A 139,798-nucleotide genomic window follows, 5' to 3' on the forward strand; every position below is an offset into this window, starting at 1 on the left:
GGAGAGAAGAGGAGGTGGTGTCGGGCTGCAGACTGACAGTGATTCTTAATTGGCCATCTGAAGCAAATTCCTATTAGGCAAAGTCACTTCCTGCAGCACTGTAGCTGTCTTGCTACAAGTGGGTGACATCTGCCATTCTAGTAGAAGCTGACCTATTAGGAAGGCTATAGGAATATCTGGGGGGAGCCATGCAGTATATACTGTAGCTCAGCGTGTTACAATAAAGGTTAATTTTCCCCACGCTATCACATGTGTAGGGCAGGACTTGGTTGCTTTTGAGTGAGAGCTGCTTCTCGGCCACATTAGCGCTGCAAGGAATAGTTACAGTCCCCAAAACAGTCAAGCCAGCTTCCCACATACGTGTGTGTGGTGTGTATGTGTGCGCCAGCTCATTCAAACTACCACTTACATTCACTTAGGCTATGGCTACACAGCAGCACCGATGCAGCTGTGCCACTGTAGTGCTTCTAGTGCAGATGCTCTCCCTCCAACACAGCGGTGTCCACACTGGCGCTTAGGTCAGTGTAACCTACGTCGCTCAGGGGGATGGCTTATTTGCACCCCTGAGTGACATAAGTTATATCGACCTAAGATGTAGTATAGCCGTAGCATCAGTGGGGAGTACTGCTTACCTCAGGGCTTGAAAACGCCACTTGCCAACTTCCCCTAAGGAGTGAAAGTCTGGGTGGGGAGTACCTAAGCTATCAATTTCTGAAGAAGCTAAGCTTTTGTCTCTTCAAAAAATTAACCTTTCAATCCTCAAGTTTACAAAGAAAACGTTCCAAAGGTGCCACGTTGCCTGCAGACAGGTCATTCCAGAGTCTCCCTGCTGTCAGAGCTCAACCTATGCGGCAAGGGCAGGAAGTGCACTCTGGTCAGTTTCACTGCAGCCATTCAGAATCTTGCAGGCCACTGTGAAACTGATCAGAACCAAGTTCCTTGTAATCCTGCAGCTTGACAAGCTCTGAGCAGCAGCAGAGGCAGGTGCTATTCATAACAGAGGAGGATCCAAAAGTGTGGAGGCTGGGAGAGGGTAGGGCCTGGTCTACACCTGCAAATTAGATCGACCTAGTTACGTTGCTCAGGGTTGTGAAAATTTGCACAGCCTGTGCAATGTAGTTCGGTCGATCTAACCCCCTCACTGTAGATGCAGCTCGATCCAGGGAAGAATTCTTCCATCAGCCTCGCTACCATCTCTCAGAGAGGTGGGTTAGCTACAGCAATGGAAAAACCCCTTCCGTCGATGCTGTAGCGTAGACGCTTTCTGCAGCAAGAGCTGCCGCACTGTAGCTGTGCTGCCGTAGCCACTGTCATGTAGCCGCACCCTTCAACTATCTGAGAATCCCCACTCATGGCATCTGGGAGCCTGGGCAGGAGGAAGGGCAGCAGAGCCGCAGGCACAAGCCTCACCCCCACCACTTGCAGAGCTGTCAGGACACTGTAGGGCAGGTTCCTAGTGATTTGTCACGCCCTGGTTTACCACCGTCTGAAATAATAACCCTTTGTCTGCCTTTAGCAGAAGGATGGCTCAGGGGCTAGGGCACTAGCGTAGGTCTTGGAGACCAGGGATCAACTCCCTGCTCCGCCGCAGACTTCCTGTGTGACCTTGGGGATGTCACTTCACTGTGTCTCTGTGCCTCAGCTCCCCATCTGTATAATGGGGATAATAGCACTGCCCTATCTCACAGGGATGGTGTGAGGAAAAAAACATTAAAAGACTGGCAAGCACTTTGAGATCTGCTGATGAAACCTGCTATTATCATTATTTAGCACCTTCCATCTGAGAATCACTAGGGTGTTCTACTAACATGTTAACCTCATAACACCCTGGGGAGGAGGGCTATTTGACAGAGGGGAAACTGAGGAACAGAGAGGGGGCAGTGACTTGCCCAAGGCCACACAGTGAGTCAGTGGCAGGATTAGAAATAGAACCACTGACTCTCCTGAGTTCATTTGCCACAAACCCATGCTGTTTACCCACTGAACTCTAAACCCATGTGATCTAAGCCCTAGAGATACCTCTGTCACTTCCACCGCGAGCCTGAGCTGTTGCAGGAACAGAGGCTTTTGTAGCATGTGTGTGCATGTGAATAAATAGCCATGGGTTTCTATGATGAATGGGGAATTTCTGCAAAGCGATACCCAGAATTGTGTGGGGCTTGTGGGTTACTTGACTGTCACATTCGGTAGCTCTGCAAACATCCATGACTTAGCATTTTAGGATTTCTGAGGGTGGGAGGAGGTGAGTGGATGAGCACGTGAATGAGGGGGTGGGGGAATGACTCGGCTGCAGGGGGTGGGTGGGGCAGAGGGGAAGGACATGTATGAAAACAGTCATACATTATCAGGACGTCTTTCATCCAGAAGAGCTGCAAAGTGAAACCCTGGGGAAGCTTACTGGGAGCGAGGACTAAATGGAGGGCCGCTCTGCGAGGGCTTGAACTCCTCCAGGGGCAGTGAGGTTCTTCCCGCTCCCCAAGGTAAGAGAGAACATTGGGCTCAATGTGGAGAGCTGGGGATCAATTTCTAGAGGCAGCCTCTCGGCTTGGAGCTTGCTCCTGTTCTCCCAAGATGTGTGCTCTGCTCTGCTTGTTGTTCGCACAGCACAGAGGGAGGTGAAGGTTATTTGGGGGCAGAAAATCCAGCCAGGTCCTTTGGCTGTTTTATATGCTGTGTTCTCCCTTCACTGTGTCCTCCCCGGTGCCATCCTCTAACCCTTGTCATGAGCAGACTGGAGTCGTTTGGAACAAGAATGTATATCTTTAATGTGGGCTCCCCAGCCAGGGCCCTGTGCTCCAAGCTCAGCCCTGAGCAAACTTCCAACCCACGTACAAGGCCTTCTAATGGAGTCGCTCGCCCCACTGTCGTGGCGCCTGCAGGGAGAGGTCTGAGGCCCAGAAATTGATTTGACCTCCCCCTTAGGAGAACATCCTTTTTCTTGCGAGGGTTCTGAGCCAGCAGCCGAACAACATGGGGGGGGGGGGAGTGAATCCGGGAAGCACAGAGGGGGAACGGAGCCAGGGGATCCATTACAGGATAATAACGGAGTGGAACATTTCTGGCTGTTGTCAAGCAGGAAGGCATTAGCTTTCGCTAAGAGGGACAGCTAAGTGCAGGGTTCTAAAGATGGGCCCAGCATGATCGGACGATGGGACTTGTCCAAGGGAGAGTGAGCAGATGGTCTTCTGGGAAGAGCCAGGAGTAGGCATTGATGAGTTCACCTGGATGGCCTTTGAGGCTGTGATCGAGGCATCCAGTTCAAAAGCATTGTGTGCTCTGAAACACGAGGGACCACTTCCAAGCACCCAGCATGGCGCTAAGCTCAGGACCCTGAGGGTATGTCTACACTGCAATAAAACACCTGCAGCTGACCCACATTGGCTGGCTTGGGTTTGCCGAGCTCAGGCTGCGGGGCTGTACATTTGCAGTGTAGACATTCAGGCTCGGGCGGGAGCCTGGGCTCTGGGACCCTCCCCCATTGAGAAGATGGCGTGGGCCAGCCACTGCTGTTTAATTGAAGTGTAGATGTACCCCTAGAAGCCAAAGTCAGTCCCCAAACTGAGCTGTGGGGAGGTGTCTCGTGGGGGCTGCAGAGATCAATGTTGAGTCTGTTCTTATTTAACTTTTCATATAACACTTTTCATCTCCTAAGCACTGTATGCACCAATCTGAATGCTAGCCGCCTCCTGAGAGGCAGGAATAAGTGTTCTTCTCTACCTCTTAGAGGTAGGGAAACTGATCAACAAAGAGGTTAAGGGTCTGGCTTTCAGAAGTGCTGAGCACCCACAGCTCCAGATGAGATCAGTGGGAGCTGCAGGTGATTAGCACCTCTGAAAAATCAGTCCCCAGGTGACTTGCCCAAGGTGCCACAGTGCTTCAGTAGCAGAAGAATTCAGCAGTTCCTGGCTCCCAGTGCTGTGCCTTGATCTGGAGGCCACTGTGCTTTTCTTTCAAGCTAGAGATGTGGGAGGCAGTAAATGTCTATTAAAGGGGCAGCTGATGCTAAATTAGGAGGAGCTTGGAACACTGCGGACGACGGACACAATTGTGTAATGGGATGGAGAGCCGCGTGCCCCAATGCACGGAGCTGCAGCTTGGCTAGTAATGCCAGGAGGTGTGGAGGTGATGCCCAATCTCTTTGTGGTTCTGGTGCTGGCACCCGTGGGATACTGCGCTTAGTGTTATCCCAGGCTGGAGAGGCGCTAGCTTCTCTCTGTACAGCCCTAGTGAGATCAGGCGTGGAATCATTTCTGGGCCCCTAGAGCTAGAAAAATGCCAGGTATAGAACATGAGAGGGAGTTAGAAGATGGGTGATAAAGGTTCTGCTCCTCGGGAGGAAAGAACTGAGGGCAAACAGCTTGGCTCAATGCCAGCTGTGCCCAACGGGCAGCAGGTTTGTTTAGAGGCCCAGGAAGGTAGAACTAAGGGTAATGGAATAAAACCGAGCGGAAGGAAGTGTAGGCTGGATGCCTGTAGTATTCCTAATGCTGACATATCTGCAGCTGTGTAGCAATCTGAGCAGGGAAAGGGTGGAAACCCTTTTGTTTGTTTGTTAAAACTGAATGGGGGAATAGACTGTAGGTAGCCCTCCTGCCCTGGGCCTAGGGGTATTTGCTAGACGGACCAAACAGGTGTTTTACCTGGATCTCTGATTCTACCCCTCACATCCACATACCGTACTTCTCATGATGCAGATACCAGGGCTGGATCTGGCTCACTGTAGTTTGTCCCACTTAACTTCAGTGAAGTCGTGCTCCAGTGGATTTACTCACACCAGGCCTGCACCTGGCTCAAGGCATTCACCAGCTGGGCTGGAATGCTCTGCCCCGTGCCATCCAGGGGTGGCAGCCAGCCACTCGCTGCTGTGCCCACTGGTCTTTGGAGGGCTGGTGGAGCACAGCTTTGTTTCCGTGCTCTGGGATTCCTTGGGATGCCGGTGTGATGACGTAAGAAAGGGCAGGCTGCCCAGGATGAAATTCCATCCCGCCTCTTGTTCACAGGTCTGTGGCAAGATTAAAGTGACAGGAATAGAGCGTAAACAAGCCGCCAGGCTGGAGGTGGTTTTGCCCTCCCCCCTGGATCCTTGTACTTCTCCATTTCAGACTGTGGCGGACTATATATAACCCAGGAGCTGGTTGGAGGGGGATGGTCTCACCTTGTGGACTCTGGCCCTGCTGATATCTGGGCTTGTCTCTCTCACAAGCTGGCCTGTTTGGGGTGTACAGCTCCCTACTCCCTTGGCTTAATGTGGCCAGGGAACAGCAGCAGTGATCTCACTGCAATCAAAGGCATGTTCCCTCCAACGTTTCAGCGATGTCCATCCAAACCCCATGTTATGCGGCCTGGACCAGTGCAGCATTTCCTGCTCCGTTACTGCTGGTCACCCTGGTGTGCAAGTGCTCATCAGTTCCTTTTGCTCCTTGTCCCTCATGGGCGAGGTGAAGGAGCTGAGTGATGCCGCGGAATGAATCAGACAGGAGCAGAAAGGAGAGAGCTTGGGGCATGGCCTAGCACATGGGTTCTCAGCCTGGGGGCTGCAAGCCTCCCCTGCTTCCCTTTCCTTATTACCACATGGGAAGGAGATCTCCGCTAGATCTTACATAGCGTGGGTGTCGTCTTGGTATGGAAAATAACCCCTGGGAATAGCACTTAGCACAGGAGGCTGAGAGACAAGATACCTGAGATGCCTTTGCTGTGCCTGAGACTCTTCATCTGTAAAGGGGGGGGGGAGAGGTACTGCCACATGGTGAGGGGGGTGATGCTTCACTAAGGGTCGGAGGGCCCCGCGAGGCACTCAGAGAGAGGACGTGCTAGAGAGAAACAAAGCATTTGTTCTGTTGGCACACGCAGGCTCAGGTGCGGGCCATGCTAGGAAAGGCAGGTAGCCAGCTGGAAGCTCCTGGGGGGTGGGGACCCGGCTAGGTAGTAGTTTTAGCAGCTTTTTGGAGTCTGGCAGTGGCTTTCTAACAGGATTCATTGTCCGAAAGCTCCTGAAGCCAAGGAGCTCCGGCACTGAATCATCCCGCTCCTGGACAGACAGCAGGGAGTGTTCGGTGTGTGAGAAATCCGATTGGTTCCTCCAAGCTGAGGGCAAGACGCAGAGGAAAAGCTGAGCAGCAGAAACTCTGTTTGGAGAAGACTGGATTGACCTGAGTGAGTGCAGGGGACACTGCCCTGCCAGCTCTTCCCCCTCCCCCACCAGCAGTAAAAGACCGAGCACCTTCATAAAAGATTCTCGGCTTATCTCTTGCTTGCAGGGTATATTTTTCTGCTCTGTTATTGGAAACCCAGATAAAGATGTCAGGAAGCTGCTTTTCTGCTGCATAGTAATGAAGTTCTCGTTGACGCTCAGTATCTGCAGGTATCCTCTTCTAGAGAGAATGCAGACAGCTTTTCTGATTGTTGCAGCTGTTGGGTGAAATGATCAGACACAGATCAAAGCGTCATGGGACCCTTTGACCCTCGCTCTCAAAGCTTCAGGGCAGGGAGATTTATTTAGACTTTGGAGTTACTTCCTTTCAGAATACCCAGTAACAATTGCATAGAAAGCAAAGCACCTGTTTGATGTGGGATATCATCTCTGGGGATCTGATGTATTACGCAGATAATGTTTGAGAGCTGAAACAGAGTACTCAGTGGGGGCTTGCCCATACTAGGGGAAAATGGTTGTTTTGTTTAAAATTGTGGTAGCTAACGCTCCTAGTGCAGGGAGACAAGGTGGCTAAGGTAATATCTTTTATTGACCCAGCTTCTGCTAGTGAATGAGACAAGCTTTCAAGCACCAGAGCGCTTTTCTTCAGGCTCTGTGGCACTCTAAAGCTTGTCTCTTTCACGAATTGATGTTGGTCCAATAAAAGATATTACTCCACACACCTCGTCTCTCATGTTCTGGGACCAACACGGCTACAACATTGCAAACAATCATAGTGTAGCCAGGACAAGGCGTAGTTCATCATGTAACAACTAACGTGTTAAGCTATTATATTTTAAACAAACACCTTATTTCTAGGGCTGTCGATTAATCGCAGTTAACTCACGATTAACTCACAAAAATTAATCGCAATTTAAAATATTAATCGTGATTTTAAAAACTCGTGATTAATTGCACTGTTAAACAATAGAATACCAATTGAAATTTATTAAATATTTTTGGATGTTCTTCTACCTTTTCAAATATATTGATTTCTATTACAACACAGAATACAAAGTGTATAGTACTCACTTTACATTATTTTCATTACAAATATTTGCATTGCAAAAATGATAAAAGAAATAGTATTTTTCAGTTCACCTCATACAAGTACTGTAGTGCAATCTCTATCGTGAAAGTGTAACTTACAAATGCAGGGGGTTTTTTGTTACATAACTGCACTCAAAACCAAACAATGTAAATCTTTAGAGCCTACAAGTCCACTCAGTCCTATTTCTTGTTCAGCCAATCCCTAAGACAAACAAGTTTATTCACATTTACAGGAGATAATGCTGCCTGCTTGTTATTTACAATGTCACCTGAAAGTGAGAACAGACGTTCGCATGGCACTTTGTAGCGGCATTGCAAGGTATTTACGTGCCAGATATGCTAAACATTTGTATGCCCCTTCATGCTTCAGCCACCGTTCCAGAGGACATGCTTCCATGCTGATGATGCTTGTTTAAAAAAATAATGCCTTAATTAAATTTGTGACTGAACTCCTTGGGGGAGAATTGTATGTCTCCTGTTCTGTTTTACCCACATTCTGCCATATATTTCATGTTATAGCAGTCTCAGATGATGACCCAGCACATGTTGTTTGTTTTAAGAGCACTTTCACAGCAGATTTGACAAAACTCAAAGAAGGTACCAATGTGAGATTTCTAAAAATAGCTACAGCACTCCACCCAAAGTTTAAGAATCTGAAGTGCCTAGGGTTACCATACGTCCGGTTTTTCCCGGACATGTCCGGCTTTTTGGTAATCAAACCCCCGTCCGGGGGGAATTGCCAAAAAGCCGAACATGCCCGGGAAAAATACCTGCCCGGGCACTTCCTCTCCCGCGGCTGCTCTGCTCCTCCCCTGACTCTTCGGCTCTGTTTAAGAGCCGAGCTGCCCGAGCGCTACCGGCTTCGGGCAGCCCCCTTGCCTCCGGACCCCAGCCGCCGGCTGAGCACTTCCCCTCCGGGGGCGCAGGGTCCAGAGGCTTGGGGGCTGCCCGAAGCCGGTAGTGCTCGGGCAGCTCGGCTCTTAAACAGAGCCGAAGAGTCAGGGGAGGAGCAGAGCAGCCGGAGCCCGGGAGGGGAAGTGCCCGGCCGGGGGCGCAGGGTCCAGAGGCAAGGGGGCTGCCTGAAGCCCAAGCGCTACCGACTTCACGGTTTGCCAGGCAGCCTCCAGACCCTGCGCCCCCGGCTGGGCACTTCCTCTCCCAGGCTCCAGCTGCGCTGGGGAAGCGCCGGCCGGGGGCGCAGGGTCTGGAGGCTGCCCGGCAAACCGTGAAGCCGGTAGCGCTCGGGCAGCCCTTTTCGCGTATCTGGGAGGGAGGAGGGGGAGTTGGGGAAGGGACTTTGGGGAAGGGGCGGGGAATGGGCGGAGTTGGGGCGGGGCTGGGGGTGGGAAAGGGGCGGGGCCAGGGGCCATGGAGTGTCCTCTTTTTTTATTTTTTAAATATGGTAACCCTAGAAGTGCCATCCAAAATCTGAGAGGGATGGGATGTGGAGCATGATTTCAGAAGTCTTAAAAGAGCAATTCTCAGATGCAGAAACTACAGAACTCGAACCACCAAAAAAGCAAATCAACCTTCTGCTGGTGGCATCTGACTCAGATGATGAAAATAAACATGCGTTGGTCAGCTCTGCTTTGGATCATTATCGAGCAGAACCCGTCATCAGCATGGACGTATGTCCTCTGGAATGGTGGTTGAAGCATGAAGGGCATATGAATCTTTAGTGCATCTGGCACGTAAATATCTTGCAACGCCGACTACCACAGTGTCATGCGAACGCCTGTTCCCATTTTCAGGTGACATTGTAAACAAGAAGTGGGCAGCATGATCTCCTGCAAATTGTAACCAAACTTGTTTGTCTGATTGGCTGAAGTAAAACTGGGTGGACTTGTAGGCTCTAAAGTTTTACATTGTTATTTTTGAATGGAGTTATTTTTTTGTACATAATTCTACATTTGTAAGTTCAGTGAAAATGATCAGGGGGCTGGAGGGACTTGCTTACCAGAAAAGTTAGAAAAGCTAAATGTGTGCAGCTTGGCTTGGGGACAGCAAAGGGGGATGGGATAAATCTACAGATGTTGGAAGGGTGTAAAATGCAAAGGAGGGGAAAGCATTATTTAAGCATGGGACATGGGGCTAGAACTAGCAGTAATGGGATGAAATTAAGAAAAGGAAAATGTAGGTTGTTGGGAGACATTTCCTGTTCTAAGAGGCTGTAGAACCATTGCCCTGGAGAAGGGATGAAAGCGTCATGGACTGGGATTTTGTTTAAACTAGCCACTACAGAAAATCCCATAGGGACCAATCCTGCATTGGCAGGAAGACCTGGGGGATCTAGCCAATCCTTGCCTGAGTAGGACTTGTTTTGTTCCCAGCATCCCAGGTGTGTATAGTGCTGCTTAGTTAATGACCTCACAAAAGGTAGGGCCCCAATTCAGGAAAGCACTTGAGCACATGCTCGAGTCCATCTTGAATCAGGTGAGCATTTAACTTTAAACATGTGCTTAAGTCCCAATCACTTGAATGGGCCATGCTTAAGGTTAAGCATGTACTTAAGAGCATTCCTGGATGGGGATGCTTTCCTTGATTTGGGACCTTGGGGTGGGAGGTGCTGCCCAGATGACAAGACTTTCCACAGGGAGCAGGTGGCCTAGGGGGCCGCGGGGCTGTACGGTGCCTCTCCCTGTGCTCTCCAGGCTGTGTCCTGCCCTAGCATCATGACCGGGACTTTCCATGGGGAGCAAGGGTACTGGGATGTGCCAGGGCAGGACACAGCCCAGAGAACACTGGGAGAGGTACCGTGCTGCCCCAGCTCTTCCTAACAGGGCTGCAGCCCTGTGAACCCACCTATGGATGGGTCTCAGCACGTCCCAGCACTTCCTTCCCTGGCTGCAGTCCTGCAAAACTGCCTTTTGCTCATTGGCAACTGTTGGATAATGGCAACATTTTGCCGCTCACCGAGAGAGCTAATAGGTGGAATCTCCTGTAATAAGCAGTAATCGCGTATGCTTTATTTCTCAGCAGTAATTAATCTCTCGGCATGCTACAAGCCAGCGATGGCTTTCGTGGGTGCAGCTTCCGTTAATGTATGTCTTGATGAACGTCATTTCAGTAGTGATACCACAGGAGGCATTGTACTAGGCAGTGATGTCTTAGGCTAGAAAGGCCGGTCTCTCACTTTCTCACACAGTTATTTCCTATAATATGCGTGGCGCGTCTCCTGATCCAGCTTCACGTTTGGCCGTGGATGAAATCTCAGAGCAAGGATGTGGCATCTGAAACTCCCGTGTGCATGCACAAGGAGTAGATTTGTCTCCATTCCCAGGAGATTCGCTGCCTGTCACTAGGCCTGGCTGCTGTCTTTTGGGGGGCTGTTGGCTGTTGTTTTGACCAGTTGTACTGATCCTTCTGCCAGTTCCTGAGCGACATTTGGCATCTCTTGCCTCCCTGCTCTAGAGGCCAGGCTGCATTGCTCCATTCAGTGCTTTAGGGAGGAATGGATAGGATATGCAGCCCTTGGTGTTTTATGGTGCCATAAAACGCCCAGGTTGCCAGGAGATCCCTTTTCCCCACCACAGGTAACGTAAGACCCAGTAGGGCTGTGTCAGGAAGCCTGGCAGAGGTGGGTAGGATTACGAGGAGGGAGTGACTTTCTCACCAGACTGTCAAACTGTTCTGCTTTCTCTAATGTGGTGAGCAAGCCCAGTGCTGGGCACTAGGGAAGAGAGGCAAAGCGGGGTCTGAGCTCCGCCCCGAGGCAGGGTGTTTGCATGCAGGCCATCACTGCACTCTTGTGAAGTGTAGTGAGTGCAGGGAAGAGTTGCAGGGAGCTCTGAGGGAAAGGAACCCTTTGAGTGACACATGGCGCTGGCACAGAAATCCAGCGTGACCTGGCTACAAGGGAGAGGTCACCCTGTGCTCACTACCTGCTCTCCCTGAGGGCTGGGCACCCATGGGCCCATAGAGCAGGTACTTCATATTCCATGCTTAAGGAACAAGCCTGGCAGAGCAAGAGGAGGGAGCTCTGAGGTTCCTTTGTACATGATCCCCAGCTCAGGCTTGAGGTATATACTGCTGGGAGCAGAGCCGTCCATGGGCAGCAGCCTCTTGGTGCCCAGCCTGCCTTGTGGTGGGTTGGTGATCTCCGAGGGCGAGACCCCTCCCTGCAGGCCAATGGAAAGGGCCTGTGTTTGGAGGCAGGAGTTCTGTCCGCCTGTCTGGTATCCTGGCTGTGACGGACCAGTGCTGGGTGCATCAGAGAAAGGCGCCAAAGTTTCATGATGCACTGCACTGTTATGCCCCCTTTGGGGTTGAGGAGCAAGTGGCCTCCTAACCTCACCTGTCGAGGCCTTGGAGCCTGGTCCCTGGTGTTCTCTCCACGTTAGTGTCACTCGTTGGCAGAGGGGCAAAGCTTCTCCTTCCAATGAGCATAGTTCGAAGTTTGGGTCAAGTCCAACTGCACCTTTGACCTCTTTCTGTCTTTCCATGGGCACCCTTTCAAGTGTCAGGCCCGGGGCCTGCACGTCTCTCAGGGTGGAATCCTGCCATTCACCCCACTTTTCGATTGAATCTCCAGGCTACAGCACCTCTGTGTACCAACCAGGAGTCCTCAGCAGCACCAGCTGGGTGTGGCACCTGCAAGAGACTTCCCTTTGGGAGCTGTAACCTGTCGTTCAATGCAGAGACACGGAACAGCCTCTTCAAAACAAAGTGTCATTCATTGATCCATATGACCATAGCACTCAGGGAGCAACGGGTTAACACAACCATCCGCCAGCACCCCTGGGTCTTGCCTAAAGCTTAGCATTCCCTCAAAGCTTTGGCCTGCTGGGGACCGGGGTTCAGGCTGCTTCCCTGAACACGCCGCCTCTGAGTCCCCGGTCTCCCACTGAGCTTCAGGGGGTGTCTCTTTACAACCAGGCAGGCCCCTTTGTTCTCTGTTGTCCCCAAGCTGGGGCCCCTTCCCCTTGCCAAACGGCTCTGGTGAGCACACTGGTCCTTGCTGGTCTCCCTCCACACCTATCATTGTCTTCTAAGTGTTGGTGGCTTTCTGAAGCCATTGAACTGCTTTCCTGGGACATGCGACTGACTCCTTCACACCACATGGCAGAAGTCCCACCATGACACCAGCTGGCAGGTACAGCTCTCTCCCACTTTCCTCACAGCCAGCAAAAGGGGTTGGGCTGCAGTTCTCTGGCTACCCCTGGAGCAGGTACAGCATCAGGGCAAGCTTCCTCCTACCACCCTCACCCCTGCCCTGGCAGCATCCTCCCTCAGGGCATTCACACTCTGTGTTCCTGTCACTCCTTGGTATGTCACTGCTGACACTGGCAGCCCAGGGGGCCCCGGGGTTAGTGCTGATTGGGGTGAGTATTATCTGGCCTGAGACCCCCCTAACTCACTCCAGATGGCAGGTGAGCCTCTCCAGCCACTGGATAACGTCATGGTGGATAGATCTGTGGCAGCAGCTGGGCTGGCTGTGCCTGAACTGAAGGGGTAGGGACGGAGCCTGCATTCCGCGCTGACACATCCCTTCACTGTGATCTTTGTTACCTCAGAGATCCTTGTCCAGTGGCAGGGTTTCCACTCCTGGTCCCGGACGTACCTGGGGACCTATGCCTTGCCTGCATGCTTTTCTTTACGCTCTGCTCCAGGCTGGTTCGGGCTGTCATTGCTGTCAGTCTCTCTTGGACTGTGTGTCTGTCTGTCTGAGTCGTGGAGGTAGCTGAGGGGCATATTGGATACTCTGGCTCCTGTTAATCTTCCTCAGCCGACGTGGCACGCCTGTCCCAAGCTGCTCTCCTGTTGCCCTGTAATCATCCTGGCTTGCTGGGTGGTCTCTGGCACCAAGGGCCCTTTGCTGATGTCGACTGTCAGTCAGGAGCTCTTGATCTCGTTCCTTCCTGTGCTTTAGCTGCCAGATCTCTTTTCATGGAGGGGTTGCTGGGGGAGCCGGACTCTACCCGCTGCTGGGCTGTGGCTGTGTTCGCCTTTCCTCTGCACCGTCCCGTGCAATGGCTCCATCTACTAACTGGTTCCCGTTGTTTGGCTTCACAAGCTAGTATCTGACACTGGCTAGATAGTTAGTTAGTCCTGACTCTGCGACCTTGCCTGACCTCACTCCTCTGCATTCCTCTCTTGAGCCACTGCGACCTACCAGACAGTTCCCTGCAGGTGAGAGTCCCTGAGCGAGCGCCTCCCAGGAGCAGCAGGGATGGGGAAAAGGGGCATGGCCATCTCCCGCCTGCAAACACTTTGAACTACAGCGTGCTGTGTCTGGTATTTCTTTTGGTTTCTAATGAAGTGGATAAAAAGGTCTGCAATCTGCAAACGGCCTCTTTAACCACAGAAACTAAAAAGCATCCGTAGGGAATCGGGTACCAGGTCCCTGCCAGCAGACCTGAGAAATAGCTAAAGCTGGAGGCAATGCAGTGTCCTGGACTCTGCTCCAAACTGCTGCCTGCATTAGCTGCTAGAAACCATCTGCCTCCAGCCCGTTCAGGAGACTTTTTATTTCCCCTTTCTTTTTCCTTTACCTCTTCAATTTTCCAGCTGGAGGACTGAACAGTTCAGGGGCATGAGGGGATAACTGGGAACTGTAAAGCACCTCACACCGATTTGTGGACGATGTTAAATATTTTCTGGCTACAATCCTGGAAACGAAGCCCCAGCTCCTTGTGTTCGGAATTGCCAAGTGCAGCTTTTCAGTTAAATGAAGAAAGACTGTAATCCCCTGGGGAAGGGATTGCCTTTTTGTTCTGTGTTTGCACAGCGCCTAACGGGGTCCTGGCCAAGACTGGAGCCCGTAGGCGCTCTGGAAATACAAATCATAATATTAATGGAGTGCTTTGTTAAGAGAGCTACTCCTCAAACCACAAGACGCCAGGCTCATGTGGGGTTTCCTGCTCCCTGGATATCAGTGGGGTGACAGCGACAGCCAAAAGGGCATCATCAAAGAAATTCTACTGTGTTGGGCAGAAGATGCCCGTATGATTCTGAGAGTGGAAACTCCAGCTGAGATCCCGCACCAATGAGTGTTATGTGAAAAGGCAGAGAGAAGCCATCTGGGATCTTTCTTCCTGCTGAAGATGTGATGATCGTAGGGAAACTCAGTACTAGTGAACTCCAGTCTACTTGAATCCAGCCCAGTGAGGAACTGGGGACCCTCATAATTCACCAGCACCCAGGGAGGTGAGATTTCAGAAAAGCAAACTCTGAGAAACGAAGGCATCTGGTAAATAAGGCCCGATGAGATGAAGTTTTAAGGCCCATGCATATGGGAGAGGGCTTTGTGATCCTAAAAAGCACCAGAATGAAGGTGTTGCCCACACTGGGATTTCATCAGCCAGTGCCTCAGGATTTGCATTCATACAGCTTACCTTGGTGTGCGTTGCAAATCGCACTGCAGCAGCATTAATTGGGTCTACTGGAGGAGTTAGCAGTGATGCAACTATGCTGGCAGCTGAAATCCCAGTATGGACAAGGCCTAAGGTGCAACAGGCCAGGGTTCTTCCGAAGATGCAAGGAAGAACAAGCAGCCAACGTGACCTTGATGGACGAGATCAAAAATCTGATTTAGAGATGGAGCGGGGGGGAGAGAGGAGAAGCTCACAAATCTGGACTGTAAATGGATTCCTGGAAAGCTGAAGTAAAATGTGCCTAGTAGCAATCTTTGTAAAGCAGGAAAAAAGTTACACAAACAACTATTTATTTATTTTATTGATTGCATTTCCATAGCACCTGGGAGCCCCAGTCATGGACCACGACTCCTTTGTGCTAAGTGCTGTATAAACACAGGGGGGAAAAGACAAACCCTGCCCCAAAGAGTTTACAATCGAAGTACAATTACTGCCCCTTGAGTCTGACTTCTTTGTTCTAGAACCCTACTGGCTTTAGAAGAAAAAAATCATTGAGCACCTTACAGGGTAATGGGAACCTGGGCAATTCACAGTATTTGCAAGGCGGGATGTGATAAAGCGCAGCTAGTCAGATGAACTTGGTGGCTTTCTGGTAGAATGACAGACGGCATGGCTGATGGGAAAGTGACAGGTGGATGTATTTGGAATTGAGTAAAGTGTTTGATTCAGTGACTCATGAAACCAAATGCTCCAGATTTAATGCAAATCAGCTCAGCTATGACGCTGTGGTGGGTGTGTGTGTGTGTGGACTGAAAAGTAGCTGAAGATCACAAACCAAAGGAAGCAGTTGGATGGCAAGGCCTTGCCTTCACTGCTTAAAAAAAAAAAGAAAGGTATTTTTACTGAGGGATAACTAATCCACATTAGCTATCCTGCAGTAAAATCCTAGTACAGATAAGGCACCTGTAGCTTTTACTGTACGGTAAACTAGATGAGGTCAACCATGGCCCAGAGAATAGTGCTGATCTTTCCTAGCTACAACATGGTAAAAGCTACAAGTGCCTTTGTGTCCACTAAGATTTAACAGCGAGAGAATCTCACATTAGTTATCTCGCTGTAAAGAACCCCATCTTTTTGGCCGTGAAGACATAGCCAAAGTGGGAGATATCGCTGAAGACTGAAGGGAGCAGTGTTATTTCTGGTCATGGTTAATATCTTCACTGATGATCTAGAGGGAGGAGTAAACAACACATGAATGACATTCGTAAGGGCTATTAAACTGAGAGGAGCTGAGAATGCCAGCGAGGACAGGAAATCCAAAGGACTTGGAGAAAACTGAAAAATAGGCAGGAAATAACTGAGGTTGACCATGGAGAGGAAATGGCCCTAATACACCTGAGAACGATCCAGAACAGTAATGGCTGAAAGACTTCAGGCTGACAGCAGATCGATAGGCGTCTACAATGAGAGATGGCCGAGAAGAAGACCTCTGCATGCAGAGCCTTTAAGCCACAGTATGGCTTGGATTCACCCACACCTGGAATCCTGCATTGCATTCTGGGAACCTTTAGTAGAAAGCTATTGAGAGATTGGCAGGAGTTCTGCAAAGAGGAATTAGAATGACTAGTGTTCTGGAGGACCTGAAAAGAGCTAAAAATATGTAGCTCAGCTAGGCAACAATTATAAGAGAGAGACGAGGGGATGAAATGTTGTACTAATTATATGAAGCTCACGATTTTCACAAGCGACTCGTGATTTTGGGTGCCCAACTTGATTTCACAATGAGTTGAACACCTGCCTCTAGCAACCTGGCCCCTTTAGGGGTCTCAAGCTGAGCACCCCAAATCACGAATCGCTTGTGAAAATCTTGGCTGAACTGTGCAGACACGAAGGAGGGAGAGGAATTAGTCTGGCAAAAGGGGATTTAACTGGGAGGAACTGGGATGAAATTAAGAAAAGGAAATTGTTATTTTAGACTGAATCTCAAAAAAAAAAAAAAAAAATCTTCCTGACCGTGAAATCTCTCAGGCTGGGAAATAATCTCCCAAAGGCAGGGGAGAGGAGCCCATTGCTTGGCACCCTTCAGACTGCTCTGGCCAGAGCTCTAGACTTTGTAGTGTAGGGCACAATCCTGTACTGGGCCCCAGTGATGGGTTAGATTTCTAAAAGCTGTTCTCCGTGTCTGTGACTATGTCTACAGACTGCAATCAGAGGTGTGACTGCAGCCTGTGTAAACATTCCTGAGCTAGCTTGGATCTAGCTGTCTATTGATTTAAAAAAAAAAAAATAGCAATGAAGCCGCAGCCCCACTGGGCTGTACCAGCCCGCCCAGGACTTGTAGCTGTGCTGGGAGTGAGACATCTGGGGCCTGATCCGGAGCCCACTTAGTCCATGGAGATATTCCAATGGAAGTAATGCTTAGCTCTTAGATGGTGCTTTACTAGGTTCTGCCTAGCCCTACCCCGTTTCCAGCCACCATAGGGTTGTTCCCTCTGTATACTGTCCAGTGCTTTGTCCAATCTAGTTTTAATTATCCCAAGTGATGGGGTTTCTGCTGCTCCCCTTAGCAGATGACTCCTCAGCCTAGCAGACTGCATTTCTCCCTGCTCCCGCCAGCTTGTCGATACTTCTCTAGCACTGAATTGCCCAGCAGTGAATGCTGGGCTTGGGGTCTGGTCACAGCTAAGTCCTATTGTATGGGCAGCTCCAGCCTCCTTGCGTGCAGCCAAAATGATACTTGCTCTTTCTTCTTGCTGCTGTCTTGCATTAGAGGCTCCTGGCTAATTAGCAAGCTCAGCCATTTGCAAGCCTCCGAACCAGCTGCTCACAGAGCCATACTGTTCTCCCCAAGGATTATTCTTAATGGGCAGTATCTTTCTGCTCTGTGTGACTTGCAGATGATACGTTCTGTGCAAAGTTGCATTGAGCGAGTTCCCCGGGCTCCCTGCTAACAGAGTGAAAAGGCTCCCAAAATGCACCGATCATCATCAGCTCCATTGCCGCAGCAGTTCAGTGCTCTCTAGGGACATCTGCACTGCAATTAGACACCCGCTGCTGGCCCGTGGGGCTCGGGCTGCAGGGCCGTTTAACTGGGGTGTAGATGTTTGGGCTCAGGTTGCAGCCCGAGCTCTGGGACCCTCCCAGCATCCTAGACCCCAGGCTTCAGCCCAAGCCCAAATGTCTACACTGCAGTTAAACAACCCCCTAGCTTGAGCCCTGCAGGCCTGAGTCAGCTGGCACGGGCCAGCCACAGGTTGTTAATTGCAGTGTCGACGTGGCCTGAGCATTAGTGAACCTAGTGTGCCATGGGGAGTTGCGTACTCTAGTGGCTACCACCAGAAGGATGGGCTGGGTTGTCGTTGCTTGTTGAGCGCCTGGTCTTGGACTGGGAACAGCACGGTGAAGCTCCTGACGGGTGTTGCAGAACGGTGCAGGAGTAGCTAGGATGGGAGGCTGCTGCTGAGCATGCGTGCAAGACCTTCCATGCTTAATTGTTCCGTGCCGACAGAACAGCAGTGTTATTGAGAGGGAGCCTGGGCTGTGGGGCCCACCGGGAAGCCCACAGAGGCAGAGGGGACCTTGGTGCCATAGGCCTTGCCCTGTCAGCAGCAGCATCCTCTCACACACAGAATAAGCCTCTCTTTGCTGCTGTCACCTGGGGCCGGGTCCTGTGATCCCAGTGTGGGTCTCCCTCAGTCACTGGCTCCCTTGTGAAGTCAGGCCCAGGCCCGTGGGGGAGGACAGGGTTGGGGTTTCATTTCCTTTTTGCTTCCAGTGCCTTGGCTGAGGCTGTGGCCTCTCCAAACCCACAGATGGTTTCAGTGTCAAGAAGCGCTGTGGTCAGGACGTGCGCTGCTCAGCTCAGTAGATGAGCCAGTGCGACCGTAGGGCTGCTGGGTAGCGGGAGAGAGAGTTCCCCACCTGCTCCTGCAGCTCCCCAGCTGGCTGGCTGACCGCGCCGTGGCTTCTGGACTTGCTAGTCCAGCGCTCGGGCACCTCAGCAAGGCCCGCCTCGCAGAGATGTTAGGATGAAGGCTGTCATGGCTGCTGTTCCAAAGTGCCTGAGCCCCACACTTTCCAGAGCGCGTGTCTGTCTGTCTCGCTCACCGAATCCCAGCAGGAGCAAGGGCCAGGATTCTAAGGTCAGCTGAGGAGCAACGCAGATCTGCAAGGCGCTCGAGTCTGGAGGGCCGGGGTTGCTCTCCGCCACAGTAGAGTTCAGTCCCAGGGTAGACTGTCTCCTCAACAAGTAGCTCATTGTCAGCTGCCCTGCCAGGGCCTGTCTGGTGTCAGCCCCTGCTGCCCGGAATGCCAATGACTTGATGACTGAATGGGAGTCAGCCTCTTTTGCCACTGTGTCTCAGTCCGCAAGGTGCTGGGCTGAGGAATTTCACCCAATCCTCTCCAACCTCTCCTTCTCCCTCCCCACCCCCATTCATCTTGCCTTTGTAGAGCTGCTCAGTGCTCAGATGGAGTCTATAGAGCATAGCCAGTGATGCTAGAAACTATTTGATGCTCTGGGTGGAGGAGACCTGTGCTGGTTAATTTCTGCAGCCTAGGGTTGGCGTTAGAGCTGCACTGTTAGATCTGGGTATGTTCCGGAGCACTGTAGCTTAGTGGCCTGGCCTGAGATCTGGGAATGGATCTGGCTCTGGGATTCACTCTCTGTTCTTGATGCCTGCAGATGGATGCCTGGGGGGGTGTGAAAGTGTTAAAGTCTCCAGTGAGGATGCGTTCCCAATACAGAGAGACTTCTAACGGAGGGTGCTGGTCTGGGGGAACTCAAGCCATGAACTACTGTGGAATATGAGACAGCTACATGCCCTCTCTGCAATGCTACCTCAGGGCCTTGGCCCTTTTGTGCCTGGCGTGGGGGCAGTGTTAGTCATTATGAAAGGATGTGTTTTGATGAATGGATTATATGTATTTGACAATCCACTTGGCGTGTAAGGGGCTATTAAAGCTGTAAACAAGTCTATATGAGAGAGTCATATAGTGAGTGCAGAAGGAGCAGGATGGTCCTGAGGCCAGAGCGCAGGATGGAGACTTGGGAGAACTTGATTTGATTCCTGGCTCGGTCACAAATTCCTCAGTGTTCTGTTCTGTGAAATGGGGGGAATGATGCTGCCCTACACGCCCTGCTGGAAAGCTAAATTCATTGTCTAGGCAGTGCTTTGGTGTCTGGGGCTGGAAGGGCCGGAGGAGGAGTGATTCTAAGGTGCTGGCACCAGCAGCCCCTCCCTCTGCCCTTCAGCTGGCTCCTGAGTGTTCTGTGACTACAGAAATGTAACCGGTTGCAGTGACCCAGGGTGGGTGGAGTTGGGCCCCCACTCCAACAACGAGGGTATGCTAACGAGCACATTACCTTCTCCTCCCACCTTCCCTCTCCTTTCCTGGCAAAGCCTGATGCCCATAGTAACACCTTCCTTCCCCCCCCCCCCCCACCTTGTCTGAGCTCCATGCTTACCTACAAGCAATAAGAACCCAGGAGGTGTTCCCTGGAAGTGGCTGAACTGTGGCTAGAAGAGCCCCTGGCCAGGCAGCTATTCCAGGTTATAAAATGTAGATAGGGGAGTGAGTCTCTCCCCGCCCCTGGAGTTTCCAGTGAGGTTTCTACAGGGAATTTCTAGAGGCTGGATCATCATCCCCCACTAGGTGGGAGGGTGAAACATACTCTGGGTAACGGCCACAAACTGCGAATTGTGACACAGATGGATGAATTGTGCCATTAATGCCTGTGCAGCACTGAGCAGTCTCATCCTTACTGTTGCCACTTCACTGCCCTGTCCTGGCCCTTTTCCCTCCACATGCTGGGCCCTGCCCCTCCAGACATGCACAGGCCTCAGTGGGCTCGATGCCAGGCTGCAGCGTGTGATGCTGGGTGCTTTCCCCTGCGCTGTGTTGCTATGGCCATATGTACTTCCTGGGCTGTGGCTGGCAGCCTGGGGCGGGAGGTGGGGCTGAGAGGGGAGTTCCCTTGTCCAATGGTTCTGTGTTCCAGGGCAGAGCTGCACCTTGGGGAAGAGTCAGACATTGGGGGTGGAGAGTTTGGGTGCAGGGATGGGCCTCTCTTGTTGCAACATGGGGTGTTTTATTTTTCATAGTAGGAGCCATGCCCCCAAGCCCCAGGGCGGCACCCCCGACAAGCCCCCCATGTTTACTCACACTGGCACCTTTGCCTAGCCTGAAATAGTCCATCTGATCTATGGCTCCCCCTCTGGAGGCATGTGGTGTGCATTAAGCCCTAACCAATGCCCTTGTGACTGACACTGTCCTCATCATGCTGATGAGTAGGGAGGGCACCCAGAAGCAGCTGTGAAGCGTCACAGGCCACATTGTTGTTCCTGGTGTCCCTGGAGCTGCTGTGTATGATGATCTGTCAGCTGCACAGTCCCAGGCCAGTAGCATGTGCTCTGCAATAGCCAAGCAGAGTAGGGAGGAGAGAAGTAGCAGCAGTGTTAGGGGAGCTGCCCAAAACTGGTAGAACCGGTCTGTTTGGGGCAGGGTCTGTATCCCGGTTAGTGGGGCAGCTCATCATGTCTGTGGAACGTCTCTCTGTCACGGCAGCTGATTGCCAGGAATGTCATGCAAGGTTTGACCCTGATTCCCATCCAGGAAGCCTGCACTCCCTCCCTTTCTCTTTGCCTTTCTTCCTCATTCCTTTATCCTTTTACACGCTGAATCATGAAACTCTGGGCAAGCCTGGGAGAGGTGAGGAGACCCTTCCTCTGGCGGGATGGGCATTTAAAACTCCCGAGCACCTGCTCAACGGATGCATGAGGCACAATTCCAGCCACGTAGTCCAGTTCCGACCCAGGCGGTGCAAGTCCGGTGGTGGGTGTGTTTGTGAGAGAGCAGTGTTATACCCAGTGTACCTTGGGAGAAGCAGAATAATCTACAGTCATAGAGCTGGGTAGAGAAGTAGGATCTAATTTGCCCATCAGCCTCCTGACCTGAGACTCCCAAGTCTCCCTTAGATGGAGGAGAACCCCTCAGGGAGGCCGATCTGTAGCTGCCGGCATGTGGTTGGTGCTGGTGGATCTAATTATGGTTCTCAGGTCCTGCTGACTGGACATTTATGGGTTTGGGCACTTTCTGGGAAATTGGTTACTGAGCACCCCCACCAGAGCTGTGAGGAAGACAGATGTGTCTTTGCCCGCACACCCTATTGGAGCAGAGGTGTGTTTTCCTGTGGTCCCGTCTCCAGCAGGAACAGCGTGAGATGTCTGCTGCCCAGAGGGAGCGTAGCCAGCTGGTGCAATTCCTGTCGGTTCAGCTGTCTGGGAGAGCCATGCCCACGGCTAATGCTCTGGCTAGCCAGCTGTTGAGGCTGTATCCAGGAGCAGACGTAGACAGTGCGTGTATGTTAAGCTGTCTGCTCGGGCAGGTTGCGTGAAACTGTCGATCCAGCCTAAGACCTGGCTTTCACCTTCCAAGCAAAAGGCTGATGTGGGTGGCGCTGGGAGAGAAATGGTGAGTGGCATTTCTCCAGCCGATCCCCAGGCCTGTACCCAGAGTCTATTCCAGGGGGCACAGGGAATCCTCCCCCATGAGCAATACCCAGAATGGGCACAGTGCTTCCCCTCCTGGTTCCACGGGCATTCACAGACTGAGGGACCTCGCTCCTGCCCAGCCATAAAGGCTTGGGCCATTCTTGGGATTCTTCTCTCACCCCTGTTCATTGGCCGGGAGTAAATGTCACTGCCCATTGCTGTGCCAGGGCTGGGGACTGTGCTGCGCCTGGCACTCCAGTGCCACAGCTGGGCTGGGGCAGGGGACAGCTTTTAACTGAACAGTTGCCCTGTCTATCTTCCATCCTTGCCCAGTGGCTTAGGCTTGAGGGCAGCTCCCCTTCTGTCCTCCTTGACCACACACCACACTTTTCAGGAGTTGCATCAGAGAGAGGGGGCGAGGAAATCCCCCACCTCAGCTAGCCTGGGAGAAAGCTGACAATGGACATGGTAGCGTCCGCTGGTGTCAGTGAAGGAGATGGGAATTGTCACTAGAGACAGGTGTACCAGTACAACGAAATAGCAGTGAATAATTCTACACTGCAGCCCAGGGATGGATGAGAAAGGACCAGAGATAAACCTCTCCCATCTCTCCGAGAACCCAGCCAGAGCTTCCGCCCTTGAACTAGCTATTTAACACCCAGGCCATACGTGCCTGATGTGTCCCACTGCTGACAAGGCACTGGGAGTTTGCGGCTTCTTGGGCTCTTCTCTCCTCTGCCCCTCAGGAAACTCAGAGCAGACTCAGCATTACTTAGTCACTGAGCTCCCTGACGTTGCCTGATTTGCCAGTTGTTAATGCCCAGTGAGTCACGAGGCTACAACTTGGCCCCTCCTGGTTCCCAGACCTCGTTTCAAGCCACAAGACCAGGTGGTGACCGGCTGAGCTAATCAGGTAGTGGTGAAAGCTTCAAAGCACTAGGTAGGTACTGAGTGTTGCCACTGTGTTGGGGTCCATCATTTCTGGTCTGTGTACCACCTGAGACGTCCCCATTAGGAGGCAGAGAGCTTGGAGGTGGAAAGGAGGGGAGAAGTCCTTTTCGGAGTCATTGCAGACTCTCCAGACCACTTAGGCAGCTGAAAGCCCTCTGAACCAGTGCTTCCCTTCTGCACGCTTGTCTGTCTTTGTAGCTGACATGAACCACAACAGGGCATACCTGACATGGCAGTTTTACTTCTTTCCTTGGCCAGTACCTTTCCACGCTGGTATCTAGCGATTATGCAAGAAAAACTCAGCGCGTCCAAGCAAAGCCTGTCTGAACTTGCAGTGCTGGCACCAAAGAACACCTAAATTTATCCCATGTGAGAGCTGGAGGCTTCTGCTTCCAGCCACGCACCAGAACTAGGGCTGTGTCTTTAAGCAATAAATGCTTTCAAAATGTGCTGCCAATTAATACTAATGCTCTGCACTAATTTAATCAGCTTCTATATCAGAGAAGTCCAAGCAAGCAAGAGCTGTGCATGGTAGGTTGTTGGGTTTTTTTAAAGGCACTGGGGTGACCCTGGGAACCACAGACCAGTGAGCCTAGCTGGTTGGAATAATTTAAAAATGGTATTCTAAAACACTTAGCTCTGGACTAACCAGTGTAGCTTCCACAAAGGAAAATCATGTCTCATTAATCAATTGGGATTCTTTGAACATGTCAGTAAAATAGTGGTAATGGAGATCGGGTCATCCTAATTTACTGAAACAGTCAAAAAGCCTCTAATAAAGTCTCTCACAAAAGGCTATTAAGGAAACTAGTGATGGGAGGAGATGTACTGTCATGGATCAGAAACTGGCTAAGTGACCAGTAACAAAAAATTGGAATAAATGGTCAAATTTTCAACATGGCAAAAGGTTGAAAGCAGGGTACATGACATACAGCTAAGTGAATGGGCAAAATAATGGTAGATGAAACTCAATATTGAGAAATGCAAGGGAATGCACATTGAAAGGAATAACTTGTATATTGTTCAGCCATCTCAGGTTCTAAATTAACTGTAATACTCAGGGGAAAGACTGGGATGGTTCATTAACAACTTCTGCTCATGATCCTCAGATGCATGAGGAATAGGATAGAGAAAAGTACTGAAAATATTATGATTCCATTATGTAAATCAATGGCACAGCCTCATCTGGTAGGTCAGAAAAGTCCTTGCAGGCAGAGGAAGTATTCAGAGATGGGCAAGAAGAATGAGAAGCGGCTGGGAAAAACTTTGCATGAAGAGAGATCAAAATAACTGGGACTGTTTTTAGTTCAGAGAGGAGGCACATATATGTGGACATAATGGTGTATACAACAAAGAATGGTCTAGGGAAGGGAGAGTGGATGCTCTTAGGCTATGTTGACACTAGCACTTTTGTCGGTCGGGGTGTGAAACCCCCCCACCCCCCAATTGACATAAGTTACAGCGACAGAAGCACTGGTGTGGACAGCCCTGTCAGCAGCAGATGCTCTCTCACCGACATAGCTACCGCTGCTCATTGGGGTGGTTTAATTATGCCGATGGGAGAGCTCTCTCCCGTAAGCATACGGCTGCATCAGTAAAGCGGTGCTGCTGTAAGGTCTCCAGTGTAGACATAGCCTCATTTACTCTTTCTTATAACACAAGTGAAAGGAAAATTGAAAGGGAATGGATTTTAATATGGATAAAATAATATGGTCTGATTCGGCATAATTAATCTGCGGAACTCACTGTCACAAGAAGTCATTGAGGCCAAGAGTGTAGCAGGATTCAAAAAAAGTTTGGGCCTTTCTGTTGTTAATGAGGCCATCCGGAGTTACATTGGAGAGGACAGAAACCCTCCTGTTTCAGGGCATGTGCCAGCCTTCACCCGACAAGGCTAGGAAGATACTTCCCTATAGATGGATTTTTCCACAATTGCCCACTACAGGGATCATTACACTTTCCTCTGAAGCATCTGGTCCGGTCACAGAGAGGATACAGGGCTAGATGGACCTCTGGGCTGATCCAGAATGGCAATCGCTGTGGTCCAGATCCACAAAGGTATTTTGGCTCCTAACTTCCATTGAATTCAATGAGAGACACATGGTGGGGGAGGTAATATCTTTTATTGGACCAACCTCTGTTGGTGGAAGAGACAAGCTTAACAGAGCTCTTCTTCACTGCAAATGACAATTGAATTCCATGGAAGTTAGGACCCTAAATACCTTTTGTGGGTCTGTTCCAATGTTCCCAACTCGTCTCACACAGGGGCCGTTGAACAGCCATCCTGCCGTTGTCGATCATTTGCAACCTGGGGCAAGGAGGAAACTGGAGTCTCGGAGGTTAAGGCTCCCACTCTCACTGCAAGATCCCCAGAGCCAGCTTCTGACCTCTCCTCCACCTTCTAAGCCTGTGTTTGGCTCCCGGGTTGAGGCAGCTTTGCCTGGAGTCCCCTCCCCACCTCAGTACGTTTCTCCTTGGAAATCTTGTGAATGGTTTCCTGGGGATTCAGATGGTCTGCGCGCTCCAGTTCCTGAGAGCAGCATGCTGCAGCTGAGTGAGTCTGCTGGCCTGTGGCTTTGCCAGTGCCGCTCTAATTGGTCTCTAACATGAGCACCCAGGTGCCTTTGTGATTGCCCCTGTCTGTCGTTGGGAGCTGCAGGCAGAACCAAGCTGAGTGAAGGGCTGCTGGGCCACGTGGAGCTGACCCTTGGGAGGCAAGGATGCACAAGTGGCGCGTCCAGGGCTCCCCTGGCCCAGGCATTCACACACCTGGCTGCCAGGTGCCCCAAGCTCCTCTTCCTTCTTGCTGTCATGGTCCTTTCTTGTCTGAGCTGTATCTAATTGGCTGTAATGACAGCCGTTCAGCCCTGTTACTGTGGCTGAGCTAAGCGAGGCTAATTACTGTGCAGCTGCTGATATTGCATGGAGAGGTGGGGAGTGAGTCTCGGGGGAAACCATGCTCTGAGCTGCGAGGAAGCTTAGCCCTGTCTCTGCAGGATACATGGCTGATCCCTGAGCAGTCTGGTTTACCTACCTAGATCCTCAGAGCAAGGCTCTTTCAAGCTAGCCAGCTCTGGAGCCTGACCTGGGTTTACTTTTTAAGGGTTTAGCCCTTACAGCTCCTCAGGGTCCCTCCCTGTACCCCTCCCTGCCCCCTTCTGACCAGGCACTGCTCCCATCCTTACCTCTACCCATGCATGGATCCGATGGACACAGCTGGAGAATCTGATACACAGAGCCTGGGCAGCCGTTGGACAAAGCAAGCTTCCCCCATGCCCTTCCCTGGAGGGACCTTCCTCCAGAGAGGAGATGGATCTCCATTGCCCATGCAGTCCTTAGACCAGGGGCGGGCAAACTTTTTGGCCCGAGGGCCACGTCGGGTTTCAGAAATTATATGGAGGGCCAGTTAGGGGAGCCTGTGCCTCCCCAAACAGTCAGGCATGGCCCAGCCCTGCCCCCTATCTGACCCCCCCCTGCTTTTCGCCCCCTGACAGCCCTCCCCAGACTCCTTCCTCATCCAACCCCTGCCCCATCCACCCCACCCTCCTCCTCCCCCATCCAACTCCCCCCTCTCCTTCCTGACTGCCCCACCGGGACTCCTACCCCCATTCAACCCGTTCCCTGCCCTCTGACTGCCCCGACCCCTATCCACGCCCCTGACCACCACCCCGAACTCCCCTGCCCTCTATCCAACCCCCCTGCTCCCTGCCCCCTTACTGCGCAGCCTGGAGCACCGGTGACTGGAGCCAGCCATGCCACCGCGTAGCACAGAGCACCGGGTCAAGCCGCGGCTCTGCAGCTGCGCTGCCCCAGGAGCTCGCAGCCCCGCTGCCCAGAGCATTGCACCAGCGACGCAGTGAGCTGAGGCTGCAGGGAAGGGGGAACAGTGGGGGAGGTGCGGGGGGCTAGCCTCCCGGGCCAGGAGCTCAGGGGCCGGGCAGGAGGGTCCCGCAGTCCGTAGTTTGCCCACCTCTGCGTTAGACTGAAGCTACCTACAAGAGGGCTAATCGATGCTAATTGAGCTAGTTCCTGCTGACAGTGGTGGTGTTTTGTGTGAGGGTGATGGGGCTATTCTTTCTCTCTTTTGACTTGGGTCTATAAATTACTAATCTCTGCCCATTCCTGATCCCCTGGAGTGGCTGACACTCACTTGTGCACTGCTCCCTCCAGCACTTTTTCTGGTCCTTTATACAGTCTAGTTGTGAACATCCCAACCGATGGAGATTTAGCCCTTCCCTTGGGTCACTGCCCCGCAGCCTCCTAGATCTCAGCCAAGAAGGTTTTTGATGCTCCTCTTCTGCCATTTCACTTTATCGCTTCTCCTTGACTCCCCCTCCGGTCGCTTTTCCCCCTCCTGATGTTCATAGCTCTGATTTCTAGCAGATTGTTACCATTTTCCCCTTTAATTGTCATTTTCATATTTCCCTCCAGCCTCTTACCATTTTTAGATGATCCGTAAGGGTCCTCTTTAGAGCCCATTGAAGTTGGTGGAAAGATTCCCATTGACTCCAATAGCTGTTGATCGGGTCCTCTAGGCCTTCCAGGTTTGTTGATACCCCGTTGTGAAGGTCTTACTCAGAGCCGGCTGCAGTATTTAAAGTGGGGTTTCTCCAGTGCTATATCAGACAGGGCCTCCGCTCTCTGATCTGCACACAGCCCAAAATTGCAGGGGTCCTTATTTAATTTTGCTGCTCGGCTCCATTGCAGGCTCCTGTGTCATTTGCTGCCTGCTTTACTCCCTCCCACAGAGGATCTGTTTCTCATTCATTTTGCCAGGATGAATAAAGCTGGCTGGCTCTCATGTTATTAGTCCCTGATCACTTCGTCACAGTTTGCCCCTGCTGTCCTGCTTCTCCCTCTCCTCTCTGATGATGTCAGCACCCCTCTCTCTTATTCTCACCTGTGAATTTAATTTAAGGTGATGTTTGGCTTCTTTTTCAGATCATTAGTGATACTCTTAAATAAAATCCCAGCCTCCTCCCAATTCCCACTGGACACCACTAGCCAATCAATACGCTGCTGTTTGTCATGGCCTTTTGTTTACAGTTCTTCCGCCAGCTCCAATCCATGTGACTATTCCTCAGCTGAGCAAATGGGGGATTAATTTTTCAAGAAAGATCTCCTGGGACACAGCAGCAAATCTCCCTTCCCATGGACTAGCATCCAGACAGCCTTGTGCTGTGTGATGATGTTGAGCTCTCAAGCTAAACAGGATGGGGCTGGCTCAGGATTTGGATGGGAGATGTTCACGAAAACCCCGAGTGTTCGAGGAAGTAGTGTTGGCCATTCAGCAAGGGGTACTCTTTTTTTTTCTCTTGGTCAGTAATGAACCAACATCCCAGGGTGGTGCTAGGTCCTTTATAAACCACCCTAATGCTGCTTCTGTTCTCATCTGTTCTTCTGAAACTGTGATCCACTGCACATTTCCACATGGTCCACAGAGCTGCTTCCATGCCAGTGGAGAAGTGTCTGTCTGTCTCCTGCTGACTGTCGCACAGTCCAGGACACTCTTGGGGTTTCCCTTTCCGACCAACTGAACTAAAAATCCCAAGCCCCTTTCTGCTCCTTGGTCTCCTGTATGGGTGTGTCAGGTGTTCCTTGGTTGGCTGTTTCTTTGGTGTAAATATGACTGTGATCAGCGTTACAGATAACCTCAGAATTGGAGGCAGGAAGAAAACTCCCAGGAAAATGGAGCCAACCTGGAAAAGGGCCTGGCGAGATCGAAGCTGAGGAGAGGAAGGGCATGTAACGGGGCGGGGGGGGGGATTCAGTCTAATAAACGTGAACGCCTGCCACCAGGGAGAGGAAATAGAGCCCAGATACAGAATAGGGGAACATAACGCGGCAGCTGCCCCATGGCATTAAAGTGAGTTCATTTTCATCTTCTAACCATGCTTAGTAGGAGTTTATCCCCTAACTGGGTGCTCTAGCTGCCATAGGGAAGGGCACTGAAGTTACCAGATTGCTGGTGATCACACTGGGAGAGGGAGGAGTCCAAGCATGAGGGAGAGGCTCTTAAGTGCTGCATTGTTGCATTCAAGGGGCCCTGCTGCAGTTCTGTTGTTTCTGTAGGGTTACAAGCTTGGGCTCACAGGGCAGCAATTGCCAGGATTGCTCTGCTCCCAGTATCACATCATAGAATCATAAGGTTAGAAGGGACCACAAAGGTCATCTAGTCTACCCCCTGCCAAGATGCAGGATTTGCTGTGTCCAGGGCCGGCGCAACCCATTAGGCAACCTAGGTGGTCGCCTAGGGCACTAACATTTGGGGGGCGGCGACCGCGGCAGCCGGATCTTCGGCCGCTCCGGTCGTCGTCGGCATTTCGGGGGCGGGACCTTCCGCCGCCTCTGTCAGGGGCGGCATTTTGGGGGCGGGACCTTCCATCGCCTAGGGCGGCAAAAAAGCTGGCGGCGCTCCTGGCTGTGTCTAAACCATTCCAGACAGATGGCTATCCAGCCTCCTTTTGAAAACCTCCAGTGAGCGTCCACAGCCTCCCTAGGCAGTTTCTTCCTTTCTCCTACTGTTCTCACAGCTAGGAAGTTTTTTCTGAGATTTAATCTAAATCTGCTACGCTGTAGTTTGATCCCATTGCCTCTTGTTCTGCCCTGTGTGGCAAGAGAGAACAACTTTTCTCCATCTTTTTTATGGCAGCCTTTCAAGTATCATGTCCCCCCCTCAATCTCTTCTCCAAACTAAACATACCCAGTTCCTTCAGCCTTTGCACATATGGCTTATGTTCAATCCCTTTGATCATCTTTGTTGCTCACCTCTGGATCCTTTCCAGTCTCTCTACATCCTTTCTATACATTGGTGAACAAACTTGGACACCGTTCTCCAGCTGAGGCATAACCAGCGCCGAGTAGAGCAGTGCTATCACCTCCCGTGACTGGCATGCTGTGCCTCTGTTAATGCAGCCCACATTGCATTTGCTTTTTCTGCAGCAGCATTGCATTGCTGAGTCATGTTGAGGTTGTGATCCACCACAACTCCTAGATCCTTCTCTGCAGTGCTGCTGCCAAGCCAGTTATCCCCCATTTTATATTTGTGCGTTTGGTTTTTCTTCCCTCTGTATAGCACCTTATATGTGTCTTTGTTGAATTTCATTTTGTCGTCTGTAGTCCAGTTCTCCAATTTATCAAGATTCCTCTAAATTTTAGCTCTATCCTCCAAAGTATTGGCAACCCCCCATCAGTTTTGTGTCACCTGCTAATTTGATCAGTATGCTCTCTATTCCTACATCCAGGTCATTAATAAAGATGTTAAACAACACGGAACCCAGAACAGATCCCTGTGGAACCCCACTTGAGACCTCTCTCCAATCTGACATCATTCCATTAATAGCTACCCTTTGTTGTGGTTGTTTAACCAATTGTGTATCCACTTAATGGTAGATCCGCCAAGCCCACATTTCTCCAGCACACTTATCAAAATGTCATGTGGGACCGTGTCAAAAGCCTTGCTGAAGCCCAGGTATAATATGTCCACTGCATTCCCCCGTCCACCAAACCAGTTACCCTGTCAAAGAAGGAAATCAAGCAGGTTTGACATGATTTGTTCTTGGTGAATCCATGCTGGTTGCTTGTGATTACCCCTTCATCCTTCAGGTATTCACAAATTGAATGTTTTTTACATTGCTCTAGTAGCTTCCCAGGTATCAAAGTCCGGCTGACTGGTCTATAGCTCCCCAGATCCTCCTCCTTCCCTTTTTTAAAGATGGGCACTACATTAGCCCTTCTCCAGTCTTCCAGGACCTCTCCTCTCATCCATGAGTTTGCAAATATTATTGCCAGTGGCTCCGAGTTTCTTCAGCTAATTCCTTCAGCACCCTGGGGTGAATAGCATCAGGCCCCGCTGATTTGAATTCATTCAAATTGGTCAGAAGATCTCTGATGTGTTCTTTACTTATCCCGAGCTGAATCCCTTCCCCTTTATTATCTATGGTAACTTCGCTAGTCGTCTGGTCACACGTTATTTTTTGAGAGAAGACTGAAGCAAAGTAGGTCTCCTCTTCCCCAGTCCTTTGGTACCTCCCTGGTTCTCCAGGACTTCCCACACGTGATCGCTGGCCAGTTAGTAACTTCATTAGCCAGCTCCCTTTGAGACTGTAATGCAAGAGGCTGCTGCGCAGAGGAGCCTGGATGGAGGTTGTGGGAGATGGCAATGGGTGAGCTGGCCCTGGGATCTCCTCACCTGCTGCTACCTCCTGTTAAGCGGGCTGCTGACTAGTTGGTCGGGTGTGTTTCTAACTGTGCCTTTTCCCCCCTCCTCCAGGTAAGACGATGAGGCAGTAGAGATGCTTCCCTTCCTGTTTGCCACCCTGGGCTCGGCAGGAGCCACCTGCCAGGTCGCCGGCTGTAACAGCAGCACCAAGGATTACTGCTACAGTGCCCGCATCCGCAGCACTGTGCTGCAGGGCTTGCCCTTTGGGGGAGTGCCCACCGTCCTAGCCCTCGACTTCATGTGCTTTCTGGTAAGTCTCCCGCACCATTGTGCTGCTGCCGTTTGCCTGGGGTGGTGCATGGCTGTGAGGATGAAGGATGGACATAACTAGTCAGGACTCCTGGGTTCTATCCCCAGATGTGGGAGGAGGAGTGTAATCTACTGATTGGAGCTGGGACGCATGGGAGTCAGGACTCCTAGCCCTGGTTGCCAGCTCAGGATAGAGAGTGGTTAGAGCTAGGACTCCTGAATTCTCCTCTCAGCTTTTGTTATTGGCTCCTCTGTGATCTTGGGCAGGTCACTTGACCGCTCTGTGCCTCGGTTTCCCCTCAGTGAGATAGGGATTCTGACACTGACCTCCCAGAGGCGGTGTGGTTCTGAAGCTCAAGGAATTAGCACCTGCCAAGTGCTTTGACAACCCAGTCTCTAGAAAAGCACAATATTGTTCTTCCTGCATCTCCTTACCCCACCCGTGTGCTGCTCTAACACAACCTCCTCCCCTGGCAGCAGTTGGCTGGCCGGCTGGGGAACCCCGACTCTCAGTCATCAAAGCACAATGTTTTTTTTTCAATAGCTTTAAGAAAAAAATGCCGTGACTGTGTCCCTGCTGAAATGGCGCGGCGCAGTGCGGGCAGGGCGAGCTGGTCCTGCAGCCCTGCTGGAAGGAACAGCACCAGGGAGCTCACTCTCCGTGGTCCGTTCAGTCCTTTGGCTTCTCTGGCTGGGCTGCCGACGAGGGGGCCAGTTAGGGCCAACTGGGACGTGCCCGGCTTCGTGCCGCGTCCCTCCAGCCCTAGCTCACGTCGCTAAGGAGCAGCCTGAACTTGACAGGCAGGAAGACAGGGATGGGGAGAGGGTTGGGGCTGGGAACATGGAGGTTTGGGGTGGCCACTAGGGCTATGTATGTGACTCGGGCCAACCTAATGCCCAGGCACTGGGCTTTCCTGCCTTGCCAGCCCCAAGCCCCCCTCTGATTCTTCTGCTGCTTCCTGCATAGTCTGAGAACAGATGGCTCCATCTCCGCTAGTGATATCAGGGCTTGGGAGGCGGCAAGGTGTCATCTGTTTGTGCTCTGGAGAACAGGCCAGGTTGCCACCTATTATTATTATTATTGGTTTGTATTACCATAGAGCCTAGGAGCCCGAGTCATGTGCTAGGTGTTGGACAAACGCAGCCTTGATCTGTGTGCATGGCTGGCAGGGTGGATGACCCAGCGTGCTTCCGCTCTGCCTGTGCATCAGCCAGCAGCCACTCCTGTGGGGCCTCCAGCCAGGGCTAGGCCTCGAAGCTAACAATGCCCCCCCCCCCCCCCCCAATTCACAGAGCTCCTTCATCTGGGGTCTCTGCGTTGGATCCACCTCTCTGGTGTGGCCGGCGTCCGTTGTAAGCTGTGGGCACACGCTGCTCGTGGCTGGCTTGTCTCCTCACAGCCCCTGTCCTGTTCGGATGCGTTTCCGGGCTGGGACAGGATCAGCTGCGGGCGAATGCTGCCAAGCCCTATTGTGGGGTGCTTTCAGAGGAAGGAGTTGTAATATGCAAGCAGTGAAGTTCCCAGCCACTCTTGCAGCAGGATGGCAGCTGGGGCAGGTACTGGAGCTCTGGGCTCTGGTGGGAGAATGCTACAGACTCACTCCAGGGAACAGATGTGGGCAATCCTGCATCCCAGAGTCCCGTTTTCTGGGCCTGGGTGCCCAAACAAGGGCCATGTTGGTGCCTTGCCAGGAACTGCAGGGCTGCACCCAGCACAGACAGAACAGAGCAGATTGCAGCCCCCTTGGAGTCCAGGAGTTCTGCAGTGCACCCCTCTCCTCTCTGATTCAGGGATGGTGCCACACACAGACTCCAGGCCCAGTACACAGTGCGACCCGCTCACTCAGGTCATAGCACATTGCATGCTGGGACTGTGCTTCCTGTGGGCCACCCCTCTGCCCACCAGATGGGAGATCCGCTCTGCAGGTCGAGCTGTGGCCACCCCCACTTCATGCTGTATCTTTTCCCCACCCCCACCAAGAGCAGGCCTCAGGGAAGCTTTTGCTCTCCTATCGTACGCTGCCATTCATTCATTCAGCTGCAGTAGTTGAGCCACCCAAGCAGAGCCTGACGCCCGCTCTGTAGTGCTGCCACCTCTGACAGCAGGTCAAGCTGTGATAGCGCGAACGTGGTCACTGGGGAGATCTCGTGCTTGTGATGTTGGATCCCTCTTCCCAGGCCATGCTGCCACACCGGAGTGACAAGGGTCCAATTCCTTATGCCACACGAGCAAGCCAAGCAGAGATCCAGCTGCTTCCTCTGTCCCCTGTCATTGTTCTCTCCATGCCAGGCAGACAGCCGGGCGGGGGGAGGGGATGTCAGGGAGGGCTGCTTCCCCAGCCAGGGGGGCCTTGTCTCATAGCTTCTCTTGGCACTTTTGCAGGCACTGTTGTTTGTCTTTTCGATCTTGCGTAAAGTAGCCTGGGACTATGGACGTCTGGCCCTGGTGACTGATGCTGACAGGTAAGGTCAGGATGGGAGTGGGCTTGAAGAAAACAGGGTATAGGGTTAAACCCTCTACTGTGTGCCCAGATGGCAGGGGGGTGGGGAAGGAGTGGTGCTCAGGTTGGTCTAACCCCATAAATCCCAGGAACAGGGAGAGTCCCTGCAGCCCAACATGCCAGCCCTTTGTCATTCCGACTTCATCCCTGTGCAGGAGCAAACCTCGGGTGGCTCTGGAGATGGGATTGTAATGTATGATTTATGATTCCTACAGCAACAGTGTGCACGATTTGCTCTACAGCACAGACTTGTGGGAACAGCAATGGCCCGGCAAGGAAGAGGTAGAATGGGGAAGAGGTTATGGGAGGGCAAGGTCTGACGCAATAACTGCTTTGTTAGCAACACAGCTGGAGGGGATTGTACTTTTTCTTTTCTGTACTGATTTCTTTTTAAGTAGATTGGGAGTCACGGGCTGGGTTTTCAGGTACTGTAGCTCTTAACTGTACAGGTCACGGCACTAAATCTGAGGAAGCAAAGGTAGCCGAGCGCGGGTGGCTCAGAAGCAGGGCTCTGAGCTGGAAGCGTTAGCGAAGTGAGTCTGGAGAAGGGATCCAAGTGAAGTTCTTGATGGCTGTGTTAGTGGCCGAAGGGAAAGCTTTTCCCCCTAACTGCTAATGGAATCTTAGTCTTAAAATATAATTGAACGTGGCTAGGCTAAGACACTGCCGTGTGGACTGAAAACTGGCTGAAGGACTGAGCCAAGGGTTCTGATGAGGAAATGCAGTGTACCAGCTGGAAGAGGTGTCTAAAGATCCCTGCTGGGTATGACTTCTTTACTGAAATGGAAGAAGAGTATGTGAATATTAATGAGTCTGTCGCAGGACGCCAGCTCGACAGTGAAGCAACAAGAGGCAGAGTAGGTTCAGGGGCTGCGCTGTTCTCCTTATTCCATGACGTCCCTTGTTTCAAATCCCAACTGCTAGATGATCTTGTGTTCAGACGCTGCTCAGCTCCGGCAGAGAGGGCCTTTAGAAAGGGTTCCATGCTCTCTGGGTCATTGCACCCATGTACGTTAATTCCATTGTGGAACGAAGCACTCAGAGAATCTCGGAAGAACCGAGTCCCAGGTATTCGCACTGCCTGCCATAGTGGAGGCAAAGGAGTTCCACATATTTTCAGTTTCACTTTCCATTGCAAAAGCTACCAGGCTGACCTTTGCGTCATTGCTCTGTGTGTTAAGCATTCAAATTAGTCTGGTTTGCACCTCTTGTTACGTGACAAGGGAAAGAATGGCAGAGTCATTTTCTTCTAACACTGAACAAGGACCTTTATTTGAATAAATTAATCCGCTATATCTCCAGAGCTACTCTGTCTCCTCCTTAGGCGGAGGTTTGAACGCTGCTGAGGCTAGAGAAAACAGCACCAGGGGACCCAGAGAGATGGGGAAAAGCAGGCAGGAGGTAGCCATGTGAGGAAACGTAGCTGATCCCTTGTGGGGAAAGTAATCCACAGCTAGATCTCAATGGGACGGAGGAACCTGGTCAGCAGCAATGGTGTGTTAGAGCCAGGGTGAGAACGCGCAACTAATTACCGAGCCTGCCATGTGATGTGGCTGCAGTGAGGCCAGGGCAGCCTGGGTGGCAGGGTAAGAGGCATTGTTTTGGAGCAGGGAGGGGATACCGTCCCCGGGGCGAATGTGACGGGCGCTGCGTTTTTGGCAAGTAGCTTCACTTCAAGCTGCCTCCATGCCTCAGGGCTTCTGGCTCCCAGTGCCAAGCTCAGGCCTCTAGACCAGCGTTTCTCAACCAGTGGCTCACAACCCCTGGGGGGGCACCAAAGGCAGTCGGGGTCATGGCAAGGAGTTGGAAGAGTTATTACACTGTAAAGCAAATGACATCTCACATGCCCTTACACTTCAAGGTCCAGTGTTCTCTACCACCCTGGCCAGCCACTCCCACAAATGAACTATCCAGGCTTTGCACTGTTTGCATTGATACATCTCCTACTCTTCCTTTTTATACAGGGGGGGTCGTGACATTTTTTGACAAGGAATAAAGGGTCACCAGCCTGAAAAGGGTGAGAGACACTGGCCTGGGCCATGCTGCCTGTTTCGTACACCCAGTGCCAACTGCCTGCCCTTGTAACTGGCCCGGTCTGCTCTTCCCCTTTGAGGGGTGGCTCTGCCCAGGTTCCGCATTTGTTCTTCAGCTTTAGGCCACGTCCCCTTCCCCAGGGGGATGGTTTTTTCTTTGTTGACTTGCTCAGTCTCTTTGAGAACTGTGCAAACTTCAAATCTCCCTGCCTGGTCCTCTCCTCCCACCCACCCACCAACACACCTTTCCTCCAAACGTGGCTCCCACAGATCTGGGGATATCGGTGCCCTCCGGAACCCTCAGAGCCGCCCCCTGTGTGGGATGGGCCCCACCTCGCATGCTAGGTGAGGTCCTATTCAATCCTGGTGCAACCCATGCCTGCTGGGTGTGGTGCTCTGTCCCCCTCTAATGACACCTAGAACACTTAGAAATTAATGAGTCTGCTGCAACCTCCGCTAAGAGGCATGTGGCTTTTAGCTCCTGCATTAAGCTTCAGAGGTCCCAGGTTCGATCCCGCCCACCGATGACCGGGATCTGTTGGTGTTACACTGGCACAGGTTGGCTAGCAGGTGGATCCTCGCCCTGTGCTTAGACAGCCTGCTGCCCTTGCTAGCACCTATCTGTGAGTAATCGCATTATGTCTGGGTGCTGCCAACTGGAAGGAGAGCTGCAGCTAACATGGAACAAATAATGCCCAGCTGGCAAGCTAGGGCACTAGGAGGCCCAGAGGAGAGTCGCTGAGACAGGAGCAGGTATTGGCAGCAGAGCATCCCCATCTGTGTGCTTTTAGCCTCAATAGCACGGCCACTTGTGGGGGCTGGTGTGAACTGGCAGGGAAGGGCTACGTGGGAGAGTTTGCAGGAAGCCATGATCCCCGTGGGGGAGTTGAGGGAGGCACTAGTTTGAGAACTGTGCCAGGTTCCAGCTGCTTCACGCTGGGCTTCTAGCAGACAAGCAGGTTCTCCTATCCATCCCCGGGCGGGCAGCAGGGCAAAGGCGACTGGGATGCTGCTTCCCTAGGGAACACTTTGGATTTTCCCATGAAATGTGGTGCCCAAGTGCTGCTAGTTTTGGGTTGGAACAAGAAACCCAGCCCCCATGGGATCCGAAAGGTGACAGCTGGCCAGAGCCCAAACGCACTCTGTGTCTGTGCACTGATGTACAACCCATGTACGGAGACACAGTCCCTGCCCCAGGGGGCCTGCAGTCTCAATTAGACAGACAAACCTTTTGCCCCTCGGGTAACCTGTGGCAGGGACACACTCCATGCAGAACAGATAGGAGCTGGAACAACAAAAATATCTGTGTGAAGGTTTTTCTGGCCACCTCCCGTTCCTGACCAGGGCAGGGAGATGGTGAGAATGCCTCTTCCAGTCCTGTGCAGATAATAGTGGGGAGCTGGTGCAGAGGCCAGGGCCATTCTTTCAGGTCCTGTGTTTGCTGCTGACGCGGATGGGAAGAGATTACATCCCCCAGGTCAAAGAAGGAATCTGGGGCTGAGAGGAGGCAGCCAGAGTCCTGTCACACCACAAGGGAACGTGAATTGCTCTGCCCCATCAGTAAATGGACCCATAGGGCCGATTCGTCTAGCGGCAGGAGTGTGGATGGGAGATCTCTGCAACTGGATCCTTGGGAGCCGTAGGTTGAAATGTTTCCAGTTAACATGGAGCTGTTAAAGATAAGGGTGCAACAAAGCCCAACATAGTCTTCAAGTGTGAGCCTCTAGGTGGAATACAGAAAATGCATTTAGTAGAGGACCACTAGGCATCACTTAGAATGATAAAACCAAACTTTATTCAGAAGCAAAATGCATCGCTAAGCAAACAGGGATGCAATTACTACTTAATCAATGAGCGATCAGTCCACTGACAACAGCCTGATGATCCTGGAACCTAACGGGACCCTTTGGACGTTTATTGGAGCTCCTTCCAAATTTACAAATCGACTCCCTTTTATAATCTATTATCGTACTACATAACATTACACTGCCCCTTACCATAATTATATTTCCTCCTCTTCCTTATTGGCTCTTTACATAGCTCAGTGGTTTAAGCATTGGTCTGCTAAACCCAGGATTGTGAGTTCAATCCTTGAGGGGGCCATTTAGGGATCTGGGGCAAAAATCTGTCTGGGGATTGGTCCTGCTTTGAGCAGGGGGTTGGACTAGATGACCTCCTGAGGTCACTTCCAACCCTGATATTCTATGATTATGTAAATGAACATCTGACCCAATGTCCTTCCCATACTATCAATACAGACAGAATTATAAAAAACATTCACAATTCTCAAAAACACTCATTAGAAACCCTGCTTGAAGCAGTTATAACCAAAACATAATGGCACCATAACCCTGGCTCACGTCCTTGCTAAATGCAGTTTTCCCATCTTACTGTCTCCAGCTTCTCTCTAACTCGCAACCTCCATTCCCTTGACTCCTCTACACTTAGGCCCTAAATGTAACTACCACTAATTTCTTAATCTAAACCAGGGGTCGGCAACCTTTCAGAAGTGGGGTGCCGAGTCTTCATTTATTCGCTCTAATTTAAGGTTTCGCGTGCCAGTAATACATTTTAACGTTTTTAGGTCTCATTCTATAAGTCTATAATATATAACTAAACTATTGTTCTATGTAAAGTAAATAAGGTTTTTAAAATGTTTAAGAAGCTTCATTTAAAATTAAATTAAAATGCAGAGCCCCCTGGCCCGGTGTACATGACCCGGGCAGTGTGAGTGCCACTGAAAATCAGCTCGCGTGCCGACTTCGGCACGCATGCCATAGGTTGCCTACCCCTGATCTAAACCATTCTATAGGCTGCGCCTTGCACACTGTGCGTGGGTGGCCCTGATTTGTCTCCACTACTGCTGGGTCAGCTGCATAAGTGTGTGGGGGGGAAGGCTGCATTGAGGACCAGGGCCAGAAGGCAGCACCCTCGATCTGAGGCTCTCCCAGATAGGTGCTTCCCTGGTGCCAACGCTCCTGGTCTTCCCTCATGTCACTGCTGACTCTTTGGTCCCTGCCAGCGGGGAGGGAGTTCTGTGGTGTGACACTTTCATGCAGCCCATTCGGGATGCACCAGACAATGGAACACGGGTCAAATCCTGCTTCCCTGGGAGTCAGTGGGGCTTTGCCTCTAGGAAAGGCGGAGCTGCTTGTCCTAAACTGTCCCCTCTCCTAACACAGGGCCTCCTTCCCTCTCTGTCAGTCTGGGCTGGCCAGACAGCGTTGTAGGGAGAGGCCTCCATGCGCAAGAACCGCTCAGGAGAAGGAACAAAAGAGACGGGAAGGGAAGCTGAACCAGCGGGTTCCTCTGACTTAGCCCTGCAGGGATCTTGGCCTAGCCTGGAACAGCTGCACCAGATCAGTGGCCCCAGTCAGTGCAGTTCTCTCAGCTCACCAGGTTCAATTCTTCAGCAGCTGGCCCTGTCTGGTCTTGAGTTGGGCTGACATTCCCAGGGAGGGCAGTTCCTGAAGATCAGCTGGTGTTTTCCCTTTCTTTTGTAGCTGTCATAGGAGGGTCCCACCTGGTTGCAGTGGCCCCCTCTGCTGGAATGGCAGGACAGATTACTCAGCATGTTTGTAAAGAGCTGTGCATCATTGGTACGCATGAGTTCCCTGGGCCTTACACTTGTTTTGCACTAAAACTAGAGAGTGGAGAGCTCATTTCACCAGATTTAGGAGCCACTTGTATATTGTTGGTTCTAGATTTGGGACAGAACCTGGAGTTTTGGGGGGGTTCCCTGAGTTCTGGGCTGCTGTGTATTTCCTTATTTAATTCCCTGAGGCCGGGCAAGCTAATCTGTCCTTGAAGACACTGTTTGCACTGGCTCAGGATGGAAAAACAACGTTTGTTTCATTCCGTTTGGGGAAGCAATAGTTTAAGTGATGGTGCAAATGTTCTGTAAAATCCCAGATTTAGATGCAAACCCAAGTAGAATCTGAGAGATTCCCAGAGCCCAGCGCATCCTAGGGTCTCCCACTCCAAACTAAAGACCCTTCCTGTGACTGTCGCTACTGGTGGTGGTGCAGTGCAGATCTCATCGATGTGTGTTACAGACGGAGCCAGCACCAGAGGTGTCAGGATTCCCCCCCACTCTGAACTCTGGGGTACAGATGTGGGGACCCGCATGAAAGACCCCCTAAGCTTATAGTCTACCAGCTTAGGTTAAAACTTCCCCAAGGTACAAATTCCTTTCCTCGTCCTTGAACGGTATTGCTGCCACTACCAAGTGATTTACACAAAAATTCAGGGAAGGGTCACTTGGAATCCCTATTCCCCCAAAATATCCCCCCAAGCCCCTTCACCCCCTTTCCTGGGGAGGCTTGAGAATAATATACCAACTAATTGGTTAGCAATGTGAGCACAGACCAGACCCTTTGTCTTCAGGACACAGAAATCAATCAGGTTTTTAAAAGAAGAACTTTATTATAAAGAAAAAAGAATCACACCTGCAAAATCAGGATGGAAGGTAACTTTACAGGGTAGTAAAAAGATTTAAAACACAAAGGACTCCCCTCTGGGCTCAGCTTCACAGTTACAAAAACAGGAATAAAACTACCTCTGTATCATAGGAGAAATTCACAAGCTAAAACAAAAGATAACCTAACGTATTTCCTTACCCTACTTACAATTTCTGTGGTTTTAGATGGATTATTCCAGGTTTATTTTCAGGAGATGTTGTACCTGCTTGGCTTCTCCCTCCGTCCAGAGAGGGAACAAACAAAGAGAACAACAAACAAATCCTTCCCCCCTCAGATTTGAAAGCATCTTCTTTCCTCCTTGGTCCTTCTGGTCAGGTGCCAACTAGGTTATTTGAACTGCTTAACCCTTTACAGGTAAGGCGATTCAGTACAGCTGCCAAGGAGGGATTTTATGCTACTGCATACATAAAGGTTGTTACCCTTCCCTCTATATTTATGACAAGAGGTGTGCATGAGATTTCCAGACAAACATGATAGGGCCCTGCCCTGAGGAGCCTGCAGTGTGCTGGGAAACTGAGTGCTGCAAGGAAGTTTTTCCTTTATTTTCTCTCTCTGATCTGATTGTTGACAGGTTTCTCCCCAGGATGGTGAGAAGCAGCCCGCTGTGTCTACTGGGGCCGAGGAGGCTCCCTGTGGGTACTGCAAAGTTCCCATTGTTGTAACCCTCCCTTTTTGTTTCTCTGCCCCCAGGCGGCGGCACTGGCAGACAGAGCGAATGGAGCGGGAATAGTATGTTGTTGTTTTTTCAGGGTATTTTTCCTTCCCTCTCTCTCCTGTTTTTTTCCTTTGGAAATGGCTAGGGATTCAGGGCTGGGATTAGTGTCTCCTGATCAATGCAGATTTTTCAGCCACACATCACAGCTGGGAAGGGACGGGGCTCATTCTGGTCCCTGTCAAACAACAGCAATGCCACTGTGATCCTGGGAGGGTACCACAGCACTCCCCCCGCTTCACCACAAATTCATGTGTGTGCTGGAACTGGGACAGGGACCAAATCATGCCCGTTTCCAAAGGCTGGCTGGGTCCCCACACTACTTACCCCTAGAGCTTTTCCTCCACCCTTCCCCTGTGTGTCTATGGATAGTGAGGCAACAGGGATACTTGGGAACCCTGGATACAGACTACCTGTCATTACTGCTGTTTTATTGGGGTGAATAGGGAAAGGGGTTTCTCTCACCCCCTGTTCAGAGCTGGGCTTTGATCATATAAGCCCTAGGGGAGCCAGAATTCAGCTACCACACCCGAAGAATGCACCAGTGTGAATAATGCACTGGTGCACTGTCCCAATCCCTCCCTCCAGCTCAGCCAGTAATGCAGACATGAGCTTCCTATTACAGAACCATTGCCAGCACCATCTGGTACCTTGGCTTGGCACTGCCCATTGTAGACCCCAGCAGTGAGTATGTGGGCTGGTCAGACAGACTCTGAATAGCCCCTTGTACAGCCACACATTCTTCTTGTTTCCCCACTGGGGATGTCCCTTTGCATTTTGACTTCTTCTTAAAAATGCTCCATCTCCCACAGAGCCGCAGTCTAGAACATAAGAACGGCTACACCGGGTCAGACCCAAGGTCCATCTAGCCCAGTATCCTGTCTTCTGACAGCAGCTGGTAGCAGTTGCTTCAGAGGGAATGAACAGAACAGGCAATCATCCAGTGATCCATCCCCTGTCGTCCAGCCCCAGCACCTGGCAGTCAGAAGCTTAGGTCTGATCCCTGAGTCTTTCTTGTGCTGCTTTAACTGGCTACACTGTCTAGCCTGGATGGGGGATGATTGGCTCTCACCCTCACGCAGGACCAGGGTGGGAGGCAGTACACAGCAAACTGGTGCCTGGCTTCTAAGTTCTGCTCAGCGCCAGGGGCGAGCAGGGCAGCAGCAGAAACTGACAACATCTCGGGAGTGCTCTGTGCTTCTCAAGTTCCCATTGCTGCCCTACTTGGCACTGGAGCCAGATGGTAGGGGCTGTGGGCAGGGCACGTGAGGGAGCAGAGGGCCATCCTGCCATTTTCCCCCACTCTGGCACTCTTGGTCCTTTGTGCAGAGCCACGGTCTGCAGCCTTTGGCTTGAGAAAGCATCTGGCCCTCATTCTGTGTGTCTGGCTCACTTGGAATGATGCAGGAAGCACCAGTGCCCAGTCACTCCTCCTCCTCCACGTGTGCCCTGGCTGGCTGGTGGGACTCAGGCTAATGCTGTGCTGCCGGTGTGGGGACCACAGGAGGAGGGCTGCTGCCTGTAGCCGTGTGCGCCTATGCAGGGAGAGGGCATCTTGTGCTTGTCCCAAATCCTGCAGCTTTTCTTGTGTTTGACTCTTGCACTTGGTGAGGCTGTGGGGTGAACTGTTCCCAGACTAACTTATCTGCCTTTTTGCTAACAATGTGGGTGCTGGGCCCCACCTAGAGAGAGGCCCCATCTCTCCTGGCCACGGTGCTGGCTAGGGGGAGGCACAAATCCAGCTGTGGGTGTTGCCCGGGGAGATGCAAGCAGGTCCACTCAGTGTGAGCGAGGCAGCAGAGATGGGACAGACCTTTCACACCACCCGCTACCGGGGCCTAGAGCAAACATGTCCAGAGAGACTCTGCGGCTTCTCCCACCTCTTCCAGTTCTTCCTCCCTCTTTCTCAGCCAGCAGCAGGCACAGGCCTCGCGGGTGATCTCCGGGGGGGGGTCTCCCCAACCTGCCGTTTGAACCTTGATGTGAGGCTCACCTCCAAGTCATGGAGCTGAGGGAGGAAACCCCGGCCAGACCCCTCCTCCTCCATGGCTGACAGCAGCTCCCCTCCCCCAGTTATAAGCTGGATCTCCGTGATGGGCTGGGACACCGCACCCACGGAGAAGCAACGCCAGCCACAGTGAGCCTGGTAGGTTCCCGCTGTAACGTTGCTCCTTGCTAGCAAATATCTGGCAGCTTCATGTGGTGTGTTTTTGTGTCAGTCTGTCCCTGCACACACACCTGTCTGTCTGCTTCGGCCCTGGGCCTCTCAGTCATCTGGCCCCCGGGGAGCCCCCCGCGATCAGTGAGTCAGCCAGCCGGTGTCAGCTGAAGCGAAGGAGAAGGCCGGCTGCATGCCCTAAGGAGGAGACCAGCCCGCATCTCTCAGGTAGGAGTGGGGAGCTCACAGCTCTGCAGGGCTCCCCACCCACGCGGCTGCCTGCATCACATCGACATCACACCGCTTCAAATCTTCCCCGTCATCTGCCTGGCAACACGTTGCTCGCTGGCTCCCCCTGGTGGGTGCTGTATGTGTTCGTTTCCCTGTGCGCAGGATTATTAACTCCTCCAGTGAGTCATAGCTGCGTAGAAATCGAATCCTGGACGATGCAGATGGGGGAAAGGCCTGCCCGGTCCCATCTCGACCGGCTCTTGGGGACCAGGCAGGATCAGGCCCTACAGCAAGTTTTGCTAGAGCTTTGCCCAGTCTGGCGTTAAACGTCCTAGTTGCCGGGGCTGCCAGCGCCCCGTGGGAGCCCAGGGTATCTCACTGTCAGGAAGTGTCTCCCGAGTGTCATTCAGAATAATCCTTTTGTTAATGTTGCGGCATTACTCCTAGTTATGCCCCCCTACATCTCCCCAAACAGACCCTCTCCTCCTCCTCCCACTCAATTCACACTCTCATTGCCGAGCCAAGCTTGTCAGATTTAACCCTCCTCACTCTTTTCTCTGAAATTAGTCCCTCGCTGCCCTTCTCTGCCCAGTTGTCTTTCTGATACCGAGGAGCCCAGAACAGAACACAGTCACCCAGCTATGGAGCCAGAGAGAGGAGCTAGCCCCTCCCTGCTCTGGGCCATAAGGCATGTGGAACTGAGGGGCCCAGAGCTGAGTGGGGGATCCCAATTTAAGTCTCCCAGGGCAGTGCAGAGAATGGCTCTCCCCTGTGGAGGGCTGTTTCTGCATATGCAGCTTCAGACCTGCAAGCATCTGTCTCATCAGCTCTTCGCTCTCATTTCTTCCCACACCCCTTGAAGCCTTTCTAACCACCCTTCGCTCATGGCATTAATTCCTATGTAGGTGGCAGCTGGGATGGAGGGAGAGCCAAGTTCTTCCAGAGCTGCTCTGCTTTTCGCCAGTCTCCTCTCAGGACACTTGGCAGGCAACACGTATCCTCCTGATTCCTTTAGCTGGGTCACAGGTGTCTCTGGCCATAGGCCTTACCAGGGAATCATTAATGAGGACCATTTGCCTCTTGCTCACTTGCTGGGCCCCTGACCTCCCTTGGGCTCTTCTCCATCTGATCCTCTGCCTGGTAGTGCCTGTTCGGAGGGTCCAGTTTGAATGGCTCCATGTTTCCCTCTGTTCCTATTGCTGCCAGGTTTTCCCACTTCCTTCAATTCATCCCTCCTTTCCCCTTCCAGGGTTTTAGCCTGCTGGGACTCTCCCACTGTTTCTCTTCTCGGTGACTTCAGCTGCTCCTTTGCCCCACAGCTCCAACCTTGTCCAGAACAGCAACCAGCTTGTGGCCTATCTGTGGACAGCCATCTTGGTCTTTGCTCATAAAGAGAGGCCTCCTGCATGTCCCACATCAGCCAGCCTTGAAGGCTTCAGCAGCAAGCTGCCCCAGAATCTGCCATAGCCAACTGCTATGTGGTTCAGGGCCCGTGCTGGAGGCTTTCAGGGCTTAGCCATCTCCAGGCCTCCCCTCTTCACTGCTAGAACTCTCTGAGTGTCCTGCTGTTTATAACTCCCACCTCAGGTAATCACACGCTCCACCTTTGCTTCCTCAGCAGCCTAACTCTCACTTTCTCAAGCTCCAAGTGCATGTTCAGGTCCCCCACTATGTTCTCTGGCCTTGTTTCCTTCTCAGCTGTGATGCTACTAATGCAAAGCGTTCCAGGATCCTGACCTCCATCATCACCACCTCCTCTGGGCAGAAATTACCTCCTCCCCTTTTATTGCTCCCTGAACAATTTGCTTAATCCAGATAATTGGTGTGGAAAAGAGGTGAACAGAGAGGTGGCAACATTTGCCGACTATACAAAATTACTCAAGATAGTTTAGTCCAAAGCTGACTGCAAAGTGCCAAAGCAATCTCACTAAATTGGGGGGGTGAAGGGGGGTGGGAAATAGCAAATGAAATTCAGTGTTGCTAAATGCAAAGTTATGCACATTGGAAAATATAATCCCAACTATACATATAAAATGATGGGGTCTAAATTAGCTGCTACCACTCAAGAAAGAGACTTTGGAGTCCTTGTGGATAGTTCTCTGAAAACATCTATTCAATGTGCAGCTGAGTCAAAAAAAGTTAACTATGTTAGGAACCATTAGGAAAGGGATAGATAATAAGACAGAAAATATCATAATGCCACTATATAAATCCATGGTACACCCACATCTTGAATACTGCATGCAGATCTGGTCGCCCCATCTCAAAAAAGATACATTAGAATTCAAAATGGTACTGAGAAGGGCAACAGAAACAATTAGGGGTATAGAACAGCTTCCACATGAGGAGAGGTTAAAAAGACTTGCACGCTTCAGCTTAGAAAAGAGACGACTATGGGGGGATATGATAGAGGTCTATAAAATCATGACGTGTGGGGAAAGTGACTAAAGAAGTGTTCTTTACCCCTTCACATAACATGAGAACAAGGAATCACCCAATGAAATTAATAGACAGCAGGTTTAAAACAAACAAAAGGAAGTATTTCTTCACACAGCACGCAGTCAACCTGTGGAACTCCTTGCCAGGGGATGTTGTGAAGGCCAAACCTATAACTGGTTCCAAAAAGAATTAGATAAGTTCATGGAGTGTAGGTCCATCAATGGCTATTAGCCAAAGATGGTTAGGGACACTCCTCCACGCCCTGGGTGTCCCTAAACCTCCAACTGCCAGAAGTATCTGGCAAGGGCCATTGTCAGAGATAGGATACTGGACTAGATGGACCATTGGTCTGACCTAGTATTGCCATTCTTATGTTCTTATTTACCTATCCCTTTGAGAAGGGATTTCCAGCCAGACTATGCAGTACGGACCCAGCTGAGGCTAAAGCAAGCCCTGCCGGGCCTGGCTTTGAGGAGCAGGGAAGGAACCTCAGCCAGACCTCTCCTTTCGCCTGCCCCTGTGTTTCCCAGCTCTAGGGTTTCCAGTTTGAATGGGGGGCAAGCTGCTCCTCCCACTGTGCACAAGCCCCCCTGCTCTTGAACCAGCTTGCAGCGCATGAGAGGGAGTTATGGTGGAGGTGTGCAGGCAGGATCCGAGAACAAGGGAAGAGACGCTCAGGGTGAGGACTTGGGGAAATCATGGAGGAAATTATGGAGTGATGCATGCAGTCTTCCATTCCCAGCTTCTCGTAGAGGTTTAGGGTAGCCCCGAGAGTGGCCAGTTAGGGACCTCAGCGCCTTTCTCTGAACCTTTTCCAGTTCCGCTATGAGCTTTTTGAGATGGGGTGACCAGAACTGAACACGGTATTCAAGGTGTGGGCGTACCGTGGCACTATGGTATTTTCTGTCTTATCATCTGTCCCTTTCCTAATAGTTCCTAACAGACTGTTAGCCTTCTTGACTGCTGCTGTGCATTGAGCAGTGGTTTTCAGAGAACTATCTACGGTTACTCCAAGATCTCTTTCTGGGGGAGTAACAGGTAACTTAGAACCCATCACAGTATATGCATAGTTGGGATTTTTTTCCTAATGAATGTTACTTTGCACTTATCAACATTGAATTTCATCTGCCATTTGGAATGGAAAGTGAAATATTTTATAATATTTTGCATTAATATATTTGCTACCCTGTGTGTGTGTTTAAAAAAAAAAAAAAAAGTAGTATGTTAATTCACTCTCCCACCAACCCACTTATTCATCCAGAAGGACATAGGAATTGAACCATCCCAGTGGTCCATCTTTTCCAGGATCCTATCTCTGACATCGTTCACTAATGCCAAGTGCTTCAGAAGAAGGTCCAAGAACCCCTCTAGGGGATAATTTTAGAATAACCTCCCTGTATAGGAAGCCCTGGCAATTGACGATCAGCTGAAGTGTTTCTAGCCCTCAAACATTTCTATCCTAGCTAGTAACTGTGATTTATATTTATTCCTATAAATGTCTCTTTCTTACTGTCTTTTAGCCTTGCTTGGCTCTTGTCCTCAATAATATCCTGTGGCAGAGAGTTCCACAGGGTACTGTTCACATTGTGTGGGGTATCTCTTCCTTTCATAAGTTTTAAAGTTTGCCTCTTAATTTCATGGGGCAGCTCCTTGCTGTTGGGTTATAAAGGGGAAAACGGGAGCTCCCAACTGACCTACGTGCTACTGACCTACCATTGGTTATTGTGTGTCCCTTTATTGGGTCGCCTCTTCTTCATTGCCTCTCTAAACTAAACAGTCCTAACCTCTCCTCCCGTGGCAGCCTCTGCAGGCCCCTCTTCACTGGTGGGTATGGCTGTAATCTACTGTGTCCTCACTCTCTCCTGCGCATGCGCACAGACTCGTCATGTTCTCTGAGAATGTGTCTGAGCTGCTGCGGGTGTCTCCAGCCAGGCCTGGGAGCGAGGGGCTAGCAGGGAGAGTGGAAGGACAGGGAAGCTGCTCACACCTACTCCCCTTCTGTCTGTCCCTGCGAAGGCCGGCGGAGCTGGGTGTCCGGGAGGCTGGCCCTGTGCACTGCAGCACACCCCCTGTACTCCAGTCTGAACAGTGCTGTCTGAGGAGGGGCTTTCCACTAACTGCTGTCCTCTCTGCTCTTCTCTCTGCATCTCGCCTGGGGCAAACTGACCTGAATTAACCTCTGACCTCCTGGGTGCTGCTTCCTGGCTGAGCTTCTCTCTTCTCCTTCGTTAACCCTTTGATTGTCCCCCCCTCTGTAATTTCAGCGTGGCATCCGCTCTGCACTCTGACAGCCACGACCGCTATGAGCGCCTCACCTCCGTCTCCAGCTCCGTGGACTTCGACCAGAGGGACAATGTGAGTAGCAGCAAAAACTAATCCAGTGCCGGCCAGCTGAGCAGCTCATAGCCCATCACACGTTAGCCACGTCTCCCAGCCCCTGGAGAAATGGAGCAGTGTCCTCATCCCTGTTTTGCAGAAGGGAAACTGAGGCACGGAGAAGGGAAGCCATTTGCCCAAAGCCACATGTAAATGAGTGAGGGAATAGAACCCAGGAGTCCTGGCTTCTAGTCCCATTCTCTAACCCCTAGACAATACTCCCTTCCTAGAGCTGGGAAGGGAACCCAGGAGTCCAGGCTCCCAGCCACATCCCTCCAATCAGTGATTAGATGTCTAGCTAGCAAACTGTAGTTCCACGGAGAGGTGGCTGGTCACATGGTGCTGGCTCCTCTTCACATCCAGCTGCTAAGCCCCATTACAAGCTAGACATCTACTGAATGTTTCCCTACTGCCCCCTTTTCCTGTCAGAAGCAGCTCTGGTGAAATGGGATGGGTCTGGGTAGGCCAAGAAATAGGAGGGTGGTTCCCAGGGGACATGCTCTCTGTCCAGGTGTGCGCCATACCATGAGGAGCCCTGGCCTAGTTCCTGCTGCCTCTTTAGTCCATCGTGTGTTCCTCCTCTCCTGTTTGATGGCTGAGGTGGCCCCTGGGGATGTGACCCTGCACTGGGACAGCTGACTTCCTGACAGAGCTCCTGTGCTAATTGGCAGCCCTTGGGGTCCGCACTGTCCCCACCGCCCACTGTAATTTAGCAAAATTGCTGCTTTGACCTCATGACTCAACTGGGAGGGTGACCAGCCAGTTGGTGCTGGTGTTGAGCCTGGCCCATATCATACGCAGGCGAGCAATTGATATGTTGGGAGAACCTGTGACGGGGTCCTACATACCTGGGCATTTGTGGTCCATGTGCCCTTTTAGCTTCCTTTTCGTGGCAGGGGGAACCACTGGGCCTGGGGAAAACAGGGAAGAGGAGCCTTGTATTGCCTGGGGAGAAGAGAGCAGTAGGGCTGGTCTCCTTGGGGCCTACCAAGGGAGAGTAGGGCTGAGAGAACCCTCAGTAACCTGGGGCTCCCACTGTCTCTCCGCACAGGGCTTCTGCTCCTGGCTGACAGCCATCTTCAGGATAAAGTAAGTGGCCCTTGAATCCAAGTGTTGGTTCTAGAGCTTAGCCACTGCCAGGGCCCAGAGACCAGTGGGGGCAGTGGAGACCTGGCGCTGTGGGGCCCTAGGGTGGTTGTTTGTTGCTTGTCATAGCATCTGGAAGCCCCACCCGGGCTCAAAGCCCCCTTGCGCTAGGTGCTGTAAAAGCATGCAGTAGGAGACAGCCCCCACCCCACAGGGCTTACAGGCCAGCTAGAAAAGGCAGACAAAGGAAGGACTGTTCTGTTTTACAGCTGAGGAATTGGGACACAAAGAGACTAAGAGTACGTCTATGCAGGCATGGTTCCCATTGCGGCTAGATGGATGCACGAGATCTGCTTGAGCTAGTGCCTAAAAACAGCAGCGTGGCTGCAGCGGCTTGGGCCAGCCGCCCAAGTGCAAGCCCACCTGGCCCCTGGGAATGTACACGTGCTGCTAGCCTGCTGCAGCCACATTGCTGTTTTTTACACCTCGCTGGAGCTGAGGTAGCGCACATCTGGAAACTGCGCTGGGGGGTTATGCTTCCCGACAGCTGTCTCGATGGGCCTAAGTGACTTGCCCAGGTTGCCCAGTGAGCCTGTGGCACAGCAGGGAATTCAGCCCAGATCTCCCAGTCCCATTCCGGTGCCTAATCACAAACCCTTCCCCTCCACCCCCACAAGCTCCTGCTCGGAGGCGATATCCCCTTTCTTGCTTCGTTCTGGTCACTGCGGTGCCCGTTGCTCTCAAAGCGGGGTCCAGTGCCAGCGAAGGTCAGGAGAACCTACCAGAGCCTCAAGAAGAGGGTGCCCCTGAGCTCTTCTCTAGTGTTTTCCACCCTTAGCTCTTAAAGTCCGTGGGGTCGGCACCATTACCCCCTCTCTGGCAGATAGGGAACCCACGGGGGTTAAAGTGACAGTGGATTGCATGGGCACAGCTGCCTGGCAGGCTGCCATGAGTGAGCCTCGCATCCCCCTCCCCATCCTGCAGGGGCTGGGAGCACTGGGGTGCAGCAAGTGGATGTTGGCTAGTGGATTTGTGTGCAAGGCCAGACTGCAGTGTGCTGAGGTCCCTAACTGGCCGCTCCCTGGGCTAGGACTGAGGGCTCTGCAGCTCCTCTAAGCGATGGTCTCATTAGAACTCTTTTAGCTCTGGTGTTAGGGGCTAGTGCTCCGGGTGCTTAAGGTGCCGAGCGCGACCCATGCGGATGCCCCTGGTGCTGGGCATCGAAGGGCTATTGGGATTTGGCCCCGTGCCCTTATTAGGTGATGCCTCACCGCCTTTGTGTCCTTGCCAGGGACGATGAGATCCGGGATAAGTGCGGGGCCGACGCAGTCCATTATCTCTCCTTCCAGCGGCACATCATAGGGCTGCTGGTGGCCGTGGGCGTGCTCTCCGTGGGCATCGTGCTGCCCGTGAACTTCTCAGGGGACCTGCTAGGTGAGTGGGGGGAGGGGCGGCTCTTGCTGGCCCTGTTGCGTTCCCACCTTTGGAAGGGAATTAGCCAGCCCTGCTCACAGCAGCCTAGCAAGAGTCCTCGCAGGGGGGGGCGGTCAGGACACCGGCTCTCGAGGTGAGGGAGCATCACTTCCTGCCCTGGCCCTGCAGTGGCAGTTGGGAGCGCCTGCTGTCAGGGAGGCTGTTGTGTGGGGAGGGGGTGGCTTCACTCTCGGTGGGGAGGGGGGTTCTGCTGAGCCCTCACCCCCTTGCAACTCAGCCAGGAAAACTGGAGCTCAGAAACTTAACCTTTGACCCTTTAGCATTTCCCGGGGATTGCAGGGTGACTCTATTTATTTTCAGAGGCATTGCAGGGATGATTCCCAGAGCAGCCCTGCCCTGCCCCATGTCTCCCCAGCCCAGGCACCCAACCACAACCCTCTGGATTGAATTAAAGGTGTCTGTCTGTCGCTCTCTCCACAGAGAACAACCCCTACAGCTTTGGGAGAACGACGATCGCTAATCTGAATTCTGGGTATGTCGAGGAGGGGGCGGAGCGGGGCCCTTGGAGTGTGTCAGGTGGAGCCACGGGGGGGGCTGCCCCAGGAAGGCCCGGGAGGCTGTCCCAGCTCATTCACTCTGCAGAGCCAGCTCCCAGCCGCTGCCTCCAGAACAAAAACCCGGGAGCAGCCTCTGGGATGCCACCACTGAGCCCTGCGCTGGGTAGCAGCCTTTCAGCATGCATGCACCATGCCAGCCAGTTGGACTGTCCCCAGGTGCAGTGCCCTTGGCTGGCAGCCTGGCCCAGAGGGAGCGGGGTAGCCCACGTTGGCTGACTGGCCAGGCACAAGATGGGGGTGGGTTCACTGCACCGACCGGGTGGCCTCAGCTGAGTGGTGTCTCTCTGGTGACAGAAATAACCTGCTGTGGTTGCACACGTCCTTTGCCTTCCTGTACCTGTTGCTGACGGTGTACAGCATGCGTCGGCACACCTCCAAGATGCGCTACAAAGAGGATGACCTGGTAAGGCTGGTGTGGCCTCCCACCAGGGTTCTGTGCTCTTCCAGCCTCCCTCTCTCTGCCGCCCCAGCCATGCCTCCCGTTCATGCTGGGAGTGACTCCCTGTGCAGGGTTCTTGCCCGCACCTCACCCCTGATACAACTGTAACAGTTCCAGGGTCTCCAGGACCCCCACTGGGTGAGTTGAGCTGCAGCTGCGAGTATGCAATCTCCTGTCCCTTCCCACTAGGCACTGCCTCTGCTAGGTACGTTCTAGGTTCCCCCACTGAAAGCCACCTCGCCGCCCATGGTTAATGCCCCCACCCCATCTCTGCTCAAGCAGCTGTTGTATAACCGTCTTGCCAGGACAGAACCTGGACTGGAGCAAATGTTGGCTACGTGTCGGGTTGCCCCCATGCCAGCCAGTGGGGGATGGGAGACAACCTGGTAAATGTGGAATCCTGGGCACTGCCCTGACATTAACCCTGACGTGGCTTCACCCCTTGGCCACAGCCTGGTGTCCTGTGCTGCCCTAGTTTGGGTTCCCATACTGCCCTCCCCTCCCCTGGCCCCTTTGTCTCTTCCAGGTGAAGCGAACTCTGTTCATTAATGGGATCTCAAAATATGCTGAGTCGGAGAAGATCAAGAAGCATTTTGAGTGAGTCTGTGCGTGCATGCTGGGTCCCAGCTTGAGCTAATATTTTTCCTCTGCAGAAAATTTCAACTTTTTGGCAAAAAATGAAAAACTATAAAAATTTAATAATTTTTTTTTAAAAGTATTGTCACCACACTGTTCCATGGGAGTTGTAATTCAAGTGCCTCATACCTACAGTCTGTTAGGTGGGTTGGACTACATCTTCCATGATGCACCAAGTGCCACAGTGCATCATGAGTGATGTAGTCCCAACAGGGGAGCCTGGTTCGTAGAGGAGAATGTGGGCATAAGGCACCAAAACTACAACTCCCATGAGGCACTATGGGGGCATTTCTGAATTGAGTGGTTTTGGTTTTTAGATGTTTGGGTTTTTGTCAAAAAATCAATATAGAAAGCAGCCCTAGTCCCAGCCCTGAACCCTTCAGTGCCAACTCTGTCCCTGCAGAGATCCCTCTGGGCACAACCAAGCCAAGGGATGTCAGGGGAGACGATGGAGTGGGGGGCGGTGGCCGTGGTACACCCAGACCCTCTCCAACAGTAGAGGACTCCCCCCACCACCACTTGTTTTTAGAAGCCCCACAATGAGACCCTGGTTCTTCTAAGGGCAAAGGACTGAAGAGGAGCCCAAGAGCACTGCTTTACAAGCAGGCACTCTCCTCCCCACCTTGTTCCCCTATAAGAGCAGAGTGCATGGGCGGTTTCCTCCCCCCCTCCCGGCACAGCTTTAGCAGAATTCCCTGATGGTTGGGACTAGGCCTGAGAATGGAGTCTGGGTTCCCACCCACCCCCAGCAATCCCACTGGCTGCTGGAGGATTTGTTCGAGGTGCTGCTTTCCACCTCATCGCTAATGAGCCTGGGGTTGTTTCCTGTCCACAGGGAGGCGTATTCCAACTGCACTGTGCTGGAGGCGCGGCCCTGCTACAATGTGGCCAGGCTGATGTTCCTTGATACAGAGAGGTAAAGTCTGGGGCGGGTATGGATGGCCTAGACCAGGAGTGTTGCAGAGAACACACGGGATGCATCTGGGGTGAGAGGGTGAGACTCAGCAACAGGAGGGTTACAGAGAACAGGTCACCAAAAAAATGCATGGGGTGGTCTCAGGTTAGTCCTTACCGAGGCCCTGTCTGCACCACTAAACAGCAAAGGAACTGGGGACTATTTGACTCAAGTGATAGGCTCTGCTTGAGGGGCCCAGGGCTGGGATAGCTGGGGGGCTGCAGGTCAGGGGCGAGGGGCACTGGCAGAGCTGTGTGTGGGTAGCCCAGGGCTGGGATAGCTGGGGGGCTCCAGGTCAGGGGCGAGGGGCACTGGCAGAGCTGTGTGTGGGTAGTCCAGGGCTGGGATAGCAGGGGGGCTGCAGGTCAGGAGTGAGGGGCATGGGCAGAGTTGTGTGTGGGGAGCCCAGGGCTGGGATAGCGGGGGGGCTGCAGGTCAGGGTGAGGGGCAGTGGCAGAGTTGCGTGTGGGGAGCCCAGGGCTGGGATAGCAGGGGGGCTGCAGGTCAGGGTGAGGGGCAGTGGCAGAGTTGCGTGTGGGGAGCCCAGGGCTGGGATAGCAGGGGGGCTGCAGGTCAGGGTGAGGGGCAGTGGCAGAGTTGCATGTGGGGAGCCCAGGGCTGGGATAGCACGGGCTGCAGGTCAGGGTGAGGGGGGTATGGGCAGAGCTGTGTGTGGGGAGCCCAGGACTTTGAGGAGACATTACGTATTGGTACTGGGTGCATGGCAGAGTGGGGTAGGGCAGAGCTGAATTACCTGGGCTGCTCTGGGGTTATCAATCTGCTTTTATGGCCCCCACCACAACCACAGTGTCTGAACCACACAGATCATAACGGATTTGACTCTCAGTCCCCCTGTGAGGCCGGGAAGGATAAGAACTGAGGCCCAGGGGCAGTGACTTGCTGCAGTCACGCAGTGAGCCTGGGATTGTCCCATGCCCCAGTTCAGTGCCTTAAGTGTCCATAACGTCATTAGTGATGTAACCCCACCTTTGGACTGTGCAGCTGTGCTTCAACCCGGCGAGGGGGGAGAGTTAGTTACACACTCCTAGGGGCCCTGGTTACTCACTCTGGTGTAATGAAATCCCAGCAGCCTCTGTTTCAGCTGAGTGGGAACCTTCTTAAAAAAATACATAAATGAGATTCACATACGCAGAGAGAACCCCTGCCCCCCACGCTCATGTCTGATCCCTCCCCCACAGCCCCTGTGCTCTCTGCCACCACCCTCCCTGCATTCTCACACGCTCTCCCTGCTTGCTGCCCCCATGGTGGTCACAGCAGGGGGAAGGGCCTGTCTGAGCCTCAGCTTCCCCTCCCGCCTCCTCCTCTTGCAGGAAAAAAGCAGAACGTGGGAAAATCTATTTCACCAACCTGAAGACCAAGGAGAACGCCTCGTCGATGATCAACCCCAAGCCCTGTGGCCACCTGTGCTGCTGTATCATCAAGGGCTGTGAGGAGGTGCGGGGGCAGGGGTTGGAAGGGCACTAAGCAGTAGCATGAGTGGCTTGGGGGTGCTGGGAGACTGCCCCCATGCTGCTCCCAGCCCCCACGGAGAGGAGGGCTCGGCCCCCAAATCCTGGCTTACCAGCATGTTGCTGTCCCCTTGTCTGCCCTTAGCATCTCCGGGGCCCTCCAAGGAGAGGAAGCTCATTTTCCTCCGTTGTTGTTGTTACTGTCCCTGCTGCCCCTTGCTAAACAGCCCCCTATCCCAGCTCCCACCATTTGCCTCGTTAACTCTGATTCTTGCAATCCTAATACCAAGTGGAGTTGATGCACCCAGCGGTTGGTCCGGATTAGCCCGGTTGTGCCCCCCGCCGCTGGCTGTAGCGCACGGGGAGGAGCAGTGTCACCGTGCCCTCTGGGGGGCGTGCCCGGCCTGGGGCCCGAGAGGGTAGCAGCCTGGTGGGGTTGCGTGGCTCTCGGCTCTGATCTATGTCCGTGTTTTCCAGGTGGAGGCCATCGAGTATTACACCAAGCTGGAGGAGAAGCTGAAGGATGACTACAAGCGGGAGAAGGAGAAGGTGAACGAGAAGCCTCTGGGGATGGCCTTCGTCACCTTCCACAACGAGACCATTACGGCCATGTGAGTGCAAGGGGCCCGCCATGGGACATGGGAGGGGACAGGAGGGAGAGTCACTGTCACTGGAAAAGGGCAAATATAGTGCCCATCTATAAAAAGGGAAATAAAAACAACCCAGGAAACTACAGACCAGTTAGTTTAACTTCTGTGCCAGGGAAGATAATGGAGCAAGTAATTAAGGAAATCATCTGCAAACACTTGGAAGGTGGTAAGGTGATAGGCAACAGCCAGCATGGATTTGTAAAGAACAAATCATGTCAAACCAATCTGATAGCTTTCTTCGATAGGATAACGAGTCTTGTGGATAAGGGTGAAGCTGTGGATGTGGTATACCTGGACTTTAGTAAGGCATTTGATATGGTCTCGCATGATATTCTTATCGATAAACTAGGCAAATACAATTTAGATGGGGCTGCTATAAGGTGGGTGCATAACTGGCTGGATAACCGTACTCAGAGAGTTGTTATTAATGGTTCCCAATCCTGCTGGAAAGGCATAACGAGTGGGGTTCCGCAGGGGTCTGTTTTGGGACCGGCTCTGTTCAATATCTTCATTAACGACTTAGATATTGGCACAGAAAGTACGCTTATTAAGTTTGCGGATGATACCAAACTGGGAGGGATTGCAACTGCTTTGGAGGACAGGGTCATAATTCAAAATGATCTGGACAAATTGGAGAAATGGTCTGAGTTAAACAGGATGAAGTTTAACAAAGACAAATGCAAAGTGCTCCACTTAGGAAGAAAAAATCAGTTTCACACATACAGAATGGGAAGAGACTGTCTACGAAGGAGTACGGCAGAAAGGGATCTAGGGGTTATAGTGGACCACAAGCTAAATATGAGCCAACAGTGTGATGCTGTTGCAAAAAAAGCAAACATGATTCTGGGATGTATTAACAGGTGTGTTGTGAGCAAGACACGAGAAGTCATTCTTCCGCTCTACTCTGCTCTGGTTAGGCCTCAGCTGGAGTATTGTGTCCAGTTCTGGGCACCGCATTTCAAGAAAGATGTGGAGAAATTGGAAAGGGTCCAGAGAAGAGCAACAAGAATGATTAAAGGTCTTGAGAACATGACCTATGAAGGAAGGCTGAAAGAATTGGGTTTGTTTAGTTTGGAAAAGAGAAGACTGAGAGGGGACATGATAGATTCCTGAAAACTGCTAAAAGGGTGTCATAAGGAGGAGGGAGAAAACTTGTTCACCTTAGCCTCTCAAGAAGCAATGGGCTTAAACTGCAGCAAGGGAGGTCTAGGTTGGACATTAGGAAAAAGTTCCTAACTGTCAAGGTGGTTAAACACTGGAATAGATTGCCTAGGGAGGTTGTGGAATCTCCATCTCTGGAGATATTTAAGAGTAGGTTAGATAAGTGTCTATCAGGGATGGTCTAGACAGTATTTGGTCCTGCCATGCGGGCAGGGGACTGGACTCGATGACCTCTCGAGGTCCCTTCCAGTCCTAGAATCTATGAATCTATGAATTTCCAGGCAGGCGTGTGAGCGGCTAGCAACAATGCCCAGTGCCCCTCCCGATAGCCTGGGGCTCAGCCTCCCTCATCTCCCACTCTGGGGATGCCTCACTCTCTCTCCTTCTTCCTGTTGCCTCCAGAATCCTCAAAGACTTCAACGTGTGCAAGTGCCAGGGCTGCGCGTGCCGCGGGGAGCCCCGGGCCTCCTCCTGCAGCGAGTCCCTCCATATCTCCAACTGGACTGTCACCTACGCCCCCGACCCACAGAACATTTACTGGTGAGCAGGCCGTGCCTCCTGCCAGGCAGGTCTGGGGAGCAGCAGGGCTAGGGAGGCACCGACAGCCTGGTAAAGGGAAGGTACTGTCAGGGCCATGGGCCTAGCCCAGGAGTGCCCTTGGCAGCTGGGGGGCTCAGAAGAGGGAGCATCCCCATTGACAGGCCCACACAGCTGGCTGGAGGGGTCAGCTTCCTCTGAAACATCTGGGTGTAGGGTCACAGCTTGGCTGGGCCATGGGTCTGACTCAGAATGGGGAGCAGTGGGATCTGGGTGCCTCTAAAGGGGGTTCAGGCCCTTGAAGAGTTAACGTCCTGGGCTCTGCCCAGCACAGACCAATGTCTCTGGCTCCCATCTGCCTCCCCCGTGATCCCCTCCTGACTGGCTTCTGCACCCTGTCTCCCCCCCAGGGAACACCTCTCCATCCGGGGTTTCATCTGGTGGATCCGCTGCCTGGTTATCAACGTCATCCTCTTCCTCCTCCTCTTCTTCCTCACCACTCCCGCCATCATCATCACCACCATGGATAAGTTCAACGTCACCAAGCCCGTGGAGTATCTGAACGTAAGGCCTGCCAGGGGGACGGGTGCAGGAATGAGGAGCCCTCCCCTTCCTCCTGTCCCATCCTGTGGCACAGAATGGAACAGCCCTGGGGAGGTGGGGGTGGGTCACGAATTTGCACTGGTCCCTCCACCTCAGCTATCCAGACGGGCTGAGCAAGGTCCCTACGGGTCTCAAGTGCTCCTGTGTGGGGAGGGGAGGGCCTTGTCTACATCACTGCAGTGTGGGCACTGCTCTGTTACGTGAGGGCAGAAAGCAGCCAGACTCCCTGTCCCACCTCCTGAGCTGCGGCACCGCACAGCCTGTTGGAGTAGAACGGGGAGCACGTGTTGTTGGAGCCAGAGCGTTGGAGGTAGCTGCATTTGCAGGGGAGACGTGAGCGGCCAAGGATTCTGCCTGGGACCCTATGAGAGGCCTCAGAATCCCTCTCTTGTCAGAACCTGGGTAAACAGGCAATCCCCACTCTGCCCAGGGACTGCCGGGCTCTTCGGCTGGCAGCCAGCGCTCAGTTTTGCATGCATGGCAAGTGGGAGGAAATCCTGGCTCTCCCTACCATAACGGAGAGCAAGAAGACACTCGGCTGACGTGCCGAGGGACCAAAGCGTTACGAGAGCAAAGGAAAACTATAGGGGATACAGTGACTGCATTAGGCTGCCTCTACACTTGGGAAAACCCCCAGCCCGACAATCGGAGTAGCTGCACCCTGGCTGATCCCTACAGGGAGACAAATGAGTCCCAGGGCAGGGCCTGGGCTGGTGCCTCATTTCCCCGCCCTATACAACTCCCAGACTCTCGCTTCTCACCAGGGGATAAGGCAGAGGTGCTGCAGGTTCCCATCCAGGATTCCCAAGTTGAGGAAAGTGCCCCTATTGATACAGCCCCCAAAGGAGCAGAGTCACACTCAGCTCTGCTGGCCGCTCTTGTCCTCTGCCACTGGCGATGCAGCAGGTTAGCCCGCTGCCCAGCCTCCAGCTTTGCACTGACTGCAGTGAACGGTGTGTTCTTTGCCTTCCCAGAACCCCATCATCACCCAGTTCTTCCCCACCCTGCTGCTGTGGTGCTTCTCTGCTCTGCTGCCAACCATCGTGTATTACTCCGCCTTCTTCGAAGCTCACTGGACCAGGTAAGGACAGCCAGCGCCTGCTCTCAGCCTGAGCACTACTGCCAGCTGTGTGCGCTCAACACCTTGCACAAGAGCAGGCATCTTTGGCCTGCTTGTCCCATTCCTTCCACCTAAGATCCACCTGTAATTTCCTTTCCTGGCGTAAACTGTGGGGGTGCTGTGCTTTGCAGCTGTTAATCAGATGCTGGACCCCACCTCAGAGGTGGCTGCACTTCAGTGAGCGGATGAACTGATTGCAATATGCACAGTCTGTTAAACTCTATGGGCTCCAGCTGGCTGACAGGCGTTGCGTGTGTATGCATATGATTGTTATCATTGTGTATTCGTGAGCCAAGATATTTGCTGTGTCGGACCCTGCTGCCCTGATCGCATGTTGTTAGGTCACATGGCTCAGCCTGTTTGAGCTGAGATTGCTGCAGTCCTGCAATCAGTGTCTAGTGGTCTGAGCATAGGGCTGGCAGCCTGGAAATCCAGAGTTCTAATCCTAGCCGGGTGTGACCTTGGGCAAGTCATATCCCTTCCCTGGGCCTCACTTTCCTCAACGGTCCAAATCGGAGAATGATCCCAGCCCCCTGCTGGAGATCTGTGATGGTGAGTTAGGCCCGGGTCTACACTAAAAGTGTGTGCCAGTAGTGCAGCGTTGGCTAGGGGTGATGGTTCTATACCGACAAAAGTGTGAAATAAGGTGAACGGGTATAAGCTATACAAACAAAAGCACTTTTTAGCCAGTATAAGATGCCTCTACCACAGGGGAGAGCTTTACCATTACAACTACACCAGCAAAGCTTTTCTGGTGTAGACTAGGCCTCAGTGACTGTAAAGCACCAGGTATGATGCTGTCTGCATTCACTCCTGTGGCTGAGTCAGGAGGAGCCCCTGGAGGGTTGGGGGTGCTGGGGCTGAAGGGGGTATACTAGGGGAGGGGAAGGATGATTCAGTGGTTAGAGTGCCTGCCTGGGGTTTAGGGGACCGTGGTCAATTGCCTGCTCTGTTACAGATTTCCTGTGTGACCTTGGGCAAGTCTGTCCCCCTCTGTAGCATGGGGATAACAGCACTGCCGAGGATAAAGACATTACAGGGGGAGGGATAGCTCAGTGGTTTGAGCATTGGCCTGCTAAACCCAGGGTTGTGAGCCCAGTCCTTGAGGGGGCCACTTAAGGATCTGGGGTAAAATCAGTACTTGATCCTGCTAGTGAAGGCAGGGGGCTGGACTTGATGACCTTTCAGGGTCCCTTCCAGTTCTGTGAGATAGGTATAGGTATATCTCCATATATTATGAGGCCTCAGATATTCCAGCAATCCCCCATTTATCTGTCTGTTGTACTCATTTGCCCTTCACATGTCCTGGGACCGTCTTTTTCTTCTGTGTTTGTACAATGCCTAGCACAGCGAGGGGCTGGTCCTTGATGGGCTCCTAGGTGCTACCAGAATACAAATAATTAACAATAATAATAGTCTAGTACAATGGACAGATCAGTACCAAAGGGGCCTAGAGGGTGCGTTGTAAGTACTTAAGATGAATCGCTAGACGGGTGTAATCGCCCCCCGGGGGGCTCCCAGTCCACTTGCTAATAGCCTCCCCTGTGCCCACAGGTCTGGAGAGAACAGGACTACCATGCACAAGTGCTACACTTTCCTCATCTTCATGGTCTTGCTGCTGCCTTCGCTGGGCCTGAGCAGGTGGGTGAGGAGGAAACGAAGGCAGGTCTGGAGACCCAGCGCCACATGAAGCATTGGGCTGAGGATGCCCTTGGCCAAGTGCATTGTCCTGTATCACTGGGGAGACAGCCCTCACACCCATCTGGCTCTTCTCTAACTATTTCCTTCCCTCTGCACGTAGGGAATTGTTCCCCTGGAGCTTGGGATGGTGGCAGTTGCCTGAGAGCTATGGCTCTGTGCAAGATGGGTAATTTCTCTCCGGTTGCACAGGGCTTAGATCCTGCTCAGTTGGCCCCTTACAACAACCCTATTAAATAAGCACATTTGTACGAAACCAGCCAATTCCCCATTTTAGCCAGGTGGGGGCAGGATGCAGCCAGCCTCCCCACATGTTGCAATGAAGGTCACCCTTTCAGCCTTTCTCCTGAACCCACTTCCCAAATCCTCATGCCAATGTTCCAGGGCAACACTCACAAAGCCACCCCTAATGGTGTCCTACCAGCTGTCTGCTGCTAGGACAGGTCCTCCGCGCTGGAGGCCTCAGAGCCCAGGCTGCACTGACGTGAAGAGGGAATGAGGGAGAGTGTCAAGTGCTGCAAGAGTAAAGGAAATTCTCCGGGAGTATCTGAAAATACCTGATGCTGTATCTGAGCCTCCACTGATACGAGCTGAGTAGCTGTGTGACCCCAGGGGGCTCCCACTTGAAAAGGAGCCCATTGGTTAAAATAATCACGCTTCTGACTGAGAATCTTTTACTGGCTCCGCAAATAAGTGCATATGAGGCTGTAGGCTGCAAGATTTGGGCCTAAACCTAATAGAATTAGAAGAGAGAACAAGGATTTTTTTCTGCTTGTTTATTCTGTGTGTGTTTGAGGGCACGTTGGTTCAGATCCTCAAAGGGATTAAGGCACCTAACTTCCACTGATTTTAGGATCTGGGCCTTTGGAGCTAGTCAATTTCACTGTTTCCCTTGCATAGGGGGGTTCACCTGTTTGTTTGTGTGGCTCTTTCATCCAGCAGAGAGAAAAATATTTTTAAAAAAGAAGGTAAATTGTGATGCAGGGAGTGGGGCGGGGGGCCTGAAACTACTTTAAATCCATTTTTTTTTTAATTAATTAGATTTCAAAGTCATAGGACACACAAGCCACTGACGTGTCAGGAGGCAGGAAGATCAGAGCTGCAGCCAGAGACAGCAAAACATTCCCACAGCTCTTGTTAGGGCAAGTTCTATATGTTTTCTTTTCTGGGTGTGCGTGTGTATATATTTGCACTAAAAAGAGCTGTAGAAATTGTCTGCCATTCCCTACCGTTCTGCTCTTCCAGTCTTGATATGAATCCTCAGACTGACAATATCACTGCGTCCTTATTTCATCTTTCATTTTTATATATATAATATAATGTCAAATGTTTTAGTCATTTTTATATTGGTTCAAGGGAGTGGAAACTACTTCCTATTTTAGTGCAATTTTCCTTTAAAGCAACCATTTAAGGCCCCAGCATAATTCCGCCCAGGGTCAGCAGAGAATTGCAGCAGATGTTGCTGCTAACTCCCCTGCAGAATTGAGTGAGGAAGTACAGGTACAGTGATGCGCGTGGGATGGATGGCAGAGACAGACAGCCCAGCACAGTCTGAGCCCTCTTTCCCAGTAGTCTCATCATATACTAAAGATTTCCTCCTCTATACATACCGTCCTGAAGACTAGAAAGGGGAGGACGGCAGCACTCTCTCACATATACACGTGTCTGAGTGCATCCGTGTTCCAAGATTACTGTGTATTCGCAGCAGCTGTTGTTCCAGCTCCTGAGATGGGGCGTGACCACGTGTGCGTACAGCTTGTGCTCCTTGATCTCCAAACGTTTATATACTCACACTAGACTCTTTGTTTTTAATTGTTCTCCTTAGTCTGGATGTGTTTTTCCGCTGGCTGTTTGACAAAAAATTCCTGGCTGAGGCCGCAGTGCGATTTGAGTAAGTGGTATCTGAAACCAGGGGGCGGGGAAAGCCTGTCTTTGTAATTGTGACTCCTGCTGGGACTGGAGTTTGGGGGGAACTCACCCAACAGCCTGTGCTCCTGCCCTGTTCCGTCCAGTACCTCCTGCTGGGAAAGCCTGGGACTGGCGTAGCTGGGGAGTTCCCCACACAGCCAGTACTCCTGCCCCGTGCCATCCAGTGCCTCCTGCTGGGAAAGCCTGGGACTGGCTTAGCTGGGGAGTTCCCCACACAGCCAGTACTCCTGCTCCGTTCCATCCAGTGCCTCCTGCTGGAAGAGGGGTCCTAAGCACCTGTGGGGTCTTCCGAAGCCAAAGCTGCTTCTAGAGATGTTGAGCTGGTTCTTCCTAGCCAGATTTATTCCTGGTGGGAAATGTGGTGAGACTGGCCTGTTTGTGGTAAAACACACCAGCTTCCTAGAAAGCAGAATGTTAGGAGGAAGAGGCGGAACAGTGACCGTTGCATGGCAGTGCCAACCCTGGCCAGCTTCCTCTCTGCCCATATGCCCTTCCATGTCTGTGGTCAGGTTAAGAAGCATTACTTGCCTGTCTCGCTCCCCTCCCCCCTTCCCAGGTGCGTCTTCCTGCCTGATAACGGGGCCTTCTTCGTGAACTACGTCATCGCCTCCGCCTTCATCGGGAATGCCATGGACCTACTGCGCATCCCCGGCCTGCTCATGTACATGATCCGCCTCTGCCTGGCCCGCTCAGCCGCTGAGCGGAGGAACGTCAAGCGGGTACGTGGTGGAGCCGACCCCATCTCCCCTAGCAGATCCTGGGCACGTTCGCTGCCGCACTCGGAGACCTGCCCCGAGCACCCGATGCACGTCAGGCCCCTGGTGAACAAACTGGGCGTGTTCCTGTAGTTGTAGATTTGTGCAAGTGTGCACCCGTGAGTCTGTACCTGTGCAAGCTGCACATCCAGACGCATGCTCACGCGTAGGTGTACGTTGACTAGTGTTTAAGGAAACAGTCTGCTAACAGGTATCACGTCAGGAAGATCAGAGCTGCAGCCAGAGAGCCTGGGGAGAGCGGGGCATTCCCACAGCTCTCCCTAAGGCAAGTCCATGCGGTGCTGCCGTGTGTGCGCTCACAGACAGGCCCATCCGCAGAGAGCCTGAACAGACTGTTGCACACGGAGAGAGCAGTACACGCGCTTCCCACTACCCGGGGCGCTGGGCAGCTCTGTGCGCCATACCGATGCGCTCTCTGCTTCCTCCCGCAGCACCAAGCGTACGAGTTCCAGTTCGGAGCCGCCTATGCCTGGATGATGTGCGTCTTCACCGTGGTCATGACCTACAGCATCACCTGCCCCATCATCGTCCCTTTCGGTAGGTGGCCCGGCGCCCCTCTGCCTCGCTGTGCATGGAAGGGCTTGCAGCCAAAGGCAGGAGGGAGGTGAAGTCTTTCATTGCCTCCAGTGGGGGAGCCCCATCTGCAGGGTGGGATTGGAGGCATTACCCTGGTGGGGGTAAAAAATTGGGAAACTGAGTCACGAGTCCACCCAATTTAGGCTTAATCAATTTTTACCTTTGTTTGTACAATTTCAGACAATTATTGTCACTTATAGTGTCAACATACATTTATGCCAGACAACTAATAACAGACAAGACAGAATTGGTAAATGGGCCCAAGTTACCACATTGTGGGGCACTGGGAAATCCTGCCACCTTCCATGGTAGTCATTGCCTTCTCTGATCCCTCGGTGGGGTCCTTCAGTTCCCTCCTTTAGTTTCTGCCGCGGTGTTTCTCCAGTGTGGGCCCATGTTCTCTTAGGTCTTTCGTATATTTCTATGTTACAGATCACTTCAATCTTTATTCAGTCGGCTTTTAACACATTAGCCCTTTGGGTTTGGGATAACCCGTACGTTACTTCTGCACAAGCTTGAATTACCCAGCTTCAGCATTTTTCCTGTTCGGTTTTGCAGTTTCTGGGTCAAGTCATTTTATGTCATCCTGTCCTGAGTCTTCCCATGAAGACATTTTTTTGTTGTCACGGGTTTGTCTCTTTTTATCTCAAAACTTCCAGCACAATACGTACCTTTGTTCTGTCAGCAGTAACATCGTTTTAAGCAGCTCCGCAATTCTATGTAAAAGAAGAATTGGCAAAACCACACTTATGCCACCAAGGTCTTGGCCTAAGTGTTACCTCATCTGTGCTCATTCGCTGTCCAGAGTTACAAATCCTTAACCTAGAACTAGCAACGCTTTTAATTTGACCAGTTAGCTATCCTCATACTTATATTTCAGTGCTCTAAGTCAGTAGATGTTATCCCTTAATCTGTTTGGGGAGGGGAGTTTGGAAAGCAGGGCTATGATTCTTTAATGGCACAATTTCTTATCTTCTTTAACTGGGGTTTACATTCCAAGCCCAGTTTTGTTTGTGAACCATTACAAAGAAACGTCATTAGAAATGTCCCTCTGAATACATTTTGAGGGGTGTCTTAGATTTAGGGCCTCGATATTTAGTTGTGGATGGTACCCCCACAGCCCTAGTGTGGCATGGTTTCTGTCACCTGGGTCCGGTATTTGAGTGTATGTGTGAATGAGACCCTTCAGCGAGCCAGTTTGTACATAGACACACAATGGCTGTTGCACCGCCTTGGTGCCCAGCATTCCCAGTGAAGGGACAAGCGAGTTACCAGCTGGAAGCTCCGCCCACATGCCTGCTGCTGTTTCTCACCTGGCCATATATTGCACAGACCAGGTAAGAGAGATGATCCCCCTGCTCCCTACCAGGAGGCTCTCTGCTCCCCCCATTTCAGGGGATGGCTGCCCCTGGTAACTGCAGTGAGAACATCTGCCAGGCTGGGCAGTGAGCTGTAGATTTCCCAGCTGGAAGAGAAAGGGCCTCAGTCGTCTTTGCATAACAGCTGTTTCTGCTCTGCCTCTTGCCCAAAGACCCCTTTTGCCCCAAAAGAACGCTTTCCCGACTGGCAGTATGTGACAAGTGCATGTGTGTGTGGGAGGGGGAGGGGGCAGCGAACGGACCTATTGCCCAGTCCAGCTGATGCTGGAGTCCCTGAACCACTCTGTTTGCTGGCGGATCATAGTCTCCGGAGGGGGGGGGCAGTGATCTAGCTACATATTGCTCCATGCTTGGCTGGTTGAGAAGCTTCTCTGTCCAATATTATCATGGGCCTTGTCTTCTGGTCCCTGAAACCTCTTCTTGGAGAGGCCATGTTTGCAGAGCTCATGCCTAGAAGGGTGTGCCAGGCCAGAAGTTCTCAGCCAAGCAAGTGCGTCCCTCTCGACACTTGCTGCAGTGGTCAGTGCTAATGCCATGCCTGATGCCGGTGTTCCAGGAGGTTGAATTTTTGGTGTGGCACTCAATGCTTTGCCATACATAGGTGGCACCGGCGTCTGCTGGCACTAAGGGGCACAAATAATGATATGGAAATGAGCCCCCTGAGTATCGCACCTGGCCTGAGGATCCCCCTCTCCAGCAGGTGCAGAACTATCTGCTTGCGTCCCAGAGCGGGGGTTCCCCAGGGTGGGGGTGTTACAGCAAGTACCTGTGTCACTGCGGGTGCTCCGCTGCCTGGCGCAGAGGGGACTGGGGGTTTGGAATAGGCTGGAAATAGATCACGCTGGGAAGTCCTCCCTTAGCCCCGTTGAATGAATCCTTTCCTTTATGGAAAGTGTGGCTCTGCATGGAGTGAAACTCCCCCCATCACTCTGACTCCTCTGTTGAGCGGTGAGATGGACACTGGAGAAGGGCCTTCCCAGTAGGCGTGGTAGGGAGCATGGGTGGCTCCAGGCACCTGCGCAGCAAGCACGTGCCGGGGGCGGCAAGCCGCGGGGGGCCACCTACCGGTCGCTGTGAGGGCGGTAGTCAGGCGGCGTGCCTGCGGGAGGTCCGCCGGTCCCACGGTTTCAGCGGCAATTCGGCGGCAGGTACGCCGAAGGCGCGGGACCGGCAGATCACCCGCAGAAATGCCGCCGAATCCGCATCACTGCGGACCGCCCGCAGGCATGCCGCCGAAGGCTGCCTGACTGCCGTGCTTGGGGCGGCAAAAAACATAGAGCTGCCCCTGGTAGGGAGAATTATGAGGCTTCACCTGAGTATTGGCTAACTTACTCCAGCGTCCCAGCACCTTGAGTTCGGAGTCGTCTCCCTAAGGTCCAGCCCTGAGCAGCCTTGCGGAGAGAGCATGCTGGCACCTGTGAGCCGTTCCCAGATCTCCCACTATCCCCTGCTGCTGACCCTGGAGCCCAGCGGCCACCTCACTGCTCTCGCTCACTGTCTCTCTCTCAGGACTGATGTACATGCTACTCAAGCACCTGGTTGACAGGTACAACCTGTACTACGCTTACCTGCCAGCCAAGCTGGACAAGAAGATCCATTCGGGGGCCGTGAACCAGGTGGTGGCAGCCCCCATTCTCTGCCTCTTCTGGCTCCTCTTCTTCTCCACCATGCGCACAGGTACGCATGGGGCGAGGGGAGGGAGCTAACGGGGCGAGTGGCGGGCGCCGAACTATAAACACGTACTCAGCCTGGCTGAGGAGTGCTGGGCTCCCCGTCCCCCCAGCACCGCGTGCTGGCTGTCCCCCTCAGTACGGGGCAAAGGGCCAGGGCAGAGGCCCCTGGGGGTGGTGAAGCCAGCGGAGCTGCATGCTGGGTGTGCGACTGCCCTGACTGTGACCCTTTGCCTTGCCCAGGGTTCCTGGCCCCCACCTCCATGTTCACCTTCGTGGTTCTCGTGATCACCATTGTGATCTGCCTGTGTCACGTCTGCTTTGGACATTTCAAATACCTCAGTGCTCACAACTACAAGGTGAGGCCCCAGGAGGCACTGGGGGTGGGGAGTGTCCGGTTGGAGGGAACCGGCTGAGGTGATGAGGGGTTACCTCAAGTTGGGCTGGTAGGGAAGCTCCTCACAGGGCCTTTCCTCTTCATTATGGGCTCCCTGGTCTAATACCTCTCCTGCCTCCCCACTCACATGCAGGTGGGTGTCGTTGGGACAGGGCTCTTCCCCCATCTCAGGGCCACCGCCACTGGTCTCGTGGGCAGCAGGAAAGCTTAGAGGGAGGCACACCCCCTTGCCAGGCCCCATCATTGGTGCATGAGCCTGTTCCCTCTCCAGCCTCCTGGAACAGGAGCCTCGTGGGGCTGCCCCTGAGCTGGGCGCTCAGCCCCCCGCAGCCCAGCCATCGCTTGTGCACCCAGGTTCCCTGGTCAGATAAGGCTCCCAGGGAAGGCTCGATGGGGTCAGTGGACCAGCTGCCCCACCATCTCCACGCCGTGTCTCCATTTCACTCTGTTGACCTCTAGATTGACCACACGGAGGTGGACGCCGTGGACGGGAGAGTGAACGGGCAACCTGCCGCCGTGCCGCCAGCTCCCAAATCCGCTGTGAGTCGCCAGCTCTCCCGCTGCCCTGCGTCTCTCGGTTTGGGACAGGGGAAGGGGGCTGCACACGTCTCTTCCTGTCTGAGGGCCTCACTCCGGGCCTGGCCCAGCCGGCATCCGTGGGGTGCAGGCAGGGCTCAGAAGAGAATGCCCTTCCGCATGTCCCTCGCCCAGCTGAGATGAGGAATTGTACTGTCCATCTCCTCCCTCCCCCCTCGCGCCCCTGATGCTGTTTGTTCACTTTTTGCCTCTCTCTCAGCTGGGACAATGAAACCAGACTGGTCAGTTCCCCTTTTTGTTTCACTTTCTGGCACTCGCCCATCAGTGCACGCTGCAAACGTTGCAGGGCTGGAACGCCACATCCCAGCGCCAGCTGTTTTCATTGCAATTTGACATGATGGAATGAAAACACTTTGGGGTAACCCCTCCCCCTCCTGCCCAGCTCTCTGGGGTCTGGAGTCCCTGAGGCTGCCCCTTCAAATCTCTCCTGAGCAAACCGGCTCTGGTATAATCAAGTTATTTCCAAGGCCAGATACTCTGCTGCAGCTAAGATCTGCCGGGGGTGGGGGGGAGGAGCCTCAAGGAGCTGGTTACATCTGCCTGACTCTGCCCTCATCTCCACTGTAAGTTAGAGCCACCTGGGGGCTGCTCTGACCTGTGACAGCTGGCAGTGATCTCCAAGAGGGCATTTGCCAGCTGGGGATAGCTGGACTGCAACACATCCCAGCCATGTCCTTCATTCCCTCATCTCCTATACCAGGGCTCTCTGGGTCTCCTACAGGAGCTGGCTACGCCAGTCCTGTACCCACTGGGGACTTCCCCATGCCAGGGTGCTCTGAGTGGCACAAAGGGGACAAGGAAGTGGGGCTGTGAATCCTTTGCAACGTCGAGATTTGTCCTGAGAGCAAACAGTGTGTGACTAGTAAAGGAAGGGCTGGATTCCCCTCCAGCAGTGTGACTCCACTGACTCCTGATTCATCTCAGCGTACGGGGGAGGCCGCCGGGGGAGGCCTGATGAGGCCTCATCGGAATGGCTGCATGCATGTGTAGAGGCCGCTGCGGCTAACATGGCCTTGTCACCATTGCCCAAGCCCACGCAGTCCTGCTGCCACGTGCTCTCCAGTTACCAAGGGCCCTGTTTGGTAAAGTTCTGCGGTGACATGACTGATCTGCAGATTGGGGAAGGCGGGGGGAAGGGCAGAATTCCCCAAACTGTTCTGACTGCTCCCATTGGCCCTTCAGCCAGACAGGTGTCCGTACAGGTAAACAAGGCCCTGTGCTGAACTCCAGCTACCTGATGGGGTGGTTTTGTCCCTCCGGGTTAGATCCCCTGCTGCTCCCCATCCCCACAGCAGGGAAGCTTCTTTCCAAAGGGCCTCAATATGTGAGTGCCCAGCTTGAGCCATCTTAGAGGGGTTGATTGCCAGGAAGTGCTGGGCACCTGTCTTCTGGGGGGGGGGGGAATCAGACCGCTTTAATATCAGGCCCTCCAGTCTTGTAGAAGCCCTGACCCCCACTACTCCCAATTCTCCCACCCCTGGCTCTCTGGGGGGTTCAGATGTTTCCCAAGGTCTTTAGAAAATGGGGGGTTACCTGTAATGGGACGTCAAGAGCTGCACCCCAGGCCGTGCTGCTAGCATTTCCCATCCAAGCGGCGTCCCTGAAATCATCCAGCTCCTCTCCCTGCCCCCGTCTCATGCTGAAACCTGTGCATTCCATGCAGTAGGAGTTCCTTTCAGCCCCAGCATGCCCTGCACTCAGCCTCCTGTCTGCATGGCGCTTACCCGCCCTATTGCACTGCTGTGGCTTTCCAGCAGCCTGCACAGAGCTAACAGGTCTCTTGTCTCCCCTCCGCAGCAAAAGTACATCGCCCAAGTGCTGCAGGATTCCTCTCCGGAGGGTGACGCGGCCGAGTCCGAGGAGCAGGGGTCCCAGGACGAAGAGCTCATCAACCCGGACGGCATGAACGACACGGATTTCCAGTCGTGTGAGGACAGCCTGATAGAGAACGAGATCCACCAGTAGCGACCCCAGAGGGCAGGAGGGGCAGGGCAGTCCCGGGAACTGGGGCGGCCGCTGTGAACAGAGAGAGAACCGAATGGAGCCGGGAGCGTGGCAAGGAGGACGCCAGCCCCTGCCCCCTCCCACCTGCCTGGGCCGCTGCCCTAATGCTCATTCCAAGGGTGGGAAGGGGCCGTGCATCAAATTCTCCATTCCCTGCTTCCGCCCCCGCCCCGCTCCCTCTCACTCCCGTCTGGGTGGGTGAGAAGGGACCTGCTCTTACTAGTTACCTTCTCTAACACCTACCGAGATGACGAGACCCCAGGAAGGGGGAAGGAAGAGGAGGAGGAAGATGACTTTGACCCTTGCTGCTCCCATTCTGGGGGGAAGAGGACCCAGGGACAGCAGAAGCCTGGATGCTTTGAGGTGGCAAATGTTGGGGGGAATCTCCGGTCTCCAGTGGCCTCCTCTCTGCCCCCCACATCTGGAATCTTGAACACTAATAATTTATTAGATTTAAAAGAAAAAAAGCTTTAATCAAGGTATTGCAACCCCAGCTAGTAACGGGCGGCTGGGAGCCCGGCACCTAGCACTGGTCCGAGCCACAGGAGGAGCAGTGCCCTTGTGCTGCGCTGCCCTTTGCCCCATGGCTGTGGCTCGCACACGCATGTGCATCGGAGTGCAGGTGCCCCTCCCCAGCCCTTGGCTCTGTGGGCACGTGAGGGCCACGGTCCGGTTTGGGGGAAGTGTAACAACCTGGACCTCCTGCTCTTCCCCCCACGCAGCCCAGTGCCAGGGGCAGCACCCAGCCGAGTGCGGGGAGCGGGTGTCGCCCAGTGAAAACTGCACTGGCTCAGCAATGGCTGGAGAGCACATCCAGGTGGCGAGGATAGTGGGAGGACCCCTCGCAGGGCGAGGGGAGCGTAGGGGCTAGCACGGGCGCGTATCCTATCCAACCCGTACGAGAAGAGGGAGCCCCTCCCTTGGCACAGCCTTTTCACGTCTGTGGTAGCTGGAACCCAGTCGGGCCATGGTGGGAGCTCACCATGGGGCATGTGGCATTGTTTTAAGTGGCGTTATTTTGTACATTTCCCCCCCCCCCCCTTTAAAATAAAAAACTGACACCCAGCTGCCGCTGCCCCCCATGCTGTCCTGTGTCTGCGCAGCGGGGCCAGCAAGGGGGAGGACTGGGGTCAGCTTTCCCTGACTGCTGTGGAGTGGAGCTGGGCACTGAACCCAGCTACCAACAGGCGCTGGGACTGACCCTGATTCCCTGGCCTGGGTACAGAGCCCTGGCTGACCCCTCCTGTGTGTGTGGTTCCTGCCAGCGTAGGGCTGCGGCTCCCCGTCTCCATTGCTCAGGCAGTGTGAGAAGCAGCCTCTGCCATCCCGCCTCCCCCAGCCCCTGGGAGAGTTGGCTCCCCCTTGTGAACTTGGTCCCATGGGTGAGTGTAACATGCTGCTGTGGGACTCTCACGGGACATCACTGCCTGCTGGGCGTATTTCTAAAACCTCCCTCCGACCCTTAGCACCACACCCACGCTAGGCTGGATTTGCACAGGGGGCTGCGTGCCAGGCAGAGTGAGCAGCAGGAACACAAAATAAACCTCCCTGCTGGTGAGTTGTATTTATTTTCCCTTGCCTCCCTCCCCCTGCTGCTCTGTTCATTGGCCACTGCCGGCCACAGCCCTGACTGCACACCCTACGTGGACACTGCTCCAATTAACTGCAGCCGGAGCAGCGCTTGGAGCCCAGTGGGTGTATCGGAGCCAGTCGGAGCTGGCTCTGGGGAGGGCAGTAATAATCTGCCTTGGTCCTTTGCTAACAACTTCCAGCCTGGAGCTCAAAGCACTTCATAGACACTAAAGAGTTAAGCCTCGGCCTTCCCCATCTCTGCTCCCAGGAGGGCAGTCAAAATTGTCATCCCCATGGTACGGATGGGGAAACTGAGGCACAGCAGGGAAGAGACTTGCCCAAGGTCACACAGCAAGTCCAAGGCAGTTTGGAACAGAGACCGGATGTCCTTCCTTTACCCTGCCCCTCTAATAGGAATGCCAGAGCCAGAGGCAATAGCAGGACTTGCTCCTTGATGTGGGAAGACAAAGGGATGAAGGGCTCAGACGCTGGCTCATTCTTAGCAGCTAGCTGATGGCTGGAGCATGTTCTTCTGTAGTAGTGGCTGGGAGAGGGTGGGCCCGGTGGGTTCCTCAGGCAGACTTCCCCTCCCCTCCCCTCTAGAGCTCCCTGTTGAAATGCACATTGTTTAATTTTGATTGATTTCCCCCAGGACAGGCTAGAAATGAAGCACAGGGCTCTAAGTGCTTGTGTCCAGCCTAGGGAGCAGGGGGGATGCTGGTCCCTTGGCTGCCTATTCCCATCTGCACTACCCCCTTCACCCCGGTGTGGTGGACAGGCTGCGGTTGCTCTATATGTGCGGCTGTTGGGCGCGGTCCCTGGGCACTGCCTGGGGGGGAGCTGTGTTCTAACTGGCACCGTGTCTGTGTCGAGCTGTGTATAATACCCTGTATATATTTGTGTAAAAAAGAAAAAATGGAACTTATCAGATTGCCAGCCTCTATGTGTTGAATGGGTTCGAGCTGGTGGATGCAGAGCCACGGGCACCAATGGGGGGTGGCGGGTTCTGCCTGGAGGCTAACCCCAGAGCTTCAGGTACCACATGTGGGGGGCACTGCCCAGATCTTTGGGCACTGTGTGTGAGGTGGGCCCTGCCTGGAGCCTAACTCCAGAGCCTCAGGTACTGTGGGGAGGGGACTTATGCCTGGAGTCGGAACCCGGTGCCTCAGGCAGGGGGAGGGGGGCAGGCTCTGCCTGGGGCTGGCACCCAAAGCCATGGGTACCATGTGGGGGGGCTCTGCCTAGAGCTGGGAGCTGGACCTCGGGCACCATTACGGGGTGGGGGGCTCTGCCCAGCCTTGAACACGACCCTTTCCCCCTGGTTAGTGTGCTGAGAGGCCTGGAGCCACACGTGTTCCAGGCCCCCTAACAATCTTCCTCTCTGCGTCCAGGATAGACTCGGACTCACCTGCCCAGAACCCAGCCTGGGCTCCTGGTTGCCACACACTGAGTCCCGCCCCGCCTCGCCCGAGGTGCTGCCTGTTGCTTCACTTAAGCCCGCTCTGCCCGTTAGCTCCCATAGGGCCTTTTGCCCGAGAGAGCACAGGTGTGGGGTGGCATTTGTCCCTACCCCCCACCCCCACACTGGTGGCAGAGGCTGGAAGCAGCCCTAAGGTGGGGCCTGTAGTGAGAGCCCCTTGGTGGCAGCGTGTGACAGGGGGTCCTCTCTTTCTGCCTGAGTTAGGAGGGCTTTCTGGTGGGGTAACAGTCCAATAACCAGTGGTGCAGGGGCACCTCCCAGCCTCAGCTCCTAGGCCTCCCCTGCTACCTACGGCCTGGCTCCAATATCTCGGCCTTTCCTGTAGGGAGACAGAAGGGAACAGAGGTCTCTGGGGAATGTGGTGTGCATGGCTGGTGTCTGTGTTACCCACTCTTTGTGTGTGCTCTCAACAGCCCAATGTGTCCTCTCTGGCTATAGAGGGAGGGTGGCTATTGTTGCTTTTCCGTGCTCCCTCAGCCCCCTGCCCAGTGCCTGTGCTGCCCCTTAGGCTTGGCAGCACCTGGCCCAGCTTCTGCATGCACATGCCAGGTGTATGGCAAGGGGGTGTGGGTCTTCTTCCAACCCACCACACACAGTCCCACCTGGCAGGCAGGGCCCAGCTGAAGCTTCCTTACCTCTAAGAATATTTGAATCAGACACCACCCCCGACCCCATCCCCTCTGCTCTTCAGTTTCACCTTCTCGCTGCATCCCCTGACACGTCCCCTCCCTGCTCTGCCCAAAGGACCCCCAGGCCCACCACTGCATGCCCTCAGCAGCAACGCTTGGCACTTCCAGACCACGTCACTAGTTCAAAGCACTGCCAGTGCCCAGGGGAGCAGCCTCTCATGGCTAAAGCAGTTGGGAGCCTGACGTGCTGCAGCAAAGCAATAGTGTTCAGTGGAGAAATCAGCTGGTGTGGGGATCCCACTGTCTGGGTGAGCTGCAGTTCCCTCTCTGTGCCCGGGACAGACTATTGCTCTTTTATAGCGGCGGGTCCCAGCCTCTGCTCTGCAGAGAGCTGTCAGGTCGCTTGGGGCTAGCACCTCCTTGCCTCCAGCTGGTTCTACCGATCTCCAGACTCTTCATTGCAAAGGAAACCCTGTCAAAGCAGATGGAAAGAACAAGGAGCCAGTCTGGCTGCCTCTTCGGGGCCTGCTGCTACGCAGGAAAGAGGTGCCACTCCCAGGGACCAGAGCCACCAGGAGGAGAGCACTGTGCAGGGGAGAAGAGAGTTATGCAGCTGGGCAGCACGGCGTGGAGCAGAGGAGTCTGGCTGGTCAGCCCTTTCAGGTGAGTAGGAGAGAAGGGAGTCAAGTCCTAGGCAGGGAGAGGGGGGCCAGCACAGGTGGGTGTGTGTGTGATGGGGGAATGAAGAGCAAAGAGAAGCAGGGTAAGGTTTGTTTTCGGAACCCCAACTGTATGATAAACTATTAAAAAGCAGCAGCCCCTTCCTGATGGCACATATCCCAGGGAGCTTAGTGACTCCAGGGATGCAATGCAGAGGTTGGAGGGGAGCTGCATCCTGGGTGATGGTGACTGGCAGGGCATGAGCGCAAATGGGGTGGAGGGGCCAACAAAACATTTTTCTATCGATATATGGTCCATGCTGTGAATACGCTTGGGCGGCTCTGGGCTCCTGGGGCAGGGGTAGTCACACATGGGGCAGGAGCCAAGGCTCCTCAGCAGGCCCCAAGGAGGGCTGGGTTCAGCAATGTCAGCTCCTGGCAGCAGAGGGCGCTCACGGAGCAATCATTGAGTGGCTTGCTCTAGCTATGTCGATGGCAGGGGCCTGGCCCCCCTTTGCTGGGGGCTGCTTTGCTCTAGCCAGGCAGCGTGGGCAGGACTCAGACACTCCTGGCGAAGGTCCCTCCTGGGCACGAGCGGATCCAGGCCCTGCTCTGGGTGTGGCGCCAGGCATAGCTGAGGCCTGACTCACGCAGAGGGCTGTGGCTCCAGAGAAAAACGCAGCTGACTGTCACTAGAATAAGAGGAGGAGAGGGCTGGGCTCTTAAAGGCACAGGGGCCTTTCTGTCCCTGCTTGGGCCATGAGGCACCGTATGCCAGGGCAGGCCTGCTCACCAGCTGCACCTCTCCACTGAGGTGCTGGGCCTGCTCCTGCTCCCCTAGAATCAGTGCCCAGACTGTCATTGACTTCAGCGGGAGCCGGAGCAGGCCCTCTGGGAAGGAGGGTTTGGAGCCCAGGGGGATACCCAAGGCAGGAAGCTCAAAGCAAGGTCCCTAGTAGCTGTAGATTAACAGCGGAAACACCAGCCCCAGAAAGGAGTTGACAGGGCAGACCCAGAGGGGCAGGGAGTCTGGGGGCGAGGGGTGTAAATTTCACCAGCTTCCCCTGTAAGTCACTGACTATACCCCCTACCCACTGCTTGTTTCCACTTGAAATGGTCCCATTGGAGCCCTTGTGGCTCCCACCTCCTGGGCCTGAGATAAGGCAGGGTCTAGCGCTAACGGACAATTCAGCAAACGCTGAAACTTGGGAAGTGCTTTTCCGTACTGGGACCAGAATGAATGAGTCCATCGCCCAGCTCCTGGGGTGCCTTTGAGCCCCTCACCAAGCCTGGGACCTTGATGGGCTCACTGAGCAGCTCCGCCCACCTAGAGGCTGCATGACACATGCAATGAATGCACAGTTCTTGTCAAGCTGACTTTGCATCTCTTCTCAAGATCAGAGGTCCCAGCACCCCTGCCTCTCTCCTCCAAGGGCTCAGTAACCCATCTTGCGCCCACCTGTGCTATGCCCGCTGTCTCTACAGCTGAGCTACCCCAGGTCTGTCCCCTGGCTGGTAAATAGGGCTGAAAGGATATGCCGCTAGCTCTTTCCCTCAGCCAGGGTGGATCTTCTCTCGGACCTGGCAGCACTGCCTCCAGCAGAACTGGGAGTGGCTCTGCAGCTCCATTGGGCTTGGCCTATTCTTTCCTAGCTTCGTCTGTTTTACCCAGTCCACGGGGCAAAGGACCCTGTTCTCTGGTTCCCGGCTTCTTGTGCATCCCACAAAAGGCTGCTGGGTATTTTGGAGCTAGCCCTGGACCAGTGGGTGACACCTAGAACAGGAGGGGTCCCAGCAGGGTGTTCTATTAATGCAGCCATCTGGCTGGGGATTCTTAGGGGCAGGGACTGCCAGGCTCTGACCCCAATCCTGCTCCCTTGGAGCTAATGGCAAAATCTCCCACTGACCTCAGTGGAAGTAGGCTGAGGCTGGAAGGGGTGAAAGCAAAGATCCTCAGCCAAATCTAACCTGCTCTAAGTATGCAACGTCACTGGGATTGGGACCCCTTTACAGCAGGGATGTATCTTCCCGTTCTCTCTCTCTCAGCCCCTGGGGCATTTTCCTTCCTGCAGCTAGTTCTAATTAGTACCTGGCCAATGTTGCCTGCTTTAGCCTGTCAGCAACATGATATGCCCTGGTCATACCACCAAGGCAAACCTGTCCTCCAGGGCAAACCTGTCCCAGCCCCCACCCCACCCCCCAGGCTCCTGCCTCTCCTGTGCCTAGGGAAAATAAACAAATTAGAGGCTCAGGTGAGCTTAAAGCAAACACTGAGCCAGAGCTTCTTTTGCCAGGACTCACCCAGCCACATTCGCTACACGGTCACCCAGCGCAGCAGGCACAACACCCCCTTGTGTGCTTGCCCAGCGCGGCGCAGGTGCCCTGCCCCCGCCCATGCATTTGCCCTGCGCATACAGTGCCATGCACCGTGTCCTGCACGCTCACTCAGCACTCTTTCCTGAGTGTGTAACCGCCCCCGCCCCCAGTGCATGTGTGCCTGCTCAGGGCACAATACCGTGTGCAGTCCCTTGCACTCACCGGTATACCCATACAGTCCTATAAAGCTATACATGCAGCATACACCTGTATAGCCAAACTCACTGTACAGACCCTCACATGCGTGCAATGACACACACACATCCAGGCCCCTGTGTGTAGCACATCCTTCCCTCCCACAGGCTGTGACAATGGGTATTACCGGAGGGGTGGGGGGGAACGACACAGTGCCTTGTCCATCCCTTCAGAGGTGTCTTGAGGGAGAACGCTATCATGTATTTCATCTCAGTGCATTAACTCCTAGTCTGCGCTGCAGGGGATCTGGTCCCGTTGTGGGGCATTAAGCGCTGTGGGTGAGCTGCTGTCTGAGGTAGGGATCCCCATCTGGAACATGGGAGGATGATCCTGAGCGCTCTAATGTGGGGAGGGTGTGAGGTTAATTAATGTCTGCAAAGTGCTGTGTGGTTGGCATGCAGGCTAGGAAGGCTGGGTAGTGTTTTGTGTGCCCTCTGCTGGATGGAATCAGAACTACTCAAGTGTGTGTCATAGACCCTATACTGTTAATGGAGGTTCTCCTTCACTCAGTGGTTAGATCCTCCACTTTTGGACCCGGGCAGGCCTGAGCCTCTGCCTCAGCCCATGGTGGGAGCCAGGCTCTGAGCCTTCTGCTGACCCCAGGGCCAGCCCCTCTGGATCCATCACTGTGCAGGCGCCTTGCTTTTGGAGTGAGGATCCCTTTGGCGGGCGTCTCGGAGAGCTGAGGCTATTAGTGCAGCCTCCTCGCCCCTTGTAACATGCCCTGACGCAGCTGAAGGGCGGTGCAGGATCTGCAGCCCGACACATGGGGCTGGGTGAACCCCAGTCAGGGAGGAAATCCTGAAGTGGAGTGGGGAAGGGGAGGCCTGGGCTTCTCCAGGGAGCAGCTCCAGGGCAGGGAGTCAGACAGCAGCTGCTGTGCCTTTAATTTCTCTGCTCATACCGCCCCCCCTCTCTCACACTCAATCTGAGCTGCATGCTCGGCACATCCTGCCACCAGGCCAAACCCCACCTTTCCTCTGTGCAGAGCCAGCAGCAGAGCTAGTGAGCCGGGGCGAGGGAGGCTCCCAGCACCAGCGCGGAGCCAGGAAAGGAGAAGAGAGGAGAGGGAAGGGAAGGGCCCCTCTGGGAGCAGCCCACACAGTAAGTCTCTGCACTTCTCAGCCCCTCCGGCCACACTGGGATCCGATTAACAGCTCAGCTACTAGAGGCTGCTAATTTTAGGGCCTGCCTGGTAGGGAGGGAGGGGCTGGTGGCAGGGACCCTCCCTGGCTGGGCACTCGCTCTTCTTGGCTGTGGCAGCTGCTTCTGTGTCTCAGGGAGATGATCAGGTGAGTTAGGGCGGTGGCACCGGCACATGGCACAGGACTCTTCCCCCCCCCCCCCCCGATCTCTGAAGCTGTTGCAGGGGCTCGCAGGGCTCTGGCTAGAAGTCTGTGCTCCAGGCCTGGGGGTCCCCTCCCTTAGCAAGAGTGGGAAGAAGGGGACCCCTCCCCTTTGCACCTGGGAGGGCAGAAGTGGCATTTTCTCTTTGCCCCCCACCCTGCTAGTGTCTAGGGCATGTGCAAGGGGAAGCAGCTCTGGGTTGAAGCCAGCTGCTGTGAGCGGCGCAGGGATGGCAGAGGATGTGGGTGTTCAACCTGAGACCTGCCTTGGGTCCTGGGCTGGGGGTGGGTTGTTAACTGGATTGTTGTTCCTGCTCTGGAGTTGGGCCCCCTAGCACTGCTCAGCGATGCCCTGGGAGCGCCCGCCCCTTGCATTGCGGGGCTGCCCTGCTGGGGGTGCCAGCCTAGGGGAAATCCCAGGGGGCTCTTTCTTCCACCCCTCACCCATGCTTCCTAACTGGCAGTTCTGCACTTCCCCAAGGCACCCTGTCTGGAGAGGAGCCTCTCAGTGGGGGCGGGACAGATGGGCCTAGGGAGGATCCTGCCATTCTGAACGGAGAGGTTGCTGAGAAATGAGGTCCCTGGCTCTGGCAGCAGATGTGCTGCAGCAGTGGGGACCCTGTTAGTGCCTCGAAAGAGGAGGCTGCAGCCCACTGTCCCTGTGGGGCTTGGGGTCTACAGTTGATCAGGGCTGGGGGCTATGTGAGAGCCGGGGGAGGCTGTGCGTGAGGGTGGCTGTGCGGTCTGGCTGTTTCTTGGCTCCCATTCCCGGCTGTTTACAGGAAATAGCTTTTCTGCTCCAAGGCTCTGTACTGGGCCCAGCACCCTTTGGAACAATCTCCCCCTGCTCGAGCACCTCTGAAGACAGCGCCTTTCCATTTGCTCAGCTGAGGTGTAAGACTGGCCCTGGCGGCTCTGTGATTTCTAAAGATCCCAGGGCGTGTTTCCATGGAATTGAGGTGAACTCCTTTGGCCTGGCCAGATCCCAGCCTGGGTAACTGCACTGTGCCTTCCACTAGTCCTGCTGTTTCATGTGGGTGCCTGCCTTGAGCTCCTGTGTGTAGTGTTGCTGTCTGGTGTGTTCCACCCCAGAAGTGCTGCACTTCGGTGCTGGGTGTCCATGTGTATTATATGTAGTTTGGGATTGGGGTGTGGCATTCCTTGGGCTGATTGGAGAGAAAGTGCTATGCAAGCCTTGGTAACTCTTTATGTTTTGCTGGGTGTGGTGGCCAGGTGGGTCCAGGCCTGGTTTGAACTAGACACAGTTCCTAGGCTCTTCTGTGCTGTCTGAGCAGCCATCCCTGGGTGCTGGGCTCCTCATGGAGCGAGGAGGGCTCAGCCACACACAGCAGTAAGTCCAGCCCTGGGGCTGCTTGTCCTGTTTCCTTTAACTTTCTAGTCCTGGCGGGGGGGGGGGGTTACCCCCTTCTCCATTGGGTGATGCAGGCCTGTGCTGTGATGTCATTACTGCAGAGGCGTGGTGCCCTCCCAGCTCAGGCAGGGATGGTAAGCAGGGTGCTTGTCGTGTTGCAACAGGCTCTTGATGCAAATCTCGTGGGTTGGCATGGAGCCAGGCCTGTCCTAGATGCTTTGTACATACTCTACTGCATCGAGTGCTACCCACCTCCAGCCAGCCGTGGGAGGCTGCTGCAGGAAATGAGGCCTGCAGCCACTCCACACCTGGTGGGCAGCGCCCTGCAAGCCCAACGGCTTCAGTCCTGGGTGACCTGGCCAGCTCCGCAAGGAGCCTCCCTCAAATGCCTGGGGACCAGCAGTGGTCCCTCGACTGTGTGTTTGGGGGCGCCCCTGTGATCACAGGCCAGAAGCAAAGGGACCTGGACTTCCCTCCAGAACGGTCACCTGGGTTCTGTATGGAGCTGAACTCCTGTGCACTTGAATGAGGGTCTGCCTGCTGGGTCACCCTGCTGTTGGGTGTCAGCGTCACACTGGCAATCCCCGTGCACTGTGCTGCAAAGCTTTGAGTTCTGTTCCCACCTGGGGGGGGATTGGCAAATCTGAAAGAGTTGTCCCTGGAGTGGTGGCTGGGATGGTGACCAACCTGGCTGGTAGGAATAGTTGGTGATCCAAGGTCTAGCTGGGGGCCAGTCTCCCCGGTGCAGGGAGATTGGAGAAGCCAAGTCCTGGCACAAAGGTGGAGCGGGAATTGGTGAGACAAACCCTATTGTGCAGCTGGGGAAACTGAGGCACAGAACGGCACAATCGCCTGCCTGTGGGTGCACAGAGAGTCAGTGGCAGAACTGGGATTTGAACCCAGGAGTCCAGTGCTCCTTCCCTGATCAATAATGGTTGCAGCCATCAGCTAATAGGGCTCAATCTGGGCATGACGTTGCTGGGGGCTGAGCAGCGCTGTATTATTGCCTAGGCCGACAAATTTGCAGGGGCGGAAGCTCCCCTCCGTGCCCCGCCCCCCTGCTCCAGCTCACCTCCGCCTCCTCTGCAAGCGCGCCGCTGCGTCCTGTTTCTCTCCCCTCCCAGCGCTTGCGCCGCGAAACAGCTGTTTCGCGGGGCAGGGAGGAGGGGGAACGCCGCGCGCTGGGGGAAGAGGCGGGCCCGGGGGTGGGGATTTGGGGAAGGGATCCAATAGGGGAAGGGAGGGGGCGGAGTTGGGGCGGGGACTTTGGGAAGGGGGTTGGAATGGGGGCGGGGAAAGGGCGGAGTCGGGGCGGGAAAAGGGCGGCAATTATTTCCCGGCCTAGGGGCGGCAAAATTATTAATCCGCCACTGGGGCTGAGTGAAGACAGAACTGGTGTATAGGGGCAGATTAGGGGTTTTTGGGGGGGGGCAAGTGGGGGCCCCACCCCACCCCTTCCGCCTGCAGTTCCCCCGCGCTCCTGCCATGGAATGGGGTTGTGGCACGGGGGCTTGCCCTGCTCTGCCCGCCCAGTGCTCCAGCAAGCCCTCGTGCCCTGACCCCACTCCCCGGCAGGAGCGCCGGGGCCACCTATTTTTCCAAAGCCCCCGGGCACAGGCCCCGTTGGCCCAGTGGCTAATCCTCCACTGCTGGTGTAGGCTTTGTTTGGCTGCTGGAGAGAGGCCTTTGGGGAGTGGAAGGGCCAGTTGGATTGGGTCAGAAGGAACAGGGAAGGTGTCTTCCAAACCAAACAAACAGGGCAGCTGTCTCGCCCTCCCCTGCCCCCGAAAACCTCGCTGTGCTACCAACGTACGCTGGAACGGCTGAGGTCGCCAGTTCTGAGGGGGGGAGCAAGCTGTCCTAGCCACGCGTTGCTCCGGAGCTCCCGGCTGCTCGGATGCTTGGCACTGTGCAGGGCTTGGAGAAGGGAGTGAAGCCAGGGGAGGACTTTGAAAGGGAGCTCAGGGACTCCCAGGGCCAGAGTCAGCCCTGGTGTCACTGACTTGTTACACTGAGGAGAAGGCACTGCATGGAGAGATGGGGAAACCTATTGGGTCCCATCCCATCCAGCTCCGGGAGGTCAGTGCAGCGCAGAAATCCTTTCTCGTGCCTGCTTGGCTCTGTTCTATGCGGCCTGGCCATGGGGCTCCCCCCACTTCTCTGGGGTGGCAATTCCCCAGCCGCATCCATCTGTGTTGGGAAGACTTTCCTGAGATTCAACTTTAATTCCCACTCCCTTATTCACACCCCATCCCTCCTAGTTACACCATCTTCCCCCCCCCCCCTTGGGGTTTACAGCCCCAGGGATTGCATACTCCACTCCCAGCCACCTCTTAGCCAAGCTAGGCACACCTAGCTCTTCTGACCTTCTCCTCAGCCCCCACCCTTCCTGGGGCCCTTCACTGAGCTCCTTCCAGCTGGCTGCCCTCTTTGTGAGGAGATGCCCAGGACGGAGCACACTATCCCCGATACCAGAGCTCTCCCCACACACCCCAGGAGAAGCCCATGGAGGGGGCTGTGATTTAACCATTGTCGCAGTGCAGGATTGGCCCCCCAGTAGAGCAGCCCAGAATTAGTGACAGCCCTATTTTGTTCTGTTCTGTTCCAGTTCTTGTGCTGTGCCCATCACCATGGTATTGGAGCACCCTGCCCAGAAGGGGGTTTCCCACCAGGAGGTCTCCAAAGCGTCTGGATGGACCTCGGGCCCCATGCTGCAGCTGTGCTGGGGAGCAAGCTTTGTGGCTGAACCAGTATTTCAGGGCCCTGTTGGTAGCAGTGTGTTTCTGGGGGCCTGTTTTCCAGGAGTCTGTGGAGCCAGACTTGCCCCCTGGCATCAAAAAGATGGATGCTGCTGAAGGGGGCCTGCCAGGCACAGAGATGGCCTTGGTACTCCCTGGATGACAGTTGGCTTGTGCCTCTCTGAAGCACCATCCACAAATGTGCACCCTATATGCCCACCCAGGGGACCCATTGGCTCCATCAGCACCAGCCTGCAGGGAGACCTCTGTCTGCTTCTGCTCAGCTCGCATCCAGACCGGTTCCCCCATTTGTCTGAAATGCTCTTCACTCCCTCTGCACTCAGGAGGCCTCCAGTATCAGCTGCTGGTTCCCCTCCTTTGTGAGCATAGCAGCCATCAAGGCCTTCCCAAATACACTGAATAACAAGGCTAATAATAACCTATGCTGTGCGCTATGGATGGCTGTGCCTGCTGGGCAAGGCTCAGCTTATCCACAGGCGGCTTGCCCAGCACAGGGGGCTGCTGCAGAGCTGGGAGGAGCTATAAATCTTTGAAGAGGAAGCAGGGGTGCAGGAACCCTACAAAAGAGGCTGCTAGTTTCTAGCCCCCCAGGGATGAAGAAAAGCGTGTAAACATGCCCAGTGTGTCACTAGCGCAGGGAAGTCTGCCTGAGTCTGCAGACAGCCTGAAACCATCGCTCTGTGAGGGCGACTGCCCCCACAGCATTAACCACTCTACTGCTGATCACCGCATGCAGGGATGGAGAGGGAGGGTTGGTCTATAACAGGGGTCCCCAACGCGGTGCCCGCGGGGCGTCTAAGTGCACCCATGTACTGGCCGGCGGACGAGCATCCGCCGAAATGCCGCCGAGAAGCAGCAGCATCCAGAGGCGTCGCCGCCAAAATGCCGCCGATTTTCAGCGGCATTTCGGCAGCGACGCCTCTGGATGCTGCTGCTTGTCGGCGGCATTTCGGAGGCAACGCCTATTGACCTTGCCGCTTCTAGGCGGCATTTCGGCGGATGCTCGTCCACCGCCACGGTCCTCCGTGGCTCGTCGTCTGGTGCCCGCCAGACGAAAAAGGTTGGGACCACTGGTCTATAAAGATCTATGTAGCGTGACTGGGAATGGCAGCTCATTTTGGTGCCACAAGTAGGTGGCACTTAAGAGATGACCCCCAATTATTTTTTCCCATCTGGTTCCTGGAGCCAGTCAGCCAGAGGGGAGGATCAGAAAGCTCCACCCACGGGGAGCTAAACCCCAGGAGCAGAGAGGGGCATTTCACACACTGCTTAGCCTGGGCACCATTGTTTTGCAGGGCAACAGTCAGTCCCTGGGGGGTCTGAGTCACTTGGGCAAGCCCTTGCTGGCATGAGGATGTGCAGTAGGCAGGGGACATGTAGCGCTCTCAGTGCAGTGGGCGAAGGGCTGGCACTGCTGTTGGGGAAGGCTCTTTCCCTGGAGTGACAGTGACATGGGTGTGAGCATACTCACACCCATATCAGCCCTGCACAGGCCTGCCGGGGAGGTAGGAATGGGCCCAGCAGAGCAGGAGGAGGCTGGAGGCAGGGGAAACCGCAAGCCAGGAAACAAAGGCAGCACAGATGACTATGCCTAGTGTTGTTCCTCACCCTGCCCTGCCAGTCAGAGACAGGAGGAGCTAGCCCAGGGGCTTCCTGCATGGGAAGGTACTTGACTGGTACACCGAGATGGTGTCGCTATGAGGTTCTGGGACACACAGAGGTACTAGTGCTGTGGACCCTGGGTGGGGAGTTGGCACTGAAAACTGGGTGGGGGTGGCACCAGGTGCAGGGATGAAAAGGGGGATTCATACTCTGGTAGGGAGGGGCACAGGGATGGGGAGAGGAGCAGAGTTGGTTCTGCCTGGGGAAAGGGGTACTGGACATGCGGTGGGGAGTTCGCACTGCCAGAGGCATGAAGGGTGATTGGGGCTGCGGGGGGAGGGTATATTCTCTCCCTCCCCACCTCAATGAGCATTGGAGCAGATACAGCTGGTGCCACCATAGGGCACCTTGTGTTCAATGCCCAGTTTCTTGCCCATCCCAAGGAAGCCAGCAAAAGTATAGCATGGGATCTGCCAAGAGCCGTCCCAGCCAATGCCATCCACTCCCTCCTGGTACCAGCAGGCACCCCCAGGATCAGGGGAGACCTCCTCGTGGCCCGGCTCCATCCATGCTGTCCTGTGCTGAGGGTTGTTGTGGTGTCCTTCAGTGCTGGGCTGCTAGGTGTCCGTTCCCCTGCCATTCTGGGGGGCTCTGGCATGGGTGCCCCCTGGAATGTGGAGGATCGTGGCTGGCAGCAGGGAGACTGTGGGGAAGGTGTTACGGGCCCCAGGGCAGGATTTCTGGCAGCAGAAAATGGAGCCTAGCTTGGCTGTTGCGGTGAGATGTCTTGGGGGTAGCTTGGGGTGATAGTCTGAGCTGGGGGAGAGAGAGCAGAAGGGGGGAGGGGCCCTCTGCTGCCGTGTGCAAAGAGACTTCTTGTGTGTTTCCAGCACTAGCCCTGCTGAGTGTCGGTCCCTGCAAGATGAGGAGGAGCCAGTATTTCTGAGGGGGCAGCGCAGGGGTTCCAACAGGCCCTCGGGATGATGTTTTACCTGCTGCCTCCATGGGCACTAGTGCCAGTCCTCCGAGCGAGGCCGTGGTTGTGCCAGCTGCCTCCTGCTCAGTAGTGCCCCCATGTCTGGGCTCTGGAGCAGCAGTGAGGTGGGTCAGAGCTGACTTTGCTGGATGGGGTGGCACAGCGCACTGGGCCCTGGTGCTCTGGGGAGCCCAGTCCCATAAACCCACAGGCCTCAGGTGCTGATTAAATCCTTCGGAGGCAGGGACTTTGCAGGCCTTTACCCTGTTTGTGGTGGGCTCCCCACCTCCGCCCATCAGTCGTTCACCCAAGAGGGCGATGGGTCGCAGTCACAGCAAGGGAGGCTGGGGTTTGGCCCAGGTGATCCAGGCTTGGTTGGCTGTGGGGCCCACCCCCATATTCTGGGATGGGGAGCTGGTGACTGGTGCGGGGAGGGCCAGCTGTGTCCCCAGCACCAGTGGGAGTTGGTTAGTTGCACACACCCCGAGCAGGACGCAGCTGTGGTCCTGCTGGTCTGACATCCAGTCTCCAGCAGGGATTGATGGCTGGGCGCTCTGGAGTCCCCCTGCACACGTATACGCCTCTCCCTCCTGAACACCATTGTGGATAGAAATGTGGCCTGTCAGGCTGGATGCCACGGCCCAGTTCTACACAGAAGCGACAGTGTCTGTGCTATGGAATGGGGTGTGGGAATGGCCCCTGACTGTGGGAGGCCACCCCAGGGGTCCTTTCTGCACGGCCAACTGGACCCCGCTTGGTCACTTGGTTTCTGAGTAGCACTCCTTAGTGGGAGAGGCTCTCCTGGAGCAGATGGTACTTTCCCAGCAGAGGCAATGCATGGGGGGGCATGCAGGGTCACATGCCCCCCCAGATTGCTCGGTCACATGGTGCGGCCAGGCCCCCTCCATGCAAGGCAGCTCAGCCCGTGAGCTGCACAAGGCAGGGAGAGGCAGAGGCAGGAGGAATAGCTGGGAGCTGCAGGGAGGGGCCACTGCTTTCCAGGAAGGGGGGGCATTGCTTTTCAGGGGGAAGGGGCTGCCTGGGGGGCATGACTCAAGCTGTTCTGGGGTTGTGCCCCCCTTCCCCTACTATCAGCAGGTACGGGTCATCTCTGTTTCCCAGAATCATGCATCCTGTCGGCTCTGGGCTGGGTTTGAGTCCCTCTCCTGCTGGAGGAGGGCTGCCCCGTCTCCTCCCCTTTCTCAACCTTTCCAGTCCAGACTACTGTAACCCCTCCAGGAGTCTGAAGTCTGAGTCCCGCCACCCAGGGATGAAGCATATAATTTAGCTTCACTGGGCCCCCTGTGGTGTGGGACCCTGGGCAATTGCCCTGCTTGCCACCCCCTAACGCCTGCCCTGCACTTGCTATCCCCTTAAACCTGTCCTGCAATCCCCCTGGGGGTTGGTTGAGAGAGAACCACTGCTCTAGCCCACTGAGCATTGCTGGCTGTGGCCTGCAGCCTTGCAGAGATCTCGCCACTTGCTAATGGGCCCTCTGAATGTGCTGACTCAGTGCACGCTCAGCCAAGGACATCTCCAGAAGGAAGGGACTGGTGCAGGCAAAATCTGCAGTGCTGCAGGGCCCATCCCTGGGAGGGGGGAGCCAGAGGAGCACCCACTTCCAACCCCCTCCCTTTCCCCCTGAGGAGTTCCCACCTTCCCACTGTGGCCAATTCCCGCCCCCGCGCCCCCCCCCCCAGCCCCCGTGGTTTGTCTCTGAGAACAATATCACCCACACCTTCCCCCCCACCAACCAGCAGGAATAGCTAGAAGTGGGTCTAGGACAGTGGTTTTCAAACTTTTTTTTTTCTGGCGACTCAGTTGAAGAAGATTGTTGATGCCCGCGACCCAACGGAGCTGGGGATGAGGGGTTTGGGGTATGGGAGGGGGCTCAGGGCTGGGACTGATGGCGTGTGGAGTGAGGCCTGCGGGGTGGAGCTGGGAATGAGGGGTTCGGGGTATGGGAGGGGGCTCTGGGCTGGGGCAGGGGTTGGGGTGCAGGAGGGGGTCTGGGCTGGGGGTGCAGGCTCTGGGGTGGGTCTGGGGATGAGGGGTTTGGGGTGCAGGAGGGGGCTCCCGGTTTGGGGGGCTCAGGGCTGGGATGCAGGAGGGGGTCAGGGCTCTGGGCTGAGGGTGCAGGCTCTGGGGTGGGGCTGGGGATGAGGGGGTTGGAATGCAGGAAGGGGCTCCACGTTTCAGAGGGGCTCAGGGCTGAGGCAGGGGATTGAGGCACGGGCTTACCTCCAGTGGCTCCCGGTCAGCAGCGCAGCTGGGGTGCAGAGGCAGGCTTCCTGCCTGTCCTGGCACCGTGGACCACGCTGCACCCCAGAAGCAGCCAGCAGGTCCGGCTCCTAGGCAGAGGCGACTGGGCACCACCACCCCCAGCTCCCCAGCCAATGGGAGTGTGGAGCTGGTGCTCGGGGCGAGGGCAGCACGCGGAGCCCCATGGCCCCCGTGCCTACGAGCCGGACCTGCTGCTGGCTGCTTCCGGGTAGGGACTTCTAGTTTTACTACTAGTTTTTTCTGACCGGCTGCCAGGGTCCCTGGGTGCTGAGCAAGGCAACCCAGTGCCTTGCATTCCACGACCCAGTACAGGGTCGTGACCCAAACTTTGAAAAACAGTGGTCTAGGAGAGTCCCAGCATCTCCAGTCCCAGCCTCCCCCAGTAGGAGGCACCGTAAGGAGAATGCTGGTGGTGGGGGCAGCTCCCAGCCATTCCAGTCCCAGACACCCCCAGGAGGCACTATGGGGAGTGGGGCAGGGGTGCTGGGTCTGGCAGGTCTCCCATCTATTCCAATCGCAGCCTGATTCCACAGGAGGCGCTGTAAGCAGCAAGAACAGAGCGCTGGAGTGAAAAGTTCATTGCTCTGAAGTGCTGGTGGGCAGTGATGAACAGTGGGCACATTGCCTTTGGTGGGGGGGACGGGGGCTGAGGCGGCCAGGATTCCTGCGTGCTTGGCCCCTTTCCAGGCAAGTCCCAAATCTCTGTTTGTAGCTCTGTGCAGAGTTTCAGCAGCGGAGCCGCCCCCCTCCCCAATCTGCTCCCAGCTGGGGTCCAGAGCAGCTCTGTTTGTTCGGCTGAACACCATTGTGGATGGAAAAGTGGCCTGTCAGGCTGGATGCCACGGCCCAGTTCTACACAGAAGCGACAGTGTCTGTGCTATGGAATGGGGTGTGGGAATGGCCCCTGACTGTGGGAGGCCACCCCAGGGGTCCTTTCTGTGCTGCCAACTGGCCTGCCGTGCGTGGTCATTTGGTTTCTGGGCTCCCTCACAACAGTCTGTCAAAAGGAAGATGGTTACTGGGTGGGACTAACTTTCCAGCCTGTTAACGTAATGGCTGAAAGTAATAGTCAGAGTCCAGCATACAGCAGTCAGGTGCTGTACAAGCTTCTCCAAAAGGCTCCACCATTGCATCTCAAACTGGACCAGCCCTGGGCTCCCCACACACAGCTCTGCCCATGCCCCTCACCCCTGACCTGCAGCCCCCTGCTATCCCAGCCCTGGGCTCCCCACAGACAGCTCTGCCAGGGCCCCTTACCCCTGACCTGCATCCCCCCTGCTATCCCAGCCCTGGGCTCCCCACACACAGTTCTGCCAGGGCCCCTCACCCCCAACCTGTCTCTTCTCTGCCTAGCCCAGATTCTTCTTGCAAACTCTGTTCCCATGGGGGAGTCCTGTCCCCAGCCATCCCTGAATCTCCTCTTCCCCCCCCCCACCCTCAGCCTCACACACAGTACTGTGCCACGTCTCATCTCCTGGTGCCTTTTTCATCACAGGGGGAGGTGCTGAAGCTAGCGCTGCCTGTGCCTGGCCAGCTGCACCATGATGCCCTTCGGGGGAATTGCCTCCCGGCTGCAGAGAGACCGGCTGCGAGCGGAAGGGGTGGGTGAGCACAGCAATGCCGTCAAGTACCTGAACCAGGACTACGACACCCTGAAGCAGGCATGCCTGGAGAGTGGCGCACTCTTTGAGGACCCCCAGTTCCCACCTGTCCCCTCTGCCCTTGGCTTCAAGGAGCTGGGGCCAAACTCTGGCAAGACCCAGGGGGTGCGCTGGAAGCGCCCATCGGTAAGTGCCTGGCTCTCTCCTCTGTGGGGCCTACAACGTCCATCTGGATCCACTCGGCCAGGAGGCCCTGGACTGTGAGAGCTGCTCTGCCATGGTGACCTAGGCTGTGGCCCTGTCCCTTACACACTGGATCCCTTTGCCTGCCCTGAACCCTGGTCCCCAATCTTCCAAGCACTCCAAACCCCTCTGCCTGCCCCAGGCCCCATCTCCTTCAGACACCCTCCTTCCCCACAGGTGCCCGGAGCCAGGGGTGCCAAGGGAGTTCTGTCTCTTGCACCCTCTGAACTGGTTGCCTTCTGTAGTGAGTTCTTTTTCCCTTGGTTAGATCTGGGCATTGAAATGTGAGGGTTGGTCTCTGTACCCCTGCCCTTTCTGGATGGAATTGGACCTGCACAGGGGTGTGAGCATGTTGCCTTCAGTGACTGGGGGCCCTCAGTGTAAGCCCTCATACCATTGCCACTAATGAGGTTTGTGGCCTGTGGCTCTGCAGCAGAAGGTCTCAAAATGTTTCCCCACTGATCCCTTTGGAGTGGTTACAGTCAAGGCCCTTGCCCACTGCTGGTGGCAGTTGGCACCCCTCTCCCCTGAGGGTGCTGTCAGACACTGCCACATGGTCACCCCTGCCCCCTGAACCAGAGATCAGAGTGCAGATCCTGCTGAGAGCTTGCACCAGTATTTGAGTCTTTCTGCTCCTCTGCAGGAAATCGTGGGGGACCCTCAGTTTATTGTTGGAGGCGCCACAAGGACAGATATCTGCCAGGGGGCTTTGGGTAAGTACTGTCCATCCAATCCCTGCACAGCAGCACCTGGTGTTCAGTACAGGGCTGGGAGGAGGTGTTTGTGTGAGGAGTGTTTGAATGGATTGAAATTGGGGGGCCCTCTCAAGTGCAAAGAGGGGATCCTGGTGGCAGGGGCTAGGGTTTTGTAAGGGTCAGTTTCCCAGCATTCTCTCCAGGAGTTGGGGGATTGACCCCAGTGGCCCCGCTGAATCAACTCTGCTATTACTTCTGTTCTTCCACCATAATCCCGCCAAGCCCTGCAGCTCTGGTTCCATCCTGGGATCTTCTTCACATCTTGCCAGGATCTAAGCAGGACTTCCCTCCTGTTTAGCACTATGGAAAGGGCAGGGGCTCGCAACCCCTTCACCACTACCATGTGTGACTGACTGTTGGTTACAGTAGTCCCTGGACGTCCCGGTCAGGAATCCAGGCCCCATTGTGCCAGGCACTGTGCATACATGTCCATAATAAGCCAGTTCCTGCTCCAGATTGCTTTCAACCTCGGCATGTGATGAGAGACAACAGTCAACGAACGTGGGACAGGGCAAAGTAGCAGTGCTCTGACTGTGATCGGCGGTGGTGGCTGCTCACTTGCGTAGTGTTTTGTGGGCAGCATAGTGGAGGTGAATTGGAAGGACTGTGCAGTGGCTCTGCTGATTTTCACAGGGAGTGCCTTCCAGGCATTAGGGGGGCAAGGGAGAAAGCACAAAGGTGGCCAGTGGTCAGCAAAGGCTGGCAGGGGTAGACGTCTGGATAATATATTACAGTTGTTAGGTAGGTGGGGCTGAGCTGTGATAAAAACCAGTAGCTTGTGTTTGATGTCTTGGAGAAGAAGGGGGCAGGGCAGTGGAGGGACCCAAAGAGGAAGGTGACACAGAGTGAGCTTAGCTGGCAAGGTAATCTTAGCAGCAGCATTTTGAATGGGCTCAAGGGGAGCAAGATGATATGGAATCATAGACATGTAGGGCTGGAAGGGACCCTGAGAGTTCATCTAGTCCAGCCGCCTGTGCTGAGGCAGGACCAAGGAAACCTAGACTGTCCCTGACAGGTGTTAATCTAACCTGTTTTTAAAAACCTCCAATGGTTCCACAGCCTCCCTAGGTAATCTATTCCAGTGCTGAGCTATCCTTACAATTCGAAAGCTTTCCTGATGGCTAACCCAGATCTCCCTGGTTGCAGATTAAGCCAATTACTTCTTGTTCTACCCTGAGAAAACATGGAGAACAATTGGTCACTGTCTGCTTTACAACAGCCCTTCACATATTTGAAGACTGTTATCAGAGCCCCACTCAATCTTCTTTTCTCAAGATTAAACCCCTCACCCCCCCCCCCATTTTTTTAACCTTTCCTCATATATCATATTTTCTAGACCACTCATCATGTTTGTTGCTCTCCTCTGGCCTCTCTCCAATTTATCGACCTCTTTCCTAAAGTGTGGCACCCAGAATTGGATGCAGTACTCCAGCTTGAAACTCACCGGTACCCAAGCAGAGCTGGACAGTTACCTCCTGTGTCTTTCATACAACACTCCTGTAAATACACCCCAGCCCTACAACACCCCTGTGAACCTGGACACTTCCAAGCATTCGTCAAGGAGCAGAGATGATGATGATTTTGGTAGTGTAGCCAGATTTTTAAGATGCTGCGTAGGAAGAAGTGGCAGGATTTAGATATGGTTTGAACATGTGGCTCTCGAGAGCAGGGTCTCCTAAAATACTGTGTGCTGATGTGTGTTAAACAGCTGCTATGTTCCACCCCAGAGATGGCTGCATTTCAATGTCTGGGGAAGTGATGACTGTGTCTAGTTTGTAGAACCCCTTGGGGGCTCTGGGAATGTCGGAACTGCCATGGGCACAGTGGCAGGAACCTGCATGGGGAGCCACAGAGCCAGGCTGGGCACAGTCTTGGGAAGAGAGAGGCAGGATCCCTAACTCCCTTACAGCAGCCAAAACTGAGCCCCAAATTGCAGTTAGTACATGAGAGTCTGTCCAGGAGAGAGCCATGGCCAGAGTAGAGGTGGGAGGCTGCAGGCCAGGATCAAGAGGCATAGGCAGAGCTGGGTGGATGGGCCAAGACTGGAATGGTCCGATGGGGAGGGCTGTGGGTCAGGAATGAAGGGCATTGGTGGAGCTGGGGGTGGGGCCCCAAGACTGGAAGAGCAGGGGGAGTTGGTGGCCAGGACTGGGGGGCACTGGCACAGTGCGGGTGAGGCTGGGCCACTCTCTGGTGTCCCCATGGCATCACTGTACCTCCAGGACAGGCGTGAGTGGAGCGGGTGTTCTAGGCCTGGCCACGCCCGGGCAGGAAGTTCCTAGGGAGCTGAGTCACAAGGGGAGGGCAGCTTGTGGCTTGAGGGTTGCTGTGGTGATGGTGTGTGAGTTGGTGCCGTGGCTATATTTAGAATTCCCAAGGAGATATCAAAACCAGGCCCTGCCCCCGAGTCCAGTCCAGGGCACACCCTCCCCCCCCCCCGAGTCCAGTCCAGGGCGCCCCCCTCCCCCCGAGTCCAGTCCTGGTTCTTCTCCTGCTGGGAGCTTCCCTGTTCTGCCTCTTGGGCGCTCCCTCTGCATCCCCACCCCTGCCAGCCTGTGCCCACTCTCTGCTGCTCCCCCACCCCTGCCAGCCTGTGCCATTTCCCTGCTGGATTTGCCAGTTACCAGAAAAATAATTTAATCTGCCAGGTTATTTTTTTTTATTTACATGGGTCTAAAGTTTTGCATTATTCTCCCAACACACTGGGATATCTACTGTTAAAAGTGTCTGTGTCCAGCTAAAGATGCTGCAGTGTTCCCACTTCTGCAGTTTAAGCAATAACCGATGAAAACGCTTAAAAATACAGCAGCTGTCTGCCCACCACCACGCAAGTGCACTGCACGCGTGTGTGAGAGAGGGTTTGAGTCACGCGAGAGTGGGCACTCACACTGCCGAGGTCCTGGCCACGGGTCTGGGGGGCTCTGCATTTTAATTTAATTTAAAGTGAAGCTTCTTAAACATTTTAAAAAACTTATTTACTTTACAGACAACAATTGTTTAGTTATATATTATAGACTTATAGAAAGAGACCTTCTAAAAACGTTAAAATGTATTACTGGCACGCGAAAACTTAAATTAGAGTGAATAAATGAAGACTCGGCACACCACTTCTGAAAAGTTGCCGACCCCTGCTCTAGATACTATAAGGGGCTGTTGGGGGTCGGGGGGTTGCAGAATTGCCTTGTGGTTGGGGGTTGGGCTTGCCTCGTGTGGGAGAGGATGCCAGTTTTTTGGCATTTCAGAGGTGGTAATCCTATCTGTCTCCCTTAGCACCCAGGCGTCTCCGCCCTCAGCCGCTTGTCACTCACTGCATGGTTCCTGCCCGCAGCAGGGCAGCCTGGCTTGTTCCCTTCTGACTGACAGGAGCACCTGGGGGTGAGGCACAAGCTGGCTGGCCTCCCAGCAGTTCCTGCCCTCCCCCATTATTCCCGGATGCTCTGGAGAAGAGTATGAACCCCTGGGCACAATGCCCAAAGCCTGGGGTCTGGGTGGGTCTGTGTTTCCATCCCCCTCAGTCAGTGCCACCTCACCAGGCCCTGGGTCCTTCCTGCAGAGCACGTGGGAGGATGGAGGGTGCTGGGGGGGCACATCCTTCTGCTTCCACAGGGCTAACCAGGGGTGTTGTGGGGGTGGAGCATCCTGGGTCCGCCCCTGCCCAGCATCCCTGGGAGGAAGTTGCTGGGACTCCCCCACCCCACCCCACCCCTGTTAACTCCTTCGGTGCCTGGGTTCTGTGGGCCCTGGGGATGCAACTGGCTCTTGTATCATAATGGGCAGCAGGCTGGAGGATCCCATGTGGCGCTGTGCAGGGAGGGAGGGGGGTGCGATAGAGTAGGGAGGGACACAATCTCTGGTCCCAGTGACTCAGCAGGGAAGCTGTAGAGAGGGAGAGGCTGGGGGCAGGTCTGGCGGCTGATCCCAGCTCCCTGCTCTCCAGGTGACTGCTGGCTGTTGGCTGCCATTGGCTCCCTCACCCTCAACGAGGATCTCCTGCACCGCGTGGTGCCCCATGGACAGAGCTTCCAGGAGGACTATGCTGGAATCTTCCACTTCCAGGTAAGGCCCAGAGCAGGGCAGCTCCCCACCCGACCGCAGGTGCTGCAGAGCCCCTCGAGATAGGTCCAGCCTGCTGAGGGCCCAGGCCTCAGAGTGGAATCCTGGCCTGAGACCATCTACACTGAGTGACTACTGGGCTCTGTCATGGCCCCTCTCTGCCTGAAGCTCTGCAGCTGTCCCTGTCCAGGGGAGCCTGGTCTTGCCCCACTCACCCCAGGCTCTCCTCCCTCCCCAGATCTGGCAGTTCGGCGAGTGGGTGGACGTGGTGATTGACGACCGGTTACCGACCAAGGACGGGGAGCTGGTGTTCGTGCACTCGGCAGAGTGCTCCGAGTTCTGGAGTGCCCTGCTGGAGAAGGCCTATGCCAAGTGAGTGTCAACCTGCTGGGCCTGGGGCCAGTGGGGTCAGAGAGGGCGAGGGGCTGAGCGGGGAGCACATCTCTGGGGATCCCGTCCTAGGGGTGTCTCCTCCAATGGGCTCACGCCTCTGATTTGGGGAGCAGCCAGTGAGTCCCAGTGCTGTCTGCCCTGGCGTCCCGCTCATCCGCTGGCTCTGTCTGGTGTGCAGGCTGAACGGCTCCTATGAGGCCCTGTCAGGGGGCAGTACCACGGAGGGCTTTGAGGACTTCACTGGGGGCGTGTCGGAAATGTACGACCTCAAGCGGCCGCCCAGCGACCTATCTAGGATCATCCGCAAGGCGCTCGATAGAGGATCCCTGCTTGGCTGCTCCATTGACGTAAGGGGTGCCCCTCTGTCCTAAGGGGCTGTGGGGAGGTGGGGGCCCCTTCTCCACCTTCCACCTCAGGCTCTGAGGCCAGATTGCTCCCTGCATCCCCCTCCATGCCCAGTTGCCAAGGGGGAAGGTGTAAAATCCTCCTTGGCTGTGTCACAAGCCCCTTGATAGAGAGGATAACCCCCACCTCGTGTCCCCCCAGCAGGGCTGGCCATAGCTTGAGGGGTGCCCCACCCAGATCTCCCCCACATGAGGACAGCGTGGCCCCCTGCTGAGCCCCAGCAGCGGGGGCTGGGGAGCAGAGCTGGTTCACAGTCCCTGTAGGCATCTCAGGCAGGGGATCTGGATGGGGCCAGTCTTGCTGGTGGGGAAGGCCTGTGAGTGCAGAGAGATCATTCATGCCCCTCTATCGGGTTTTGGAGCAGGCATGTGCCCCCTTGTGGTGAAAGTTTGAATCAGCACCCACTGATCTGCCATTTCCAAGGGGGCATGTCGAGGCCATAAAACCAAAATCACCCAAACAACTGCGGGGGCAGGTCAATCCAACCCTCTGAGGAGAGGAGCAAGAGGGTGGGGCCTTCAGCATTAGCCCCCAGCCTGAAGAGTCCCAGGGGATGTACTGTGCAGTAGAGGGATTCTTTCCTCCTCCCACAACCTCTGCTCTAGGTGTGTCTGTCTGTCTGTCTCTCTCTCTCTCTCTCTCTCTCTATATGGAGCTATAAACCTATCTCATAGAGCTGGAAGGGACCCCGAAAGGTCATTGAGTCCAGCCCCCTGCCTTCACTAGCAGGACCAAGTACTGATTTTGCCCCAGATCCCTAAGTGGCCCCCTCAAGGATTGGACTCACAACCCTGAGTTTAGCAGGCCAATGCTCAAACCACTGAGCGATCCCTCTTGTACAGGCATCCACAAAGTGGGCAGTATCCATTCATGTCCCCCTGCCCCCCCCCAACGCGTCGCATTGCAGCTATCACTCCAGCAGAGCCCTCGTTGCAGCTGCTGCAGTGAGGGGGAGCAATCTCTGTCCAGTCCAGTTCCACATTTGGCAGCTTGCCAGGAGCCCGAAGGCCACTCCCAACATAGAGTAACTGCAACTTGCTCTTTTCATATGGAGACTATAGCTCCCAGCATGCAGTGCGCTCCACCTTGAGGTGAATGGCAGGGCTGCTGGAACAAGGCATGCTGGGGCTTGTAGTCTCCATGGACAGCATCTCCAGACAAGTGAGGGCGCTCAGGGCTTTGTTTTGGGTGCCTCAAAATGCTTTTACATAGCACTGAGTTCAGGTGTTTGCCAGGCAGGCACTCGGGGCACAAGCAGGGGCTGGGTGGCTGGCTGTCTCGGGGAGTTGAATAGATTGGCCCACATCACCAGCCCTGATCCTTTGGTTGACAGTGCCCTGCCCCTCTCCGGGGCTGGAGCAGCTTGGGATGGGGGCTCTCTGTGGGCAGGCAGCACGTGTCAGTGTCTCCTTAGCTAGAGGAGGAGGTGCTGGCTCTGGGCCGGGGGAAATGCACCAATTCCTTGTCCTCTCCCCTCAGATCACAAGTGCCTTTGATATGGAAGCAGTGACCTTCAAGAAGCTGGTAAAGGGGCATGCCTACTCTGTCACAGGCTTCACTGAGGTGAGTGGCTGCCTGGGACCAAGAGAAATTACATGGCTCAGCCAGTGACATCAGTTTAACCTTTGACCTCTGAATTTTGCCAGGTGGATTACCGGGGTCGCCAGGAACAGCTCATCCGCATCAGGAACCCCTGGGGTCAGGTGGAGTGGACTGGAGCCTGGTGTGACGGGTGGGTGAGAAACGGGTGCCATGCCAGCATTGTGTGCTCCTGCTGGGAGGGAAGACTTGTCATGTGCGGTCCGGGTGCTGTTTGCATGGCACTGCTAAGAGAGAGCTCGCAGCGCGTGATGCCCCTGCGGCAGATAAAGGTGCAGCTCCAGGGTGGGCTCTGAAGTGTGTGGCACTGGGGCGTGTCAGGGAGGGTGGCACAGTTCAGTATTAGTGTCCCCATCTCACTGCCTCTCTCCTGCCATCCCAGCTCCTCCGAGTGGGACAACGTGGACCCCACCCAGAGGGAGGAGCTGCAGCTGAAAATGGAGGATGGTGAGTTCTGGTGAGTATCAGCAGAGAAAGATGGTGCCACTCTCCAGCACCCGAGAGGCAGGGCAGCCTGCACCTGTTCCAGACGGGGGGCGGGGCCATAAGATTCTGATCCTCGGGGGATCACATGTTTTGTCCTAATTGGCTGAATTCCTACCAAATCAGGAGCCTAGGAAAGTGTCTCCATCTCCCCAGTTAATAACTCTGCTCTTCTGGAGCCCTTCCACCCAGCCAGACGCTACGGAGCTGGCCAGCCCTCCAGGCGTGCGAGCGGGACCTGTCGTAGCACGTCCGCACACCACATCCTGTTGCCCCCGTCCCAGTTGCAGGCTGTTGCCGTGGTGGTCCTGCTGTGCCTCTCACCTTCCCCAGCGCGCCATTGAGAGCGCCTGCTTCTTGGCCCAGAGTTAGGGCAAGGGAGTCCGGTGGGGGTTGTTGCCCTAAAGATGGAAATAGAGCTGGGGGATTGGCAGAGGGCTTCACTGCATGCAGCTCTGCTAAGGGAACCTATCCTCAGAGTGGGACGCAGCCAGGCTGATGATATGAAGGACCCCAGCTGGGCTGTGTGGGGCTTAGGCTAGCAGGAGGGACACTTATTCCAGGCTGCTGCCAATGAACCCAGATGAGCCCCCTCTGCACTCAGCCTTGTTGGGGTGGCGATAGCAAATAGGGCTGGGACAGGAATGCGAGGGAATAGCCTTTGCTGGCCCCAAGCATTGTTGGCTCAGACAGCAGTGGGGGTTGGGCCAGATGGGACCCCCTGAGTGTGCCCCCTGTACCTCTCCCTCCTCTGAGAGCTCCTGAGCAGTGGGGCACAGGGAAGGGGTTAGAGCCAGGAAGGCGAGGGCCCCTGGATGGGAGACCAGGATCCCCCCTGCCTCCCCAGCACCGTTGAAGAAACCCCCTGGCGGAGAGATCAAAGCTGTGCGGAGTCTCAGTCTTTTCTCTGCCTCGCCTCCCCTCCCCCATGTTCAGGATGGCTTTCAAGGACTTCATGAGGGAGTTCTCCAGGTTAGAGATCTGTAATCTGAGCCCTGATGCTCTGGACAAGGACAGCGTGAGCAAGTGGCACACGACTCTGTTCGAGGGTTCCTGGCGCAGAGGCAGCACAGCAGGGGGCTGCAGGAACCACGCAGGTACCACACACCACCAGCCTGTTCCTTAAGGGTATGTCTACCCTGCAGTGTAAGCCTAGGGTTCGAATTCAGACTCAGGCCTAATCCCCTTTCCATCCACACACAAATCACACTAACCCAGGGCTCGAACCCAGGGTCCCAGGACCCCAGAGGGGTGGGGGATCCAAGCCTGAGTCAATCCAGGACCCAGGGTTCAAGCCCTGTTGCTCTGCAGTGTAGACGCAGCCCCACTGAACTCATGCTCTGGGAGTCTGCCAAAAGTATTCCACGGGCCAACTTCCTTTGTCCTCTGGACAGCCAGAGGTGGGCACTCAGGTTTTCCCACACTGCACCACGAACAAAGGGCTAAAGCAGCCACGTCTTTGGGAGGGCACTAGGAAGTCTGGGATATGGATAGCTGGACTTGCACCTGCCTAATGCATTGTAGACGCTGGAGACCCAGGTTGGGACCCAGGGTTCAACAGTTCCTAACCTGGGGTTACAAATGAGTGTAGACACTCATGCCGTAGGTTCAGAAACTCAAGTTCTACTAACCCTGGGCTTACATTGCAGTGTAGACATACCCAAAGACTCCAGTTTTCATGTGTGTGTGATCAGGGAGCACGGTGATGCTCTGTGAGCGGGTCTGCCATGGGGTGGGGGTTGTGGGGCCTGTCCCTGCTCTGGCAGAGGGGAACCCCTGGGTGAGGAACAAACTGTAGCCCAGCACATCTGAGCCCTGCAACAAGGAGGGAGTGGCTGGTGATCAGAGACACTGGGGGGATGCAGGAGCCTACCCCTTGCATAGCATTCGCTATGGGGAAGTGGGTGCGATGGGGGAGGAGGCTGTGAGGCCTGCTCACCTGATCCATTATCCCGCCTCCTCTTTCCTGCAGCCACGTTCTGGATTAACCCCCAGTTCAAGATCAAGCTCCTGGAGGAGGACGACGACCCCGAAGACAACGAGGTGGCCTGCAGCTTCCTGGTGGCCTTGATGCAGAAGCACCGGCGGAAGGAGCGGAAGATGGGGGGAGACATGCACACTATCGGCTTTGCCGTCTACGAGGTAACCCCCTAGGGGTGGGGAGTCCCCTATCCCAACCCACATGGGGGCGGCACTGCTGAGCTCCAGAGGGATCCCACAAGCCCTGTTAGTGGGGTGACTTTCCCCACTCGCCCTCTATCCAGCACTGAGCTCAAGAGGCAGCGGGCAGGGGCTCCACTCCCCACACACAGGTCCTGATCTCTCCCTTCTCCTTTCCACAGGTCCCGGAGGAGGTACGTCCTGAGCTGCCAACCCCCACCGCTTGGAGTGTGTGAGAAGAGGAGTGCTAGGGCTGGCAGAAAGGGGTTAATTCAGAGCCTGGGCTCCTGAGGTCCATCAGCCCCGGGGATTTCCTGCCTCAGCCTTTCATCAGTTCCGTCAGCCTGCTAGGGCAACCCCTGGCCAAGCCTTCCCTGGGCTGGCAGGAGAAAGCATGCCAAAGTGTGCTTGGCAAGGGAATGCCAGGAGGAGCTGGCTGATGCTCGGCCTGGCTAGTGTCACAGGGGCTCAGCATGCTCAGGTTGGGGGCAGGAAGATCCCCACCCCCTGGAGCAGGGGTGGCCAACCTGTGGCTCCAGAGACACATGCGGCTCTTCAGAAGTTAATATGCGGCTCCTTGTATAGGCACCGACTCTGGGGCTGGAGCTACAGGCGCCAACTTTCCAATGTGCCAGGGGGGTGCTCACTGCTCAACCCCTGGCTCTGCCACAAGCCCTGCCCCAACTCCACCCCTTCCCGCCCCCTCCCCTGAGCCTGCCGTGCCCTCGCTCCTCTCCCCTCCCCCCCAGAGCCTCCTGCATGCCACAAAACAGCTGATCGGGAGGTGTGAGGAGGGAGGGGGAGGTGCTGATTGCCAGGGCTGCTGGTGGGTGGGAGATGCTGGGAGCAGGTGGGGGAAGCTGCTGGGGGGTTGCTGACATATTACTGTGGCTCTTTGGCAACATACATTGATAAATTCTGGCTCCTTCTCAGGCTCTCGTTGGCCACCCCTGCCCTGGAGTAATCACTCACTGCAGTGTGTGCGTGTGCACATGGGGCGGGGGCTATCTCCTTGCCTCCAGAAGCTGCAGCATTGGTCTGTGTTGAGAGACCAGACATTGGATTAGCTGGGCCGGGCTAGTCTAACAACTTCCTGGAGATGGTGTGTCCGGGGTGGGTAGGTTTGATGGGTGCCCTCCACCCCAGAGCCGTGAGTCTGCAGCTGTGTTGGTATTCAGTGTCCAGTGCCCAGGGCAGCTCCCTCCCTGCCCGTGGCTGGGCTGTTACCCATGGGTGTGTCTGGTCCCCAGGCCCAGGGCTGCCAGAATGTGCATCTGAAGAAGGAGTTCTTCCTGCGGAACCAGTCCCGGGCACGCTCAGAGACCTTCATCAACCTCCGGGAGGTGAGCAACAAGATCCGGCTGCCCCCGGGCGAGTACCTCATCGTGCCCTCCACCTTCGAGCCGCACAAGGAGGCCGACTTTGTCCTGCGCGTCTTCACTGAGAAGCAGTCGGACACAGAGTGAGTCCACATGTGAGATAAGCGGCCGGGTCTCAGCTCAGGCTCTGGGGACACGATAGCCCAGCTCAGGCCTGGCGTGGCTCAGGTGGTCCCTGGGCAGATCCGGCTGAGTGGGAAGCTTCTCCAGAACATACTGACATGGGGGTGGGGGAGGGCAGTCCCCTCCTCAGGTTTGGGCATTGGGAGCGGAGCCCCACACAGCTGCAGGGGAGAGGCCTGACCCTTCCCTGCCCATCACTCCATGTCTGTGTTGCCATGTGTCTCAGTGCTTTGTATCCCCTGGGTGTCTGGTTCCCCCCCAGATCAGGGGTAGGACAGGGTCCCCAGGTCATATTCCTTGGGCCCCTCTCCCCAGGGGTCTCAGAGCTAGGGTTTCTCTCCCCAAACCTCCTGGCCTGTCTGATCTAGCCGCACTAGGGGGTACGCCATGCTCACCGCCCCCACAGCCCACCACGCCTATCAGGACCCCGCTCCCCTCCCAGCTGGCATGCTGCCCCCTCACTCACTGTGTCTCCCTCTTGTGTCCCCAGGGAGCTAGATGAGGAGATCACCGCGGATCTGCCAGATGAGGTAAGAGGCCACCAAACCCAAGCCAGTGGGGGTGCAGGGCAGCACAGTGGGGTATGGGGGGAAAGAGCTCCAGCTGGGGGCTGGCTGCGTTCATGTGCCCAATGCTGGTTTGAAATGGCCCCTCGGCCAGAGGACAGACTGGGCTGAGGGGCGGAGAAGGGGGCACAATTGAGGGAGGAGGGCAGGTGACAGTAGCGAACAGGTGGGGAGCTGAAGGGCAGCTGGAGGAGGGGTGCAGAGAGCTCCCCCTGCTGGCTCTTTTCAGTAGGAGCCTAGGTGTGATGGCAGCTCAGCTTTAGTGGGAGGGGAAGTCCAGAGCTTGTTTAATAACCTGCCCCTGGTTTGTGTCACCCCAGGAAGAGCTCTCGGAGGACGACGTGGACAGCGCCTTCAGGAACATGTTCCAGCAGCTTGCAGGAGAGGTGGGTGCTGCCGCTCTGGGCTCTGTTAATGCCCCCCGCCCCGGGGCCCTTCGCGCCAGCAGCAGGCTGGGAGCATTCTGTGAAACAGAAATGGGGGAGGGGCCGTTGTTGTCTGTATCCCTGTCAGGATCCGGTCCTGTTGTGCTGGGCACTGAGCACGCACAGTTGAGACGCTCCCTGCCCTGAACAGCCCCCAGACTCCGCAGCAGGGGTGTGGACATCAGTCTCAGAGGTGTAAGGGGGACAACCCTCACTGCGGCAAGGCTGGGATGCTCTGTACCCACTGGGGGCCATGTCACTCAATGGCTCAGCCCCTCCTACCCTCTGGGTGTCGGGCGCGACCCGGCTCCATAAGTACTGGGCCTGAGCGTTTATGCCCCACTTCATTAGAGGGCAAGACCCTGCCCCCCGCCACTGCAGCTTCCTATGGAGATCCCGCAGGCTGCGGGTGGGGAAGTCCTGCTTCACCAATGCTCCTAAGTCTTTTCCTGCTCCCGCTTCGTACCTCCTGCTGCCTCAGTGGAGCTGGGGTGGGGGGTCCTGGCCGCAAGACTGGCTCTGGCCTATAACCTGGTTTCCTTGGCTGGCAATGAGGTGCTGCAAACCAGCAGGTCTCCTTCACCAACAGCAGAGAGCAGACATGGGTCATCACGCAGCACTTGGGGGGAGGGAGAAAATCCCTGCTTGGGGGGTGATTTGACGGGGTCAGAAAGGGGTCCAGGCGCTGTCTGAACCACACCTGGCACCAGGGAAACCCACCACCCTGGTGTCTTGTGAGCGAGTCTGGGGGAGGTGCCCAGCTGAGTGGAGTGGATGGGGCATCGCTAATCCTCTGCCCTCTCGCCAGGACATGGAAATCAGTGTCTTCGAGCTCAGGACTATTCTGAACAGAGTCGTCACCAGACGTAAGTGCTGCCCCCTCACTCGCTCACTCCCCTGCTCTGTGACTCATTCTCCCAATAACAGCGTCTCCTTCCCCCACCCCCAGACAAAGACCTGAAGACGGACGGGTTCAGCATGGAGTCCTGCCGCAACATGATCAACCTGATGGACGTATCCTGCTCTGTGCTGGGGGGAGGGGGAGCCTCTCCCGTGGGGACCCACCCTTCTGGCAGAGACCCCTTTTCCCAAGGTGGGGGTGTGGGGTGGGTTTGGTTTGGGGCTGACACTCCCAACCCAGGTAGTTTCAATAGAGGCCCAGCCCAGCATGGCAACCCAGATGTCTACTCTGTACCCCTCACCCAGGCTCATTTCTTGGGGGGAGGTTAGATCCCGGCTGTAGCAGCACCCTGGGCCCCTGCTCCAATGCCTCTGACCTGGCCCGTTGGCCACGGTGCAGGCTGGAGCAGCAGGCTTTCTGGAACAAGCTTTCACTTCTTCTCCATGCCCGTTGCCCAGGGAGCTGTGCCTGCTCCAGCCCAGAGCCTGGCCACACCCTTAGTTTCTCTTCTGCCTCCCACTTTGCGAGAGGAAGTGCTCTGCCGCTCAGTTCCCTCTATTAGTACACTCTCACGCACCAGGCCTGGGACCCTTTGCTGCCCAGCAGTGACCTGCTCCATCTCTGGGCTGGGGGCAGACACAGGGAGACCCCTGGCCCCAAGTGGGACTGAGTGAGGGTATACCAGGTTCTCACCCAAACTCCTTCAGTGGAGCAGCATCCCCCCCTTCCCCTCCCCCATTGTTCTGTCTGACTGCTGGGGATGGAGTAGGGAATCGACAGCCACTGGTCTGTGCTCCCGGCTCACACTGAGAGCCACTAGGGCAGTGCCAGGGAGTCACGATCACTGGGGAGCAAGAATTAAACACCACCACAGCCCTCTTCCACTGCACACCGAGATGGATGGGAGCACGTGCCAGCCCAGCTCTTAGAGCCACTCTGATCCCAGAGCGCTTCACAAATTGTGTGTACACAGCGCCACAGAAATGCAGCCACCTCTGGGGTGGGGCCAACAGCTATTTAACTGCTGCACAGCACAGCAGCGTGAGAGGATCCTGTGCCCATTTCATGCAGCAGGGGAGGGAGAGGGGCCAAATGGAACTGAGCCGGTTAGAATTTGGCCTGGCTAAAAGCCCTGTTCTTGCCACAAGTACCCTGGGATCTTGAATGAACACAAGTGGCCAGGGCCTCTCCCTTCCCAACCTCTTCCTGCCTCTCCCTGCACTCAGGGAGGGTCACTTTCTCCTTGACTCTGCTCCCCAGAAAGATGGCAGCGCCCGCCTTGGCCTTGTGGAATTCCAGATCCTGTGGAACAAGATCCGGAGCTGGCTGGTAAGGGGGTGACTTGTGGAGCGCTGGAGCGAGACACACTCCTCCGTGCTGGGGTGGGGGGAAGGAAGCGCCAGCCTGGTCTTCACTCCCCCATGGTGTCATTGCAGACAATCTTCCGCAACCATGACCTGGATTCGTCAGGCACCATGAGCGCCTATGAGATGCGCATGGCTCTGGAATCAGCTGGTAAATCAGGAGGGGATGGGGGACTGGGCTGGGATAGGAAGATATGTTGAGCTTGGGCCCTGCATGAAAGTCCCTGGCAGCTGGATCAAGCCTGATACCCTCCTGGTGCCATCAGCTCAGAGTCCACCAGCCATGGCATTAGGGTCACACCTGAGATCTGTCCTGGCTTCCCTGCACCCAGTGCCCGGGGTCTGCTGACTGCTCTGCACTGTCTGTACTGTCTGTAATCCTGTGGTCACAGCAGTGCTAGTCTGAGTGCCTTGAGACTAGATGAGTTTGGGATCCAGGCAGGGCAGGCCTGACCTGCAGCCACTCCGTTGTGGGTCTGGCTTCCTGGCAGAGGGGAATCCAGGCGACCGAGCGGGCTACGTGTCCCGGCTACGGATTGGGGGAGCGAGCTGTAAGCAGAGGGCTAGTATTCTCCAGCCCATCGGCCTCTTATTCCAGGATGGGCCGGACTCTGTTTCCACCTCCCAGCTGTCACTGAAACCTATCGAGTATGACCCCCTCTTTCTATAGCCCATCCCATGCTCCCCTGGGGACTAACGGCTTCCCCCATCTCTGCCCTCCAGGCTTCAAGCTGAATAACAAGCTGCACCAGGTGGTGGTGGCGCGCTATGCCGATGCAGACCTGGGCGTGGACTTCGATAACTTCGTCTGCTGCCTAGTCAAGCTGGAGGCCATGTTCAGTAAGTGCCATCTGTAGGGCGCAGCAGCACCCAGCAACCGCCAGGCAGGGGGTGCAGAGGAAATCTCGCCTGCAACCGAAACTGGCAGGAGGTCAGGGAAGCCAAGTGGCGTTGCCCGGGCTGGGGGTGGGTTAACGCCTCTGTTCCTACTGGAGCCTGGAGAAAAAACCTTGATTTTAAGCTTCATCTGAAAGATAGCATTTCCCCTAGTGGGGCTGACGGAGTCAGAGGGGAGAGCGCCCCCTATTAAGTCACTGACATCACCTCCAGCAGCAGAGCCCCCTGAGGATGCGACTGGGCGTTAGGACTGACTTGCTGTCACGGATCCGCAGGATTGGTGCTACGTCACCAACTTTGGAACGGTCTCTAGGAGGAGCCCCTTCAGTGTGCCAGGCCCCCCAGGGGCCTCACTCTTCCTCCCAGGGGAAGCCACCGGGCCTCACTGCCTCCTTAGACTGGACCTCTGGGTCTTCAGCACTCCTGCTTCACCCAGTGATTTCTGTTCAGCAAGTCCAGCGGAGATAGACTCCACCAAAGCATTTGCATTGACACACAGACAGCATGGTCAAAACAGTCGGGTTTATTAGTCCACTGGAGCACAGCAAAGGAAGTCCTGGGGGTAGCCTAGAGAGCTGAAGCATAGTCCATTCTGGTTAGCCCAGCCAAGCTGGAGTGAACCCCTTTGTTCAAGCTCTGTCCAGGTGAGAGCTCTGACTCCTTCCAGCAGCCAACTCTTATCCTCCCACCTCTCCAGTCCTTTGTTGGCGGTGGGGGGGGGGACACACACTTCCTCCCTCCCTCTGGGTGGTTGGCTGCTAGGTGTCAATGTCTTCTCAGATGCTCCATTGACCCGGGAACTAATGCCCTTCACTTAAGCGCTACAGCTGTGCCGATGCAGCATTTTAAGTGTAGACCTGCCCTTAGCCTGCTCTGAGAGTCCTTTTCCACCCACTGGGTTACAGTGCAGCATAAAGGGGAAACTGAGGCATAAACAGGACTCATAAAAATATTCCCACTTTGTCACAAAGTGCACCCTGGGTTTTCAGGGAGGTCTCCCATCCAATTCCTGATTCAGTCTGACCCTGCTTAGCTTGCAGAGCTGGGCTGGTATCAAGTGTGGGGTGGCTGTCCATATTGAGGTGCAGCTGTGACATATTCCAATTGCCCATAATCAGTGGTTCCCACACCACATGACGTGGCTGCACAGCTGCTAACCCAGGGGCTGGGCATTCAGGGGAGGATTCGTGGCTGAGAGGGAAAAGGAAAAGCTTGTGCCAACTGCCCCATGAGCAGCTCTTGCACCTTCTGCCCCCCACAGGATTCTTCCGCAGCATGGACGCCGAAGGCACCGGCACAGCAGTGATGAACCTGACCGAGGTGAGAGCGAGCCCTGGGCAGCCAGAGGCGAGGGCAAAGGGAGCTCTCCAGTGGAGCTGCAGAAGCTGGGTGGATCCTGGGGTGTAAGGGGGATCTGAATTAGAGAAGGGGGAGCCCTCCAGACTCCTGGGGTAGGGGAGGGAAAGGAAGTCCTAACCCAAAAAATGGTGGGGAGGGGGATGGCGGACCCCTCCCCTCCACATCCTCCCTCAGCCAGCTCTCTGCAACTGTGCTGGCTGCTGGGCATCATTCCTAGCTCAGTGAAATCCCCAATAGGAACAGATCCTGCCTAGGGCCTGGTTTCCTCACCACCCCCATCCCCTGCATCTGGGGATGTGCCCAGCCCTAGTGCCCATCTGATCCCCTGAAACAGAACAACCAAGGCTTTAACTCCGACGGAGTTGTGGACCAAGCTAGTGGGCTGGGGGAGGACCATTACTGTAACCCCTGCCCCTCCAATCCTAGCCCCAGTGTTAGTTCACTGTCCCCCTACTGGTGGCTCAGTCCAGGTGGAAGCCCAGGCTTTGGACCCCCCTCTGTTGCAGCCTGGTGGGGCAGCGGTTTGTGGCTCCCTTTCCCCACCAGCCCGTTCACTCTTTCCTCTCCCCACAGTGGTTGCTGCTGACGATGTGTGGCTAGGAGCAGAGACGGACCCATGCTGGCTGAAACACCCCGATGGGCTGGGACACCCCACAGTGCCTCCCCCTCGGATTTACAGACATGAAATGTCCATCATCACCCCCGCTCCTTGCCTCTCTGTCCCTCTCCCTCCCCATCTCACACTGAGCCCATGGCCCTCACCCCACCTCCCAGCAGGACACACTCCAGCGTCATGTTGCCCCTTTTCGACCCAAGTGGCTAGTCAGTTTGGGGCCCTGCGGGTGTTCCAGCTGGGAGGAGAAGTTGGCGATAGGCCAATCTCTCTTTGATGCAGTTTTGTTTATTTGCAAAGAATGTACAAAGTCCTGTGTCTGTGAAGGCAGAGGGCATCGAATAGCAGGAACCAGTTTCTTTGGGTCACAGCACCAAGATTTGTCTTTTCACCTCCACCCCTGACCCAAAAACCTCTGCCCAGGTTTCTTTCGGGGTCAGCCACCATGCTTTTCCTTCCGCCCGTCTCTCTCATTCAGTCTGCCACCCAGTTTGTGTTATTCCCCCATACACACACACGCTCACCTGATGACCATACCCAGTCGTACCTTCTGCCCACCAGGTGCTAGTTTCTGGGCAGACTATTAGGTTTTGTTTCAGGTGTGACCCCTTAGCTGTCTCTTATGATGGACTTAAACGAGGGACTTATTCACACATCAGTTAGAAGTTTTAACTCAACCCATAACAAGGTTTCACCCAGCTTGTAACAGTCCCAATGGCCAAGCCTCTCTAGCTCATTCCCGATTGTGGGCATGGCTTGTACCCCGCAATAGGAGGAGGTTGGGGAGGGCACATGGGAGTATGCTGCATGTCAAGTCATTGCACATGGTCTTCAGACCAGCAACTCTAGCTGCATGTAGCGGGGCGCCAGTAAGGGATGGAACTTGACTGCAGGGTGCAGAGGAACTTGACTGCAGGGTGCAGAGGACCTGGCCCCCAGCGGGAGGGGGTGAGATCTGTGTCACTTCCTGGGGGACTGCTCTGGCCCACGCTGGCCATTGGTGCCAGTTTGATTTTGTGAGTGAATCCCACCAGGACTCAGCACTGGGAATCGCGACCCAGCATCTTTGCTAGGGGCTGGGCAGTGAGCTCTGGGGCTGAGCTGCAGCCAGGATGGGGGTTGCCTCTGGTTAAAACCAAGCAGAGGCATTTGAGAGGAGAAGAAAGATCTAGTGGTTCAGAACCTGGCAGTGGGACTCCTGTGTCCTGTTCCTGGCTCTGGGAGTGGAGTTTGATTTAGGAGTTGGAGGAAGGAGCTGGGAGTCAGGACTCCTGGCTGCTGAGCTGTTCTAAGCACTTACACGTTCATCACCATAATGCCTGAGCACCTTCTAAACATGGCCATGACCAAAATATAAAGCCCCCTCGTGGGGCAGGAGTCTTGGGTCCTAGCCCCACCTGTCACTGACTCGTGTGGCCTTGGGCAAGTCTCTTCGGCCACTCTGAGCCTTAGCCCATGTCTACACTAGAGAGCTTACAGCAGCACCGCTGTAAGATCTCTTGTGTAGCCGCTCTGTGCCGACAGGAGAGAGCTCTCCCGTCAGCATCATAAAACCACCCCCACGAACGGCGGTAGCTGTGGCAGCAGGAGAAGCTCTCTTGCCAATATAGCGCTGTGCACACCGGCACTTCTGCTGGTGTAACATATCGTGCGGGGGGAGGGGGGGGGGTTTCACACCCCTGAGTGACATAAGTTACACCGACAAAAGTGGTCGTGTAGACGAGCCCGCAGTCTCTTCACCCCAGGATTGCTGAGTGCAAGAAGTTTGTGGTGAATGTTACTCTTCTGCCCCTGCTGTTGTGGAAGGGGCAGTACACCCTCTGTCTGCCCTAGAGAGAAGTTTAGGGTTTTCTCTCCCCTGTACCACCCCCTGGTGTCTTGACAGGAACAGGGCTGTGATTCCCTCCCCCAGGGGTGAGTTCCTTTCTTGCCCCCTCACTTCATGGCCCCTGTGCTGCTGCTGCAGTGGGGTGGCCCTAGCTGGGGCTCTGTCCAAAGCCCCTGCCCTCAGGCAGGGGTGTGGGCAGCAGCACTAGCACTTGGCCCTCCACCCCACCCCTTGCCTATGCATTTCTGGAGGATATGGCTGTGGAAATAACCACTTCTGCTCGGCTGGCAGAGCTGCCTCCCCAGCCCCTGCTCACCGTGTAGCCTGGATAATAAATAGAGATCTGTACAAACACAGCCTCTGCAGTGAGTGATTGGGGGCATAAACCTCTCGCGGGGCATGGATCTAAAGCCAGCCCCTGTGCACAGCCTGGGCTGCTGGGCCAAGTAGGGGAGTAGCCCCTGTCTGCACTAGAGCAGAGCAAAGGGTCTGTCCCTCCCCAACAGTGTCTGGGGATAGGGCCTGGGAATTATCCCTTGAGCAGTCGGGTGGTGGCACTGCTCCCTCCCTGCCCAGTGTGCTACAGCATAGTGGGTGCTGTCAGAAAGCGCCCCCCCCCATCTCTGCTGAATTGCGGTGGAGGCTGGGGCAGGGGACTGGGCAAGTGGTGTAGTGTTCTGAGTGAGGCGGCCAGTCTGTGCCAGGGCCCAGCTGCCGCAGGGATGAGACACGCAGCTGAGTCAAGGAGAGGCTGAATGGAGCCCAAGTTGCAAGGGGATCCTGCTTTCCAGGGTGCGTGGGAAGGTACAGCTACCTCCTCTTGGGCACACGCAGAGGGGCAGTGCTGTCTGTGGGAGTGCCAGGAGGGAGCTGGGGCCTAAGGGGCCATTAGCCTTCTCTCCCCCTGCCCCCAAATTGGGGGGGCAGCTGTGTTCCCCCGGGAGGCTCTGTGGACCAACAGGCAGGGCTGGGCTGGAAGGAATCCCCAAGCCCTGACCACAGCTACTGAGAGGAAACCCAGCATCTGCCCTAGAGGGCTCTATTGGTGGGGACTAGGGCCACAGATGGCATTTCTGGGGGTGAAGTGACTCTACTGGGTTTCGGCTTTGTGCCCTGCTGTCCCCTGTGTGTGCTGCTGGGGGTGCTGTCCCAGCTCTGGGTGGGGGTGAGGCTGCAGGCCTACTGTTGAATTAGAAGGGTAATTAGCTAGGTCCCTGCCCTAAAGCACTGCCTGCGCTATGCCCTGGGTATAATTTCCTGAGGCATTTCTGCCTGGCAATCACTAGGGGGAAGTACAGCTCTTCTCCGCAGCCCGCCTGGCAAAGTGCTCAAGTGCCAGCGGGCCGTGCTCCAGGCTCCAGAGTGGTGCTGCTGGCTCCGGGCCTGGAAGGATCCCATGTTGAAGTCAGCAGCGGGGCTCTGGGTTTGGGAGGCCGGGAAGCATTTGGCGAATCAGGCTGGCTGGGCAGCACCACCCTCCTGTGCTGGGAGCCAGCCCAGCCGCCATCCGGTGCAGCCATTTCTCACCCACGGGAGTCACTGGAGGGGAAACGCAGGGCTGAGGTGCAGCTCTTGAGCGAGTGCCCTAGGGAGCCTGCCAAGTCGCTGCAGCATTTCTTCGGGAGGGTTGGGAACCAAACCAAGCTTCCTACCCTGATAAGCCCACTGGGCCAACAGCCCAAGAATTGAAACCCAGGCTCCATGTATGTTTCCATATAGATGTCTGGGTCAACGTCCCACCCCATCCTGGACGCTTGGGTGCAGAGCACTAATGTAGCAGCCATTCACCTCCAGGGAGCAAGAATCCTGTGCAGCTGAAGTGACAGTCAGTGTCTGGGTAACACGTGTTGGATTGTCCGCCCCAAAGAGACCTCAAGCAGGAATAGCAGAGAGGGCTGCAGGTCAGGGATGAGGGGTGTTGGCAGACCTGGGGGTGGGGGGAGCCCCAGGCTGGAATAGCAGGGGGCTACAGGGCTGGCTAAGGGAACATAAAGCAGGATTCACCGTTTCCCCTGAAGCAGCTGGCGCCCTGGACTAGGAAGAGGCTGGGCTCCAGGCCATTTCTGCATGCTCTGTGTGTGTCAGTGTGGCGGTCACTGTTTATTCCTGAGAGACAAGGTGGGTGAGGTCATATCTTTTAGTGGAACAACGTCTGTTGGTGGAAGAGACAAGCGAGTCTCTCTCAGCACCAGAAGTTGTTCCACTAAAAGCTATGACCTCACCCACCTTGTCTCGCTCCTATCCTGGGCCCAATACAGCTACAACAACTGTTTATTCCTGGCATTCGTCAGCACAGAAAAAGTCAGTGCTTGCCACATGCAAGTCTGAGCTCGGGGGGTGGGGGAAGGATGGGGATGGATAACACATCCCTGGGGGGCTAATGTGGGTCAGGGTTGTCTCTAGCCCCCCACTAAATAGACATTGCACAACTTCTCTGGCTTCAAACAGCCTGGCCACCTGAAAAAGCCCTCATATAGCCCAGGGCTACCAGGCACATCACAGGGTGCCCATGTGTTTTGTGAGGAGGGGCTGTTCCTTCAGCTTCTCTTGGCATTTCCATCCATTGTGCTTATGGGGGCAGAGGGGAATGCTCATACAGGATGGGGTTAAACGTGCAGGGGGAGGTATGCTGTGGAGACTAGCCTGCAGCTCTGGGCCTCTGGCCCTGGAAAGGAGACCACACAAGGCACGGCACTTGACCCTGGGTAAGGATTGTGGGAGGCCAGAGAATGCTGCTGCTTCCTTTGAGATGGCGCAGGTCACAGCTGGATGCAAAGAGCTTCCAGACAATCTGCACGAAGGAAGGAGATGGGGAGGAGGTCCTTAGCCTGTATTGCTCAAAGCAGAGTCCGTGCTTGGCTTCTGCTGGTAGAATGGCTGCTAGTACCCAGAGAGGGAGTCCTGGCCCGGCCCTCCTTGGAGCAACCCTCACTGGGTGTGGGTGAGGTTAGCACTTGGGAAAGGAGGAGCTAAGAGCGCTTGCAGGGGCTGCTTTCCCTTGGGCTCCCCACCCCCAATATTCAAGTTGTGCCGGACTAGTGCACACGGCTGGGTGGGGTTTGTTCACTGAGCGAGCCGCGGGCTCTTGTGCAGTGCTGGGAGGCGCAGCCTGAGAAACGAGTGTCCCGTCCACAGCTTCCTCCCCCCCCCCCCCGCACCCCAGCTTTCCTCACGGCTTGGAGCTGAGCACCTCCAGGAAGGTTCCCTTTGCCTGCAGTTCAGCTACCTGACTGGCCGAGCTCCCTGTGCGTGCATGTAAGGGGCAGCACTGGCCTGGAACCTCCCCCCCCAGCCCCCCTGTGGCACGGGCCATGCTGTCTCTGTACAGGGCTCAAAGGGGCCTCTCAGCTGGGCCTCCTTGGCGGGGGGGACGGGACAATGAGGGCTGGGGTTTGAGCAACAGTGATTGGCTGACAAGCAGAAGAAAATCAGAAGCAGAAGTGGCTTTTGTTGCTCTCCCAGCTGTGGGGACTCATCACTGACACAAAGGGCCCAATTGTGGGGCACCCTCTGCCATTGGGCTGACAGGTGCCCCAGGCTTAGCCTCATTGACCAGGCCTTCTGGGCAGCAACTGGTGGATCATTCCCCATGCTGCAGCTAGCCAGTCCCCGGGGAGGGCAGCTGATGTCTCACTAGCCCAGAGGCTCATGTTCCAAAGGGGGCAACAGGGAGGCCCAGCTGGGCCCTGCACCCCCCTCCCACCTCATAGCACTTCCAGTGCATAGGGGCCAGGGTGTGAGCCACCCCTTGATGGATTCAACCCACAGGGCTCCCTTAGCCATCGCTAACACAGAGCCGTCACTCCCAGCTAGAGGTGGCATTCACACTCCTGCCTCCCCCTGCACCTTGGGGACTGCCACGTGCAGGTGTAGGGCAGACAACTCGTGCCCTGCCTGCTCTGAGATCAGCCAGCAGGGGGCACTGTGGGGCATCTGGGCGGTCAGAGCTGCTCAGCGGGCAAGGAGAGCGAGGTGTGGCAGGAGGTGATTGGAGCCACTGAGCGGGCAGAGTGCAACGGGGTGTCTGGAGCTGCTCAGCAGGTAGGGAGCACTGCAGCAGTAGCGGGCAGTGAGAGCTGCGTAGCTGGCAGGGGATGCCATGGGGTGGTCAGTGGGCAGGGAGCATTAGGGGGGCAGCTTGCGGGCAGCACGCGGAGCCCCCTGCCCCTCCCCAGGGCCGTGCCAGCTGCTTCTGGGAGTAGTGCGGGGCCAGGGTAGGTAGGGAGCCTGCCTTAGCCCCGCTGCACCGCCGACTGGGAGCCGCCTGAGGTAAGTGCCTCCCAGCCAGAGCCTGCACCCCACACCCCCTCCTGCCCTCCAGCCGGGAGCCCCCTCCTGCACCCAAACTCCCTCCCAGAGCCTGCACCCCACACCCCCTCCCACACCCCAGCCGGGAGCCCCCTCCTGCACCCAAACTCCCTCCCAGAGCCTGCACCCCTCACCCCCTCCCAAACCCCTACCCCAGCCCTGAGCCCCCCCCCCACACCCAAACTCCTTCCCAGAGCCTGCACCCCACACCCTCTCCTGCATCCCAACACCCTGCCCTAGGCTCTGTCCAGAGCCCCCTCCCACACTCTGAACCCCTCGGCCCCAGCCCACACCCCTTCCCAAACCCCTGCTCCAGCCCGGTGAAAGTCAGGGAGGGTGGGGGAGAGCGAGCGACAGAAGGAGGGGGGATGGAGTGAGTGGGGCAAGACCTCAGAGAGGGGTGGAGCAGGGGTGGGGCCTCAGGGAAGGGGTAGGGCGGGGCAAAGGTGTTTGGATTTGTGTGATGAGACAGTTGGCAACCCTAATTACTAATTACTGCCATTACTAATCCTTAATCCTGCCATGAGTGCAGGGGACTGGACTAGAAGACCTCATGAATGATGACCCTTCCAGAACTACGATGCTATGATTTGGAAATGACAGAAAAGGGGAACTTACCTTCTGTGGCCTGAGGCGGGGTGGTGCTCCCAGAGGCCAGGATTCCCCCAGGTTGCAGGGGGTGCTCCCATGGGTTGGGATTCCCCTGTCTACCCTGTATGCACCAACAGTCTGCACTGGGATCAGATGGCGATGGGGGACTCCTCCCTAAGGTCAGGATTCCTCTGGGGAGGGGGCTGTTTCTTAGCTATTCCCTCCTACAGTCCCCTCTTCCCAGCCCCCTTGCCCCTGTGTCCCCTGTGGGGGCTATCAGTGCCTCTCCTTGAGTGACTCCCTCCCTGGGCCCAGCTTGGCCCAGAGCCTAGCTCAGCTTTGGGCCCATCACTGGCAGCCGAGGCCTTCCCAGTCCCGTGAGCATTAAGCCTGCACAGTCGCTGTGCCACTTCCTCTGGCGGGGCCCTGGGCCAGGAGCTGCCTGAGGGTCTTTTTTCTTCGAGCCAGCAGCTTGCCCTGCTGGCTGGGGTCAGGCCGTGCTTCAGAATCTGCCCTGCCCTTAGGGACTGGCTGCCCCATCAGGTCCCTAGCATTTGTTTTCAGTGCCAGCTGCTCCTGTCTATCCTGGCCCCCCCCCCCCCCAGCCCATCGGGTGCCTCTGAGTGAGGGGAAGGCGTGGGGGATTCGCAATCCATGCCCACCTGGCCCTACCAGCTGCTGCTGCCCATAGCAGGCAGGCTCTCTGGCCCGCTCTCGCCATCAGATGTGGGTTTCACTCTCCTCCCAGGCCCACGGCTGCAGGAATTCCAGACCCGCTGGCACAAAGGGGCCTTTGTTGGGGGGAAGCACCCTGGATGCTGGCTGCTGCTTCTCAGAGCTCAGCCGCTGCTTCTGGCAATCATCTCACGACAGTCAGGCTGGGGAGAACTGCTTGGGGGGCGGGGGGACGACAGACTGGAGCCTGGGAGCCTCTGTATACCCAGAGCAGGCACAGCCTAGGCAGCAGCAGGACAAGCTTCATTGCCACCCTGCAAATGTGCCTCAGCCCTGCCCTGGAGGGGAAGATGGGGGTTCAGTGTCTATGGTCCAACTGGTCCTTGGTCTCTTTGCAGGGGCTGCCCATAAATGATAATAATGGTGGGTTTTGTCATGGGGATTCCTGGTCACCAAATATCCATCATGTGCTACCAGCTTGGGGGGGCCTTGGGCCTGGTGCTCTATATGGGAAAGGCTCGGTGTCCCAACCCCCTGAGCCTTCTGGTCCCCTCTCCACCCCCTTCCTGTTCCCAGAGCCTCGCCAGCCTGTGCCAGGGGATGGGTTCATCACATTGGGATAGAACCATCACTGGGACAGCAGCTAAATGAAAATATAAGAGCAGCCCCGCCCCCTCCCCCGCCAGTCCCTTGGGAAACACCAGCAGCTCCCGGGGGGCCTGCCACATCCCTCGCACCGCTCAGAGCAGCACTGCTTGTGTTCTGCAGGCTAGGGGGTAGCAATGGGCCCAGGCCCCCTGTGCGGAGAGGCTGGCTGGTGGGAGAGTTTGAGTACAGCATTTTGGGGGGCTGTCTGGAGGGAGGGATGTGGTCCAGATGGCAGGAGAAAAGGAGTCTGGCTGCAGCACTGGGGATGGATGGGAGGCAGGGTTTCTGGGAGGCAGCAGAGGAGGCTGTAGGGATGGAGAGAAGAGCCCTGCTTTGGTGACCGCGTCTGGAGCGCAGGATGGCGGGCAGCTGTCAGACCCTGCCCACACCAAACAACTGCCATCTCGGTACCAGCAAAGCAGGGGGAACGTGTGGGGCCTGGCTCCCTCCCAGCCTCCCAACACACTCCATTATCCAAACTATAGTCAGAAAACCCCCTCCCCAAGAATGACTATCTCACATTCTTCCTGCTCGGGGGGCTGTGGACTCAGTTGTCACTGCCCCGCCTTTCCCCTCCCCACCCCAGCACAGCGCTGCTATGGTCTGCCAGCAGCTGCTGCCCAGGAGAATTCCCCCTATCAGCTCTCAAGAAAGGCTTGGATCTCAAAGAGAAGCCTCCCTCTCCTCCCAGGAGACACAACCCCTGAGACGGTCTGGGGAATCTTGCCAAGCTTCCCTGCTAGGGGACTGGCAGCATGGAGCTGAGCAACCCCTGTGCCAGTCTCCAGTGGAGGTTGGGCTTGCTGGTGGGGATTCATCCCGCTGGATGTCTCCCCTGCACAACAAGAAGAACTCTGCTCAGGCCAGTCAACTGCCCACAGGACCTGAGGACTGGAGCAGGCCCTTGCTCATCCCATGCCACAAATCCCAGAATTCCCCACTTGCCACGCTCCCACATCTCGCCTGCCCATGTGCAGGGAGCAGAGCTGTATAGAGTCTTGCTACATGATTTCTGACAGGCAAGGGCTGGGGCCACTGAAGAGCCAGCAGGTTCTCACTCCCCTGTATGCACGCTACCTTGGCCTTCCTTCCCCACCTCAAGCCAGCTTCCCCCAGCCCTGTAGGGTCAGTGACACCACCTGCCATCTGCTTTGTGTCTAATCTCCTGAAGTGCCTCCTATTGGGGTCTGATGCAGATCATTCATCTTGTCGCTTTGTTGTTCCCTCCACTAATGGCATCTCCCTTCTGCTTTCTGTGTCTATCACCACTGTTTCTGCAAAGGCAATGGTATCAGGGGCAAAGGTCAATGTTTTGGACTAGCCAGCCTCCTCCACACCTTCCTTGCCTGATCCCTGAGTCCAGCTCCTGCTTTGTCTGTACAGATTGTACTCACTCTACTTGCATGAGTCTAGGCTGCTATGTCCACTCCCAGCCGGAGAGGTTCCTTTGGGGGTTAGTGGCAGTCTGGTATCTGGAGTCAATGAGAGCAGCTCAGGCTATGATCTGTTCCTTTCCAATGTGCTGAATTCTGCAGCACTGGCCCTTTAAGTGTGCCTTCTTAGAGGCTGCAGGCCAGGAACCTTCTCCCTGGGGAGCATTTCTCACTGTCCCTTGGGCCTGCTGTTTCTGCACATGGCTTGTGGGCTGTGACCTCACCCTTATCTGGCAGGAAGAGGGGTTGGGCTGTGGGCAGTCCAGTTCTCTTGGAATTTTGGATTCTTTCCTGTGGTTGGGGTTACATCTGTCCTGCCCCAGCCACCCTCACTCCCAAAGGAAGCTGCTCCCAGCAGCAGGCATAGGAATGGGCACATTGCTCTGGGGACAGCCATCTGCTCTGATGGACAAGGGACGTTCTCTCCAGACCTGTCGATGTGTCACTGCACAGGCATTCCCATCAGATTGGCCACAACATGTGCTGTTATATGGAGTGAGATGCTCAGACTTCCATCTCTCGCTGGAGCGCTGCAGATTCACACCAGGGCCCTCCCTGCCCTGTCCTAGCACCTTCCATCTGAGGCTCTCAAGGCACTTTGAAAACATGGGTGAATTCTGCCTCCCACTCTCCTGGAGGCAGGGAAGTATCGTTTTCCCTATGGTACAGATGGAGAAACCAAGGCACAGAGAGGTCAGTGACTTGCTCAAGGTCACACAGTGAGTCAGTGACAGAGCTGGGAACAGAACCCAGGACAGGCATCCTAACCTATAGCCCCTCTGCTCTAACTCTACCAGAACGGGAACCCTGGAGTCCTGATTCCTACTCCTCTGCTCCATCCTCTAGCTCATGTTCCCTTCATCATCACATTCGTATGCACTTGGGTGAATTTACCGCTCTGAATAGGAAAGGTATGAACACTGCCACACCAAACCCTGAGAAACAACAAGAGCCCCAGGCCCTAAATACACCCCAAAGTGTGTGTGTAGGGAGATAGGGGACACCTGACACCTACATTCCTGCTACTCAGAATCCTCCACACATGACACCCGGACTTGCTGAAGTGGGGACAACTGTGCTGGGACCCAGAGAGGATCCTGAGCTCAAGGGGAATTAACTGCAGGGGCAGCTGGTGAAACTCCAGCCTTTTTTCATGCCAAAGCCCATGGTCCTAAAGAAGGAGGGGGAAGAAATACAGGCAGTGGCTGGTGCAGAAAGAGCATTGTCTCTCTCTGGCAAGGATCCCAGCCTTTCGAGCAGCCTATGGCCCCTGCACTCCTCACCCCAGCATAGGTAGGGTCAATGTAACCCTGGGCAGAGATAGATCCATGGAGTGGCAGTGAGCACAGCACATCCCCAGTAGGAGGCACTCACAATACCTAAGGCAGTGCCAAACCCTCCCCCAGCAGAAGAGCAGGGACAATCTGGGGCAGCCTGTGCTTTTTGGTCTGTGCACAGAGAAGGGGTCATTCTCTAGGCTGCACGGCCCTATTCTCCAGAGGTGAGGAAGGGGAGATGTCATCAAGCAGTGCAACTATTTGTACGTGGGGAGAAGGTGAGGGAGCAATATAGATGTACGGAGTCAAATGACAGGCCCACTAGGGCGGGGGTTAGAGCAGGAGGCTGGGAGTCAGGACTCCATTCCCAGCATGGCTGAGGAAAAGCAGGAGACTAGGAGGCAAGGGAGTTGTGTTCTGTTCCCAGCTTTGTCAGTGGCTCACCGTGTGACCTTGAGCAATGCCCTTCCTTGCTGTTTGCCCCCTTGTAAAATGAGGGTAATGATCCTGACCTCCCTGATAGGGGAAGGGGGCTCGGAGGGTGGTTTGGCAAATGTTTAACTGCTCCAGATCCTTGGAGCAAAGCAGCTATAATCAGGCAAAGCGTTATTAACATTATTACTAGTCCCAGCAGCTTGGCAAACAAACCCTGCCCCACTTCATCTGATCTCTGGTATTTGGCAAGCCCCTTTCATGGGGGTCTCTGAGCAACCTGGGCCTTCCACTGGAGCAAGGTACAAGCAAGTTATTTCTGCTAGTCCCTGCCCTTATTACCTTTCGGGCTTGACACTCATAGCCTGACAATAAACAGATTTCTACAAATTGTATTCGCGAAAGTCCCTTTGTTCCATAGGGCCTCTCCCCGCTCTGTGTGTATCTCTATAGGTTGGGTAACCTGCATACACAATACAACTAGGAATGTACTGAAATATTTTTGCTCTTGGCTGGAGCCTCTCATTCTCCCATCATGACGTGGAAACCCTCAGCACAGCCATGCAGGGTGTTAGTTCACTCCCGCTCAGGCAGGGCTTGCAGTGTGCTTTGGCACAGGGAGATGCAGGCTGTCTGGCAAGATCTCTGGCTGCTTCCATCCACGCAACACCTTGCATGGATTGGCATCGACAATCTTTTACTCCTTCTGTAAGCCAGTCCACCTTGGTCTGACGCTAATCGATGAAGCTGCAAAACTCCTCTGTACGATAGGGGAATATTCTTACATTGTGCTGATGGGGAAACTGAGGCACAGAGGGGGCAGTGACTTGTCCAAGGTCAGCACTGTAAGTCAGTAATAGAACCCAGGAGTCCTGACTCCCAGTCAAGTGCTGTAACCACTGCCTCTCCCATACAAGGTGAAAATCTCCCAGCTGGGAGAGTATAAACCCTAAATGGCTTCATTTGCTGCATGTTCTGGGCCGAAGGTTGCTCCCACTACACTCATGCAACCCTGCTGACACCAGTGGGGAGGAGGGTTGGCGGTGGGCAAATACTGGTATTAGGGGTGTACAACATGGCATGCCAGAGGGCAGAGGTGTGTGTGTGTGTGTGTGTGTGTGAGACGGAGAGAGAAAGCAAGCGAGTTCATTCCAGGCCTAGGACACAGGAAGCCTGGCAGGCCCAGGAACGTCTAGTAGGCAAGTTCCAGGAGGGTTACGTCACTGCTGACCCTTGCAGCTCTCATGCCTGTGACAGAGCTGTTGAGTGACTGTTTCTGCTTTAGGAGCAGAATGTCTCCGTGCTGGGGCTGGGCCAGCCCCCTCATCCCAGTGTTCATCTCTAGCTCCCCGTGAGAAAGCTGCAGGGCTGGGAAAGGTCATGGCAGCTGAGCTCACTGCAGTGGCTTTCCGCTGGGATCGTCTGGGCAATGGATGGGCCGCCTCAGGACGGGCTGGAAAGAAAGGCGAGGCGTGCTTTCGGTCTCAGCGCCCCTGGCCCCCTGCAGCATTTTGAAATGAGCTGACAAGCTCCAATCTTTACACTGCCCATTCCCACCCGCTTCGTGACTCCCCAGTCCAATGCCTAGTCCAGTGCGTTCCCAGGCTCTGAGTATGTTAGCCCCACCCTGGGCACCTGGGCAGGCACTGTGTGGCTCAGGACAGAGAGGCAGCTGGAGCCAGGGCATTCTTTCAGTGGAGGCAAGTGGGGGTGGGCTTGTCTGGGAGGAGGAGGAGGAGGAGTTGGGGAGATGGCAGGGCTCAGCTGCGGGGATGAAGGCAAACGAGATCCTAGGCACAATGGGCAGAGGGACAGAGAAATGAGTGCTGGGAGTAAATAAGGCCCTAGTGAGACTCCACCTGGAATGCTGTGGGAGGGCTGGGCCTACCTCACCAGGGAGGATTACTCTGGAGAAGGGGCAGAGGAGGGCACCAAAGCTGATGCTGGCCCTGAAGGGTTTGGAGGAAAGGTTGGGGGGCAGCGGTTTGGGATTCTGCCTGGAGAGGAGACGATTCTGCAGGGAGATTTGAGGTTTGCACAGTTCTCAAAGGGATCAAGTGAGTCAATTGAGAGAAACCATCCCCCAGGGGAGGGAATGTGACCTGAACCTCAGCAGTCACCTCCTCAGAGGGGAATGAGCAGACTGGGCCAGTTAGCAGGGTAGGCAGTTAGAACGGGGTGTATGAAAGAGTATGAGGCAGCTTAATCTGCATCTTGGACAGGAAGGACCGAGTGGGGCAATGGAAGGTGGGATTCTGGTAAATGTGAAGAGTCGGACTGAACAGGTGCTAGTTAGGGGCTAGAACTGGGGGATCTCAGTGCCAGAGAGAATGCCACTGAGACACAGGGCTCTTTTCGCCAGGCTCTATGGCCCCTGCTTTATTGTTCTCATCAGCCCATGTGTAAATCTGTATGTATGTGTCGGTATGAAAGCTCAGCGCTGTGGGGCTAGGACTTCTCAGAGCTTCTCCCTCAGTCCCTATATGGGTGTATAGCTAGAACCTGACCCTTAGATTCATAGATTCCAAGCAGGGGTGCTGGAGCAATTCTTATAGTGGGAGTGCTGAGAGCCATTGAACCAAACTGTAAACCCTGTATACGCTGGAAGCCAGGGGGTGCAGCAGCACACCTAGTTCCAGCACCTACGATTCCAAGGCCAGAAGAGACCATTGTGATCATCTGGCCTGACCTCCTGTATAACACATAGAACTACCCCCAAAATAATTCCCAGAGCTGATCTTTAAGAGAAACATCCAAACTTGATTTAAAAATTGCCAGTGATGGAGAATCCACCATGACCTTTGGTACATTGTTCCAGCGGCTAATTACTCTGTGTCAAAATTTTACATCTGAATTTGTCTAGCTTCAGCATCCAGCCGTTGGATTGTGTTGTACCTTTCTCTGCTAGATTGAAGAGCCCATTATTAACTATTTGTTCCACATGTAGATGCTTATAGATTGTGATTGAGTCACTCCTTAACCTTCTCTTTGCTAAACTAAATAGATTAAGCTTGTGGAGTCTATCACTATAAGGTAGGGTTACCATACGTCCGGATTTTCCCGGACACGTCCGGCTTTTTGGTCCTCAAATCCCCGTCCGGGATCCCTGCCCCAGTCCCCTGCTTACCTTAGAGCGGCTCCGGCAGGCTGCGAGCTGCAGGCAGGTTCCCCCACCGCCCCGGCGGCTGCTGCTCCCCCCAGACATCTCAGCTCTGTGCAGCTGAAGAGCCAAGCTGCCCCAGCGCTACCGGCTTCACGGTTTGCTGGGCAGCCCCCAGACCCTGAGCCCCCGGCTGGGCACTTCCCCTCCCGGGCTCCGGCTGCGCTGGGGAAGCGCCCGGCCGGGGGTGCAGGGTCTGGAGGTCTGGGGGCTGCCCGGCAAACCGTTAAGCCGGTAGCGCTCGGGCAGCTGATTCGCGTGGCTGGGAGGGAGGAGGGGGAATGCGGGGCGCTCAGGGGAGGGGGCGGAGTTGGGGCGGGGACTTTGGGGAAGGGGCGGGGAAGGGGCGGAGTTGGGGCAGGAAGGGGCAGGGCCAGGGCCCCGTGGAGTGTCCTCTTTTTTTAATGTTTAAATATGGTAACCCCAGGGCCGGCTCTAGGCACCAGCAAAACAAGCTGGTGCTTGGGGTGGCACATTTTTAGGGGCGGCATGGCCGGTGCCAGAATGCCGCCCCTAAAAATGTGCCTCGGCCGCCCTAGCTCACCTCCGCTGCTGCTGCCGCTCGCGCGCCACGGTGCGCAAAACAGCTGATTCGCGCGCCGCTACTCGCCCTCCCTCCCAGGCTCTCAAGCCTGGGAGGGAGGGGGAGCAGCGGCGCGCGAATCAGCTGTTTCGCGCGCCGCGGCCGCTCGGGGTCTCCCCCTCCCTCCCAGGCTCTCAAACCTGGGAGGGAGGGGGAGACCCCGAGCGGCCGCGGCGCGCGAAACAGCTGATTCGCGCGCCGCTGCTCCCCCTCCCTCCCAGGCTTGAGAGCCTGGGAGGGAGGGGGAGACTCAAAGTGGCCACGGCGGGGGCGCCGCTTCTCCCCCTCCCTCCCTCCCTCCCTCCTAGGCTTGAGAGCCTGGGGGGAGGAGGCAGGGCTGGGGATTTGGGGAAGGGGTGGAGTTGAGGCGAGGCCGGGGGTGGGGTAATTAAAAAACGGGGGGGGGGGCGGCCAAAATTGTTTTTGCTTTGGGCGGCAAAAATCCTAGAGCCGGCCCTGGGTAACCCTACTATAAGGCATGTTTTATAATCCTTTCATCATTCTCACGACTCTTCTCTGAACCTTCTCCAATTTATCAACATCCTTCTTGAACTGTAGGCACGAGAACTGGACACAATATTCCAGCAGCAGTTGCACAAGTGCCAAATACAGAGGTAAAATAACCTCTCTACACCTATTCAAGATTCCTGTTTCTGCATCCCAGGATCGCATTAGCTCTTTGGCCACAGTGTCACATTGGGAGCTCCTGTTTAGCTGATTATCCACCATGATCCCCCAATCTTTTTCAGAGTCACTGGTTAGAGCAGTGTTTTTCAACCACTGTTCCGCGGCACACTAGTGTGCCGCGAGATGTTGCCTGGTGTGCCGTGGGAAAAAAATATTAAACCATGCTTGAATGTTGGAACTGGTTACTAAAATTTTTGAATCCCACCACTGATGTTAAGGACTATAAATAGCTCAGAATATCAGCTTTGTGTTCAGCCAAACAGGCCCAGGTTGCACACTGAATAAAGTATTTTATAATTTTTCATATTTCTGTTTACTTACTATTTCATAATAAAGTAATTATAAAATACTTTCTTTGTGTTTATTTGATTCCTATTCAAGAGAATTACTTTATATATAGTCAATATAGGCACAGAGTTAAATTTTTTAACATTTTCTAATGGTGGTGTGCCTCGTGATTTTTTTCATTAAACAAGTGTGCCTTTGCCCAAAAAAAGGTTGAAAAACACTGGGTTAGAGTATAGAGTCCTCCATCCTGTAAGAATGTCCTACATTCTTTGTTCCCAGATGTATACATTTACATTTAACCATATTAAAATGCATATTGCTTGTTTGTGCTCAGTTTATCAAGTGATCTTGATTACTCTGTATCAGTGACCTGTCCTCTGCACTAATCCTCTGCCCCAATTTTTGTGTCATCTGTAAACTTTATCAGTGATGATTTTATGTTTTCTTCCAGGTAATCGATAAAGACGTTAAATAGCATAGGGCCAAGAACTGATCCCTGCAGGACTCGACTGGAAACAGACTGCTTGATGACGATTCCCTGTTTACAGTTACATTTGATGACCCGCCAGTTTTTAATCCATTTAATATGTGCCATGCTAATTTTATATCATGATAGTTTTTTAATCAACACGCCATGCGGCACCAAGTCAAACACTTTACAGAAGTCTACGTCTATTATGTGAGCACTATTACTTTTATCAACCAAACTTTTAATCTCAGCAAAAAAAGATATCAACTTAGTTTGACCAGCTCTATTTTCCGTAAACCCATGTTGATTTGCTTTAATTACATTACCCTCCTTAAGGTTGTTATTAATAGAGTCCCATATCAGCCACTCCATTATCTTGCTCGGGGTCAATGTAAGGCTGACAGGTCTATAATTACTCAGGTCATCCTGTGTACCCTTTTTAAAAATTGGCACAACATTAGCTTTCTTCCAGTCTTCCCCAGTGCTCCAAGACTTATTGAAAATCAACGTTAACAGGCCAGCAAGCTCCTCAGTCAGTTCTTTGAAAATCTTGGATGCAAGTTATCCAGCTGATTTAAAAATGTATAACTTGAATAGCTTCTGTTTAACATCCTCCAGAGATACAAGTGGAGTGGGAAGAGTGTTATCATCACCATATGATGAGACTGCATCACCTGTTTTTCCCCAGTCATAGAACAGAAATATTTATTGAATACCTGTGCCTTTTCTGCATTATTTTTGATAATTTTACCATTTCCATCTAGCAATGGACCAATTCTTTGCCAGGATTCTTTTTGTTCCTAATATATTTTAAAAACTTCTTCTTTTGCCCTTAAGTCTGCTGGCCATAGATTTCTCCTTGTATCCCTTGGCTTCCCTTATCAATTTTATACAATTTCTAACTTCTGATTTATATTCATTATATTGTGGCTTTTGGGGCATCTAGTAAGGTGTTCTTAAACGATTCCCAATGATTATTCATGTTTTGGAGACAGCAAGAAAGAAAAAGCCTCATGTTTCCACATAGCAATTTGCATGAGTGCAATAGTGTTCTTACCTGACACTAGAATGTAAGTGGCATCAATACCCAAAAGTAGCACTCCCCACTATGATCTACATGGCACCAATACCCATCGCTAGCATCCAAGTGGATGGAAATTGCTCAGGACCCCAGATCCTGTGGCACATTTTGCATGAATGGGCAGGTCTGCAGGGGGAACTAAATTTGGAACACAGGTTCTCATCCTCAGCTTGGTCCTTCACTCCCCTGGTTGATGGCCGCATGGAGACTGAGCACCTTGAAATGCTTAAAAAGGACCCAATCTGGCCAGTGCTTGGAACAGGGTTGTTGGGCTGTAGCTCTCTTGGGCCAGAGTGAAAGGTTGGATTTTTGAGGGGTAGGGGTATAACAAAGGGAGAATGGGAGAACACCGAGCAAGGCCCCTTTTCTCCCAAAGTATAAATATCTTCCCTATTGGACAGCCAGCGGGAACCAAAATAAAGTAGGTAGCACTGGCTAAGGTTCCCAGAGTTTTCATGCAGGACACCCTTAGGTTACAGCAGAGCTCGCAAACAGCTGCCAGGTGGCCTTAGAAACTATAGTTACTACACCCTCGGAGGGCCAGCCTCATAGCCTCTGGAGCCCCCAATGACACCAAATTACAGTGCCTCTTATGGGCTATGGTCAACTTGCTCCTAACACCCCTAAAGATTACTTCTGCTGCTGAGTCCTCCATTCCTTCTGAGAGCTATGGACCAGCCCTGAATGCCAGTGGCTATGTCCCCCCACTCCCCATGCCCACTTTCTCCAGGCTGAAGCACAAGTGCCTGTGTTATTTGGATATATTACTCTCCCCAGGGGAAGCAGCAGACAGTGAGGAGCAGGGTGTGGGTGACAGGGCAGCAGTTGCTGTGGGGGGTTGGCTGTATTTTTAACTCAGCCGCCTGTTTGGGGTTTCAATAGGGCCTTGTACTGAAACAGAACCCTGCACTGCTGCTGCTGCCAAACTGTGTTATTGTGCAGGACAGATGTTGTTAATGCAATTCCCTCCTTCTGCCCCCAGCGCTAACCGCCCTGCATGTGCCGGGAGCCAGCACGACCATCCCGACAGATGGGGTCATGGGGTCGAGCACTATCACTTACACCGAGCATGTGCCTTCCCCCCCCTCCTCCCCGCCCCGAAGCGAGAGTTTAAAGGGGCAGCTGGTGAGGAGGGGAATTTTTGTTGTTTCTCATTGCTGGGGACATTATTTCTGTTTGTGCTGGAGACAGGTCAGGTTGTCAGGGGGAGCTGGGGCAGTGAAGGCTCCTCTTTGGGGAAAGATCCAGGGACGTTCCCTGAGCAATCCCGGAGAAGGAAGGATCCCAACAACTGTAAGAGCCATTTGGGTTATATGGGTCCTCTCTTAGGGCTAATTTCCATTTGGAATCTGTGCTGGGGCCCCAGAGCTCAAGGGTGCATCCCAAGACAGGGTTGATCCATGGGGGCACCTTTCTCCCTCAGCAGCATTTGGCACCCTTGTTCCATGGGACACTCAGAAGCTGCGGGCTAGGGCTGTTTGTTTGGGGGGCAGGGTCACATTTCTCTGCTACAATAACCTCGCCCTGGTCTAATCATGAAGAGGTGCAGTTTGGAGCTGGGCATTTTCATTGCTCTGAGAACGGGGATGCAAGCAGACAGTGCGCGCCAGAGCGGGGGAGGACAAAGATGGGGACAGGAGACAGTTAAGATCAAGACTGCTGGCAGTGAGCTATTAAAGAAGCCATTGCTCTGTATAAAATTCAACCCTTGGACTGAATCCTTCCTTGGGTTACTCCACAGGCTGTGATAGGGCTACTCAAGATAGCAAAGTGTTTGCTGGAGCAGGCCCACAAATCTACCCATGCCTCCTTGGCTGCATGAAAGGGGGACTATTTTACCATGAGTATTTTTCTTGTCTTCCTAGATTTTTCCCAGGTACAGGCCATCTTGAGTGTGAGAGCTGCCCAAGGGGAAAACTGTTGCTGAGCTTGTGGTAAGAAGGCTGAGTGTAATATACACAGTCCAAGGCAGAGCTACTGTTAGCTGAGCTCCTCTTGCTGGTGGTGTAGGGTTGGATCCTCCAGCTTCTCTTGGGCAGGCACTAGCATGTATCCCAATTCATAAATATAGAGGGTGCTTTACTAAGCTGGCATGTTCCCTGCTATTCATAACAGATAGTGAGACTTGCCTGAGGCTGCGCACCTCCAATATGCAGCTTTCAGTCACAGGTGACCACTTTTAAAGGCAGCCTCAGGAAGGATGGTCCAGGGGCTGGGATACTGGCCAAGGACTAAGGAGACATAGGTTCAGTTCCCACAGACTTCCTGTGTGTTCTTCAACTTTAGTCTCTCTGTTCCCCATTTATAATGTGGGGATGATAGCTCTGCCCCACAGGGTGTTGTGAGGATCAATACACTAAAGATTGTGACGTGCTCAAAACCTATGGTGATGGAGGCCACAGAAATATATCAGATGGCTGGACAAAGAGCCAGTCCTACTAGGTAGCTTTTCCTAGTTCCCCATGGACAGATTTCCCCATGCATTGCATTAGAAAATCTATTGTCACCTCTGCCACTATGCGGCATGCTGTGGCCTTGGGAAATTTCACTGGGGCAGCAAGAATAGAACTCTTGCTGTAAGAGCCCAGGCACCTACTACTAGACCTAACGATTTCCCATGAGCTGCTGGCAGTATGGGGCCTATGACTCACAGCAGAACAGTTCTGAGTCCACCCCCTAGATCTGGCTCACACTGGCACTCAGGAGTTTGCTACCCTATTTTATAACACAGGCACCTGACCAGAGTATCCCCTTGCTGAGACCTCAGCCCCTGCAGAGGTGAGGCTGAGCCCCGCTAGGGTGCTGCTGCTGCCAAGGAGCCAGGGCCAGGCGGCGGGCAGTTCCCGGGGGGCGCGGGGGGAAGGCGCCTGGCTGGGGCAAGGGGCCAGCAGAGGTGGTGGTCCTGGCCCTGCAGAGCGGACGGGAGCCGGAGGGCTGGCCCAGCAGCGCCCCCCCCCCCACCCCGTTGCCATGGCGCCCGGAGAAGTTTCCTTGCCGAGGGCCGCTCCGCCGCCCATCCCGGTGGAATTCAATTGCATCATCGCCTCCGGCGCTCAGTTGCCTGGACAACGCCGGGCACATTCGGAGATGATGTTCCTTCCCCGGCCCCAGTCCGCGCGCTGCGCCAGGGGGCAGCAGAGAGCCGCGGGGCAGGGCGGCGCGCGGGCCGCAGTTGGGATCCCGGCCCCTACCGCGCGGCGGGCTGCAGTGCCGGGCAGCGCCCCGGGCCCCCGCTACAGCCCCGGGGAACGGGGCTGGAAGTGAGCTCGGGAGCCGCATGACCTCATGCTCAGGAATTGCCTGCCGGACGGGCTGGGCCCGCGCGGGGGAGAGGGAGCCGGGCCGAGGGAGGGGGACGGACGCCGCGGGGCTGGATCCCCGCTGCGGGCGGGCAGGATGCACCGCCCGCCCGGGCTGCTGACCCCACTGTGCGTCTGCCCCGCAGAGCCCGGCCCGGCGCCCTGAGCGCAGCATGCCCGCCCCGCTGCTCCTGCTGCCGCTGCTGCGCACCCTCCTCGCCCGCCTGCTGCTCCTGGCTCGCAAGCGCCTCCTGCCGCTGCTCCGGCGCCTGGGGGCCCGCTTGGGCTCTCGGGAGTCCCGCGAGGCGGTGCTCACCTGCCTGCTCTGCATCCTCAACCTGCGCAAGAAGGCAGACGACTGAGACCTCGAGCCTCCCCCGGCGCTGGGGGGACAGCGCCGTGCACCCAGCCAGGGAGGGGGAGCGAAGTCTGCCAGCAGAGGAGAGAGAGCACCCTGCGCTTGCTCTGGCCAGCCCAGGGGAGAACACGGAGCCCACCGAGGGGGGAGGAGAGACCCCAGCAGCCAGCCTGGGAGTGGGGGAAGGTCTCTCAACACCCTGCGGGAGACAGGCCTGCCCCCTGGGAGCAGACTCATCACTCCCCATCTCAGCTCTGCAGAGCTGCCCCGTTTCCAGCCTTTTTCTGGGAGGATCATTTTCATCATCTTGGTCTGAAGATGGGATCCATCCCCCCCCTCACCTCCCTTCTTCTCTCCCGCTCTTCAGCTCCGGTTTTCTGACAGCCCCTCTGGAAGGGGATCCCTCCCCTTTGGCCCCCCCAAGGGGCCTGGGATGGTTATTTTGTGACTTTTGCCTTTCGGAACGGTTGGAAGCCCTACGTTTTGGGCCATTTCAAAGGAGGCTGGACAGAGGCCTGGGGAGTGATCTGGCCCTGGGCCCTGGGGGACGGACTAGACTGCACCAACTGGGGCTTCTCTATCTCTGTTTCTGGAGGCGGAGTTCAGCTGAAATCCTGTGTCGTTTCCTTGCCTCGAGGTTTGCAGGCTGCTGGCTGGATCCTTCTCTGCCTCACCTCTCCTTTGGCAGCCGCGGGTGGGGAGTTTGGGGTTGTGATATCCCCCACAATCTCCTGGGGACTCCACAAGGCTGATGTTTGGGGGAGGATGTCCGGCAGCACGGCGAGGAAAATCCAGCCCTTCACCATCAGCACCAAGCTCTCCCTGCCCAAGTGCACGGTGGACTTCCCTGGGGACTCCTGCCCTGATGACACCATGGCTGGCCTGGATAACCGTGCCCTGCGCCAGAACCTCAATGAGTGTGTCCCCCTGTACTTGGCTCGGGCCCAGTCCAGCCCTGTGCCCACTGGAGGTGGGTTCCGGAGCACCAGCCCAACTGAGGAGGGCATCACCGATGAGGACCAGCTCAACCGCAACTCACTAGCCCGCTCCATTAAGAAGATCACGCTATCTAACTGGCATGGGGAGCCTGGCCCAGGCAAGGAAGGGGTGTCTAAGGGCCCAGTCCGGACCAGCTGTGAGAGGAATCACAACAACAACAACAGCAGACCAGGGAAGGCTCAGTTCAAGGTAAGGACTCCTTGTACCCCGGCCCCAGGACCCTGCATAGACACGGTCCTTTGCTGTGCTCTGTTGCTCTGCATTCTGCCTCTCTGTTACATCAGGGCTAGATCTGTCCCCCGCCCCCCCAATCCTCAGCTATGGGAGTCTCCATGTCTGCTGCTCTCTTTCCTTCCCAGTGAGAGGAGATAGCACAGGCAATGTGTGGAGGGAGACAAACATGGGTCTCTCTCGGGGAAGGACGTCCCTTCTTGTAAAGGGCCTCTGGAGCTCGGTTGCTTCTCTGTTTGTCCTGTTATTGAAGACCAGTAGGAGCACCAACCACATGAGCCTGTAGAGGCAACATTACCCCCACCCCCAGGGAGAAGAAACCCACAGTGAGGGCGAGGGGGAGTTTGGAGACAAGAAGATGAGCATGCCTTTGGGGATACATCTGCATTCAAGTGCTCCTGAGGGCTCCTCTCTCTGAATCACTGTGGTAATCCCCACACCTCTCCTTTGGGGCCCTCACAGCATTTGGGGGGGGGGGGGGCAGTATCATTATCCCCCTTTTACAGATGGAGAAGCTGAGGCTCAGAGGGGAAGGTCTCTTCCAGGGATCACACATTATGTCAGAGTCAGGAACAGAACCCAGGAGTCCTGACAGCCAGTCACCTGTGCTCTAACCACTCGAACACACGCCTCTTCTAATTGCTTGATGCTTGAGCTCAGAAGACCCCCTTGGTGGCCTAAGGCTGGTGTTGGGAGAAAGCAGCTGAGATCTCAAGTAGAAACTCCCCATGATTTAACCCCAAAACAGCGGCTTTCATAGTGGGGCAAGACTGGGAAGAGAGCAGAGTACGTGATCGCCAAACCTCTGAGCTTCAGTGCCAGTAAAGGCCAGACAGCCTCACGCAAGCCTCTGGTGTGCTCAGCACACAGGCAGATCTTTTTTTTTGGCTAATGCCAAGCTTTTATTCAATGCCAGTTACAGACTTTGGAGGGGGCAGGTCACCCCGTGATCGGCAGGCCGGGGGGGGGGAGGGGGCTCCGGCTGGGCTGGGCTGGGCAGCAGGATTTAAAGGGCCGGCACCGCGGGCAGCTCGGGGCTCAGCTGCTGTCGCCCAGGGTGAGCCGGTCGAAGAGATACTCGCCCAGCCCCGCCTTGGGCGCCCCCACACGCCGCAGGTTGGTCACGTGGTTGCCCAGCTTCTTGAGGAGCTTCACCTCCTCGTCCAGGTAGTGGGTCTCCAGGAAATCGCACATGTGTGGGTCTGCGTGGCTCGTGGCCACCTTGTGCAGGTCCAGCAGTGCCTGGTTGACGTTTTCTCCAGCTTCAGGGCGAAGTCCATGGTGGCCTCCCCATTCCCCCACTCGTCCTGCTCCGGTTTCTGGATGGCCTGCAGGAGGATGCGGCCCCCCGGTGGTTCTGGAAACCCAGCAGCCACTCAGCCTGTTCCCACTTCTCGCTAGGCAGCTTGATAGCAGTCCCCAGCTCGGGCAATGAAAGGGGGATTCTCATAGAGCCTTTGCCTCCTCTTTTTTGGGTGGGGAGGGGACGTGCAATAATTGCTTTTTCCCCCCCTGTTATTTGGGACTCGGGAGATTGAGTGAGTGGGTCAGCCCCCACAGAAGGGGGCGGGAAGGGAGGGGAGGCCTGCGAAATAGGGCTTTGTGAGAGAGGGAAGGACAGAGGGCTGACAGGGCGTCAGGACATGTTAGAAGGAATACAGTGCGCTGGAGTGGAAGCTGGGTTAGAAGAGAAGGAACTATAATATCCAGACAGGGTGAGTGGGGCTGGAAGAGAGAGAGAACAACATTTTAGTACACACTCATTCTTGGCCTGCAGCCCCCACTGCTATCCCAGCCCTGGGCTCTGTCCGTGCCCTTTACTCCTGGCCTGCGGTCCCCTCTCCCTACTATTCCAGTCCTTGGCTCCCCACGCACAGTTCTGCTGATGCGCCTCACTCCTGGCCTGCAGCCCCGCTGTTATTCCCATCCTGGACTTCCGACACACAGCTCTTTCAATGCCCTTTGATCCTGAATTGTAGCCCCCTGGCCCCTCCCATCTCTCCCCGCTGTTCCAGCCCTCATGCGTGCAAACGGATATGCCAAATTAACATTGTGGTTTGTGATGCAGAGAAGCATCTTCTGGAGGGTAAACTGAGGCCACTAAGCTCATTTCACTTGAGTGAAATCAGGATTGATGTCCAGGTTCTCAGTGGTGACCCACTAACACATTACCTCACTGCACTATCTCATTAGACCCCAAGGAAGAGTCCTCTAAGATGACTCTGAATCCTCAGCCAAGAACATGTGTGTGCGTGTGCACACGCGCGTCTCCCTGGCATTGAGCCCTATGGGGTCTGTGCTGGTTCCTCCTCCGGGTGGCTCTGGTTTACATGGTAGTGGCTGGCAGTGAAAGTCCCAGCCAGTCAGGGGCACCAGCCTCTCATTTGCAGCCTCCAGTCCCCAAAGCAAGGCGAGGCCTAACTTAGTTCTTCATTTCACGTGCACTCCGGAGCTGTCTGCTGGAGGGGGTGGGGCTGGGCAAGCGCGCAGCAGTTCGGCAGGAAGGATGAGGTCATCGCATGCTGACAGCCCTGTTTTCCTGAAGCTGGTGGATTGTGAGGCACAGTGTGTATAACGTGCCTGTGTCACCTGCAGGCTTATCTCCCATTGCTGAGCGCTGGGTGGGGAAGGGCCGAGCAGGCCACAATGGGCGTGGGGACAGGACTGCCCATGAGTGGTTCCCAGGATACTGTGCCTGGCACAGCAGCAGCCGCTTAGTGTCTCTAACCACCTGCCGTTCCACAAACAGGATAGACGCTAATGTACATATGTGTCCGTCACCTCTGGGGGGGGGATCAGACCTGTGGGTATTGGCTGGGCAGGGAGGGCCCTGCTCCCTGTGAGATCTGCTCATCCCACAGCTGCTAGGATGGTTCTGTCTGGGAGTGTTCAGCTCAATTAGACTTTTCTGCTGTTTCTGATCATCCATTGCCGCCTCATGTCCCCTTTCCTGCTCAGGGTGGGCTGCCTCCTCCAGTGAAGATGAGGTAGATAGTGCTGCTGCAGGGCTGCTTGAGCCTGCCAGAGGCAGTACAGGGTGTGCGTGTAGCGTAGGTGCCAGGGAAATGGTAGCGAGAGGACTCCCAGGGTGTGTCAGCTACAGCGATTCCTGGGACGTTTGCTGCTGCCTGACACTTACAGCATATAGCTAGAGCCCTGCAAATCTGCGCATAGCCGCATATCTGCAGATATCCGAATCTGCTCACGCAGATTTCCGTGGACCATGTTTGCAGATCAGATGCAGATACAGATTCTGTATCCGCACAGGGCTCTCTATATAGCCATCCCGACAGGGCCAAGCCAGGATGACTGCAGCAGTGGCACTATAGGCTGGGGAGGGAATGGGTTCAGAGCCCAAGTGGGAACATCTACACAGCTGTTTTTAGCTCTGTGAGCCTGAGTCTCTAGACCTGGGCTCTGAGACTCACTGCCACGGGGTTTGTTTTGAAGCATAGACATACCCATGGGGTCCAGACCTGCATGCCTCACTCCCATGAGGAGCCCCATTGAAGCCTATTCCTGTGAGGGAAGGTGGTGAGCAAGACTTGGCCTAGAATGGCTTTCGCAGGGAAGGAGTATTGTCTGTTGGTTAGAGCAGGTGTGACCAGGAATCCTGGGTTCTATTCCCCGTTCTGCCACAAATGTGTTGTGTACCCTTGGGCAAGTCTTTCCTCTTCCCTGTTTGTAAAATGGGGCTAACGGTATTGACCCACCTCCGAGGGGGCTGTGTGAGGCGGAGCTAATGTTTGCAGAGTGCTTTGAGCCCCTCGGATGGCAGGAGCTCAGGACGTGGGCGGTGTTATGGTGCTGTGATTCCCAAAGGGACGATATGAAAGATAGGGAGTGACTAGCACATACCCCAAGGACTCTCTCTGCACAGTAAGCGAGCCCCTGTTACTGGCTTCTCTTCCAGCTGTTGTCCCCTGTACTATAAGAGCAGAAGTGACTCCAGATGTTAAAGATGACCCGTCTCTCTGCCAGACGGGAGCATTGCAAGCATCCAGTATCCTAGCAGTCCTGGGTATACTTCCCAGCCTGCTCTGAAACACAGTCCACACACTGCAGAGTCCAACCAATCCCACAGCCCTCTCTTTCTGGCTCTATTAACAGTAACAAGGTAACAACATGGGCCAGCTCAGCCCACACCCTAGATCTTCTCTCCCCAAACAGGTGGGGTGCTGAGCCACCTGCCTCAGAGAGGCAGCCAAGCCCACTTAACCCTTTCCTAGCAGGATCAACAGCCGCTAACAGGAGGGTGGTGGGGGTTCAGGCAAACACAGGCAGCATGTCACTGTGACCTTCAGGGGGTCTACACCTGAAAGCCCCTATCCAAGGAGCCCAGGCTTTGGCTGCTCGGCGAAGAGGTCTCCAGACCTCTCTTGGTGAGTGGGTGAGACTCAGCCCTTACAGACTGCTGCTTCTCCACCTCTAGGTCTTTCTCAGAAAGGAAGTGGATGTGGAGGAAGAAAAGCAGGAGGCCAGGAGCCCCCATGCTGGTGATTTCTGCTCTCCGGTGGACAAAGGTCCTCCCTTCCATATGGTAGGTCCCTGGTTCTCTTGATTTATAAGGGCCTGTGTGGGTCTTGTACTGGGGTGGGATATTCTGGGCTGGTTTGGTGCTGTGTGAATGTGGTCTGCAGGGGACATTTCCTGAGCACAAGGGTAGCTGGGAAAAGTGAGATCCCTCCTCCCAGGCCTGCGGTTGTGATGAAAAGCCAGTGGAACAGGGGCTAACGAAGCCTCTCATTTAGGGGCCTCATGGCAAACCTGGCCCAATGGGGCAACATGCTTGCCAGCTCTCGGGTTTGAGGCCGAGTTTTGTACATAGGCCAATCCCTATAACTGAGCGAGCTTGTCATGTCTGTAAAGCAGGCCCAGCGGGCTCAGCTGTGAGCCGCCTCCGTCCAGGGCAGGGCAGGAGGGTGCATCAGATCCTGCTCTGAAAAGTGCATGACTGGTGCAGACACATCCTGGGCTTCCAGCCATTTGAATGGCCTAGTGTGGGGAGGGCTGCAGCAGCAAAGGGAACGGGCTGAGCGTTTAAACAGGAAGGTGAGGGGGGCTGGAGAGTCCAGGGATGGATACCTGAAAGGAAGCACCATCCCACCCCTCCCTCCTCAGGCTTCCATTCCTCATTGGCCTCCCTTTGCCCTGCTTCTGGTCTCCTGGGGAAGCAGTAACAGTGTTAGCAGAGTCTGTGCTGGCTGTAGCCCTGTCGCTGAGCGTCCCCGCGCACAAATGTTGCTGCTGCTTATTTAAGCAAGGCTGCATGAAGGTACCATGGGCTGTGCCCAGGGCCCCGGCTCCTGGAGTCGCATGACAGCATCAGAATCTCTTTCCAGGGTTTTTTTAAAACTATTTTTCTAGCCCTCGGGGTTGTGCAGAAAAGCTGGAAAAACGTGGCCCACGTGTAACGAGCGCAGTGAGATCTGCCAAGAGCCTGAAACGAGTGCTCTGAGGGGGGTACGCTGCGGCTGCCCCATCTGTATCCGGTAACTCCGCTGCTCCAGGTCATCCCCACTGTCTGACACCATCCCAGCAGAACACTCTGTGTGTTGGGGAGACCCTCATTGCTAGGGTGGTGTTGCAAATTCCCCCTCCCCCAAGTCCTCTGCTACAGTGGCTGAGGGCAGAATCTTCCCTTCCCAGGGATGGATCCCAGTCCACCTGAAGACAGGGAGCAGTGATTCAGGGAGGGTGGGGCTTCCCACCAGCCCAGCCTAGGGCTCTGGTACAGGTGACCCAAGTGGGGTTGGGGCCAGGTGCAGAGCCATGCATGCCCATGGCATGGTGACCCCCATAGGGGGCGTGTCTAGGGCCCTGGATTGCCTTAGTCCAGCCCTGATGTAAGGGCAGGTTTGGTAAGAGGGCTAGGTGAGGGTCGCAGGTTTGTTGAAGGAGGCAGTGAGCAGAGTGCCTGCTGGCTTGGTTTGGGGTTGTATGGGGGAGGGGTTTGTCCACCCAATGTGGATCAAGCCTCATTTTCCAGCTGTTTTATTATTTCCCCGGGTCCTGTTGCTGGAGCTCCGAGCTTGAGTCTCCTGTGGACAGTGCTGGCTGTCATACCACTCCTGCCTTCTCTCGCCAAAGCGCTGGGGTGATGGCCAGGATGTCTGGTCCCCCATTCAAACAGAATTTGAGCCCCCAGAGGCTGTTGGAGGCTTCCTGGGAGCAGAATGGGGCACCCCACAATGAGGGACAGGAGAGCCCCTTGGCACTGGCCATAGAGCAATAAGGTCCTGGGCCCAAGGGACCCGGGACATGGAAGTCTGGCCAGAGTTCTTCAGCCAGTGTGTGCCACAGGCTGCATGGCTGCTGCTGTGTTCTAGGGAGAGGCTGCTGCTGTAACCTGGCTGCGTCCTGGTTTGGCCTTGACCCCTTGGCAGGGGGTGTATGTCCTTTACATGAACCAATCTCCAGATTTTTCTTGCCTTCTGCAGCAGGGCTGCTCAGGAGGCCTGGCTCAGCAAGCAGTCCCGCTGGGGTTGGGGGGAATTGTCCTGCAAGAATACAGCTGTTGATAAGCTGCCCAACTCACCACCCACAGTGCAGCCTTTTTCCACCTCTCCCTACTCCGTGCCAAGTGCTGCGCCTTGATCTTCCCCTTCCCAACCTGATCCACCAGGCCCTACGTTCCCTCCTCAGGGTGCGCACACAACCCTCACTATTAAAACCATGGCACATCACACTCTACTGACTGGCCACTGCCTGATCCCTGTCCTTGTGCCTCCTGTGCCCGGACTGTAAGATCTGTGGGGCATGCCCGTAGCTGGTACAATGCCAGGTTTCTCGGTCTGCTCCGTCTCCCAGGAGAGGCTGGCACTGAGCTCCCTCCATGCAGCAGGACATGAGATCCTCACAACCCCGGCCCTCCGCAGGGGTTTGTGCAGCTGGACCTTGGGCTGAGCTTGGAGGAAGGCCAGTTCCGTCTCTGGCTGACCTTAGCTGTCGCCCCCGTTGGAGCTGGATCCCGGACAGAACATTCCGTCAGTGCGGACCACGAGAGCGAAACCCCATAGGAAATGCAGAGCTTCTCCCCCTTGATGAGTTACTTCAAATAAGAATCTCCAGATGCCCCTGGAGGAGCTGTGGGCTGAGCTCCTGGGGAACGAAGAAGCACCATGTGGGGAGGGAGGGAGACAGGCGGGCGAATCGCCCTTTTCTTTCAGTTGCTCTCTTGCTTTGGAGCTCTGTTCATCACTAAAGGGCACTGGATGTTCGGGCAAGGAAAACCCAGTCCCCAGGGCCCTCAGAGTCTGGTGGGGGCAGGCATGGGTGTGGGACCAGGGCACTGCAGCCCCTTCCCCAGGAGGACAGAGCTCCAGAACCATTTCTCTACTGGGTGAATTTTATTCCTTTTAGCAGGAGGCAGCTGAAAGTAAGAGAACCAGGCAATACTCAGAGAGATGGTACTAAGCAAACTTCCTCCTGATGCAGGTCTGCTTCATTTCTGGTCCTCCTCTCCACCCCCCACTATTCCTGTCCTGGGCTCCCCTCACACAGCTCTGTCAGCGCCCCTCACTCCTGACCTGCAGCCCCCCTGCTATTTCCACTCCTTGAGCAGAAAGCACAACATTTGTCACATTGCAAAGTAGCTTAAATATGTGGAGAGAGATCCTTTGGGGCAGGGGTGATCCCCATTCCTGCCATGGCCATGCTAGAGGGCACTGGGCTCCCAGGCTGCTCCACTCCATTTTCTGGCTGAGTGCAATTGACACAATGCTGATGGCTCCCTGTGCTCTGTGGGAGGAGTAGAGGGAAACTTCCAAGATAACTCTGTGCTTTGATGTTGTGCTTGAGGGCTAGGGGTTGGGGCCAGGCTTGAGAAGGAGGAGGAGGCAGCTGGGGCAGGGGGGGGGGAATGGGGATGCCGAGAGAGTGCAACAAATGTCTGAGCGCCTCACAAAAATATTCAGTTTCACTAAAATCAGCTACTTACCAGAGGACTGAAGAGCAGCACATGTTGTCCCTGCCTCTAAATAGGAAGAAGGGTGATGCTGGGAATTACAGCCCACCTTATTGCCATCATATGATGATTAAAGGTAGGAATTATAAACCACATATCTGATCATGGGGACTAACCAGCTTGGCTTCTGCTGAGGAGAAACTGATCTATCAAAACTCTTTGAACATGTCAATAAAATAGTGGATAAAGGCAAAGTGGTTGACATAAGTTATTTGGACTTCCAAAAAGCCTTTGATTAAGTCCTGCACAGGAGGCTATTAAGAAAACTATGTAGCCATGGGGCGAGAGGCAAAATACCATCACAGATCGCAGACTGGCGGAGACAGAAAACAGAGAGTCAGAATAACTGGTTGATTTTCAACATGGCGAAGGTTAGCAGTGAGGTGAGCCAAGGCTCCAGACTGAGACCAGCACTGTTTGACAGATGTGTTCATCTGGAAAAGGGAGTGAGTCGGGAAGTGGGAACATCTGCAGCTAGCACAAAATTATTTAAGTTAGTCAAGTCCAGAGAAGAGTGTGAGGAACTTCAGAGGGATCTAACCAAGCTAGGTAAATAGGCACCACGATGGTGGGTGAGAGTGAGTGGTGACAAATACAAAGTAATGCACATTGGAGGGAATAGTTTGAACTACTCATACACCTTACAGGGCATAGGTGCTGGAAGTAGGGGTGTGGGGGGTGCTGCTGCACCCCCTGGCTTGAAACGATTTCCATCATATACAGGGCTTACAGTTTGGTTTGATGGCTGTCAGCATCCCCACTATACAAATTGTTCTAGAACCCCTGTTACGGGGTTCTAAATTAACTGGGTCAGCTCAGGAAAAAGACCTGAGCATCATTGAGGACAGCTCAATAAAGACTGCTCAGTAGGGAGCTGCTGTCCTAAAAGGGAACCAATGTTCAGATGCGTGAAGAATGGGATGGAGAATGATACAGAACATATAAAAATGTCATTGTACAAGTCTGTATTATGCCCGTTCTGCTCATCCATCTCACAAAGAAACTAGACGAAATAGAGATGGGCCATAAGATTGATTAGAGACCTGGAAACACTTCAGAGTGAAGAGAGATTGAAAAAATTGGCATTGTTTATTTTAGAGAGGAGATAAATAGATGTATCAAAGGATACAAGGTAATGAAGTGTAGAGAAAGTAGATCAGGCCATTCTGTTCATAACACTAGAATAGGGCACATCCAGGGAATTTGAAAGGTGGTATGTTTGAAACTAACCAAAGTAAACCCCTCTTCATGCAGTGCACAATTGGGCTGTGGAACTCATTGCCACTAGATACCATTGAAGTCAAAAGCCAAGAACTTAGCAGGATTCAACAAAGACTGGAGATTTATCTGGAGAATGAGAATGTCCAGAGATACAATAATAAGGATTTTTAAGAGAGAGAAAGTTTTGGAAGGGTTGTGAACTCTTCTGCTTCTAGACGTAAGCCAACCTCTAACTGATGGGTGTTAGGGGGAAACTTTTCACAGGAGCAGGTTCTCTTACAACTCCCTACTGTAGGGTTTCTTTCACTTTCCTCTGAAGCATGGGCTACTGGCAACTGTCAGAGACCCTATCTGGATATAGCTCAGGGCTGATCCAGTAAAGCAATTCCTGTGTAACATAAGGGAGAGGAAATGTACTGAACCAAGAGGAAGCAAATGGAGACGGTTGCATTTTACGTTGTCTGTCTATTTAGATTGCAAACTTTTTGCAGCATGGATTGTGCCTAGGACTAGCCGAGTGCAGAGACCCATGTGTGTTTGTGATGCCACGACAAATTCTGTGAACGACACGTGACTTCCGTCTCAGAAAAACACAGGACTAGAAACTCAGCTGGTGTAAATCATTGAAGTCAGTGAGCCAGATCCTCAGCTGGAGTGTCTTGGCACAGAGCTATTGAAGCCAATGGATAGTATTTAATGTTTGTGGGAACAAACCAGGCTGCCATCCCCTTTCATGTGTGTGTTTGGGTTGGCTCAGGTTTCCACCCCCAGGTAAGTGCACTAAGTCTTTCCATTCTTTGACTCCCTTAGATTTCAGGATGCCATGCAGCAGCCCCCTGGAAGGAAAGTGTCAAGAACAAGGAGCCAAGTGGAGTGGCTGGGCTGAAAACTGGCATCCGAAGCAGTGCAGGGCAGGCAAATGTCCCTAACCAGAGCCCTCTCATAGTCCAGTTCAACCGAGAGATAATGCAGGTAGAGTCCGGGGATCCCTGGAGGAAGGTTTGGGAGCAGGGAGCTCAGTGAATGTCTGGTTAATGGAGCAATTGCCCACGATGCTGCCCCACCATGGTGTGCCTCTACATTGGGGGTGGTGGGTTTGGCCCCTGGGGGGAGCAGTGATGGTAGGAGAGAGCTCCTTCCTTCCAGCTCCAGTGGAGGAATGAAGCGGGGATGTGTCCATGGCCGGAAGCCTTTCATCTGAGCAGCAGGAGTGTGAGGGGGAGTGAACGCTCAGCCCGAGCGAAGCCATTGTTGTGGCATAACGTCATATTTGGCTGCCTTTCTCCAGGCCGTCTGCCCCAGGGAGCGTGGGTCAGCCCGCATAGGGGCCCAGTTTCCTCCTCCCCCCACCCCCAGCAGCAGAGGCAGCACAGGAAAAGGGGTCACGAAGAAGGGGTGTCTCTGTCTGCTCTGCAGGGGGATGGGCGGGCAGCGGGGGGAGAGAGAATGAAAGGAGAACAGACTCCTCACACGGCGGGTAGAGAGATTGCCTGTGAGGCCTGCCCGCCTGGCTATGTCCTCTCCACTCAGCCTGCAAAGGGCCTTGGCTGCCAGGCGAGGGGGAC

At 54.9% G+C, this 139,798-nt stretch overlaps 3 protein-coding genes across 3 annotated transcripts; 2 read left to right on the forward strand and 1 right to left on the reverse strand.

The window, feature by feature from the left end:
• Window positions 1–2,352: 2,352 nt before the first annotated feature.
• Window positions 2,353–72,628, forward strand: TMEM63B (transmembrane protein 63B). The gene is made up of 24 exons (XM_065401639.1): window positions 2,353–2,480; window positions 31,270–31,468; window positions 33,851–33,930; window positions 41,173–41,211; window positions 48,287–48,377; window positions 49,450–49,487; window positions 50,776–50,918; window positions 51,399–51,450; window positions 51,830–51,938; window positions 52,501–52,571; window positions 53,446–53,526; window positions 54,897–55,020; window positions 55,512–55,645; window positions 57,248–57,385; window positions 57,793–57,946; window positions 58,960–59,066; window positions 60,660–60,746; window positions 62,629–62,694; window positions 63,289–63,451; window positions 63,940–64,045; window positions 66,973–67,140; window positions 67,377–67,492; window positions 67,990–68,070; window positions 69,925–72,628. Exons 2-24 carry the CDS (start codon window positions 31,292–31,294, stop codon window positions 70,090–70,092), a joined length of 2,493 nt encoding a protein of 830 aa, XP_065257711.1. The 5' UTR covers window positions 2,353–2,480; window positions 31,270–31,291; the 3' UTR covers window positions 70,093–72,628.
• Window positions 72,629–84,144: 11,516 nt separating this feature from the next.
• Window positions 84,145–107,635, forward strand: CAPN11 (calpain 11). Its single transcript, XM_065401072.1, has 22 exons — window positions 84,145–84,239; window positions 88,876–89,167; window positions 89,868–89,937; window positions 93,917–94,035; window positions 94,271–94,404; window positions 94,604–94,772; window positions 96,310–96,393; window positions 96,477–96,562; window positions 96,812–96,886; window positions 97,849–98,009; window positions 98,885–99,054; window positions 99,255–99,266; window positions 100,323–100,534; window positions 101,065–101,104; window positions 101,461–101,526; window positions 102,374–102,431; window positions 102,515–102,579; window positions 103,727–103,795; window positions 103,903–103,981; window positions 104,554–104,670; window positions 105,989–106,047; window positions 106,660–107,635. Exons 2-22 carry the CDS (start codon window positions 88,922–88,924, stop codon window positions 106,684–106,686), a joined length of 2,118 nt encoding a protein of 705 aa, XP_065257144.1. The 5' UTR covers window positions 84,145–84,239; window positions 88,876–88,921; the 3' UTR covers window positions 106,687–107,635.
• Window positions 107,636–130,047: 22,412 nt separating this feature from the next.
• Window positions 130,048–130,496, reverse strand: LOC135876276 (ferritin light chain-like). Its single transcript, XM_065401471.1, is given in 3 exon segments — window positions 130,048–130,299; window positions 130,302–130,397; window positions 130,400–130,496. Coding segments are annotated over 3 exon segments (408 nt in total). The 3' UTR covers window positions 130,048–130,084.
• Between the last annotated feature and the right edge of the window lie 9,302 nt (window positions 130,497–139,798).

The sequence above is a fragment of the Emys orbicularis genome, chromosome 3, assembly GCF_028017835.1.
Source record: "Emys orbicularis isolate rEmyOrb1 chromosome 3, rEmyOrb1.hap1, whole genome shotgun sequence".
Taxonomy (NCBI): Eukaryota; Metazoa; Chordata; order Testudines; family Emydidae; genus Emys; species Emys orbicularis.

Coding starts and splice junctions, on each gene's coding strand:
- TMEM63B (XM_065401639.1), top strand. CDS start 31,292: ATGCTTCCCTTCCTGTTTGCCACCCTGGGCTCGGCAGGAGCCACCTGC. Junction 41,212..48,286: donor GAGCGAATGGAGCGGGAATA/GTATGTTGTTGT, acceptor CTGTAATTTCAG/CGTGGCATCCGCTCTGCACT. Junction 63,452..63,939: donor AGCGGAGGAACGTCAAGCGG/GTACGTGGTGGA, acceptor TTCCTCCCGCAG/CACCAAGCGTACGAGTTCCA.
- CAPN11 (XM_065401072.1), top strand. CDS start 88,922: ATGATGCCCTTCGGGGGAATTGCCTCCCGGCTGCAGAGAGACCGGCTG. Junction 103,982..104,553: donor CATGGCTCTGGAATCAGCTG/GTAAATCAGGAG, acceptor TCTGCCCTCCAG/GCTTCAAGCTGAATAACAAG. Junction 104,671..105,988: donor CAAGCTGGAGGCCATGTTCA/GTAAGTGCCATC, acceptor TGCCCCCCACAG/GATTCTTCCGCAGCATGGAC.